General features: G+C 42.1%; 1 protein-coding gene and 1 pseudogene across 10 annotated transcripts; both read right to left on the reverse strand.

Moving 5' to 3' along the window:
- Window positions 1-14,344: 14,344 nt before the first annotated feature.
- Window positions 14,345-100,533, reverse strand: DCUN1D4 (defective in cullin neddylation 1 domain containing 4). Of its 10 annotated transcripts, XM_042936409.1 has the most exons (12): window positions 100,470-100,533; window positions 100,216-100,276; window positions 70,928-70,998; window positions 70,717-70,756; window positions 59,402-59,516; window positions 56,198-56,289; window positions 45,696-45,766; window positions 39,868-39,959; window positions 32,697-32,805; window positions 20,001-20,105; window positions 17,772-17,874; window positions 14,345-17,667 (listed from the first exon to the last, which is right to left on the reverse strand). In XM_042936409.1, exons 1-12 carry the CDS (start codon window positions 100,473-100,475, stop codon window positions 17,612-17,614), a joined length of 921 nt encoding a protein of 306 aa, XP_042792343.1. In that variant the 5' UTR covers window positions 100,476-100,533; the 3' UTR covers window positions 14,345-17,611. The 10 variants fall into 10 exon arrangements, with proteins under 10 accessions (XP_042792343.1, XP_042792345.1, XP_042792352.1 ...); XM_042936411.1 differs by lacking the exon at window positions 20,001-20,105; XM_042936418.1 differs by lacking the exons at window positions 100,216-100,276; window positions 100,470-100,533 and adding an exon at window positions 90,938-90,959.
- An 11,205-nt stretch (window positions 100,534-111,738) lies between these two features.
- On the reverse strand, window positions 111,739-112,154 carry LOC122217160 (annotated as a pseudogene).
- Between the last annotated feature and the right edge of the window lie 22,165 nt (window positions 112,155-134,319).

A 134,319-nucleotide genomic window follows, 5' to 3' on the forward strand; every position in this document is an offset into this window, starting at 1 on the left:
TTTGTTGTATGCAATCTTTTATCCATTAAGATTATTATATGTATTATATAATTTTTTCTTATTTTATAAATATGGTAGATTGCATGGATTGATTTTCAAAAGTGAAAATAACCTTTCACTCCTGGAATAAACCCAGTTTGATGGTCTTCATATTTTTGCTCAATTCAATTTGGCAATTTAGGATTTTTGCACCTATGTCACAAAAGAAACTAACCTACAATACTTTTTCTTGTAAAGTTCCTAGGTTACACTGATATTATAAAACAAGATTCAAAGTGTTAGTGTTATCTCTTCCTTAAATCCAGGCTTGAAGTTTTGCTTTATTTTGCTTTACAGGAAGGCCATTGTTGTTAACTTCTTAAGCAGAACCTTAGGAAAGTGCATGTAAGTATACTGCAGTACATTTTCACAAAGTGAGTAATGGCCATGTGGCCAGCACCCAGATTGAGAAACATAATCAGCACATAATCAGCACATAATTAGCATTCCAGATGCCCGTTTCTTGTCTACTTCCAGCCATTTATCCCCTTCCCAAGGGTAACTGCTATCCTGAATTCTGAGACCATTACAGTAAAACCTTGGATCATGAGTAACTCGTTCTGAGTGTTCTGCAAGATGAGCAAAGATTTCTCACAAATTTTAACTTGATAAATGAGCAATGTCTTGCAATATGAATAGTACGTGATGCCGAATGTCACATGATCACAACCGAGCCAATGATTCTTCTCCCTCTCTCGCTCTCCCTCTCTCTTTCTGCGGGATTGTGCGTGATTGTCTCCCATGTTCAGATGCTTGGCCTCAGGCTGCAGTGTTTGGCAGAAATCAGTGACGTTTCAGAATGTTGGAAGGTGACCACAACCGGCACTAGGGTATTTTTTGTCACTTCAAAGCACCTATGGAAAGTCCTTTGCTTTTCCATACAAAAGTAAGCTTAGGAATGCTTTGCTTCCTTCCAGGTCATGCTGCCTGCCTTTCCTCTGCTGCCTTATTGCCAGTTACATTAAATACAATATGACAAGAGTTTATTAATACTTTACTGTAGTCAACATCCGTGTGCAAGCATATACAATGGCCCCCATGTACAAAAAGATTCCATTGAGCCAATAGACAGCAGTGATTCTGTTAGTGATAGTGAAAGTCGTCCTACAAAATAACCCTCCTCTCTCTTGTCCCCCTCACATCAGCCACTAAGGGTTTCAAAGGTAAGTGCAGGCTAATTTGTTTATTTTCCTTATATTTTGTATTTTCTTGATTATTTTGTATTATATTACAGTATTATAATCATTTTTATATGAATAGTTTTGGGTTGTGGAATGAATCATCTTAGTTTCCATTATTTCTTATGGGGAAATTCGCTTTGATATACAAGTGCTTTGGATTACAAGCATGTTTCTGGAACAAACTATACTCATATTTAGTTTTGCTGTTTTGGTACTTTATTGGAAATCTATTAGGACTTACTTTTTTAACAAGCATATGGTTATTTTTGGTATTGTTTTGTGTACACTTAAAAAATTGCCTATTTTGAAGTTGTTGAAAGCAGTGTGCTATAGAAATCAATTAGGTCAAGTTTGATAATTGTGTTGTTCAAATGTTGAATATCTTTAATGTCTGTCTGTGAGCTTTGTTCAGTTAGTGACAGAGGTGTGATAAAATCTCCAACCGTGTAGATTTGTCAATTACTCATTTTGGTTCTGTCACTTTTGGCTTCTTATATTTTGAAGTCATCTTATCAAGTTCATAAGATTTAGAATTGTTATATTTTCTTGATGGATTGAACATTTTATAGGTATGAGAGATCCCACTTCATCTTCAGTAACATGGATTGCCTTGAAATCCACTTTGATGTTAGAATTGCTTACCAGCCTTCTCTTTGTTAATGTTTGCAATGACCTATCTTTATCTACCTTATTATTTAAATATTTTGGTATTTAAGATTTGCCTCTTGTAGGCAGCATGTAGGGTGGCCTCTTGTAGGCAGCCTCTTGTAGGGCAGTTAGAGTGGTGGTGTTGTTCTGAACATCTTTGACTTTTAAGTAGTGTAATTCATGCATTTACAATGAATCTAAATTACTGATATATGTGCGTTTACATGTACCATCTTACTAATTATATTTATATTATATATACCGTGTTTGTTTATCTCTTATTTTAATTAATTAGATTACTCCATGGCTTCCCTTTTATTAACTTGTCCTACATTCTTTACCATTTATATCGGATAGGATTTCAATTTAGCATGAACAATTTCGTTTATTATTTCTCAGACTGCAAAACTGCTGGGAACACATTCTCTTGATTTTCAGTTATCTGAAATGATCTTTGCCTTTATTTTTGAAGGATATTTTCACTGGGTGTAGAAATTCTGGGTTAACAACCTTATTATAAATTTATAGCCCACAAGGTGTTGGTCCAAGATCTTCTCAATTTCATTGTGTTTGATGAGGAGTGATGGTTACTGAAATGGCTGTCCTCCTATATACAGTGTTTTTGTTTATACCCTGCTACTTTTGTGATTTTCTCTTTTTCTTTAGTTTTCAGCAGTTTGACTATTATGTGCCTAGGCACGGTTTTATTCATAATTATTTTGTTTTGGGTCTCCTGAACTTCTTAAATCTGTAAACGTATGTGTCGCAATAAATTTGGGGGAAATTCTAGTCTCTGGTTAGATCTTTGCTGTTGTCCCATAGATGCATGAGCTTCTATTCATTTTTTAAAAATGTCCCCCTCTTCTTCATATCGGATTAATATCCATTAATCTATCTTCATTTATGTTGAATCTTTCCCCATGAATTTTTAACATTCAGGTATTGTATTTTTTACTCCTAGAATTCCCATTTGGTTGTGTTTTATAGTTCTTATTTCTCTCTTGAGATCTCCCATTTTTATCCTTATAACAACTGTTTTCCCTTCTGATTTTTGAGCCAGTTATAATGTCCACTTTAAACTTCTTATCTATGAAGCCTAACATCTGGATCACCTCAGGACCAGTCTCTGCTGATGGTTTTATCTTTTGAGATTTGGTTATATTTTCTTGGGTCTTCATTATAAGTAAGTTGGGGTTGTATCCTGGATATTGTGATTGTTTTGTTGTGGAAACTCTGGGTTCTGTTAAACTCCTCCAAAGAGTGTTGGTTAATTTGCTTAGATTCAAATAGCAAACTCTGCCTATTGTGTGGCACCTCAAAATGCATTTCAGTATTTTTATCTTTAGCTGTGCCACTTGCAAACTGTCTTGCATATGCAAGGTTTAGGGATTAGTTGAAGATTTGGGCAGAGTTAATACTCAGAATTTGGGACTTCTCCCTTCTGGCTCTGTTTCTGGGATTCCTCCTCACTTTCTAGAGGCTGTGGTTGTCCTGAAATCTGTCTTCTGGTTATTTGAAAGACTGCAGGGTTTCTATGAAAGTTTTACTCTCCCCATGTGGTGCAGACTATGGCATAACTAAAAGCTAAAAAGCTAAACTAAACTAAAAGCTATAAAAAATGGAAAACCTTTTTTTGTGCCATTCTCTTAATCCAGGTGTCAACTTACCTTCAGATTCTGCCTGTTTTTGCTTACTCTCCAGTGCCTTCAGGTTATTTGTTTTTAATTTATTTACAGCACTTTATAGTTTCTACTCGTACATGTGGCTGCTTTTTAAGATTTTCTGTCCTTGTTTTTCTAGAAGTTTTACTCATATGTTGCTTTCTATTTGTCCTCTTCAGGTATTTGCAGCATTCCTGAATTGGGGCTTCTTGTCTTTCATTAGTTTAGGAAAATTCTTGAACAATGTTTTAAAATATTGCTTCTGCCACTTTCTCTGTCCTCTTTCTCCAGGACTAAAATTATTTGTATTTTAGACCTCTTCCCTGTGCCATAAATCTCTGACTTGTCTCTATATTTTCCACTTCTTTTTTTTTTTTTTTTAATTTCTTTGGGCTTCAGTTTGGATTTTTTCTGACATATCTTTTATTCATTAATTCTGTCTTTGTTGGGTTTAATCTTCTATTAAATCCAATCCACTGAGTTATTTATTGCATCTATTAAATTTTTCGGTTCTAGAATTTCCATTTGATTCTTTTTTATAGTTTCCAGTTCTCTGCTGAAAGTCTGTCTTATAGATATAATTCATAGTTATTTAAAGTCCATGTTAGATAACACTAGTATCTCAATTTCCTATGAGCCTCTTATCTATTGGTTTTTCTCCTTTCTTAAAAAAAAGTCTTGTCCTTGGGGCACCTGAGTGGCTCAGTGGGTTAAGTGTCTGACTCTTGATTTCAGCTTAGATCATGATCTCGAGGTGCATGGGATTGCTTGGGCCCTGCATCAGGCTCTGCACTGCCAGTGCAGAGCCTGCTTGGGATTTTTTCCCTCCCCCTCTCTCCCTGCCCCTGCTACACTTGTGCTTTTTCTCTCTCTCTCTCTCTCTCTCTCAAAAATAATCAATATGGGGCACCTGGGTGGCTCAGTCAGTAGGGTGTCTGACTTTGCCTCAGGTCATGATCTCATCATTTGTGGGTTCAAAGCCCCTCATGGGGCTCTGCACTGACAGCTCAGAACCTGGAGCCTACTCTCCACAGAACCTGTGTCTCTCTCTTCCTCTCTGCCCCTCCCCTACTTGTGCTCTCTCTTTCAAAAATGAATAAACGTTAAAAAAAATAACAAACATTAAAAAGTCTTGGCCTTTTTGTTATTTTTGACTGATTAACATTTAACAAACATTGTGTATAGACAATGAAGTTGTAGACATAAAGTTCTGTATGATATTTCTTTTTAAAAAATTTTTTAACATTTATTCATTTTTCAGAGACAGCGAGAGACAGAGCGTGAGTGGGGGAAAGGCAGGGAGAGAGGGAGACACAGAACGTGAAGCAGGCTCCAGGCTCTAAGCTGTCAGCACAGCTGACAAGCCCCGATGTGGGACTTGGACTCAAAGACCACTGAGAGATCATGACCTGAGCTGAAGTCAGATGCTTAACCAACTGAGCCACCCAGGTGCTCCCTGTATGATATTTAACAAAAGAAAGATTATTTCAAGGTTTCAAGAGTCTTAAAGGTACCTAAATGTAGACCTCAAAAAGTGGAGCAAAGACAGCTGAGAAAATGCATTCCGGTCCTAGAACTTTGGGGACTAGAGCTGCTTCAACTCTCCCTCAGGGACCTGCTCATCTCAAAGCTGCTTCTCACTGCTGCTCTGGGTTAACCAGCTTTTACTTCTGACTTACTGACATATAAACCATGTCAAATGACAATCGACCTCAGATCTTCATGACATTCTGGATCTCATACCCACCTATTTCCTCCTGACTGATTCAGTACAGTTTAGTTCAAATTCCTGAAAAAGAGAATATGAGAGGCTCAGCCAACAGATTGGTACCCGTCGGGAATGGTGTGTATTCCTAGTCTAGTCAGTCATAGCCGTAACCATAGGTGTGAACTCACATGTTCAAAAAGGGCAGCAAGATCAGGCTTGGAGGGAAGTCCCAGCAGAACCAAGGATCATCACATCTAGTACAGTCTGAAAAAATTGATGACAGCATCATTACATTTTATGTTATTGTCTTCATCTATTAGCTTTCCTGAAGATAAATTACCTCATTGTTTTAAATTTGAATTCCATTTTTCGTGAGTGAATAGAATTTTACTTCACATATGAATAACCCATGGAAGATATATATATATTTTTTTCTTTTTTTTTCCAGAGAGAAGTTACATCTGAATCGGTCAGGCAGTTAAACTGAGGGCAATCACGTCAGGGATTGAGTTGATTCAGAACTGAGCTCTAGTCCTATGAGTACTGGTCTATTTCTAGCTCATCCTTACTTGTAAACCCCTCTAGCTTCTCAGAGTCCTAATCGTAAGTCTGGGGGTTTACCAAAGCCCATCCTCCTCAGCAGACTCTGAACTCGAATTTTATCACCCCGTATCAAAGAGTCCTTCAAAAGACTCAGTGAGTCATGTCAGTGAGCCCTCAGCCTCTGCTTTCACTTTCAGAATGGGCTATTTTCTGAAGGGAAAAAAGTGACCTCAAATACTACCTCATCTCTCTTGGCTTCTTTCTTCTTCTAGATCTTTGCCCAACAAATGTTCACTTCCTTAGTAGCCTTTCAATTCCTCAAGCAGATTCTAAAAATATCTTGCCTAACTTTTGAAGCTATCTTTATGAGGAAGTTGTCAAGACAGCCACTGTAGGAAGCAAACTTCATCTGCTGTCTACATACTTCCCAAGAATGTCACCAATTTATAATAAGAACTGGTCTTATTTCCCAGGACCTTTGGTCCTTCCATATTATAAAAGATTTTATAGCTAACTTTTACATTAATTGTTGCACCTGGTGGTTTTTCTCAAGGCCATCATAGCACATTCTCTCTTCTTGCCCCGTTGCCTCAGAGAGACCCCAAGTTTGGCCTAAGCAACTCATGAAGGTAGAAAAGGGTTATCTAGTGGGATATACATGTCCTCCTCTACTCCAGTCATCACTTTTTTAAATGTTTATTTATTTTTGAAAGAGAGTTTGTGTGTGAGGGGGACAGAGGATCTGAAGCGGGCTCTGCACTGACAGCAGCGAGCCCAATATGGGGCTCGAAATCACAAACCATGAGACCGTGAGATCATGACCTGAACCGAAGTTGGACGCTCAACTGACTAAGCCACCCAGGCACCCCACTTTTTTGTTTTGGATGAGGGTTGTGATTTCTCCCACTTTGCCTGGCACATGGGTAATGACAAGTGTTAATCTAATGGGATAGTTAGGACAAAGTGAGACATTTGAGTGGACCCTATTTACCACCATGACATGAGACTTTCCATAAGAAAAAAACTATCACCTCTCCCCTTGTTTCCTAATATGTCCACAGATCATTCTGGCTGGTCTTACACAATCACAACCACCAATGGCCAGGCTTCTCAAGAACTCTCCAGCTCTTATGCGAGCTGGACTTTAGCTCTCTCATCAAACAGGAGACACATTTGGAAAGTGACAGGGGTTACCCAGCTATCATTTGATTTCTCACATTGAGGGAACCTTCAGAATATGTTTTCCAACCCTTCCACTTGACTATCACATTGAGGTATAGTCTCCCATCTTCTGAGGGACCTGATATTAGGACTCCTTGGTCCATGGAATTATTCCAATTAGTCTCCAAAGCTTGGGTTTGCGCAGTACAGGGTTGGATAATGATGGGGAAAGTCAACCTCTGATTCTTTTTTCTCTATTAAATGTGTTACCATGCCAATGATGTCACAGTCCTGGTGGGGAGGCCCACCCAGATCCATTCTTCAGCTTCCTCCCATTGCCATCCATTCCATTTCTAGACTGCTCCCCACAGGAGTGGTTGTCTCTTATCTAGTTAGGTTCTTAGTCTCCTACACTTCCATCCTCCAGAACATCCTTCAAGATCTCCTGTTTGTCAGGTGGGACTCTAGCCCTGGAGATGGCCCGCAGGAAGAAACTAGAGCACCATTGGGTGAGTCCTCTTCATCTAAGTAGTCATAAATTGTCTTTCTACCTTAGTATCTCAGTCTCTGTAGAGCTTACTGTATTCTTGGGAAAATCTGACCTCCTCTGATGTTTGTTCCAAATTAGTAAGGGATAGTCTGGTATTCCTCATATTGTAACTCTGAGCACAGCGTGCCCTCTCATCCCACTTTTTCTTTTAATCTACCAGATGACCCATGCCAGTATCCCAGAATAATCACACAAATGTCATCATCCATTGTGCCTGCAGCTTGAAAGCCACAGAAAGCCACTGGCTGGATGGCACCACTCCAGTAACTTAGGAAGTTTCTCACGCTTGCCTTAGTCTTTCTCTGCTACCTTCTTACACATGAGGTCTTTCTGCCCAAGTGTGTTAACTCTTCACAGGGATTGACCACAGGGCTGGTCTGGATTTGAAGACTAGTAGGTATGGCATCTCAACTATGGAGACTTCCACTTTGTTTTACCACCCCTTTACCTAGAAAACAATGCAAAGTATATGCAAGCCTTCAAGGATACATGGTAGTTCAAACCAGTGGACATGGCGTCACTGGGTTTCCCTTACTTTTATTTCTCTCGAGGCAATTAGACCTATTCCTTAATCATTTCTCATTCTCCTCAGGGGCTCTTCCATACTTCTATCTCTCTCCTTGAACCTCCTACTTCTCCCTTCCCTCTCTCAGTAGAAATCTTTGAATCAGTCTCTGAGATCAGGTCTCATAAGGTGACACCATTTAACTGCCGCCTACTCATAGCCATTTCCCCCTCTTGTCTCAGGGGAAAACTGGTCCCTTGCCCTAAGTCTCCACTTGGCTGTAGGGTTGGTTCTTCCTCCTGCTTATCTCCAGTCCCTCATTCCATCACCATCTCCTTTCTCTCCTTTATCTTGAGAATAAAAAGGTCTTATACTCCACTTCAAGAAAGGAGGGAAAAGCAGCAGGTTCACTGGCCATAGTAACATGTAATAACTACTCGAACTGGTTTTAAACTTGTCCCTGCTGATCAATGACAGCTTTGTATCATCAGTACCCATGTGTGATATTGTGACTGATAATAAGAAATGTGCATTTGGTTTTGATCCCAGATCCTGGCATAGTTCCTAAACCCCTTGGTAATTCCCTAAGTGATGAGAGGATTATGATACCTTTGTAATGTTAATGAGGTGATTTTTAGAAAGCCCCTAGGTAACCTAAGGATGGGGCTGGCTTCCAGGGAAACTAACCATGTGGTTAGAGAGTTGGAACCTTCAGTCCCACCCCCTTGCCCCCACGTCCATAGAAGGTCTGGAGATTGAGTTCAATTACCAATGACCAATGATTTAATCAATTGTGCCTATGTAATGAGGCCTCCATAAAAACTCCAAGAGACGGGGTCCAGAGAGCCTCCCGGTTAGGGAACTCATGGAATTTGGGGGAAAGTGGCACACTTGGAGAGCATGAAAGCTCCATGCCCCTTCCCACATACCGTTCTCTATGCATCTCTCCATCCAGGTGTTCCTGAGTTACATCCTTTTATAATAAACTGGTAAATGTAAGTAAATATTTCTCTGAGTTCTATGAGCCACTCTAGCAAGTTAATTGAACCCAAGGACGGGATGTGGAAACCTCCAACGTATAGGCAGTTGGTGAGAAGCACAGGTGACAAATGCTCTTGCAACTGGTGTCTGAAGTGGAGGGGGGATGTGGCGCGGTCTTGTGGACTCAGCCCTTAAGCTGTGGGATCCACCCAGGTAGATAGTGTCAGAATTGAGTTAAATGCTTAGTGGTGTTGGAAAACTCACACACATCAGACCATGCCTTTGAAAGCCAGCCCCACACTTCTGAGTTAGCCAATCAGCAATATTCTTACTCCAGTGACCTCAATTTCATGGCTGAAGTACAACCAATCCATAAACATTCCCACTTCTGAAACTGGCCAATCCCTGAACGTCGTGTGTTCCTAGAACTCGATAAAATTCGCAGGAGAGGGGCACCAATAACCCTATTGGAGACCCAAGCAGCACGCACAGGGCTCCCGTGCCTCAACTTTCCTCGTGGCAAAATTTTCTCTACACCACGTGGCTCCCTCAGCAAATTGTTGGAGGTGGACACATCCGAGTTGAATCCTCACTCTCCCCACCTTCCGGCCACGTGACTTAGCACAAGTTACGTAAACGTTCTGAACCTCCATTTCTTCCACATGTTTCCCATGACGGTTGAAAGGTGTCTCAGGAGATGAGCGTAAAGCACGTCGCCCTGGCTGACCGTCTTCTCTTCTGAAAGGAGCTAAATGATGCCAGTAAGCCACCAACTGGCCTTCCTGTCTTCATCCTTCGGATCCATCACAGCTTGCTAGCAATCAACTCTCAAAGTCCATGAATATATGCACGATATTCAGCGTCTAAAGTAACAAAGATGATTGTGTTGAACCAGAAAATCTAATTGTTTTCTGGTTCCCTCTCATGAGCCTGTCACCTGCAATGTCATCTCATAGTGGTCAGAATTCAAAAAGTACTCTGCCTAAAAGACCCATAAAAGTCTATTCCCTTACACCTCCGATTTCCACGTTGGAGCAAGGGGGGGGGGGGTGGGGGTGGTTGAAGGTGGTGCCTTCTAGCAGCCTGTTCTTTTAACAGGGAGGGTGAAGGTGGGGTAGGGGGAGACCCAACTGCTTAGCTGCAAAGATTCTGACAGACTCCACAAAAGAACATATGCTGTATGAAGACTGACTCAATTCTGATGACGCGGAGAAAGCACAGGCTCTCTGCTAGCCTGCGTGTTCTCCCTGCTACTGAGACTTGGCTCTCTGAAAATCTGTTAGCAGACGAACTCCCCGCTTTCTGAGCACTCGTCCATACCTTGGTCCCGCTTGCCCCACTGCTCCCCACGGAAGTTCTCCTCCCCCTAAGTCCCTCTGCCGTATTGTCAGACCCTTCTCACCTCCCAGCATCTCAGCTTCCCACTCCCCATGCTGAACCTCGGGGGTCTTCCTCCCAGGAGTGTCCTCCCTTCTACAGAAAATGCCTAGTGGCTGGGCCCCGGGGAAGGAAAACTGACCCTCCCGTGCCCCTCCTGTGCCCCTCCTGTGGAGAGTGGGCTGGGGTGCTCTGCACCAGTTTCCTCCATCTGCTGAGCGGGCAGGCTCAGGGCCGATCTCCAGAGGATGGTAGAGGGCTACACCCTCTGTAAGAGGGCAAAGGGAGCATTCACACCTGCTAGAAGCCTCACACTGTGTGCGAGTTTTCCACTACAGTCAGCCTTCCCCAGAGTGAACTTTGGTAATCTGGGAAGGTGTGCCTCCACCAGGAAACACGCTCGACTGTCCCGCTGCTTGATTGTAGCTGCCTCGGTACATTCCTTATCATTTGTCAGGAGATACTTCTTCTGTTGGCATCTTTTCATCAGTTGTATCGCTACCTCTTGGTGACAACCACAAACTCCTGTCCTGAAAAGCCTAATCTAATGCCGCCCCTATTGCTATCTTTGCATACACGACTAGACGCCCCCCGAGAGCTCTCCTCGGCCGAGTCTCCATCTATCCCTATAATGCCCTACTCTCCAGAGGAACTCTAGGCTCCGACTGAGCTGGTGTCTTTCTCATCTACCATTTATTTGTAAGTGGCTGATGCCACTTACAGCCAATGGGCACAAGACCCCCAGGTCCTTTCCAATTCTTCAGTCTGGTGATTTTCTATTTACTCCAGTCCCCACTCTGCACTTACACGTTAATGCCCGTGTTCCCAATTTCACACAGGAGCCCTGCCTAACATATAAAGTTTGTTGATACAATGATTATACTGAGAATCTGAAAATCAACCTTGATTAGAGCAATAAAGGAGGAATAAGAACTTGAAGCGTTTATGAGCACTCTGAGACATGCAGAATAGGTTGCTAAAATGCACGTATTAATCTATCGGGATTATGTGTGATGGAATCACAACCCTCGTCCAAGTCCCATTCTCAAAATGGACTGGGTAGGAGCCCTCACAGGCAATGAAGCCGAAACACGTAAGAAGCAAGGAGACATGAAATGCAGTGGCCCTTAATATACTATTGAAAGTTGACCAACACTTTTTGGTGAATTAGCTCACTGGCTGTGAGTACAGCTGCAGCTCTTCTTTATCATCACATTTATCCCAAGATTTCTAGAAAACGCTAGCTTGAATTTCAGATATTCAAATGTAGGCAATTCTGAGACGTCTCTGGAAAAACACAAACGCTCCTCAGCTTACTCCCTTCCTGCCCTGGTTCTTCACAACCCACATGCTTCAGGGAGTGATTGCAAAGGAATTTTTTTCAAAGGACTGAATACACTTCTCCAGAAGAGATTTACATTTTAAATGATGTTTTAAGACATTTCCATTTAATTACTACAGACAATTTCTGTTTTTCGGTCTCCAATTATTATTCTCAGCATAGTCTACTTACTCACCATAATTTCTAAGCAAGTACTTGGACACACGGGATGATTTTATTTTTTGTTATGGCAATTGAAGATAAATGTTAGGAACGAATTTGGCGGGGGGGGAACCCAAACTATTTTTTGCTGAATGGGCCGAAAGTGGCAAAAGTGGTCTATTTTGGATTATCTTCTGCCCTAAATGCTTAGATAAGTAGACAGGGCCAGCAAGCTTGAGGTGTTCTTTCCTTACGTGATAGGTTTGTTTCCTCTCTAGCTGTAACTAAGTTCCACTGGCAATTCTTCTCTAAAGGAATCATGAAAGCTTTTCTCTCACCTTCTGCCTGAAAGTTATTCTTCACACTAAGATTTGGGGATAACGTTCAAGCAAGTCATATAGGATGATGTAATGCATACTGCACCACAGAGAACACGTCCTGCCTTCCTGTTGGTTCAAAGAAAGCAAGAAACGTGCTGTCCAGAAGTAGCTAATTCTCTTCCTCACTTCTGTAGCCCTGGGGTGGACTCGGTGACCTTCCGTCTTTTCCTGTGGGTGTTTGTCATTTTTCAGTTCACTTTCCTCTTCATCCCCTTATTGCAAAAAGTGGTCTTTAAAAATGCTCTTCCTTTGAAGCAAACTTCCTATAAACTTTTTTTTATTTTTATTTTTTGAAGTTTATTCATTTTTGAGAGGGGGTGGGAAATGACAGAGAGAAAGAGAAACATAGAATCCGAAGCAGGCTCCAGGCTCTGAGCTGTCAGCACAGAGCCCAATGCAGGGCTCGAACTCATGAACTGTGAGATCATGCTCTGAGCCGAAGTTGGGCGTTTAACCGAATGAGCCACCCACGTGCCCCCTGTAACCCTTTTTCCTTCGGAAGTCTGCTGCAACGCACCTCAGCTGGGTTTTTTGTCTTGAGCAGGCATTAGTGATTTATTCTCTCCCCGGTCTACCCTGTTTGTTACATTGCTGGAGAACTTTATTTCAATTCCTCTGAATTTTTTTAAATGTTTATTTTTGAGAGAGAGAGAGAGGGACAGGAGGAGAGGCAGAGACAGACAGAGAGAATCCCAAACAAGCTCCATGCTGCCAGGGTAGTCCAACGTGGGGCTCAATCTCACGAATGAGATTGTGTGTGACCTGAGCCGAAATCAAGAGTTGGACACTTAACCGACTGAGCCACCTAGGCACCCCTCAAGTCCTGTGAATTTTCATATAGACTAGTATTGCCCAGAGAAACACATCTCATATTCCTATTTTGTAGCACTGGATGAAGCGGCCTGTGGTTTTCTGCTGTTTGCTGTATCCCAGGTTGGGTCCTCGGTCCTAACACTGGCCACCTCCCACTCCTTACTATCCATATAGAATTAAGCTCTTCCCTTCATTCCAACCACCGCCTTTGTAGGTGTCTGCAAGAGTATCTTCTTGATTTGATCCTCAGCTTTTGGTCCAAATTATCGTTGAAACACCATCGACAGCACCAGTTTAAACAGAGTGCGTCTGGATTCTGTATGATAGGAATCTTGTCTTCGACCTCCGGTCTTACTTTCAAGCTTCTGGGAGTCTTAAAGTCTGGATCAGTCCTTGAGGATCTTCTCATCTTTACGCGAGGTTTCTTAGCTCCTGGCAACTCTCTGCCAAGTGCGAACTGTGTGACTTGCTTCCTTCCGCGTACATTTTCTGGGCACCCACTCCGGGCCAGAGGTCCTGCCACCAGGGAGCGGATATTCTAACGTGAGACACTTTCAGAGAGCAGTAACCAGGACTGACACACACTAGACACTAACCGCACGGTAGCGCTGGAGGCAGTTAAGAGTGGTCATTTCCGTCCGGCTCTGGCACGTAGTAGACACTCCGTTATCTGCTCGGTATTTTAGAAATATATAACATGCGGTTGTAGATCTTCTTACCACAGTTTGGCTGAGGAGCGTTTGTACTGTATCTGGAACCGTTCTAGCTTAAAAGAGACTAAAGAGGAATGACAGCCAGATGCAACGCTTTCCTCCAGATTACGAAAACAAAATTGCTATCAAGGCCAATTATCGGTACAAACAGAGATTTTAATCTGTGCTGTATATTAGGTAATAGTCTTGGATCAATGTTAAATTTCTGGAGTGTGATCACTGTATTGCGGTTATAAAAATGTCCCTGTTTCAAAATTGGAGGTCTGGAGCTTCATAATGTAATTTACTCTCAAGTTCAGAAACAAGCGTACCTATCCACAGAGAAGGGCGCACACACCCACACACTCGGTGGTACAGAAAAGGTGGCAAAATGTTAACGAGCAGAAAATCTGGGTGACAGGTATGTGGATGGGTGTTCACTGTATTCTTCCGGTTTTTTTTTTCTCTATAGCTTTGAAATTCTTTAATATAAAGAATTGGCACGGGGGGGGGGGGGGCGCGGCGAGGAGAGGAGAAAATAAAAGATAAAAATACTCTGGAACTACCTTCAGTGGTTTTTGAAGCAAAACCCCGGGAAGTGAAGAAAGAATTGACAAGTCAGTTCTGAAACCAAACACAAATACTTTTTATTTATGGGATATCATTTTACATCAATTCCATGAAAACCTAAAACCAGTTTGCTGTACTCAAGTTAGGTGGCATAACAGTATTGTAGTTAAGCTGGAGTCACAGGACTTGCACGCGTTTATGGATGTAATGCAAATACTGACGACACGAAGCGTTCACAGTTACAGGTTGGCTGCTGTCCACTTAACAGTAACCCCCAAGGGAAAGGATTCTATGATAAAAAGCAACCCATGTTTTGGTCTCATTTACAGACACCCAACGTTTAGTTGGTCAATGAATTCTATACATTTATTATACAACATATGAAAGAATAAAAGATAAGGCTTACAGAGGTATTTTAGCAGTTGTAAGAATAAAAACCAAGGGCACAAACTAACTTGGAAAGCTTTCTGTATAAACTTCAAAAGCACTGTTAAAATGGAGACTTGAGAGGCAACAGATGTCCGTTGTTAAATGAGAATCTAGAGGGGTGTCTGGTCAGATTCTGTAAAAACTTAATTCAGAGTTCATGCTTCAAAAAAGCGGCATGTAACATTACAGTGGGTGTTCATGGCAAATCAAATCATGAAACTTCTGACCTACCAGGAAACACCGAGAAGTTGTATTCCATGACAACAGAGTATTGCAATGTGTAGTTCAAAACACAGTGGAAAGAGAGAAAAGGTGTAGACAGGTAAGAAAGAAAAACCAGAAGAAGGCACCCTAATTTCTTTAACATTAACCACTAAATAAGTGTCTGATGACTGCTCAATTTTATGTAACTTAGGAACATTTTTAAGAGAAAAGTATCTTATTACTCATTTGGCCCCTTTTCTGCTCCCTAGAAACAAGTGCTGACTGCATAAAATCAAGAACTGAGGGCAAGCACTCCACAGTCACAGAGGCTTATTTTTCAAGGAAGTTTGAAAATTATTTGGAATTTTCTAAATATGCAAGATTATCATCACGTTGGAATACCTACTTTCACATTCTGTACCACGAACAGTTTTCACTCGGGTTTTCCGCCCATCATCAAAATGTTCACTATGGATGAAATGTAACGTCTCCCCATAACAATCCTTTTATTTTAGGATTAACTGTGCTTAGTGTTTAAAACATTCTCCAGTTTCTAACAATAACTTTTACAACAACTTTATCTGTGATTCATACTTGTTTAAACAAAACTGCAATTGATCAAATTTAAGAACCGTGGCCATTAAAGTGTGTTTTTGTTTTTTTAACTTTACAGGATACTTTTGGAAACAAATCAAGTTCTTCGCCAATTCAGACTTGGCGATGGCCAATCGCCACTGGAGTAACAGGCACCCGTTGGAACGGAACCCCTTGCAACACATCGGTCCCAAGAGCTGTGCTTGCCATCAACACCTTCTATGCTTCTCAGGTATTAATTTGTGCAAACCGGTACGAATTTGTAAGGTAGAAGTGAGTCTACAATTCCTAAGCAAGGAATGATCAAGTATGCTTAATCACTACAGAGTTTTTCACACTTCTGGTTTATTTCACAGCAAACCAAACATTTCTATTTGGTAGAAAAAGGAAGTAATTTCACTCTACCATATCATGATTTTGTATATGCACACACACCGTATATACATACAAAATTTCTGTCTTTGGTGGTTCAGTTAGGGAAAAAAATAATATGAAAATCTGAACACTGTTTGCAAATAAACTGTGACATAGTGGTCAAGAGTAGCATCGTCTGTGTGCTTTACTCATTTAATGCCATTTAAAGGTTCACATTTAATCCAAAAGATTTTTTTGGCCAGATTTTGAAATAACCCAAACCTCTTCCAATCATTATTTAATCATGGATCCTGCTCACATCTATAGGATTCATTTGTTCAAATGCACCATTAGCTTTTTACTTGGTTTATATCATTAGACTTTTACGTTTTCACAAAACTTTAGGGACTAAATCAGGCATTCAATAGCACCAGTTAGTTGAGGGGAAACATGTTACCTAAAAATTTCCTCAAGAAGGGTAAGGCAAGGGGGGGGGAAAAAAGACACAGCATACAAACCCCCAAATACCGTCCTGTTTACTCTTGTTTCCTCATCCACATAAATAATGGCTATCACCTTTCTGTACAAATTACCCAGGTAATGAATGACGAGTGGCCCCTCCAGGAAAGGTCCTACTGCGTCATAAAGTTAGCTCAATGCTGGTGGTTTCGTGTCCACTGCCTGCAATGGACATTCTGCCAGGGAAAGCCTAGCATGAGAGAAACGAAACGAAACGAAACGAAACGAAACGAAACCTCTCGCTTACAGTAGAGTTCTTTTTCCAAAAAACTAGAAAATTAGACACCGTGAAAGCTTAACTGAAAATCCAAACCACAACTAGAAGTGCTCTGCGGTGACAAACTGCCAGCGAACCATTCGGCTTCCACGGAGGAGGCAAAATCAAGGTTACTTCGAATGGCACGGGAAGCATCGGCAGACCCAACACTGACTAGGAGAATGCAAAAGGAGAAACAGAACCGCTGAAGGAAGTTTACGAGAGTTTCAAGCTCGTTTTCAAAAGGTGCAATTTTCATTTGTTCACGTGTACCTATATTCGAACTACTCCGGCTTTAACATCAGAGGATAAAATCCTACACCTCGCATGGTGGAAAGGCTTGTGGCATGGTGCGTGTCTGTATGTTCAAGTAATGAGAACTTCCATCGTTTAAAAGCGCTCATATTTAAGTAAACCAAATTATATTTGGTATATGCCTCTGAAAATTTAGGACTCCCACCTGCTTCACGAAAGTTGGCCTCTTAAACAAGAAGGTTAATTCAGGTAACATTTGCTTGTGGTAACAGTTGTTCTCTCTTGTTTTCTGAAATGCTACATTTGAGACCAAATAAAGTAGAATTGGTTCGTCTGAAAAAAGGGACTAAGAAATATGCCACAAAAATTATTTTTACAATACAGTTTTGCAGAAATAATCTCTAGGTGAAGCTTTTTCTTTTTATACACATATACAAAATTTAAACAGCAATATACACATCATCACAGTGAGGACGTTGGCAAATTCACCAATCTGTAGTGTAAATACAAACCGCAAAGCAGCCTTCCAAGAGAACAATGCTACACAGCAAGCAGAGCTGACCCGTTCCATAGCAAACACCACAACGTCCCTGCAGAAGGGAGACAGTGCAAGAAAAGCAGCATGCGCTTGGATACAAACAGCAATTTATGGCTAATGGTTGACATATCTGTGGTAACAGTGACTCTCTCGCTGCTATGCATAAAGTCCTAGGACATCTGTTTGTCTTTATACCACTCCACAAACTCGTCCAACAAAACTGGCCCTAAAGAGAGAGAGAAAACAACACGGCTATGAGGCTCTTCCTCACAGGGGGATGTGCGAATGCACGGTGGCGGGGGTGTGAGGGCGCCCAGCGCGGGTACTTACACGCTCCGTCTTCGTCGTAGTTGCTGAGGTCAAGGTTAATTGTCCTGCTAAACTCTAGCACATTGCACCACTGGTCTTTGTTAATAACTTTGTATTTTGATTGCTGATGGAGGGAAAAGTAATATGAATTACCGACACTCAGAATTAACAAATGGCACGGTTTCAACTGCTGTATGAATCAACATAATCAAGTTCACGAAGGTTAACTCTTTCCACTTGAGGTATGGTAAGCACCAATCGAGGACAAGGATGAGAGAGAGCAAGAGAACTGAAGATGACAATTTGCATTAGAAAAATATTATGAGGGCTCAACACAAAATGACAAGCACATCAAAGAAACGTGATTGTTGTCCCTAGAAGTGAAATTCCTAACCTGCAGAAGTCCTTTTATAAAAAAGAGGTAATTAACCTACTTCACAGAGATACTGCAAGAATTAAAAGAGAGAATTTATGTAAAGTACTTCACTCGGTGCTTGGCAGAAAGCAGGGGCCAGAGAAGAGCCGCTCCCACGAATAACGCTGTCCTGAGCGGCACGGCTCACTGCCGGGTGTCAGCACAAAGTACACACAGCAGCGACTTACTGTACGAGAACTTCCGGAGTGCTACCAGCGGTCTCAGAGCTAGGTGCTCTGTCCAGCCACTGAAGAAAGTTACTGTTCTAACAATGCAAAACTTGAATCTGATCACAAAAGTAACAAATCAAGGATACCCATGAAGTGGTTTTTCTGTTCCTCTTAGACAAGAAATATGCCGCAGGTATATTTTAAAGTACACGATTCCTGTAGAAAGACTGAAAACTAAAACCCAGATGCAACAGCTTTGGAATCCTAACCACTAAAAATCAGGAACACCGGAAAACAATACAAGTACATCAAAAAGCAAAGAGCTGAGCCAATGGTTTTGAGGATGCAAACACAAGAGAAACTCAAATGAAAGGATCGCTGTGTCCTTTGAAAAGAAAAAAAGCAAACTAATGTAAAAGAGAGAACAAAGCACAGACTACAAGTTGAACTTCCTAAGCAGTGCAAAGCAAACATCGGTCACGGAAACAGTTGAAGATGCTTCTGGAATTGTGCAGTCAGACCTGCTTGCGGCAAGGTCTCTCAGCTAAAACGCACCTCCCACTCAGGCTCAGTCACTCAACTCCAAGAACAAGGACCTATTTCTACTCATTTTCCAAAGAAAGCTAACATGTCACGGGATGGCCAGAGAAATTAGAACAGACCATTCGCAGACATGGATTGCCATGTAAACAGACACTTCTCACAGTAAAACTAGAGTTTTTAGACCTGTCTTGAGGAGTCCTGGTTAGGAACATCAGAAGCAATTTTTAGTAACAGTCCTCAAAGAATCGGATCAGCTGCAAGTGTTTCCGGACCCATACAAAAAGTGGGTGGCACAGAAGATTATGGCAGGAGTGAAGCCGGTCAGGGTACGGCCCGAGCTTTCCTCAAGGACTCGGCACCCTCATCCTTTCAAGCAAAGGGCACCTTTTAAAGGGTTTGGGGCTGGAGGGCAAGAAGGATGCCATGTGGGACAACCCAAGTAGCTCAAACCTGCATCTCAGACACTCTCAGGTCCTACAGCATCACACAGCATCAAAACCAGCTCCTGAGAACCAGCAGCTCAGCACTTCTGATCATTACCACTTAAAGCAAACAAACAACGATGGAGTGAAACGCTGGCGTTTTTCTAACGCAGACGTGAAGCAAGTGGAAACTGAGGGGGATACTGCCAGTGCGCCTAACGCTCAGGTTGGTCTAGGTCCCCAAGTTCCTGGAGAGAAGACAGATCTCTTATCTATCTAGACGAGACTAGATAACAATATATCACAAACTTCTTTTAGTAAGAAGGCAGAAGGCTGTTTTTTAACCTTTGCTCGCTCAAAGTGGAAATTCATCTAGAGCCACAAAAGAAAGGGAATCTTGCTCATGCAGAGTAGGAAATCCTGACAGAAGTAAAGCTTTCCGAGCGGGGCGAGAGAAAGGAAAGGACAGAGCTCCAGCTGTCTCGCCTGCACCTGCGCCGGGGAGCGATGCGACACATGACCCCACACACAGACACACCCCAAGAAAACGGGTAACTGCTCACGGACAGCAATTACACGTCACCATAATTCCTAAAGGCAGAAAAGTACAACAGACAAAATTACGTGAAATGGTTAAATAAAGTATACTTGGTAGTTCTAAGCAAGCAAACATACATTCCATAAAATAGCAATTTGGTACCTCTAAGAATTGGTGAAAAACTGGAAAAAGGGGCCAGATTTTTCCTAATAACAGTCCCAACATGCACTTGGCAGTGTTTATGTCTAGGCTGCGCTGGTCCTTTTCCTGTTTAACAAACAAAAACAAGGATGAGCCAGATGCCCCCAAATAATAAATTCCAATAATCCAAATTTCTATTTCACTTCGACACAAAATTAGTTAACAGCTCATTTATCATACACCATAAAAACCCTGAACCAAGACTAAGGAGGGGGGAGGGGAGGCAGTCAAACGCAACGGAGGGCTTAATCGTTTTGGTACCGTACCAATTTACCACAGGAAATTCATGTCAGCTGAGTGATCGCCCTAATGCAAAGTGGATCAGTTAGGTAGTAACAATACCGATGATTATGTCATGGGATAAAGAAAAAGCTACAACTCAATCACTCGCCATTTGACATTTCTGATGATCATCCAAATCATTAGTATTGACCCCAAAGCCCGTGACTTAACTGAACAGAATTTAAGGGTTTCGGTTTCCATGCTTAGGAATCAGGTTTCCTTAATAAAAACCATTTTTTCCAACAATTTCATTTCATTCGTAAATATTTTTCTTGTACCTAAACATGCTGGAATTAAATTCAACTCATAATAAATGCTGGGGCTCTGGGGATTCTAAGAGGACGAATGCATCCCCCTACTCTGTGGGAAAACAGTCTAACCTATTACAGTCCTTCTTACCTTGGATTTATTAGATATGAAATCTCTTAGCAGAATACACCTAACTAGTAGCCCAGTGAAAAACAACATTTTGTAAGGAAACCAGAAGAGAAATATTACATAAACCTGAATATGGGCAGATTAAGCTCAAATTCACTTATATTTGTAATTAGGATCCTCCTCTCTCACTGTCCCCTTCTGTACAAGTTTCCATTCCGGAACTACAAGTGGGTACTTTCTATGCAAAGGGACAAAGGACCTGGGACCATAAGCGGTAACCTCACACATCCAAAGCTAGCCTCCCTGTGGTATTTTAACTACCGTGGCAATTTGCAGAAGTACTTTTCTACAAAGGGAGAAAGTGCCTGGCTATCTCACTCGGGGTGGACTCTAAACGTTCGCCAAATTAACAGACGATGCTGTGACCACCACTGTCAGCCACATATGCAGCCACACATACCTTCCGATAAAATAAATTGTTACCTCAAGGACTTAATGCTGAAATGCTCTTTAGTACACAGAGAATTTCTGGCCATGACACCGGATTTAGAAGTAAAGGACTAAAACAATACAGCAAATGTGAGGGCCTCACTCAACAACAGCAAACAAGGTAGATGCAGATACAGGAGGATGTGCAACGGGGTCTGTCTTTCGGTCCCGGTCATAAAGCGTTAACGACCGTTCTCGTACAGACCGGGTCAGATGGCTCCAAGTCACCCTTCTCTGTTACAGGCCACACAACTGAGTCTGAGGATGGCGGGGGCCCAATTCCACAGTTCAATGCCAACAGGTGGGACCTCCTTTCCACGGCGTTCTCTGCCTGTCTCCCGGCCATGCATACGGGTCTTGCTCAGGGCTGCGGTACTCACTCCCACGGAGAGGAAGACAGTAGAAAAGGTGCTCCCGAGATTGCCCACCTTTTGCCCACCACCTCATTGGTTTGTTGCATTTCGGGGGTTCATACTTCTGTGATGCACTGTGCAAGCAAATGGAAAACTTCCTCTTACCCTGTAACATAGGTGTGGCAGACAGCAACAGCACACCACGCTATAAAGCAATCCACAGAAAAATAAAAAAATAATAACGAGTAAACTGTGGAGAACACACGCGGCACCACAGGACTGGGCCCAAACGTCGTTTGTTGAACAACAGCTCGTGTAGCACAGGGCTGACGCCACCGGCATTCTGGAAAAGCTTTCCCTCTGAGCAGTTTGTCATCATTCACCACACCTAAAATCACTAGTCTTGCCTTGATACATTTGTGCCTTCTTCCAACATCAATGCCTCTGTCCCCATCACAATGGACATACACTAAGGTGACAAAAAAAAAAAAAAAAAAAAAAAAAAAAAGATACGAAGGACCTGGACAGACTCTTTGCAACAATATAATCATCTGACAAACTGATGATCATGAAGGATTTCAATGCATGTGTTTGGCAGTGATGCCAAAACATGGAGGAAAAGGCATCAGACTCACAGGACCGGAAGCTGAACAGCACTCACTTACTCCTGCTCTGCCAGGGTGCCAGCCGGCAGCTCGCAATCACTAACACCATCTTCTGCCTAGCAAATAAGAGAAAGATATTATGGATGCACTCACGGTCGGAACAGTGGCATCTTGCTGGTAACCAACATTGCCAGTGGGGGGACTTGACTAAGTGCGAATGACCATAACTGGAAAGGCTCAAAATTCCTGGAACAGCACAGTTGAGAGATCTCACAGCAAACATCTCCTAAACAGCAAAATGGGAGACACACTCAGGGGGTTCTGTGACAATGATCCTAATGGCAGTCTCTGCAAAGGAGTCCCAATTAAAAGTGAAATGAATCTTCTAGAATGCCATGAGGCAGCCATCAACATCATGGGCAGTTTAAAAAAAAAAAAAAATCACCTTAACAAATTCAAGGAGTACGGCAAAGACACACAGAAGCTCCTCACGAGAATTTAAATAGTACACTGTCAACACCAACCCTAAGACCCTCTGCTCATAGAGCACCAAGGAGCGAGGGACAGATTTCCGCATCTCAAGGTCAGAATCTAAGCAGAAAGTGCCTTGAGAGAGACAGGCGAGAGTCGCTCAGTATCCCCGAAGGCCCATCAAGGTTAAAGGAGAAGAAACGAAACTTTCCTTCCTGCCTACTCCTGACCCAAAACGTGTAGGTATGTATTTCACGCACTTGCATCAACGTAAGATAACACATTAAAAAACAATTGTATTTTTCAAATAATAGGAACCGAACAGGTTCTATACACCAAAGATACACTAACTCCCTACAATACACAACTAGATTCTGCCTTGCTGCCTCCTTAAACACAGATTTTTAAAAAGCAGTTACAGATGAATCAGGCCTCTTAGCGGTGCCGCGTAAAACCAAAGGAATGTATCTGAAGATTTGAGGAAGTTATGTTTTGTATATGGAATAAATGCATTCCTCAGGCTGAAGTCTAACAATAGCTAACGTAGAGAGTAATGAAGTTCTATTAAGGTCTGATCTAAAGTTCTAATACATATACTTTTAAGAAGCACTCTTGTTTATATAAGACTGTTCCAGGATAGGTCTTCTTGTAAAATGTGAAGATTAATCATTTTTTTCCTTAAATGGCTCAAGTGACTTAAGAAACAATAATAGAAACAAAGCAATCAACTGTAAATATGTAAATATAAGTATGGTATTATAAAAATGAATCTTCTAACATCTTTCACATCCAGTATCCAGATATGCTGTATCCGAGGCCCCCAACTGTTCCAGATGATCTAGTTCCTATTTTCACAAAGTGTTCACAGCTTAAGACTTGTATGTGAAAAGGGGGGATGGACCTTGAATTATTAAAATGATGAAGGATGGGGCGCCTGGGTGGCGCAGTCGGTTAAGCGTCCGACTTCAGCCAGGTCACGATCTTGCGGTCCGTGAGTTCGAGCCCCGCGTCAGGCTCTGGGCTGATGGCTCGGAGCCTGGAGCCTGTTTCCGATTCTGTGTCTCCCTCTCTCTCTGCCCCTCCCCCGTTCATGCTCTGTCTCTCTCTGTCCCAAAAATAAATAAAAAACATTGAAAAAAAAAAAAAATTTAAAATGATGAAGGAAAAAAAGCCTTCAAAATAAAAAAACTTCCTAAAATTTTCGAGACAGCCTTTACTAGATGAGCTCAAGAAACAATATATGTGACCACAATTCACAGACATAGATGGCAAGAACCAAGTCGGAAATCGGTGTGTGAGATCCAAAGGCCTAAACTGAAAACGGAAGACACGCGTCCTGCACTTCTCGCTTGAGACCACAAGGATTACAAAAAATAAAGAGAGAACGCAGTCCTCAACACAGCTACCTAAGAAAACAAACGTAAGGGAAAAATAATGCTAAAGGACTCAAAGCTTACTGTGATTCAGTTTACAAAACTGACAATCCAGTAAATCAGTTTTTTGAGCGGGAGCTTTTTTTTTTCAATGCACATTAAAAACAAGCTAAAAGTCCAAAAAAACCGAGTCCCCTCTCATTGGGAAAAATGAAACTAAATAATTATGCTCTTAGAACTTACCCAGCAACTCACTTACAGATAACAATGTTTGCAAGGCAATTACTTAATTAGGCTAAACTATTGACACTTCCTTTAGAACAAAAGAAAAAAAATCTGCCAACAGGCACAGTCTCTCCTTGTCATTTTATTTGGCACAGACTGTATTACTGTAAGCACTATTCTTGGAAAACAAGTCATTATTTGAGACTTGAGGTATGCAGACAACCTCAACAATGCCCGTGAAGAATAACACAACAACTATTTGCAATTCTACGGGTAACTTTTACGAAGAACTTAATCTGTGCCAGAAATTGTTGTAAGTGCCTTAAACTCATTTAATACAACAACCGTGTCAGGACAGGCATTATTATAATCCCCACTTTATAAATAAGGAAACTGAGGCACGGGGCACTAAATAACATGAACCAGGAAGTGTGACTGCACGCCTGAGCTCTTCACTGAGTACCACGTCGCTTCCCTGAGAAGGAACGAGGAGAGAGGCTGAAATACTGAGGCATAGGGTCCGATTAGCTTTACAAGTACCTGCTGGGCAAACCTGGGTGTCCACAATAACCACAGCGTAATCTTAAAGATAAAAGTGACCAGATTTTCAGGGTAACCAACCTGGGATTAGATGACTGCATACTCTTCCTGCTTTTGTCCTCTCCCAGGACAAAACCTTCTGTTTTCTTCCTAATTCACAATGAAAACATGAGAAGTGGAGAGGGGTGTGTGTGTGTGTGTGTGTGTGTGTGTGTGTGTGTGTGTGTGTTGGGGGGACTGTGTGGAGAGGGAAACTAGACAGACACACTGGTTAAGAAGTAAGAAATTTATTAGGGGAAGTGACTCAAACCACCGCAACAGGTGTAGGTTAGAGTCGGTGGGATTCTCTGATAAGAGGTTGCTGAACGAGGCCTAGGAAAACTTTCCTTAGTAAACTCTATGAGTGACGTGCTCAGTCACGTCTAATTTGCATGGACAGACATGACTCAGCTGCTATTTTACCAAGAGGAAGACGACACAGGAGCTTTGATCTGTGGGGCTCCTTACATCTTCCCGAAACACCCCCTCAGGAGTGGTCACAGAAGCTGGGAGCCTGAGGCTGGCAAAGCACGAACAGCCAGGGAGGCTGCGGGAACCACCCTGTTACCCAGTAAGCGCCGTGAGAGCGCCTCCCAGTAAGAGGGGCTCCCACCGGGCTCTTCTGCCTCCACAGAACCCTCTGTTACAACTTCTTAAAGCTTTACTTTGAGGACTGCAAGGGCAAGGACTCCCCCCACAGAGAAATCGCCCGCTGCTCCCTGCACCCCCGCGCCTCACAGGGAGGGCCTCCCTCTCTCCACCTGGCGGCTCCTCCTGACTCCACTTTCCTCCCCACCCCGTGTGGATGCACCTGTGTTGGTCTAGGAGGCCTCTCGAGTCCCTCTGCCCCCCACGCCCACAGCCTCCTCACTCAATCTGCCCCTTATGTCTCCTTTCTGCACCAAGTCCAAACATCCCGCCAGGGGAAGGCCAAGAACGCCCGCTCTTCTCAGGGCTAAGACGCTGCTGCTCTCAGGCCCTCTCAGCCCAACATCTGTCCTCCTCAAAACTCCGAGGTGTCCACTCGCTCCGTGACTTCAGCACGCTACCTGCCTCTGCCACAGAGAACGGAGAAAAATCAAATTTAACGGATATTTAATAACTATTCCCAGATCAACAAAAACTTACTATAGATTTTTACCTCATTCCATTGGTACAATCTTACTGTCAATAGGTCCTTTGTTTAAAAAGGAATCAAGAGGTTCCTGGGTGGCTCAGGTGGTTAAGCGTCCGACTTGATTTTGGATCGGGTCATGATCTCACCGTTTGTGAGATCGAGCCCTGAATGGGGCTCTGTGCTAAGAGTGTGGAACCTGTTTGGGATTCTCTCTCTCTCTGCCCATCCCCCGCTCACACTATCTCTCTCAAAACAAACTTAAAAAAAATTAAAAAGGAATCAAGAAAAAATGGCTGTTTTATTTAAAGGAATTCATACAATGATATTTGCTTGTATAATAATACCTACATCGAGGAAAAAACCCTTCCACATAAAATTCTCAGATGAAATCCCACTTGTATGGAAAAACTGGCCATTTCAGCCCCTGAATATATGTCCCACCATCTTCCTCCAACAAGACACCACAGGGTGGTGACAGTTTCCAGTCAGGGAAGGCGCTGTGGCTCTGTGAGAAGACAGTGACATGCACGACAGGGGCGGTGCTTGGGCCCTCCTGCCGTCCCCTCCTTTCTGGCTCAGTCTCATCATCTACATAACAACAACACTGGACCAAGTGGCCTCTAATGCTTTCTTTCAGCTCTAAAGCTCCACAATTCCACGGCATCCATAAGACTAAGTTCAAGTCAAAGTAAAATTAGGAGAAAAAGAATGCAACTTTACAGCCAAGCACTATTTTTAATTGGCTACAAGGTTTGAAAGTGAGGGGGAAAAAAACCCAATCACATCCTCAGGACTATAGCCTTGGTGGAGAGATGTCAAAGAGCTCATTTTACCACTTTCTGGTATTGTACTATAATTTATTTCCTGGTACATTAAAGTATAAATGAAAATATTTAACATATGCCATTGTTATTTACAACAGGGAATATTTAAGATGTTAAAACGATCAGAAAGTTTCATTTCTATTGAAAGTTTGATTTTTAAAAGGTCTGCTGTGTTAATTACGCATTATTACCTCCAGGAGTCATGTTTTAGTAGGAAAAAAGAAAACGTTAGAGGGGGGAAAAAGAAGAACTTGAGTTCTGCTTCTAACCAAGATGCAGTTAAGAGAAATCAGATTTCCCCTTTCACTTCCAACAACCAGAAAATTGGACTGAATATATGAAGTGATGCCTCTCACACACTGGACAACGGACCATGACCACTGAGAAAAAGGAGACAGGAAGTAAGCCCTATGGTGATCCCAAATCACTGTTGGGATACCCCTCTGAGGCCAGAGCACAGGAGGGGGAACCCAAACCAAGTCCAGTGGTCTTGCTGAGTTGGAAAAGACAAGAATTCAACGACACAAAGGTGGTTATAGTTTGTAGGACAGAATACCAAGGTGGGACCTACACAGAGAGGGATCTAGACATTTACAAAGTGTCACCCTAGTCATTGGCCAAGGACTTCTCTGTGTCTGTGCAAGAGGAAACTACCTGAGTCTGGGGAAGGAATCACACTGCAAACAAGCAGGCAGGGTTCCTGCAGGGTTAGGAAGCCCCTGCATTCCTACCAGCTACAGTGAAAGGACCTAACACACATGGCCTGGGGTAGAATCCTCAAAAAGAGTCTTACGGTGAAGCTGAATCACCCCTAGACTGACAGCAATCTCCAAGTAACTATAATTACACACCAGGAAAGTTTTTAAATCAAACCTTATTTAAAGGAATACTAGAAAACCCTGGAACCAACAACATAAAATTCACAATATCCAGCATCCAATCAAAAAACAAAGAAACAAAAACTACTAGGAATGTAAAGAACTTGTGAAATACGACGCACAATCAGGATAAAAATTAAGCAATAGAAAGAAATCCAAAAACGACATACATGATGGTACCAGAAGATAAAGTTGTTAAAACAACTGTTATAAACATGTTCTAGATTTTCAAGAGGTAGGAGATATTATCACATAATGAGGAGAGAAACATAAAAAAAGGCTCAAAAGGAACTTATAAAGATGAAAAACTACAGTACTTAAAATTAAAAATACACTAGCTAGGATTAACAGAACTAGACACTGCAGAAGAAAAGATTAATATTAGCAGATGTAGCAAGAAATATTACAAAGGGGATGGGGGGGGGGGGGACCCAAAAAACTGAACGTGGCATCACTGCCTTGTAGGACGGTATCGGGCATCTCACATAGGTATAACTATAATCCCAGACAGAGGGCAGAGGAGAACGGAAAAAAATGATGAAGAAACAACAGCTGACCAAGTTCCCAATCTAATGCAAACTGTATGTCCAAAGATTCAAAAAACTAAACAAACCCTAACCAAAATAAATATAAGGAAAATTATGCCAATGCATATCATAATCAACTTGCTGAAAAGCAGTGAAAAGAGAATAAAAAACAAAACAAGACACTATGTTCAAAGGAAAAATGAACATCAGACTTATCAGAAATTATACGAGACACCAAGGGAGAGAGATTGTTAAAAGTACTGAAAGAATATTAGATAGTCAATCTAAAATCTTTTACCCAGAAAAGCACGTTCTAAATTGAAGGCAAATTAAAAGCTTAGAGAACTCATTACCAGAAAAGCTGTACTATGAAAAATGTTAAAGGGAATTTCTTGGGTAGAAGGAAAATGATACCAGGAAGAAATTTGAATCTACACAAAAGAAATAAAGAGCACAAAGACGGAGCATCAGAGATATTTTTGCCTATTTAAAGCAAAAATGGTAACAATGTATGCTATGGGCTGAATGTCTGTGGCTCCCCCAAAATTCGTATGTTGACATCCTAACCCCCAAGGTGATGGTTATTAGAAAGCGTGGCCTTTGGGAAGTGGTTAGGTCACGAGGCTAGAGATTAGTGCGCTTATATAAGGAGACCCCAGAAGCTCCTTCTTCCTTTCTGCCATGTGAGGTTACAGTAAAAAGACAGCCATTCAAGGATCAGGCTCCAGGCAATCACCAGATACCTAATCTTGCTGGCAACTTGATCCTGGATCTCCCAGCCTCCCTTCTACAGAAATAGATTCCCGCTACTTAGTCTCTGGTATCTTGTTGTAACAGTTTGAAGAGACTAAGTAAGACAATATATTGTGAGATTTATAGCATACACACACACACACACACACACACACACACATATATATATATATATATACATATATGTATGTATGTAAAATGTACAACAGCAGCAGAAAGTATGGGAGGGCAAAATGAAAGTCTACTGTTATAAAAGTTCTTGCATTATACATAAAGTAGTAGAATATTATTTGTAGACTATAAAAATTTAAAGATGTATATGTAAAGCCTAGAGCAACCACAAGAAAAATGAAACAGAGATGCAGCTATTAAGACAATGCTGGAATGGAATGATTAAAATGGAATCATTAGAAAAAGCAAACAAAACTCAATCCAAGGAAGTCATGATAAAAAGGAAAAAGAAACAAAACAGATAAGACAAATAGGAAAAAAATACTATAGGAGATGTAAATTTAACCATAGCAATAATTACATTCAATGTACATGGTTTAAGCATCTCAATTAAGACAGGTATTGTCAGACTGTGTATATGGTATCTATAAGAAACTATATCCTACCTATAAGAAACCCACTTTAAATAAAGACACATGGACAGGTTTAAAGTAAAAGGATGGAAAGAGATCTATCATGCAGACTTTAATCAAAAGAAAGCAGGAATGGCTTTATTTGTCTCAGACAGAGCAAACTTCAAATTAAGGAATATTACCAGAGATAAAGAGACATTTCATGATGCTAACATGTCAATTCTTTAAGAGCACAGAACACCATGAAGTAGATCTAAACCTAGTATCTGCTTCAAAATCCATGATGGAAACAACAGGAGGAACAGAGCTGGAGAGTTTAACAATCCCCTCTCAGTGACGGGCAGAGCCTAGCAGGCAGACATCGGGAAGGATACGGAAGACCTGAAACAACACTATCAACCGACATGACCTGACATTTATAAAACACTTCCCCGAACAGCAGCCGAATATTCATTCTTTTTATGTGTTTTACACATAACACATTCATCACAGGAGACCATTCTGGACCACAGATGAGGTCCCCATACCTCTAAGTGAACTGAAATTACACAGGGTATCTTCTCTGACCACAACAGAATTAAACTAGGTATCAATAACAGGAGGCTTATGTGGGAAATCCTAAATACTTGGAAAATAACACCAACAACACACTTGTAAATAACCAGTGGTCAAAGAGGAAATCACAAGGGAAAACAGAAAACATTTTGAACTGAATGCAAATGAAAATACGTACATCTCAAATCTTGTGGGATACAGCTAAATACACCAAAGCAAACCAAAGGATTCAATAATAAATCCATCTTAGGGGCGCCTGGGTGGCTCGGTTAAGCGTGCAACTTCAGCTTCGGCCGTGATCTCACCGTTCGTGGGTTTGAGCCCAACATCGGGCTCTGTGCTGACAGCTCCGAGCCTGGTGCCTGCTTTGGATTGTGTGTGTGTGTGTGCGTGCGGGCGCGGGACTCTCTGCCCCTCCCCCGTTCACGCTCGCTCTCGCTCTTGCTCTCGCTCTCAAAAATAAACATTGAAAACAATCTTTTAAATCCATTTTAGAGCATATTTTAGCCAAACTGAATCTATTTGGCAATGATTAAATATGCGTGGTATTCACCTTCCATAAAGGGGCTTATTAATTCATTGGTAATGCTCACCAAAAGCAAAGACCTCTGCTGGCTGTTACTGAGGATGCGAAGAAAGAGAAGACACAGTCCCTGGCTCGGTCTGAGAAGACGAACGCCTGTCGTACCCAGACGCCACGGCCGAGCCGGAGGAGGTCGCCAGGATATGCAGCGAAGGCGCACGACCCCCCAGGACAGGAGGACCCGGGAGGCTGGGCCCAGGCACCCGACGCAGGAGAGAGCTGGGAGAGCACCAACAGGACTCGGGCAGAGGCCCGGAGGGACGAAAGGCAGAAAGCAGAAAGGCCAAAAACGGCGGGCGGCAGGTTCAGCTGACTGGACTTCCCCGCAACACAGGTGCCGTGGGACAAAGGAAGCCTGGGGTGACCGGCAGCCTGGACTTGAGGCCAGAACCCGGGTCTGAGTCCTGGATCCACTGCCGCGGACAGAGTGACCACGGTGCAGTGTCTGCTTCTCCGAGGCCCACTCTCCTCCTCCGTGAAGTAGACCGAAAACGCCCCTGCCTGTCACTCGAGAGGCTGCAGAGCAGCTGCAGGGGGCGCATGGGGAAGCCCCACGTGACATCCGGGCACCGGGAACTGAAGGCTTCGCGGAGCCAGAAGGCGGCCCAATGACCCTGGGGCCGAAGGTGGAGGAGTGGCACCCTGCTAATGTGATGCTGGAGGGGACGTGACAGAGCCCGGGAATAAGGGGACCACGGCAGCGCAGGCAAGGAGGACCGAGGGCCTCGATCGGATCGGCAAGGCTGCGGTGGAAGGCGCCACAAGAGGCGAGCAAAGGAGTCCCCGGGGCACAGGCTGCGCTGACGGACCACGGCCGGCGACGGGGCTACAGCAGATACGTGGGCAACTCTGGCCCCCAAACAGAAAAGCTGGAAAACAGGGCTTACTTTGGTGAGAAGGTAGAACGCTTCTACACAAACTTTACCAAACAGGAAGAAACAGCTGACTTTGGGAGGAAAACGATCTCGCGGGATGAAATACTTAATCCTACAAACTGTGTATCTATTCTAAAAGCATCTGGCAAATAACTTCTACATACGATTACGCTAATGCCATTTAGTGGAACACTGTATTTGAATTTCACCATACCATTTCTAACATCTATAAACTTTCACGGGTTGGGATTTTATGTGAAGGTTACGACAAATGCAAAAATGCACAAATGAGGACACCACAGAGAACTACTCATGTGCTACCGCAGATGCACCAGAATTCACCATCGGGTAAACCTCTGGTGCGGAACTAGCAGAGCCAAAGCACGCAAGCAGTGAAAAAGACCAACATGGTGGTAAGAAAAAAGGGAGTCACCTGACACTGAATTCTCTGCTTTAAATCACAATCGATCAATCAAGCCCAATGCCCTGAATGCACCAAACACACCAACTTAACAGAAAACACGACACCGCTCTTGAATGGAGTGTGACCGTGTGGGCTGTGGACTGCGGGCGAATGAACACAATGCCAACTGGTGCCTCAGAATCCACTGCCTACGGTGACGAGGCTGAAAAACTGAGCCTTCATTTCGCTCCAGGAGAACCGCGGTCACACACTTAGCCCAGCCTCACGATGTGACCAACAAGATGCTCACTTTTCAAAATGACGCCTGGAAATTAGGGTTGAATAATGTTCATTGCAATTAGCTTAGGTCAGAAATTCAAACGATTTCCAAATACAATACAGGAAGTGAAACAGAATCAGATCTGCAGTTTAGTCCAGTAACTCAATGGGTGAAGGTTTGTTGTTTCAGGAGAATGAAAAGCTCTTCTAAGCCTATCTAAAAGACATTTAGAAAAGTGTCTATTACATGCCAGTTTATAAATTACTTCTAAGCCAATAGCAAGAGCTATTCAAGGTCTGGCACCATAGCTTTTTGCTAACAAACTACATTTTTGCCCAGAATCAGGGTTAGTGTAGAAAGCGTACATGTAGAAAGAAATCCTAACTAGCACCCTGGGAGTAACTTACTCAACCTTCTTTGCTTGCAGCATGTAAAAACAAACCTCAAAAGGCAATTAAAAAAAAAAGGGGGGGGGGAGGGCGGGAGGAGAGGGAAACATCTGGATAGGCTCCAGAGAACTCACCCGTGCAAAGTCAAATGCATATCTGTAAATAAGTTTAAAGTTTGTAGAATCATTTAATAATGATCTTAAGTAATCCAAAGTATTTCTGAGCTTTTCTGTTGTATCACATCTAGAAAAACAGAATAAAGGCAAATTATAACCTGAGTTTTTTTTCTTAACTGGGGCAGTAACATGAAACAGAATACCAAAAGACAATAAAACCCTGGAGTTGCAACACATTCAGGATGACCCATTTCCCTACGTTTTTGATTTTTAAAAATTTCAAATGTACAGAAAAACGGAAAGAATAATGAACAAGCACCCATATACCCATCCCCTCAGTTCATAACACACATTGTCACATTTGTGCTCTCGTGTGCACTTTTTTCCGTACCACTTGAAAGTAACTTACTAACATGATGCCACTTCACTCCTAAACACTTAAATACCATCATCACTCCTAATATTCTACCAGTGTAAACTTTCTTAGCTAATACACAACCCATATACAAAGTTCCCCAGTGTTCCCTCAATTTTCTTCACAGATGCTTTTTCTTGATCCAGGATCCAATCAAGGCTCACGCATTGCTTTTAGTGGTCATATCTCCTTAGTCTCCAGAAGGGTGTCACCTCTCTTCTTTCTTGACAATGCCATTTTTGAGAACGGTTGTTTTGTAGAATCTCCGTTTGTCAGATAATTTCCCTCTGATTATACTTAAGCTAAATGGTTCTGACAACACTGCTTGTGAGGCCCTTCTCAGTGCACCCCATGAGAGGACTTGTAACGTCAGTCTGTCCCATTAGGAGCCACGGTAAATGGACTCATTCAGTTAAGGTAACATCCCCCAGATTCTCCATGAACAGGTATTTTCCCTCCTCTGAAACAGTATGTAATCTGTGGGATGATATCTTGAGACTGTGAATCTTGTTCCCGAACAACCTTCCATCCGGTGGTTTTAGCCTCCACTGGTGATACCACCTGAATTGGCTTTGCATTTGAAGATGCAAAACGGTGATTTTTCGGACTCTACCACCCTCACCGGCTTAAGTTATTCTATAAAGAAGAGTTCTACGCACCACCTTTCGCGTTTTCTGGACTTAAGGATTTTTGCTTTTGATTCAGTGTTATAATCTTTTACCGCCTTTATTCTTTTTGGTGCACAAATCGTCCTCATTTGGGCAGTGGCCCATTCAAGCTGGTGCCAGTGTCCTTCTGACATGTGCCATCAGTCTTTGAGCACGTCCTTGCTTATGGTACAAGATATTCCAGCTCACCTTGTACTTTCTCTACCCTAGACTTGAAATCAGCTATATCTCCAGGGAGCTTTGGTGATGAAAACCTGTTTTTACAGATAAGGGACACACTGTTTATTTTTCCTAAGGAAGCAGACTGATTGGCTAATTTTACAAACTAATTTTCTGTTCCTCGTATCTAGCCCTTAAAAATGAGAACCAAGAGTCACCATTTCCATCAGCAAAATCAAAGCTTTTCAATGCTGGACGTGCTTTCTTGTGTTCCCTGTAGGGCTTTCACCTACCACTAAGCATAAGTAATACACAGTAAAAGTATTATCAACGTAAACAGTTTATATACTTTATAAACTAAAATACTGTTCATACGTTCACATCACAGATCAGCACACTGATCTATCTTTAGCAATAAATTTGTAAAGGTTTCTTTTTGTAGCTAACTACAAAATAGTCCCCATAATCTACTGAGATAATAAAATACCTAAAAGTCAAAAATTAGAGTAAATGTTTCACTTCTATGAATCTACAACAATTTAGAATGTGCTGTATTTCTTCTGGATGTTTGAAAACTGAAAAAGATAATAATTAGACTGTTTTAGAAGTCAGAAAAGGCAGGGGCGGCTGGGTGGCTCAGTCGGTTGGGCATCTGACTGCGGCTCAGGTCATGATCTCCCAGTTCGTGAGTTCGAGCCCCGCGTCGGGCTCTGTGCTGACAGCTCAGAGCTTGGAGCCTGCTTGTGATTCTGCTGTGTCTCCCTCTCTCTCTGCCCCTCCCCCGCTTGCGCTCTGTTTCTCAAAAATGAATAAATGTCAAAAAAAAAAAAACTGTTTTAAGAAGTCAGAAAAGGCTTCTTTAAGGGACTGAAATGTTAGCTAATGGCCACGAGCAGAAACAGGATATTTCTGGAGCAGAGGGTTTTCCAGATAAAAGGAACAGCATGCGCAAAGGCCCAGTGGCAGAAGGGAGCATGCCAAGCTCAAAGACTAAAGAAACCCACTGTGACCAAACGGAAGAGAGTAAGAGGGGAAGTGGTTCCAGGATAAGGCTGAAAGGGAGGTGAGGCCAGGCCATAAAGGGTTTTGTGGTCCATACTGTTTTTTGTTTTTTAAATTGAATCCTAGAAACACTGGAAGCCACCTCCAACCATGGGAGAGACCACAATCAGGCTTGCATCTTGAAAAATTCACTCTGAATCTCTGTGGAGAAAGGCTGCGGAAGAAAAAAAAGAGAGATGCCGATAGCCTAGTTAGAGATCTAGCGCCAACCCCCAAAAGAGGGCTGGTAGAAGCTAACAGGGCACACGAGAAAGCAGGAAGTTGGAGTCTAGGAAGCAGGAAGGGAGCAGAGCCTTCTCCGCACTGGGGACTCTTCTGTATGGTTTGATTTTTTACTGTATACATAAATAACTAATGATACTTTATTAACAATATGGCAGAGGGTCAAAGAGGAGAGAAAGCAGCTAACCCCGAAACATTTAAGGCCGAGGTCTCTCCTCTTCACTGGAAAAGGAAGGTTAAGGACCAAAGCCACAGGAAATTGGCCAGATTTTGGCAGGGGGTTTAGTTTAGTCCTGTCCAATGAGAGGAAGAAGAACAGATGTCTGTTTCAACAGATTCAAGGGCAGAGAGCACTCATTTAGACATCTGCTACATAGCTAAAAGAAAATAAAGTAGCCATGAGTCTTTGGGTAGAACCGCAAGGCAAAATGGAAGTTCGTTAGCATGCCTGGGAGTCTAGCTGCCACCCTGGCAAAAGATGTCCCCTGAAAGACGTTTTCATTTGTCTTAAGACGCTCAGAGATCCTGTCTGGAGTATAAAGCACAAAATATCAAAGTAAAATTTTCACTTCACGTATGTAATAAAGACAGTTACACATGTCAGAGCTATTACCATCAATAAAGAGTTTAATCTGCTTTAAAAGGGGCCCTGCCCCTGGGCGCCTGAGTGGCTCAGTCGGTTAATCGTCCCACTTCGACTCAGGTCATGATCTTGCGGTTTGTGAATTAGAGCCCTGCATCAGGCTCTGTGCTGATGGCTCAGAGCCTGCTTCGTATTCTGTGTCTCCTCCTCTCTCTGCCCATCCAATGCTCATGCTGTGTCTCTCAATAATACATAAACGTTTAAAAAAAAAAAGGGGGAGGAGGGCCCTGACCCACAGAGCCTCTGGAGTGACCCCCAGCAGGGAACACGCCTCTGAGTCACCCGGTCCGAACTACAGGTTGCCATCTAGTGGCCACTCAACAAGATCAAGTGAAGAAACTGGCTTGTCGGGAAGTTGAAGCAAACCAGCCCGGGACTTCAGGAAGCAGCCACATCTTCAGCCTCCCCCCTGCCCCCTCCCCCCTCCCCACCCCCGCTTTCCGGTGTATCACACGTAAGAAAACTCCTGTTAGTTTCTGACTGACATAGTGCCACACCACTCAAGAGCACTGTTTTCCAAAACAAAACGTGGCCACACTGTGGCATCGTTTCTTCCGTGACTTCTGCTCCTGTTACAGATTCAGAAGCACCAGAAATCGGGACGGTAAGCACCAAAGGTTAGAACCAAAAGGAGTTCTCCATTCCCTGGGGAAAGGCCTTCACCCCTTCACTTAGCCAAAGGTATTTTTCCAGCCAATCCTCACGTCTATGCAAAGTAAGCTACAAGTCTAACACACTTTCGTTTAGCTTAAACAGCTTTATAAGTTTGATTCATTAGAAGTAACCTTAAACCCACGTGTTGGAGCAAGGCGATAAAACAAACAGTCCACTGAAATGAGTTGTGCCTTCTCCTGACTGAGAATGAGCTACAGAACGTGGAATGAGTGGAATGAACGTACCGCCCCCCCACCCCCGCCAGATGCCCTCCGTCACTCCTTCCAGCACTTCCAAAACACTGGCCCTGGTGGGGCTTGCACACAGCTCGCTCCCCTCCCCAGTGTCCAGGAGATGGAGTTCTGAGAGCCCAGGTGGGAGTCACAGAGCATCGCTTCCCTTTCCTGGTTCTAGACGTGCTGCCAGAGCCACCCAGGGAGCAGCAGAGCATAGTCTCCACTCCCTCTGTCCAGTAACCATTTTCTTCAAACTTAGCATCTTAATCAAATATTCTATTATAAATACAGGGATTGTCACATACACTTTAATTCCAGATTGAGCTCAAAACACTTCACTGGACAGGTTTAATGAAACCAAAAAAAGGGCAAAAAAGACAAAAACCCAAACTAGAAGACAAAACAGGCAATTCAGTAGACAGACTACTTTGTATCTCTAGAGCATATTCGTCTCTGAGTATTCTTATTTACCGGGTGTGGACACCTTACAAATACAGTACTTATGTAATCAATTCGAGAAGCATAAAGAGAAGTGGCCTTACTATTTTTGGATCTGTTGGCTGAACTTTGCTTCTGAGCCCCTGCCCCAAAAGGACTGTCTTGCTCGTGAGTTTTATTTCCCCAGGATGTAGAATACTGCAGGTGGCACATCGCTGCCATCCAAACACTTGCTGAACAAACGAATCTAGGGAGGTTAAGGGAGGGGGAGTGGAGGTTCTTAAAACTTGCAATTCGACTATTCTGAACTATAGAGAACCTTAAAGGTTGTTTTGAGTAATGATCTCTTCCTCATTGATGAGGAAACCAGTCTCCGAGTTTCATATCGCACAAGAAGAAAGCAGGCTCCTCCCTGCCCTTAGAGTGGACCCAGCTTGTCACCTCATCTTGAACTACAAGGACCAAGTGGCAGTACCCTAGAGGAACCCAACTGCCCGCGTGTGTGTCACACGGAGTGGCAAGCAGGGTTCCCAACAAAGAACCTACGAGGTGGGGTCCCTGCAATTCCCCTCTGCCCTCCCTGAACTTACATAGACCTCCCAGGAAACTGCATACTTCCCAGGTGGTGTGGCCCTCAAAACGCAAGGGAAAGACCCGGCAGTGTATAACATTCTTTTGTAAAGGCAAATGTAAAAAATAATCTAGAATTACTTAAAAATGGATATTATAGCCTCTTAAGACAAATGAAAATGTGCCTGAAACATACTAATGGTGCCTCCTCTGAAGGCTTGAAATAAAATCTTGATATGGCCATGCATTCATCATTACACGGGCCCCCCTTTAAAAAGTGCAGCCATTACGTGCTGTATTCAGAAGGCAGTAAAGAAAGGCAGGGGGGAAACAGTGAAAGTTAGTAGACTTAAAATTTTTAAGGAGATGTTCCCAACATGACAAACGTAATTTTTAAAGAGATTTCAGAGGACTTAACCCTAAAATTCTAGAGCATGATGACAGGAAAGTGTATGGCTTTAACTAAAACTCATTTGCCATCAGACAACAGTTGTTAAAGGAAGAATGTGACTTAAGAATCAGAAGTCTTGGGGCACCTGGGTGGTTCAGTCAGTTAAGCATCCAACTCTTGATTTGGCTCAGGTCATGATCTCCGGTTACGATCAAACCCCACGTCGGGCTCTGTGCTGAGTGTGGAGCCTGCTTGGGATTCTCTCTCTCCCTCTCTCTCTACTACTCCCCTGCTTGCTTGTGCTCTCTCTCTACTACTCCCCTGCTCACTTGTGCTCTCTCTCAAAATAAACATTAAAAAAAAAAAAAAAAAAGAATCAGAAGTCTTAGGTTTTCTTCCCATTTCTGCCACTTACTTTAACACATCATGTATCCCATGTATCCCTTCTAAGCCTCAGTTTCCTCATTTGTAAAATGTGCAGGATAAAGCCTGATTTGTCTTCCTCACAAGGAAGGCAGCCATGAGGCTCAAATGGAAAAGCAGCAAAATGACTTATGAACTACTCAAGATTGGTGAAAATAAAGCATTGTTATCAATAACAAATGGATAACAATTTTGGCAAATTCCAAAATTATTTGAATGAAACCATAAAACCATTTCCACTCCAATTTCAATCCAGTAAATGTCAAAGTCTATTATTCCTAGTAAAAGTAAAAAAAAAAAAAAAAAAAAAAAGAGTCATTCCGTAGATCAAAGTTACTATGTTAATAATCTGCTCTTCATCTTCAGGTACCACTGAAATATTTACTTACCCATCTCAACTGTATCCTTCAATTCAGAATACAGAGTAACAACTGTTTACTTGAATGAAACTTTGTGTGCGTACACACACACACACACACACACAATGAACACATAAAACCACCGTTTTTTTTCTCATTCTGGGTAACACAAATAGACTCTTTATTATTATTTTTCAACCACTGGAGTAATGAAGTTCCAATTTTGCCCAAAGGTAAAATCAGAATATATAAAATACATATTTTCATTTATAAGTTAAACTTCAGTCAACTTTTTCTCCCTAACTGTAAACCAGATGCTGATAGGCCTTTGCCTTTTAAGCTCTAAGCCTGTGCTAACATGACAGTCACTAGACACACATGGCCATCAAGCACTTGAAATACAGTTAATGCAAATTGAGAGGGATCATAAATGTAAAATATGTACCAGATTTTGAAGACTTAATATGAAAAAAAGAATGTACAACAGCTCATAAATTTTGAAAATATTGATTACATGTCTGAATAATAAATAATATTTTGGATATCTGGAGTTGAATAAAATATATTAAAATTAATTTTACCTGTTTCTTTTAACTTTTTTTTAATGGGACTGCTAGAAAATTTAAAATTACATATGTGGCTCACATCTGTGAGAAGAGGACAGGCTGGTCTATTTTCTATTGGGCAGCTCTGCTCTAGAAGAATACTAAAATAAACAATACACATTACATAAAGATTATAATTACAAAACTTCATGCATAATGTCTTCTCTTCATCATGAAAATGGGATTTGGCCTTTACACCTATAGCCACAGGTGAAGTTTGCCAGATCACCCGGCTTTCCTGCAGTCACCCAACCCAGGCTCCTGACCCGCCAGGGAGGAGGCAGCCAGCTGGGGAGTGCAAGGACGCCACCCCGCCTCCCGACCAGGGCAGCCGCGGGACTTACTGTAGAGAAGTCATTCCTTTTAACCATTCCTGCAGAGTAAAATAACCCATGTTTTGTGCATCCAATTTCCAAGCTAGGACAAGCATAACTACCTGTATAAAAACAAACAAAAAAACAGACCAATCAAATCACAACGACAGATCTCAGTAATTAATCATATTAACAACTCTCCAAATGCTCCTGTTCGCCACAGTTTAGTCACTGAAATATCAACAGGGTAACTTCAAAAATGAGTTCTAGGCTGGGAAACATCCAAAAGTTTGGTAATTCATCTGCTGACAAGGGCTTGGGGAGACATGAACTCTTATGATGCAGAATGGTGGAAATGTAATGCCATTAACCTCTCCACAGGGCAATTCTGCAATATTTATCAAAATTAAAACCAGTGTTTGACTCAGCAATTCCACTTAAGGAAAGTTATATAACTTATACCTGTGCACGAACACAAAGATATATATTCAACAATATTTTCTGCAGAATTATTTATAGCAGCAAAAGACTGAGAACAACCAAACATTAATCAGGGACTAAGTATATACTTCCTTGCTGAATACTTTCTATACGAAGGAATACTATGCTGCCATTAAGACAAATGAAGTAGAGTTATCGGTACAAATAGGGAACGATCTCCAAGATTTAGTGAAAAGAGCAAGCTGTAGATCAGAGGGCTGAAAAATAAAAAGGGAAGTGGTGAGTCATATACAATAATGCAGCTGTACCACAAATACATTAGTGTTTGTGAGTTGAACTATACACACTGAAGAAAATTATTGTGAAGTGGCCCAACATCCCACTTAAATAGCGCTGTGCCTGGAATGAGCACAGGATGAGTGACAGGGCCCAATCACTTCTCAGCGGGGCGCCACTCTTGCTTTTAGTGAATCTTCTGAAACTCTGTAGGCATCAGGAACTGTAACAACTCTAGTTTATGGCACTGCTTGTCACTTAGCTGCTTTAGAGAAAAGATGACACAGAGATACTGCCAGTGAGTTTAATAAATACCTGAAGGAGTAAAGACAAAATTACATTTCAAAAGTGCATCTAGCTTCCAACTATCCAGGGCTCTGCAGAGGGAAAGAGCTGAGGCCATCCATCCAAGAAGAGGGTAAAGAAGAGGGACAGGGATTTCCGAGGACCATCCTGCCACTCTGTGGGACTGCGTACCTCAGGACATCGTCCACACCTAACGGACATCCAAGTCCTGACCTGGGGATCACATATTCACTGCTAAATGGCTACATCTCCATTTGTTGTAACAAAACAAACAAACAAACAAACAAAAAATCAATGGTAAGAAAATAGATCTGTGAAAATTGGCCAGGGACTAGCATATTCCACATTTGGCAGCTAATGTGATTTCTTCACACAGGACCTGAAGGCCTCATTTCGACGGCTGGAAGAACCAACCCAACCATTAATCTATCACCCACGTGCCCCACTGGGTCAGATGGCGATGGTGGTAAAAGGAATCGGGATGATGTAACATGAAAAAAGTAAGGCAAGCAGTCAATTAGAAATCACTCCAGATGATTTAATTGGCCTCTGAAAGCCACTACACAAATTAAGTACTGCAGAACAATACTATTTAGGAGGTTCAGAAAGTCGGTCCTTGCGTTTGCCAGCAAGCTAGCTTGTGGACTAAAAATGTCCAGCTTTGTCTAATTTATAACTGCAAGATTAATGAAAAGCTTTCTCTTGATGCTGACTCTATGGTTTTCCACGTTAGAAGTGATTAGCAGTGAGAACCCACTGAATCTCTAAGCCCTTTCATCAAATCTCAATTAAATCAGTACATATCAATTTTTAAAGTCACTAGGTTTTTTAGATTAAACAATCTAGATTACTAGGTAGATTACTAGCACTGATTAGTAAACCAATGTTTCTACATATGCACACCATCACAAAACAGCATTGTTTAATAGGTTAAAAAAAATTTTTTTTTAGTTTTTTTTTTAATGTTTATTTATTTTTGAGACAGAGAGAGACAGAGCATGAACAGCGGAGGGACAGAGAGAGAGGGAGACAAGACACAGAATCTGAAGCACGCTCCAGGCTCTGAGCTGTCGGCATGGAACCCGACACGGGGCTCAAACCCACAAACCACGAGATCATTACCTGAGCCGAAGTTGGAAGCTCAAATGACTGAGCCACCCAGGCGCCCCTACGTTAAAAATTTTTTAACTTAAGAGACCCAAACTTCCCCAAAAGAGCACACATGTTCTTCCAAATATTTACACATTAGTGGATTTCCCCTCATCCCTCAGCTTTTCTTGGAATTCTGACTCCCACATAACAATTTACCTAGGTGAAATAACCCCCATTTTCAGTTTTAAAAAAACTATTTTGAGAGAGAGAGAGAGAGCACGTGTGCGCATGGAAGGGGCAGAGAGAGAGACAGAATCCCAAGCGGCCTCTGAATGGTCAGCACTGAGCCGGATGTGGAGCATGACCTGAGCCAAAATCAAGAGTCATATGCTCAACGCCTGAGCCACCCAGGCGCCCCTAACCCACATTCTAGAACTCAAACTTCCTATGTTCTCAAACAATATATATACTAAATGCTCAGTAAGAAAGATTTAAAGTTCCACATAAACACTTGTTAAATTTAAAAAAAAATGGTTAGGGCACAGAAACACACACAAGTATGCATGAAATGTGGCTAAAAAGTCAAAGTAGATATTCACGATGAGTATTTCTTTACACAAAATGGACTTTTCTTATGGTAGCTAATAAGGAAGCTAATTAGGCAAACAAAAGGTTTTGCTGTGGCCGTAGTAAATGACAGTAGATTTGAATTTTACAAACCTGCTTAAATTTCCTAGGCTATAAATATCAGGCAAGGTAAAGGTTTTAAGTACTTTAAAGTATTTGAAAGTGCTAACTCAACAATGAGGACAAGGCTTTAAAAACAATTTTACTTCTTATTTTTCAAATGTTAACATTTCTGAAATTGGGATGCATTCCAAATGGATGCATATCAGAGTTTATTTAGCAACATTTTTTCTTTCTTAGTGATGATATACAACTTCTATTAATGGCAGCTTAGAACTGAAGTACAGTAATAAATACTTGAGAATAATCTTCTGAATTCAGTTTCCTAGTCTTCAATGTGATTCAACATGTTAAGTCTAGTTCTATTCCTAAGAGGAGAACTAAGGGACACCATTGCCCCCCAAAAGGATAATAACAGCAGCTCTCTGTTACGGAGTACTGCTATTTGAAGAACTGTGCCTTTCTTCAGTTAGAATCAACACCAGCCCTCCCTCCCACCTGACAGGCCTCCGGGCCTCTGAGAATAAATGTTCACACAGTGCCTCTCACACCTGCAGCCTGACCCTGGCCTCCCAATCTCCTCCCTTTCTGGCCCTGTTGCCCACCTCTGATCATATGCTGATGACAGTCCCCTGGGCAGAACCTTTGGGTCTGGAGCACCTTGGTAGCTCAGTTGGTCGAGCATCCAACTTTGGCTCAGGTCATGATCTTGTGGTTCGTGAGTTCGAGTCCCACATCAGGCTTGCTGCTGTCAGCCTGTCAGTGCAAAGTTCGCTTCGGATCCCGTCCCCGTCCTGTGTCCCTCCCTGGCTTGCGCTCTCCCAAAACTAAATAAAAATTTAAGAGACAGAGGGAGAGAGCCTTTGGGTCTGCTCTCAGGTCCAACTCACTCTTGCCCTTCTTATTATTCAGTCCAGAAAACACTCTGCCAACGTTGGCCCAGCTGTCATCAGGAAACTTCTTTCATAAGCCAGTGTTTTGGTTTTTTTTAATCTTTTTTAAAAAATGTTTATTTTTGAGAGAGACAGAGACAGAGACAGAGAGACAGAGCACGAGCAGGGGAGGAGCAGAGAGAGAGGGAGGCACAGAATCTGAAGCAGGCTACAGGCTCTGAGCTTTCAGCACAGAACCTGCCAAGGGGCTCAAACCCACAAACCACAAGATCATGACCTGAGCCAAAGTCGGACGTCCAACCAACTGAGCCACCAAGTGCCCCTGAAGTGTTCTTTTCTATGCTTATGACTAGTCTATGGGCAAGATCAGACAAAATACTACTGGCAGTTCTCCCCAAACCTTTCTAACAAAATGAATAGTTCATTAAGATACTGAACTAGATCACATTAAAATAAAAAACTACAGGGGCGCCTGGGTGGCTCAGTCGGTTAAGCGTCCGACTTCGGCTCAGGTCATGATCTCACAGTCTGTGAGTTTGAGCCCCGCGTCGGGCTCTGGGCTGATGGCTCAGAGCCTGGAGCCTGTTTCCGATTCTGTGTCTCCCTCTCTCTCTGCCCCTCCCCCATTCATGCTCTGTCTCTGTCTCAAAAATAAATAAAAACGTTAAAAAAAAATTTTTTTTTTTTTTTTTTTTTAAATAAAAAACTACAGGGGCGCCTGGGTGGCGCAGTCGGTTAAGCGTCCGACTTCAGCCAGGTCACGATCTCGCGGTCCGTGAGTTCGAGCCCCGCGTCAGGCTCTGGGCTGATGGCTCGGAGCCTGGAGCCTGTTTCCGATTCTGTGTCTCCCTCTCTCTCTGCCCCTCCCCCATTCATGCTCTGTCTCTCTCTGTCCCAAAAATAAAATAAAAAACGTTGAAAAAAAAAAATTTTTAAAAAAATAAAAAACTACAAGACAAAAATCCACGTAATGAGCAAAAGGCTCTTTAGAAAATGTAAGGTGTTGGAGGGAGTTGGGAGAGGACAGAGGCATACAAATGTCAAGGGTAAGAAAAGTTTTAAGAATAAAGTGTTAAGTCTTTAGAGTTGTTTTTTTTTTTTTAATTTTTTAAAGTTTATTTATTTTTGAGAGAGAGACAGAGAGAGCGACTGGGGGAGAGGCAGAGAGAGGGGGAAAGAGAGAATCCCACGCAAGTTCCTCTCTGCCAGCACGGAGCCCGATGCGGGGCTCAAGCTCACAAACCGTGAGATCATGACCTGAGCTGAAACCAAGAGTCGGACGCTCAACCGACTGAGCCACCCAGGCGCCCCAAAAGTGTGAAGTCTTAATTTCTAGTTTTAAGAGCATGACATATGTGCATAGGCAGCACCTATCTTCCAAGAAGAGTCTATATGAGGGGGATGATCTCTTGTGATCTCTTCCCCATCATAAACTCATTTAGGACCTTAGACATATTTGTTAAATTGGAGGCTAATGCAATATTAAACTGCATAGTTAATGAACCAGGGCACCTGTATGAGCATAACTTTTCATTTTAGTGTAAGAGAGATGATGTAGGAACAGGAAAAAAATATTCAACAATAACATGACAATAAGAGTTGGGAAAAATAATTAAGCATATAAAATAACTTCTCAAAAAAAATTTTTAAAGGAAATACTTAAGGCCTTTATACTAAAAACCAATCCCTGAGTTAAATTTAATCGGAAGTGAAAGAGCTATGAAAGATTCTTGATAATTACAACTTACTCCAAACCCCTATGAATAATTAATTACTCAAAAATCTGGACAAACTCTACAATATGCGGAACAACTAGGGAGGGGGACAAAGGTACAGAATAGACTATAACTCGGCCCCCCAGCTCATCTCTCACAGGAGGTACACATGCCCATAACACTTTCTAAACATCTAGTTTAATTACTTTACTATCGTACCTTTTAGATACAAGAAACAAACAAGAGGAAAACATGACTGACTAGTTACACCATGCCAATTAAAACAAAAAAATTTTGCTTAGAAATCCAATTAGAATTGGAACTTGTTTCTTAGATTGTCTCACAAAACTAACACACCATTCCTTCTTTACTGTTGCTTTATTTGTCAAGGGACAAAAGACAAGAAAAATAATCAACCGATTTGCCCAACTTAATAGGCTAGACTTACATTTTCTGGTTCAACACCAATGTCTTCGCAAAATTTCTCCATGCCTTCAGGACCTACAATATCATCAGTACCTGCGATGAAATGCAATCTTACATAAATTAAATCTGACCACGTACATGATTATTACTACAGTGATATTACACTGTTGAAATATTTATTATTAAAATAAACGAAAATCAAATAATACCTACAGGCCAGAACTCCTTTCTGAAAAAAAGAAATCACCAAGTGTAAAGTGAAAAATATTCGGGAATTTCAGTTACTTCTTTAAAGGATTCGGCTCTGCACAATCATCTGTCAATGTATTGCCATGCCTTTCGACCTACGGACAGAGGCTACACATAATTTGTGTCTGAAGATAAGGCCACTTTGCTTCTTTAAAGTAGCGTACAGCTCTGCCTGATTTTGGTAATAATTTTTGGAAACACAGCAGAGAACCACATAATGTTCTTTATAAAATTAACTGGGAAATAACATAATCGTTTCTTTTACATAGAAGAAAAGCCAGTAGTCTTTTTGTTCCTGGTAAGGCCAAAAAGCCTCTTCCTCCTCAGGCCTCAGCTCTGCTTCTTCCCGAAAGAACCGCCTGCATGGTCCATCTCCACTTGACCTCCTGTTCCTTCTTTAACCACTGCGATTTGGTTTCTGTTCCTCTCTCTCTCTCCTGAAACTTCTTGCCAAAGTCACCAGTAACACCTTACCTGCCAAATCTAATCGACAGTCGGATCTTTATTTTATCTGACCTTTCTGTGGTATCTGAAACTCTGAAGCAATTCTTTGCAAAATCTGCCTCCTCCCACGGCTCGCAGAAGTACCCTCCCTCCGGTTTCCCTCCTACTTCTCTCCTCCTCTGGCTTCTTAATGTGTTCCTTCGCTTCTCCCAGCTTGTTAGATTTCATGTGCAGGGTTCCATCTTTAACCCTCATCTGGTCCATTCTATACCTTCGCCCAAGCTTCAACCATGCTCGAGTTTCCAGGCCCACACTTTCCCCCTGTAGTTTTGGACTACCACATTACTGCCCGGCTACCTCACCTGCTGTTTCACTGCCACAGCTAAACTCAGCTTCTGTCCCAAGCCTCTTCCTGCATTTCACATTTTCAGCCATCACCTCACGGAGAAGGATCATCTGTCCATGCCAAGCCTGCTTATCCTCCTGTACTCTGTCCCACTGGTGGCACCAGCAGAAACAGAAACCTGGGAGTCACTCTGGACTCTTCCCTTCTCTTACACTCTCCACATCCAGTCAATTACCGAGTGTACTGCCCGTTTTTCCTGCCAAACACCTAATTGTACCTATCCCGTGCTGACCTGCTCAGGCTTTATTCTCTCACTCAGATGACCACAGCGGTCTCCCCAGGATCTCCCTAATTCCATAGCCCTGTACCCTCCAGCCCCTCCTCGACACAGCTGCCTAAAGGAGCCATCCCAAACACAAATCCCACGCTGGCTTAAAATCCTTCAATGGCTCCCACCACCTGAAGATAAAGTCCAAAGTCTCAACCTTACCAAATAAGGTTCTCAATGATCTAGTGCCTCCTTTCCTCTTCAGCCTCCTATCTTTCCACCTTTAAATCAAGTTTCTTGAAAATAAATGAATCAATAAATATTATTAAATGAATAAAAACTGAGACCCAGAAATACTTACCTATGGTTTGCTCTGCACACAGGTCCTGCCACACACCCAATACCAGACTGTTCTGGCCTCGGCCCATCTTCCTCTCCCTTCCCCATGTTATCTGGCCAACTCATTCAGTCTTTAAGGGGAAAGCAGACGGGAGCCCTCCCGCTCTTCCTGACTCCCACCTGCAGAGGCTGGGAGGGGCGGTCCTCTGTGACCCCAGCAATGCTAGGAGTGGTTCTCTCACACTTAGCACATCTGTGTTAAGTCCCAGCTCATCTGCCTTTCCCTCTAAGTTCCTCAAAAGTAAGAGCTATTGTAGTTCTTGTGTAACCTCAGCATACCACCTGGCAAGGAGCAGCTGCTTTTATAAAATGTACTGAATAAATAAATGAATGAATACCAGAATACAGGGACCACTCTACAACCTTTCCACGGCCTCTAGATCCAGTGGTCCTGCAGCGTCCACTCCTCAATATATCTCAGTTTCACTCAGGTAACATTTACTGAAGCTATACACTGTCGTAACTGCTAAAGATGAAGAAAACATGGTCCCTGCCCTCCAGGAAGATCGAGTAGAGAGTAATTTCTTTTTTTATTTTTTTAAAGATTTTTTTTTTTTTTTTTAATTCAAGTTCGTTAACAGTCAGTGCAGTCTTGGCTTCAGGAGTAGAACCCATCGATTCACTTCTTACATGTGACACCCAGTGCTCATCCTGAACAGTCCCCTCCTTAATGCCCATCACCCATTTCACATATCCCCTACCACCTCCTTGCCAGCAACCCTCAGTTTGTTCTCTGTATTTAAGAGTCTCTTACGGTTTGCCTCCGTCTCTGTTTTTATCTCATTTTTCCTTCCCTTCCTGCATATTAATCTGTTGAGTTTTGTATGCAGAGAAAGGGAAACCCTTTAGCACTGTTGGTGGGAATGCAAACTGCGGTAGCCACTTTGGAAAACGGCATGGAGGTTCCTCAAAGTTCTTCAAAAACTTAGAAACAGAACTACCCTACGACCTAGCAATTGCACTACTAGGAATTTACCCAAAGGATACAAAAATGCTGATTCAAAGGGGCACATGCACCTCAGTGTTTACAGCAGCACTATCAACAATAGCCAAATTATGGAAAGAGCCCAAGTGTCCATTGACTGATAAGTGGATAAAGATGTAGTATGTGTATGTCCATATATGTATATATGTGTATATACACGTATATATACGTATACACACACACACACACACACACACACGCACACACACACACACAATGGGATACTACTCAGTGATGAAAAAGAATGAAATCTTGCCATTTGCAACAACGTGGATGGAACTAGAGTGTATTATGCTAAGCGAAATAAGTTAGAGAAAGACAGATATCATATGGTTTCATTCATATATGGAATTTGAGAAAGATTTTATTATTTTTTTTAAAGTAATCTCTACATCCAACATGGGGCCTGGACTCACAACCCCAAGATCAAGAGTCACGTGCCCCACCACCAAGCAAGCCAGGTGCCCCAGGAGTAATTTCAATACAAAATAATAAACAGGAGGGCCTGGCTGGCTCGGTCAGTGGAGCGGGCGACTCTTGATCTCTGGGTTGCAAATTCAAGCCCCACGTTGGGTATAGAGATTACTTAAAAATATAATCTTAAAATAGTAATAATAAACCACAATAAATGTATAAAGTGGTTGTCCTCAACAAAGGATAAATATTAAAATCACCTAGAGGGCTTGTTGAAAAGTCTTATGTCATTTCTCTGCTTCAAATCCTTGGCTCCCCTAAAGTCACACTCAGGCCCTTTCCTTGTAATCTGGCCACAGCAAATACTTTTTTTGCATGCTTTATTTCCCTTGTAATCACAAATGTGCTGTTTTGTTACAAAATGTTTTGTTTCATATTTTCCAATCTGTTACCTTTTTCTGGGGTTTTCTATTTTCTCCTTTTATTTTACATGTTTGTCCAAGTATTCCTAATTGTCTTATCTTGATTATTAAGGGAATAGCTATTATTCAAATAAAAGTTTAAATACTGAAATATCTAAATAATATTTAAATATTAAATATTAAGATAATAAAAGTTACTCAAAGAAGATTACTTCATTTTTAAGCTAGTTATTTTTTGCTACATTAACACATAAACATGATACAAAATTTCATTTAAAAGTGAAAGTGAAAAAATTTACAAAGCAAGTTTCCCCTCCAACCCCTCCTTACTCCTCAGAGACAACGATTTATTAAAAATTCCTGTAAGCAGCTTTCCCAAAATAACTCGTTCATAGAATTCTACATGCATATAATATATACATATTTATTTGCTGTTTCTAAGTTTCAATGAAATTTCTCTGTGGCTTTCCAGGTAGAATTTAATCATTTCATTTCCAACAAATGATCATTTTTGCCTACTCCTTCCCAATTATTTATTTATTTTTAGCTATTTATTTTTATTATTTTTTATCTTTGAGAGAGAGAGTGCACGCACTCAACAGCCGGGCTTGATCCCCCGACCCCGGGATCATGACCTAAGCTAAAATCAAGAGTCGGATGCTCAACTGACTGAGCCACCCAGGTGCCCCATCCTCCTTTCCAATTATTTATGCCCCTTCTTTCTTCCTTTTGTCTAATCACACTGGCTAATAATTTCCAAAACAATGGCAAATAAGCATTCCAAGAGTGAGCATGCTTTTCTCATTTTCCACTCAAAAATGGAAATACATTTTGCATGTTATCATTTGATAGGCTGCTAGCTTTGGCTTTGAGAGTGCATATACCCATGTGTGCCCACATGCACATATTATACGAATGACACAGTAATGCGTCCACATAGCAAAATCCTCATATAGGCAAAGTCAGAGCAAAATAGACTAAAAAGAAAAAACTGTTTTCTCCCTTTCCTTACCAGTCAGACACGTGTCCTGAGACCTTTGTGCTTATATTTATGTATGTGCAAATATACAATGAAATCAGTTTTAAATTTATCTACACAGAGGGGTTCACGCTATCCCTATGAATCCTATACCTGGCTTTTGTCACTGAGTACGCCTGTAACCTTCCTGTGGGAATGTCTATACATCTCCTTTGTTAGCGGACTCTTCTTACCTTACTCCACTGCATGTATGTGTGTATGTTTCATTGTTTTTTTATTATTCTACTACTAAGAAAGAATTTTGGCTAGGAGATCAAAGAATAATTATTCTCATAAGGAAATATTCACCTATTCCTATTGTGCTAAGAGGTTTTATTTTTAGGAACAGATGCCTTTTTTTGGTACCTACTGAGAGGACTCCCTGGGAGGTAGTTGCAGATTTGAAAGAAAAAGTTACTTTACAATTCTTTTAAAATTCCTGTCTTTGGTTTCCATTCCTCCTGATTTAAAAAAGCTCTTTCCCCATAACCAATTCTTTTTTTTTTTTCTTTTGAGAGTGAGTGCTAGTGTGCGCATGCGAGTGGGGAAGGGGTTGAGAGGGAGAGAGAATCTCAAGCAGGTCCCATATCCAGTACAAAGCCCAATGCGGGGTTCAATCTCATGACCCTGGGATCTTGACCTGAGCCCAATTCATGACCCGGATTTTTAACCAACTGAGACACTCAGGCGCCCCCACTGTAACCTATTCTAGAATCTCAAGAGCCACCTGCCTTCCCCCTGTCTGTGCACAAGACCTGGGTGGGTCCCGGCTTACTCCCCCTCATCCGCCCTCCAAACCTGGCCACTGATGCCTCTCTCTGCCAGCGTTCATCCTGAAGACGATGCTTCTCAGTTTGTCTGTTTGCTGCACAAGAAAATGGGTGGAGTGCGTCATCCCAGCAAGCCCTCAAAGGATGTTTACTGAGGTATACTGTGCAGGAGTAATGTTAAGTTCTCCATGCTTTTCTCTTTTCTTCCAGATTCTGTGCAATGCCATTGTCATATTACTTGTATGCACCTGCGTCTATGTTTTTATTTTCCATTGTTATTTATCTTTTATCTATTACATTGACTTTATATCATTCAGGCTTTCTATCTCAATGCCATTCAACAGAAATAATACTGTAGACAACATATGTTATTTAAAGCTTTCTAGCAGCCATGTTCACAAGTAAAAAGAAATAGGTGAAATTAATTTTATTTTTGTTTTTTTAAAGATAACTTATCGTCAAGTTAGCTAATATACAGCATATACAGTGTACAGAGTGTGCATCTGTGTTTTTAAAGAGCAAGTTTTTAACCATATGATTTGCAAAGGCACGACTCTGCCAAAAGTAGTATTTTATCCTAAAAACAGTAAAATATAGCCTGTTAATCAACAAGCTTTTCCATATCTTTTAAATACCCACCATTCTGCTTCTTAAAACGACGTTTCTTTTTTTGCCATTATCTTTCCCACGCACACAGTTAGATTTAGCTGTAATCACACTGTTATTTGGGATTTTGACTGTATTTATACTAAACTTATAATCCACCTGTAAAATTGACCAATCTTAATTCTAAAATTAAGAATTGAGAATTCTGCATATGTAACTGGCTAACACAAGGCGGGTTAGAAGTGAAGCAGAAGGAGAGGATTTTAAGAAGTTATATCTAAAATCCTAAGCTGTGGAATGTCCTGGTAACGAGACACCGAAGATACGTTCAGAAGACAGATAGACTGACAACACTCTAGGAAAAAGTGGTCCTCCCACTTTCCATGCCATTTTAAGCAGGGGCCCGTAAAAAATATATGTGACCTTTTTAACGACGGCCCAAGACCCTCACGATAAGGTTTCCATAATGACACCACACTGCATCCCTGAGGCGAACAAGGCCACACTGTCCCTTTTTAACATCTCTTCCTTTGCTGACAGACCACTTGGTCACTCAGCACCTGCTCCTGGGTCCCTGATCTCATTTCAGTAAACCAAAAAACAATTCCATCATGGAACTTAATCAAAAACAGAAACTAAGAGCCTACAGTCAAGACCTAGAGAACTTCCACGATCTACCTATGTGAGCTTTAGTGTAACTTTGAAGTCAATGTTGGCACGGGTGTATTTGGCTTAATTCCTTATTCTTAGATATATTTCAGAAAGTGGGAGTTATTAGGTAAATTGTATATTATGTAAAACTGGTTATTTTCATTCTAATGAAAAGAAATGGAGCCCCAGTTTCAGATGGAACCAATCCTTTCTAAAGTCACAGAGAACTAAGGTAATCAAAGTACAGAAGGGAGTAAACCTGTAACCACAGAGAACAGGAGGAGCCCCCAGTGGAGTAAGTTTCCCTATTAAATCCCTGAGAACCAGAAATGGAGTTGATAGGGATTCTAAAAGGTGGGAGGCTGCATCCTAGAATGTGTAAAGGAGGGCTGGGGTTAACTGGCTGGGCCAAGGCTGGGAGGAGAGGGGCTCAGGCTGCAGGAGCCATGGATGGTGGAGGCAGGGTAAGGAGTGGAATGGAGAACTCTGGGAAGAACAAGGGGGCACCCATGTGAAGCAGCTCCACTACCAAGGCCTCTACCCACCCCTCCATTCACTCTGGATTAAAGTGCAGGGAGTCAGCCCACACCAGCTGACTTTTTTCTAAGGAAACAGGATTCACCACAGCTTGTGAAGTCGTCCTCATTCTAGCATCCAGGGGGCCTGTGGCCTACAGACTCATCCTACAGCACAACCTGACAGTCACCCCGGGTCATTTCACCATTGGTTTTTCTAAAGTAATAATGATCTACAGTTTTTATTCATGTAGTTCGATATTAAAAGTGAAGTGGGTGTCAGTTGGGGCTCTTAATTATTTCCACTTTCAAGGCATTGATACAAGAAAAGAAGAAAAGGGCGGGGGGGGGGGGGGGTTGCTTCGTAAAAATAGGGATGGCCACACCCACAAACACTTTTTGCAGGGATGAACTGCAAGGAACCACCTGGCAGGGATCTCCAGGAACCTAAAAACTGTGGCGTAACCTTTATCCCAAATGTCACCTTCCTGAGCCAGAGAAAAGCAAACAAAAAGGAAAACTGTAGACTGCTCTCTTTTTAAAGGAAACAAATGTGATCACGCCATGGAAAAATTATGTTTGCTTGTAAACGAAGACACATCCACACAAAAAATCAAAATAGCTGTGCTACAATGGTGGGATTAAGTATACTTTTTGTCTGTTTAAAACCTCCTTTTCACCAACAGACACACTGACAAGATGCTAAATGTCACTCATCATCAGGGAAATACAAATCAAAACTACAATGAGATATCACCTCACGCCGGTCAGAGTGGCTAAAATGAACAAATCAGGAGACTATAGATGCTGGCGAGGATGTGGAGAAATGGGAACCTTCTTGCACTGTTGATGGGAATGTAAACTGGTACAGCCGCTCTGGAAAACAGTGTGGAGGTTCCTCAAAAAATTAAAAATAAATCTACCCTATGACCCAGCAATAGCACTGCTAGGAATCTACCCAAAGGATACAGGAGTGCTGATACATAGGGGCACTTGTACCCCAATGTTTATAGCAGCACTTTCTTTTTTTTTTTTTTTTTTAATTTTTTTTTTCAACGTTTTTATTTATTTTTGGGACAGAGACAGACAGAGCATGAACGGGGGAGGGGCAGAGAGAGAGGGAGACACAGAATCGGAAACAGGCTCCAGGCTCCGAGCCATCAGCCCAGAGCCTGACGTGGGGCTCGAACTCACGGACCGCGAGATCGTGACCTGGCTGAAGTCGGACGCTTAACCGACTGCGCCACCCAGGCGCCCCTATAGCAGCACTTTCAACAATGGCCAAATTATGGAAAGAGCCTAAATGTCCATCAACTGACGAATGGATAAAGAAAATGTGGTTTATATATACAATGGAATACTACTTGGCAATGAGAAAGAATGAAATCTGGCCATTTGCAGCAATGTGGAAGGAATGGAGGGTATTATGTTAAGTGAAATAAGTCAGGCAGAGAAAGACAGATACCATATGTTTTCACTCATATGTGGATCTGGAGAAACTTAACAGAAGACCAGGGGGGAGGGGAAGGGGGGAAAAATGTTACAGAGAAGGAGGGAGACAAACCGTAAGAGACTCTTAAGGACTGAGAACAAATTAAGGGTAGATGGGGGGTGGGGGAGAGGGGAAAGTGGGTGATGGGCGTTGAGGAGGGCACCTGCTGGGATGAGCACTGGGTGTTGTATGGAAACCAATTTGACAATAAATTATATTTTAAAAGAACTAAAAAAATAAAACTTCCTTTTCATAACACATTTCATAAAAATAAATGTGAACCAAGATAAGAAAGCAAAAAACTTTCATAATCAAGGTGATACGAATATGAGAAAACTCTTCATTCAGTACCCATATATCAAACACCTGGAAAAGTGCCACCCATTTTTCCTAGGGACACGAAATGTCTTCAAAAGATTCGTATTCTCATGATGTAAACATGGGAACACATACATTCTAATACTGCGTTAAGTGTTTATACTAATGTCCGTGCCTGCAAACAAAATCTAGCTCAAACTAGTTCAAGTAATAAAGGAGAATTCATTAGAAAGATACTGGGGTAGCTCACAAAACCAAAGACCTACAGGAATCAGGATCGCGTCCTTTCAAACCTTCCACCCGAAGAGAAAGAAGCCCTTCTCCCTCCCAGCTTCAATCTGAAAATCCTGGGAAATTTTATCTGTTGGCCTGGCCTAGGTAACCCGTCGGCCCCTACAACAACTTCTGTGGCCAAAAAGGCAAGGCTGTTTATTAGAGAAGGGCTAGGATCAGGTGGGGGTGGGGAGAGGGGGGAGAGGGGGGAGAGAGGGGGGAGAGGGGGGAGAGGGGGGAGAGGTGGGAGGGGTGGGAGGGGTGGGAGGGGTGGGAGGGGTGGGAGGGGTGGGAGGGGTGGGAGGGGTGGGAGGGGTGGGAGGGGTGGCAAGATCAGGCCATAGGAGGAACCCTCACTTTGACCCCCAATAAAAGGGTATCAGAACTAGTTATGAAAACTGTCCTGTGCTGTGTTAAGTACAAAGAAGGCTATTAAGCAAATTAAGGGGCTCAGAAGATGTACAGCACAGCTGTCAGATGGAAAAGTGGAGAAAAAACACTCCAGGTAAGGGGACGGCAGTGAGTCAGATGTCTTTCAACCCATATATAGGTAGCAGGGATTTTTCAGCAGGGGGCGAAGCTGGAGTGGATTGTTAGGGAATGACGTGTATGATCTACCTGTTCAGTTTTTTGTTTGTGTTTTGTTTTTTAAATGAGACAACGGAAGGTGCGTGAAACCTAGCTGGGAGCAGAGACACATGATACGAAAATCGGTTTGAAAGTGGCTGAAATTGTCAAGTTGATAGGGCAGGAGAGGGCCTGAAATAAGGTGAAGAGGAAAAGCAAAAGAGCCTTCAGCTCAAACTTATCTGGAAATACTCCTTTTTCTTTTTACACCATGCACAGCTACAGTGACAAACAACCCCTAGACTCCAGTATTATATTATCCAACCAGTTACTGTCAGCTGCAAAAAACAGGACTGAACTTAAGACATTTTAAATGACAAAACAAACATTTTCCACCAAATGATCTTTCAAAACAGACACTTAATATAAGAAATTCCATTGCACATAAAGGTTCAAAGCAAGCAAAGCTTGTTTTAACTTTGATATACAAACCAAATCATCACCCACTACCAGCATTCTAAATAGGTTTCCTAGCAATCCAGAGTATTTCTCCCAAGTGCATTCATCTTTTCAGTTCCGTTCTAGTGTTCTGAATTCTTTGGCTTAGCTGCTGGCTATAAATAGGACATTTGGTGATTTGTTTCGACTATGTTCCCTCCCTCAAACAGGAAGAGACAGCACAGAAACCACATTAGAAAAGTACACATTTTAAAGTTCTTTAATCTCCCCTAAGGTATTCCTTATTTTCATGAAGATCAGTATTAGATAGTATAAGCGAGGACCTTACCGGCATATTCGTAGAACCACTCTAAGCATCTCTTACTTGAAAAGGCTTCTTCTTCAGTCTTTATTCTAGTTGAATCATATTTTCTATACATGCTGGAAATTGAGAAAGGAATCTGAAATTATTTAAAGATGCTGAGTTTCTTTTCAGTAGCAGATAGTTTTTACTCTTTTACCCAAACCAGATACCTACTCAATCAGATTCCCGGTATAAACATTTTACTTCCTGCATTCAGAAGCTTCAGCTTTTGTAACTACCGTTTTAAACACGGTCACACCCATAACAGAATTAAACAGTAAACACTTGATACAGGTTCTTCTCTGATTAACAAGTGGTCGGTAAGAACTGATTGGATATCCTCCCCTCTACCCCACTAGCCAGAACCAACTACAGAATGATATAGTGAGACACGGTCAGCAACAGCTGAGGTGTTTTCTTCAAGTGATGACCCTAGAACCCACTCATGTCTCTGCATGAAAAGCCTCCTGACTTTCATGTCCTACAAGTCAGGCTGGGCACAGAACACAGTCTAGGGAAGAACCTGTCAGTATTAGACATGTCAAGCGACCATGAAGCAAATAAAAAGAAACATCAAATTATGTCTACACCTCCAGGAAAACACCTCAGGAGAGAGACGGACAGAGGAGCCTTGGTTTCTGCCACTCTCTTGCAACACCCCCCTACCGTGGGGACGGCTAGCATGAGCTGGAGAACTGAGTCGGGAGGCAGGGTGGCTTCCTCCTTCCAACACTGTGACTTGCTGCAGAATTCTCTATTTTATGATGACCTGGGGCTAAGAACCAAGATATTCCCTACCTGGGGAGGGGAACGAAGGAAGGATCTTGAAAATAGTCATTTTAATAGAAAAATGAGGAGCGTATACTTTTTCTTTCTCTCATTTCTATATAAGTTGCCTAAATAGGTGTGTATGTGTGTACGTGTGTGCATGTGTGTTGTGTGCATGTGTGTGTATATATATATATATATATGAACATTTATGAATGTAGTTTTATATAGTATATATTGTAAAGATCACACATAATTACTTTTTAGTAAGTATTTACTCATGACCTAGGCATTTATCAGAGTAACTATATGTACCTCTGGTTAGAGATTCTGGGTTTTGATACCAAACATGGTTACAGGGTATTAAGACACTGAAACTGCAAACCACCAGTGTTCTATTTCTTCTAGAAGAGTTAGCCATACTACCCAGAAACAAAGGGGAGTACTGGCCAAGGGTTCAAACGCACAGGTTCCAGTCCTGGGCCTAGACATTCTTAGCTCACAGTCTGTAACAACACGGAGACCTCCGTATGACGCTGTAATGTCTGAATGGCCTAAGAATACCCCACATAAAAAAGGACAACTGAATACCATTCCGTAAATAAGAGAAAAATACTGACACATGCTACTACATGGATGAACCTCTAAAACGTCATGCTAAGTGACAGAAGCATGACGCATGAAGACCACTCACGTGGAATGCCCAGAAAAGGCCAATCTGTAGAGAGAAGTTGGATGGGTGACTGCAGCGTCTGGGGGCGGGAATGCAGACAGACTGTGAATGGGCATCAGGGATCACAGTGGGTGGTGGGGACCTGCTAACACTGCTTTGTAGGGACAGCTGTGTAATTCCTAACCACTTCGTAAAAATCACTGAGTTGTACACTTAAAATGGATGAAAGCTATGGTATGTAAATAAACTTGTTTTTCAAAAAAGAACAAGAGGGAAACTGAGCTAAAGCTACAGACCCCTACCCCCTGGGTGGCCAATGAAATGCTATCAGTAAGAGTACCTCACATCCTTCTGCAACACAGCCACCAGTTTCCAAACTAGCTCCTTCATACTAAGTTCTGTCGGACTGTGGGGAAAAATAACAAGTCTACATACACAGTCACAAAATGCTATGTGATTATCAGAACTTAGTAATTCTTTACACCAAAGGGGCGCCTGGGTGGCTCAGTCAGTTAAGCATCGACTTCTGCTCAGGTCATGATCTCACGGTTCATGAGTTCGAGCCGCACGTCGGGCTCTGTGCTGTCAGCTCAGAGCCTGGAGCCTGCTTCAGATTCTGTGTCTCCCTCTCTCTCCACCCTTCCCCTGCTGGCATTCTGTCTGTCTCTCTCTCAAAAATAAATACAACATTAGAAAAATTTTTTAATTAAAAAAAATAATTCTTTACACCAAAGAAGTACCAAGTAACCTGGCTTCCCAAAGCTGAAAATCACTGGTCTACACACTGCTGGTGCTTATCTTCTAAATCACCGCTGTCTTCTTAGAGATCATTATTTTCTACTCATCTGGGATATGAAGAGTCATATTATTTTCACATTTTCAGAGTCTATCTCTCTATCCTTCCAACAGAGTTGGAACCTATTAAGTATCACAGCAAGAAAAAAAAACGAAAAAATCTCATCTAATCTCCTTGATTTATAGATGTGAATATTCAGGCCCATTAGTGAAGTAACCTACAGGCCAGAATGGAGGAAAATGTAAGAAAAGCAGCAAAGACTAAAATTATGATGTTTGTTCATTGTTAAAAAAGAGAGAGAGAGAGAGAGAGAGAGAGAGAAAAGGAAAGATGATGTATGAAAATCAAGGTGCAATGATAGAGACGCCTCAAATCAACAAGTCTAATGACTTTTTAGAGTTAGCAAAATTAAACAGTTCACTTGTCGGAAAAAGAATTCGTTTACATGGTCTTCTTTTTTCGCAGTTCCTAACAAATTCTCACTCATCTGAGACTCAACCTCTGCTCGGCTAATACTCCGAGTGGGCTCAGAGCGTTCAGTCCCGGCAGCGCTCTCTAGCAACCCAGCCTGGGTCCCTTGCGAAAGCGATTACGGATTCCTGTGGTTGTGTGTCCAGTGAGACCTCTTAAAGGACACACGCATACCAGTCCCGCGGTCCTCAACACGCACAGATGGCAAGCCCTTCAAAGGAAAGAAGAACTCTACACGAGTTTTGGTGGATCAATGGACTAAGATAAAACTTCGGTTCCTAAGAACTCAACTTACCTAAGTTTGTTTTCGTTTTAGAAACCCCCACGCGAAAGAAGAATCGCAAGATAATTACACCTTGAAAATACACCTGGCAGAACCAAAACAACATTCCAGTGGAATCTGCGCACGAGCAGACCCACAGAGGGCCGGGTAGGAATGTGCCTCTTTGATACACATCATCCGCTCTGATCTACGACGTACCCATCATGTCTACTTTTCTTGGCAGATAAATCATCTCCAGAGGCAGGTCTTCTCTTTTTCCTCGGCGGCATCACTTTACTAAAGCAGTCTGAGGAACTGCAAGACCGCAGGCTTCCTACAAACAGAGAGTCAAAGGGCACAGCATCAAGTTTAGCCACATCCTAACATTTCCAAAGAATACCACCACCAAATTAAAAACTTTCACGGCTTGTACTGTAAAGGGTTTAGAGGTTATCTGTAAATGTTATAAGGTGAACAAAAGGTTTTTAGTTCCTCTTTGAGAGAATGTTATAGTCAAGAAATAAACCTTGCAGTGACACAAATAAGTTAACACTGTCCCCACAAAACCACATCAGAAACGGAAGTTATCACAATTTCCATTTACTCTCCAAAAACATTAATATAAATCATCAAAGCTTTCGGTCTCTCTTATTTGTCAACGTTCCTTCAAAAGGAACTGCACTGCTATCTCAATTGAGTATTTCATGAGGCAAGGCCAGATCAACCAGTAACCTTGAATCTAAAATACAAACAGGCACCTCAGTCCCAATACTCTTAAGCTTCAGGGATATCTCATCTTAGAAAAACAGGATTTAGGGGCGCCTGGGTGGCTCAGTCGGTTAAGCGTCTGACTTCGGCTCAGGTCATGATCTCGCGGTTCGTGAGTTCGAGCCCCGCGTTGGGCTCTGTGCTGACAGCTCAGAACCTGGAGCCTGTTTCAGATTCTGTGTCTCCCTCTCTCTCTCTGACCCTCCCCCGTTCATGCTCTGTCTCTTTCTGTCTCAAAAATAAATAAACGTTAAAAAAAAAAAAAATTAGAAAAGAAAAAAGAAAAACAGGATTTAGATTTTTTGGACAGAAGCCTGACATGATCTTGAGCAGAATTTCCATACTAATTTTGAGCTTGTTTCTGCCACTTTCAGTCTGGGTTTTCAGACGCATAACTTTCATTTGGTAAAAGATACTAAACTATAGTAACAACAATCACAACATAGAGCACTTACAGGGACCTCCCTGTGAGCCAGGCCCCGTTCATATGACCTACTGACCTGTTACCTCCAAACAGGCTTATGAAAAGAGAATAACCCTTGTTGCCCATGCAGATGAGAAAATGGAGACAGGGAGTTAAGTGGCAAAACTGGGGTACAAACCCAGACAGTCTCGTTTCAGACTGTCTAAAACCGTTATAAATTAAAATACTTGTATCCATCCTGGCACAGGGGTAATCAGATATGCCATCTGGTTCCCACAATAACCCCAAATGTCAGGCAGGGGAAAGATCATAATCTGTACTTGACATATGGGAAAAACCAAGGCTCAGGCAGCCACGTGATTTTCCAAGGTCCCAAAAGTGTTCAGCGGTGTATTCTGGACCCCCATGACTCTCTCCTCCTTCTATCAGCTCCTTGGTGGAAGGCTCTGGGCTCTCACTGAGTCAGAGACAAGAGGCAGCATAAGAGGCTAGTGTGTAAATGACCTGCATTCGACGAGTAAGTTCTGGCTCTTCATCTAACTGTGTGGCTTGGTCAACCGCTACCCTATTCCGGTTCCTCATTTAAGGAGTAAGAACTGTGATACCCACCTCTCCGGATTTCTATGAAGGAAAACATCCATTCAGTGAGTGCCTAGGTGCCAAGCGCTGTGCGTAGACAGATGGCGGGGACATAAAGAAACACGCCCTAACTTCCATACTGGAGGTGTGCGGGCAGTGCTCAGGCTGCATCGCAACCCTGCGATGTAGGTATGATTAGCACCCCATTTTTACATACTAAGAAACTGAAGAAGACAGATTAAGTGACAGCCAGAAAGCGGTAGGCGAAATGGATGACGGAAGCCAAGCAGCTTGGCAGCAAAGTCCAAGCCCTCAGCCGCTATTTTCTGTAGCCGCTGAGGCCATCCAGGCAGAGATGAGAAGCAGGAACTCAGGACACAGCCCTGGGGAGTACGGATGTTCAAGGGTCAGGGAAAGACCCAGACAGGGAGAAAACCTAGGAAAGTATAATGTCCTACAAGCCAGGAAGAGACAGTCTCGGGCCGCGGTCAAGTGCACACAGAGGTCAGCTCAGGGAAGGAGCAAAAGGGACACACCGCAACGGGCAACGAAGCACAGCAGCGCGGGGCCGGTGAGGGCGGGGGCCACACTGCGATGGGCTGCGGAGGGATGCGAGGTGAGGGAGCAAACACAGTGCACACAGACAGCTCCTTCTAGAAAACTGTTCTGTGGGCAGGAAGAGAGTTGTCAATAGCTCATGGTCACAACCACAAGAAGTGCAATGATCAGGACTGGAACCTAAAGCCCAGTTCACAGTGAGGCTTCCACACTGTGCTAGGTTCCCAGGAAGCACCTTTTCTGTTACAAACCAGGACCACAGCCTGAATGAGGCTTCTACCCAATGCCAGGTCCTGAACAACGCGTGAGCTCGAGGGTCCTGCTTGCTCCTTTAGCACAGAAGCAGACCCCAAACAGGGCTAGAAAGACAACCTTCAGTGGCCCTACTCCAGATCCCAACCAGATCCTGTCCTTGCAAGAATGCAAGCAGGGGGGTTTTCAGAGACACAAGGCGTACAGTGTCTCTCTCCCCGACAACAGCAGCAATAACCCGAAGAGAAAGCCAGACAAAGTGTTGCCCACCACCACACACACCATCTCCCCTATGAAGGGGTGGTCCTGCTTATAAACAACATGGGAGCATACAAAAAGGTCCAAAGAGTTTCAGAGCGACCCAAGCTTTTGGAGACTGCCAACACACAAGAAAAAGATTCATTCTTGTCCGTTAACGCTCTGGGCTGGGGCCTGCAGAACGTAAAAGTACATCCTGCCTAGCTGGAAAGCCTGCCACACTGCTCAGAAGTAACAGTCTGTCCAAGAAATAACAAATGTTGGCGAGGATGTGGAGATAAGGGAACCCTTTTGCACTGTTGGTGGGAATGCAAGCTGGTGCAGCCACTGTGGAAAACGGTGTGGAGGTTCCTGAAAAAAATTAAAAACGTAACTACTATATGACTCAGCAATCCCACTTCTGGGTATTCACCCAAGGAAAACAAAAACACTATTTTGAAAAGAATATATGCACGCCTAGGTGTGTTGCAGCACGATTTACAATAGCCCAGATAGGGAAGCAACCTAAGTGTCCCTCAACAGATGAAGGGATAAAGCAGATGTGTGTACATACACAATGGAATATTATTCAGCCACAAACAATAATGAAATCTTGCGATTTGCAACAACATGGATGGAGCCAGAGAGTATTATGCTAAGCGCAAGAAGTCAGAGAGAGACAAATCCCACCGAATTTCCCTTGTATGTGGAATCTAAAAAATAAAACAAATTGAACAAATGAAAAATAACAGACTCATAAATACAGAGAACAAACTGGTGGCTGCCAGAGGAGAGGTGGGTCGGGGCAAGGTGGGCAAAATAGGTGAAAGGGATTCAGCCGTACAGACTTCCAGTTATAAAATAAGTAGGTCACAGGGATGCAAAGTACAGAATATAGCAAATAATACTGTAATAACCGGGTATGGTGAGAGGCGGTAACAACACTTACCTTGGTGAACGCTGTAACGTACAGAACTGCCAAACCAACATGTTATACACCTGAAACTAATACAACATTGTATATCAACTATAACTTAAAAAAAAGAAAGGAAGGAAGGAAGGAAGAGTAGTCTGTCTTAAACCTTGAGGCTCACTTTCCCCTCCCTGAATGTGTACGTATGAAGAAAAGTCATTTCCTTCCAGTGCCGGTCATGGCTTAGTTCTGAGCACCTAGTCTGGCAATAAACTCTCCCTCACACCAGTGTTTGCAGAACACAGAGGAAAATGTACTATCCCCTCAGCCCGTGCAACAGCGAACACTATTTAAAATAACGTCTTCACAATATTCGCCAATAAAGGTTAACCCACTCACTCCTCTCCTACCCGCTTCCTCATAGACAAACAGGTATAATGTCTGGCTTTCACTGAATCCTACTCAACAAGAGCATCATGTTTTGGGGAAACATACAAATATCTTAAGTTAACTAACGTTTTCAACTTTCTCTTATTTTCTTCCTTATTTGATGCTTTCTGTGAAAAGGTTTCACAAATCACTTTTCCTCGTGTCCATGTAAAATGCACTCATATTTGAGCCCCAATTTGGCATTTTATTCTTTTATTTATTTAAAATTTTTTCCTTCTAGCCAAGAACTATGGCTTCTGTTCAGATCTCTCTACTCTAACGATCAGCGTAAGTGAGTGGCTACTGTGGGGCCATCTTTCACAAAGAAACAACATCTGTTCACCTTTCCAGCACTCACTGGCTCACTGACCCTTTCAACCCTGCCTCAGAGGAAAGACACATCCAATTCCCATGCCAGGGAAGATACAAAGGACGACACAGCACAGCTTCACAGGTAGAACCCGAGATAGAACCCATAACGACAGTGAAAAGTCTCAGGCTACCTAAAAAGCAATTTTTTAATGCAAGGAAAACAAGTTTACTTGAAATACTTTGCCAACACGAACCAAGTCAACAAAATACACAGAGAGCACACAACTCAAGGCGTATTTGCCCCAATACTGCTCCTCTTCCCCCCAACACGGCTCCAGGGATCCCAGCTGAGCAAGAGCAATAAACTAGGGTTTTTAAGCGCACATTCCAAATACGCCCTGGCTTGCAGGGCCCCGTTTGGTTTACCTGTGCATAGACAGCAGGCAATACAGTGTCTCAGTACAATAATAATAAGATACATACATTATTGAGAATCCAAAAGGAGACTCTCAATAAATACCTGTTCCTAAAACATGTATAAATCAAATTGTACTTTAAAAAGTCAGTACGTGTGGAGAAACAGGAACCCTCTTGCACTGTTGGTGGGAATGCAAATTGGTGCAGCCGCTCTGGAAAGCAGTGTGGAGGTTCCTCAGAAAATTAAAAATAGACCTACCCTATGACCCAGCAATAGCACTGCTAGGAATTTATCCAAGGGATACAGGAGTACTGATGCATAGGGGCACCTGTACCCCAATGTTTATAGCGGCACTCTCAACAATAGCCAAATTATGGAAAGAGCCTAAATGTCCATCAACTGATGAATGGATAAAGAAATTGTGGTTTATATACACAATGGAATACTACGTGGCAATGAGAAAAAATGAAATATGGCCTTTTGTAGCAACATGGATGGAACTGGAGAGTGTGATGCTAAGTGAAATAAGCCATACAGAGAAAGACAGATACCATATGGTTTCACTCTTATGTGGATCCTGAGAAACATAACAGAAACCCATGGGGGAGGGGAAGGAAAGAAAAAAAAAAAAAAAAAAAAAGAGGTTAGAGTGGGAGAGAGCCAAAGCATAAGAGACTGTTAAAAACTGAGAACAAACTGAGGGTTGATGGGGGGTGGGAGGGAGGGCAGGGTGGGTGATGGGTATTGAGGAGGGCACCTTTTGGGATGAGCACTGGGTGTTGTATGGAAACCAATTTGACAGTAAATTTCATATATTAAAAAATAAAAAAAAAAAATAAATATAAAAAAAAAAAATTAAAAAAAAAAAAATTAAAAATAAAAAAAAATAAAAAATAAAAAATAAAAAAAAAAATAAAAAGTCAGTACGTTTCAGGGCACCTGGGGGGCTCAGTTGGTTGAGCGTCTGACTCTTGGTTTCAGCTCAGGTCGTGACCTCACGCTTCTGTGAGAACGAGCCCCGCATCAGGGTCTGTGCTGACAGCGCAGAGCCTGCTTGGGATTCTCTCTCCCTCCCTCCGTCTGCCCCTCCACTGCTCATGTGCACACACACATTCTCTCTCTCAGAATAAATAAACAAGTAAAAAAAAAAAAAAAAAAAAGTCACTACGTTTCTTCAGTACCTTTCCAGAGATTTAAAATACTATGAACAGATAACATACCATAATTTCAGATTTTTTTCCCATTCGTCAGGAAAATAAGCACTTCACTTTAAGTCTCCTGGCAAAGTAGGATTTTTTTAAACAAAAATATTCAAGAATGTCTTCCCCTTAAAATAACTTTGTGATAAGTCTTTTTATAATAAAAATTGTATTTGTTTAAATGAGTGTTTTACAAATTTGTATTTATTTGCATCATTATATTTATGCTTTACTCGGAACTTATATCACATAATCTACTTCAATTAAACTTTATCTTTAAAAAAACAAAATAATAAGTAACAAGAACGTTACGAAATGTTTATCTGCTTCAAAGAACGGACTATTTGGGGCACCTGGGTGGCTCAGTTAGTTAAGCATCTGACTGGGGCACCTGGGTGGCTCAGTTAGTTAAGCATCCGACTGCTGATTTCAGCTCATGTCATGATCTCACAGTTCCTGTGATAGAGTCCCACGTCGGGCTCCAAGTAAGAGCTCAGAGTCTGCTCGGAATTCTCTCTTGCCCTCTCTCTCTGCCCCTCCCCTGCTCACATACCCTCTCTCTTTCTCTCAAAATAAATAAATAAGCTTTAGAAAACAAAACAAAGAACGGACTATTTTAACACTCTGTGTAAGTATTTACTTAAACACAATCAATCTGACATTACAGGTAGAGGCAAAATATTAGGCAAAATATTAGAGGCCAAATATTATTATTAAAATGTCTGGCATTTTAAAGATAACTCTGAAGAACTTTCAAAGTTATGCTCACTAATCTGAGAGGTGTTATTACTGCCCCAATTCTACAGATGAGAAAATTGGCCCATTAGGTTGAGTACCCAAAAGTTCCTACATCAATAAATACTTAACAAAGAAAAGCAACTTCCTGTAGATGAACTTTAAGAAACCCCAAAATTCATCTGAAATGATCAGAGCTGCAAGTTTTCATTCTTTGCCAATCACCCAAGAAAAAGCGGTGATGAAAAAGATTTTAAAGATCTATCTTACATCAGGAGAAATATTTGGCAGATACATATGAAAGAAGAAAAGCCTTCTGATAATCATAATAAAGCAGGAGAAAGAGAAGACTAGTATCAACTAATAATCCCAACCTAGAATTCTCACTCCTTATAATTATCTTGATGTTCTGGTGTTCAGTCTCAATACTTCTACACTAGATGGACAGTCAGTCTGAAATCTAGCCTGAGATGCTAGGGTCGATATATGATCCTTAGGAAGGCAATGAAAATTGTTTATATTTTTTACCCCAGGTTATGATTTGAGTTCATTTCTTTTTGGCTTAGTTTTAAAAGAACTTCAGATCACTAAAGTAGATCTAAAGTGATCTAAGTTGTTAAAACAAATGAAATATTCTATTAATTGACCGCATTTTCAAATAAACCAGGTAGTCAATGAATTCTTCCCACATTAAACAATTAGAAATACTGCCAACATTTTTCAACATTTTTTTTTTTTTTAAATATCTGGTCCTAGAAAATCTATTTTAAAGAGAAACTTGAGTTCACCTGTTTGGACCAAGGCCCTTTAATGACTATCCAGCTTGTTGTCTTGATAATAATTTAACTAAATATGTTATTCTTCGTAAACATTATTTAAGTAGGTGCACCATTGCCTTTCCCTTTTTGACCTTTTTGTTTGTGGGCCTCAAGAGGCCCATAAAATTAGAGAATTATTCTGACCTTTCCTAACTTAGTAGAAATGCATGTTCCAGTACCAAACTTTCACTGTCTGGGGTGCCTGGGTGACTCAGTCAGTTAAGCATCTGACTCCTGGTTTTGGCTCAGGTCGTGATCTCACAGTTTCATGGGTTCAAGCCCCAAGCTGGGCTCCATACTGGCAGTAAGGAGCCTGCTTGGGATTCTCTCTCTCTCTCCCCCTCCTCTCTCTGCCCCTCCCCAACTCACACTGTCTCTGTCTCTCCAAACATAAACTTTAAAAAATAAAAAACTTAAAAAAAATTCCACCATCTAATTTTCCATTTTATTGAGTTTGTTGCATCATAACCTTGTTTCACTTAATAACATTTTACGTGGTTCATTCTGCCACTTCACTACTTTTTATGGAGCTATTTCACCTCACTATTCACTGAAGAATGTCACAAAGACATAGTGATTTAAGTTGATAAATAGATCGTGTTTGAAAACATCTTTCCAGTACCTAATATTTTCTTTCATTTCCTTGAACAGATCATTGAACTACTTGCTTGCTTGAGTGAAACTATCAGGGTCCAAATGTGCAATTTTCATCCTACTACTTAAGACAAAAAAAAAATTTTCCTTTCCTTGGTCTCTAAATATTGACTTCTGACATCTACCTTCTTTGTTACTCATTTTTTTTGTCCTCCCCGTCCACGATTTTTTATTCACTCCCTATAATTCGGATTTGGGGCTACTTGTCCAAGATCAATTCTGTCTGTCTGTCTCTTTTTGGTGGGAGGAAGACTGAAAGCACCAAAGGAAAGTGTTGGAAGAGACAGAGCAGGAAGACACCAGCCTCTTTCGCACTTGGTTGGCTCTTCCACATACAGTTTCCGGCAGATACTGCTGAGACCCCGTTGCGCCAAAAGATTCAGAGCAGCATTACAATGATTAATGTTCTCGGATTTCCAAACGTTACAGATTTTATGTTGTTTAATTTTTTGAGTATACTCAGGTATGGGAATCACAAGTGATGCTATAACCAAACGGGGAAACGTTAACGAAATGGACTATTCGAAGGAATTACTAATGCTAATTGGCACTGACTGGCACGTCTGGGGTACCAGGCACTGCCCCAGCATGTCACATACCAAGTGTCACACATATCCACTATCCCCAAGGGGGCAAGAGGAGGCACGAGGCCAAACACACTTTCCACTTTCATTTTCTTAATTACAGCTTCCAGTTATTTAATTGCTATATTCAGGTTAAATATTTAGATATAAAATTACTATAGTAACAACATTCATTTAAATCTGAAGTTCAAAGTTAACTGCATAATGTATAGGATTCAGAACTCAGAGGTCTTATTACCCCAGCTAAAGAAGAGACAATCTCCAGGCTATACAAACACAAAAAGCAGTTTTAAATCAAAACTACACTAACTCTTAAGTTTAAAAACTCCTCAGAGCCACCAACATATTATTTTAGAATTGGAGAGAAATGTGCTTTACTACTTAACTATTAAAGCTGGCCCTGAAAATTTTATTTCAGCATTACTTGTAGCAGCCAAGTTAAACACACTTAAATGTATATCAGTAGGAGGCTGCAGAAACATATTATGATATATCCATGAACTTTAAAAACGCAGAGACATGAAGGTATAGAACACATGCTTTATAAATGGGCTGCTATGAAGAGATCAAGATATACTGAGTGACAAACACAAGAGGCACATACAAATGTATACAGTATTGGGGGGTAAATATCATCATCTGGGACATAAACATAAGACTGTAAGAGTTACCCCTGCAGAGTCAAGCATGGAGTACTAGTGGGGATGAAAGCTGGGGGTAATGAAATGGAACAGAAATTTTCATTTTTTATTTTATACCTTCTTTTTTTAATGTTTATTTATTTTTGAGACAGACAGACAGACAGATGTGACCAGGGAGGGGCAGAGAGAGAGGGAGGGAGACACAGAATCCGAAGCAGGCTCCAGTTGTCAGACCCCAATGTGGGGCTCGAACTCACAAACCACGGGACCATGACCTGAGCCAAAATCAGATGCTCAACCACCTGAGCCACCCAGGAGCCCCTATTTTAAATTACCTTTTCGACACTTCTTTTAAAACCATGTGCACACAATGTTTTTAAAATTTATTAATAAGCAAATTGTTTTTGACTGCCCTCGAGTTGATTTGCTGACACAAAAAGATCAGATGAAGGGAGCCTCTGTGGCCTGGCCTTCTAGAACACTCCTGGCACAGACTCTGCTCTCCTTCTCTGACTCCTTGCCCTGGAAGGAGGATTGTCTAATCCAATTAGTGGTCCAGGGAGAAGGAGCTGAGCAGAGCGGCCCAGCCCCCATCTGAACCCCCTCTTCAGACTGACCTGCCGGCAGAAGTTCAGACTCTTCGGGCTGTCATGAAGTGGGGAGTTGGGGGTGAGTGGGGACAACAGGTGTGCTGGCCTGTGCTCATCTAGTTGTGGCAGTGACTGGGTGACTGGGTGTAAGGCTATTTATTTAGTTCAGGTAAAATACTACAACTCCTCTGCATTCTTGCTATATATCTAAGCTGTGTTTTCCAACAAAACTGGTACTTCAATCTCCATCTTGTGTCTAATTTTCAACTGGTTCTAAACCAATGTGGAGGAGAGGGTGGGAGAGCTCTAAATCCCCAAACCTCCAAGGATATACCATTACATGAAAAATGAAAGATGCTGTATAATATGTACAGGTACGATCTCAGATGCTAAATTTTTAGAAGTCCTATAAAAGTATTAATGCACGCATAAAAATCTCTGAAAGAACAAACACTGAACAGCATACTGGGGGAAGGCTGGATTGGGAGAAGAGAAGGAAGATTGTCACTTGTCACTCCATTCAGTTTTGTGCTATTCAACATTCACCAACAAGCATGTATTCCTGTATTCCTGTATAATTATAATTACCTGAAAATTACCGTGGTAATTTTCAAAAAATCTAAATACATTTTAATAACTTTTGTTGGAAGTCATAGAAACCACAGAACAAGTGTAAGTTTCTAAACGTTCTGCTTATCAACAGTTTAGAGAAGTGGTTCTCAGAGTGTGGTCTCCAGACCAGCTGCATCAGCATCATCTGGGAGCCTGTTAGAAACGCAAACTCTGGGGCCCCAGCCCAAATCTACAGAATCAGAAACCCTGGGGGTGGAGCCTAGCAATCTGTTTTAACAAGCCCTCCCTGGCTGATTATAAACCAGCTGAAGTTGAAGAACCACAGGACTAGAGAACAGCTCATAATAACTGTTTCAATGTTTCCATTTGTAACTCCTCTGGACCTATACCACACACCCACCCACACCCCTACCCACCAATCAAATTATCTTTCGTCTCAATTCAACAGGCATTTATGGAATACCTTTCAAACTGCATTACTGTTAAGTTTTTAGTATAAACTAAAGCACTTTAGTAAAGAAACGGTATCGTGAGGCCACTAGGGAGAGTCCCCAGCCTCTTTAAAGGGACTGAAGTACTCTGACATAAACCAGAGACCCACAAAGGAGCTACACCACCGGGAAGGAGCTGCAACATGGTTTCCTTCACACACCCTGAAAAACATCCTCAACCAAGTAGCGACTTGTCAGTGTATTACAACACACATCATTCTCAGCTAGTATTTCTCCTTCGTAACTTTGTATTATGAAGCTTATTTAAAATTAAGTAAAAAAAGAAATAAAATTAAAAAATAATTTAAAAAATTAAATTAAATTAAATTAAATTAAGTAGCATAAGCATTTATACATACCTGTTGGGTGATCGTCTTGGCCAACGTCTTCTGTTAGATTCTGCAAGAAATATGTTCATGATTACCAAGAAATCACATACCATTCAGCAAGTTTTAAAATTCAGTATTTGCATAAACAGCTGGTATCTCAATATCCATAATCTGAATTTTTACCAAATACACTTAAAACAACTACTTTAAACAGTTGGTGGTCTTTAAAAGCTTGACTTACTAGCTTATTAAGGGTATGGTAGATCTTATGAATATTTGCCAGTGTTGAGAGATGAGAGTTCAGCTGGAAGTCTTTAAAAGAAAAAGAAGAAAATTCAGGGTCATTTATTTCCCATGCTGCCAAACAACTGTAAGACAAAAAAACTCAGAAGTGCAGAAAAACAAATGTTTTGATACCACTGAATAGTACCTCGTTAATTTGATACTTACTAAATAAAATTCAACATGCAACTATTGACCTATCTCTTAGAACTAAAGTCTGACAATAAAGTTAAATCCCCAGCCAAATGTTTAAGTTCATGAGATTTTCATGTTCACTTTCTCTTTCTCTTTCCCTTCCCCAGAATTACTGATACAGTATCCAATCAAGCTCCTGGCAAGAAAATAACAGAAAAGCATCTCAGCCATTTGGCGTTTCTTACAATATATTTATTTTGCTGGCTCTTATACAACAGAGAGAGCAAAAATGGAACCGAAGTCCCTCCTCTCCCATCAAGCAAACACAGGCAAATTAAAGGACTGTGCTGCAAGCAGAGTCCACGCGCCCAGAGCCCGAGGATGGAGTCTACAGTCACTCGCACTGCAGAACTGAGAAGCGCCACAGACCCAGGAGGGAAGCAGCAGAAACCGCGCTCATAGACGTGTCCAACTCAAAGAACATATCCCGCCCCCCAGCATCTCTGATAATTTCAGGACTACATGCTAAATCATACATACGTCGTAGAATCCCAAACAACATAAAACTTTCAACTGTTAGGCTTGTGAATCTCTAACCTCAAATGCTTCTTTTAAAGTCAAGTATGCTTGCATACATATTGGCGACACAAATGCAAGTTAAAAGTCAATGACTAATTTCACATTTGAAAAAGCATCAAGGAAGTATTTTCATAAAATATCGAGATTTATATTAGCTCCTTTCCCTACTCTATCGTAAAGGCTAGTCTGAAAGTAACCTTGAAAAGATACTGTAACTCCCCAACTTATGCCATTTGGATAAAAAAGAGAACAATCGCCCTTCACGGCACTAGTTCACTTGGGACTTGTATTGGGTGCCAAGAACAGAGCAAACGGCAGACACTACAATACAGCTGTCTGTGCTGGGCTGGACTCTGGGCTGGATTTGGGGCTGCTGCTCCGAGTCTGGGAGGCACGCTGACTTCGCTGCCAGTGTTTAGAGAGCTTTACTTTCTTTTCTCAGTCGTGCCAGGAATCCAGCTCTGGACTGGCCTGCAGAGCAGAGGGGCTGGCGGGCAGCAGGGCCTCTGGCACTCACACGTGAGTCACCATCAGGAGCGGCAGGCCACACTTGCACACAAACACGTGGACTGCTCTGACCCACCTGGAGGTGGCCATGGTCTGACACTCACAGCCACTGAGAGCTGCCCAGAATTTTTGGCTGAGAGACGATCAGAGCAGGGCCTCAGACTCTAAATGGGCTTCAAATACAGACAAGTGTTAATTGTTTAGCATCTGAATGGTTTAGCCGCACTTAAGGTAAATGATGACATAATGTGGCACAGAATCTTGATTTTCCATCTTAATTAGTACAGTTGCATAGAAAAGGTATAGGAAAGCATTTGGAGCATGTGAACATGTGTGTGTGTTTATTTACTTATGTTTACATTTAATAAACATTGATGGGGTCTCTAAAGCTAGAAGCAACAGCCCTCTTCTGAGTCACAGGAGGCTTTGGGGAGCTTAAACATCCGCAGCCCCCTTGACCCATATCTACCACCACACCATAACGGCCCCTTTTCATACTTGCAATTTAAAAACTGGAGGACAAATGATACATTCCATTACCATCTCCAAATTAAATCCTGAATTAAACTCCTGGGCCCCCCAAAAAAACAAAAACAAAAAAAAATTAAGGGTCTAGATTCTCTCTTCACTGAGGCCACATGGAGCAGGGAATAGAAAAGGGGGCTTGCCAAAGATCATTCAAGCACTGAGGTTTCCAGACGCGCCCCCCCCCCCCACGCTATACTTTTTCCACCCCTCTGATGTTAATTCAATTGTCAAAATTCACATAAGAGAATCTAAATGAATTAAAATTTCTAAATCCTCCTACACACACACACACACACACACACACACACAGTTCCATACAAAAATCACAGCCAAATAACCAACTTGATTTACAACCTCTCTGTGGAGTCTGAGAGCTAATCTGAATCTCAAGTCTACCAGTTATTTAATCTAAATCTTGATTTTCTCATCTATAAAATGAGATTACAACACCTTGATGTGTCATTCATTCATTACAATGTCTGGACCATATTAAGTGCTCACTAAAAGAGACCAACGATCATCACTACATTTGCTGATATCATTTTCCAAATCACACTTCTATCTAAAATGGTCTCTAGTTCCCATAGGTCCAAGTCAAGCCCCACAACAGAAACTCCACAAAGTTGGAGCTCCCTCTGTGATTGAGGCATGTGGCCCAGTATATCGTTACAGCCTGTGATGGCCTTTCTGTATTCACACACCGCCAACTGATGTCCACGATGATGGTCAAAGATAATCTCAACACAGTGGAAAAAATATACAAGGGCGTTTAAGACCAGGTTCTAGATACAAAGTTTCACTTCACCGGCAAGGAGAATAACAAGGCTTATTTCCCAAATCACATAACATAGTCAGCAATTCTCCATTTCCATATCCACTATCATCACTTCACCGAAAGGAAAAAGAAAAGGAAACAGCAACACACATAATTTTACTTTAGCTTCACCAAGGTAAGAAGCAGCTAAGGAGGTGGCACAAATTCAGTGGAAAAAAAAGACAAAAATGGCATTAAAAGATAAATCCACAAAGGTTAACACATACTGAATTTATGGTTCATCTGTTCAGTGCTCAGGGCAAGTAATAGACCTTGAAATCTAAAATAGATTTCACATCCTTAAGGAATAGATGTTAAGGCTAAAGATCAAATGCTTTACACAGAATGTATTTAGGAAAGCACTAACTGATTCATAAAAATTTCCTTCTGCTCATATTTCAATTCCAAAGGATAAATGCCAGGCTAAGTCACCTTTACTCCAGGACCACATGGCTCTCCACAGTAAAGCAGTGACTGGGTGTCACTCTCCTGTGTGACATGCAAACCCTAGATTCTGTATTAAAAGCAAAACTGGCTCTGCAAAAAGGCACAGCCTGCTTGGTAAACAGCTTGCCTAAATTATCTTCTGGGTATTCTGGGTATTCTTAAAACGATCAACAAATGTTGACTGGGCATAAAGCTCCCTGGTTTTTTGTTTGTTTTGCAATTACCATTTGGGATGACCTACATAATGGAAAAGAAAAGAATGCCACTGAGGGGAGGTCAAAGTCCGTGTCCCCAAAGTCCCCTGGGTTTAGAGTTCCACAATATAGACAGGGACATAAATACTAGGAATGAAACAATTATGTGAGTTCAGACAAATGACCATCAGCAACAAGAATCAAATTTAAAAATGAACAGCCCTTATAGGAGTTTACTTCCAGAAAAGGATCAGACACAAATTAAACACTTAAAAATCAAATCCTTTCCTTCATACCATCCTCACTTGTAAAACATAGCTGGGAGATGATCCCCATTGTAATAGCAACAAAAAGCAATAATACCTACAGGAATAAACTAATATGTAACATACAAATGAAAAAAAAAACAATAAAAGTTTACCGAAAGACCTAAATGTAGAGACATAACACTCCTGGAATGGAAAGACTCGGTATTGTAAAGCAATCACTTCCCCTTTGCACTAAACTACAAATTAAATGTAATCAAATTCCTATTCTTCCTGCCTCCCAGATCTCCACCCCAAAAGAGGTGGAGAAAAGGAAGGGACTCGGGCAGATTGATTCTAAAGTTCATCTGAAAGAACAAACATGTTGGCCTTGCCAAGAAATTGTTGAAAAAAGAAGAATGAGGGAGAACCTGCCCTATCAGATGTCAAAACAGAGTATAAAACAGAGGTTGGTAAGCTCTTTGTAGACAGCCGGATAGTAAATATTTGTAGGTTTGTGGGCTATGCAATCTCTGTTGCAACTACTGTGCCACGGTAGCTCAAAGCAGCCATAAATACATAAACAAAGAAGTGTAGCTGTGTTCCAATAAAACTTTATAAAAACTAAGTGGTAGCCCAAATTGGCCTGTGGGCCACAGTTCGCCCATGCTTGGAATAAAGGTACAACAATTATAATAGACAGGTACATGTGCAAGAAGACAAATCAGTGAAGACCACTGATGAACATATGTGCGTGTCTATAAACACACATACTAATTAACATATGATGAAACGGCATTTCAAATAAATGAGGAAGAGCTAATCATTCGGTAGAGGGGCAACTAGCTAGCAGGTGGAACAAATTAAAGTTCACTCCAGCCTCACCCAAAAGTTACATACAGATAGAAGGGGAAGGCACCCAAGGCAAAAGAAAAGCCCTTATCTTGGGCTCCGGGTTCTGCTCTGACTCTACCCACCTCTCCAATCTCATCTCCTCCCTGGTGCCTGGGTGGCTCAGTTGGCTAAGCAATCTCATCTCCTCCCCATCCTCCCCATGCTGCTTCCTCAGCCACAACGAGCTTCCTGTTGTTCAGTGACCATCCCAAGCACACTCCTACTTCAGGACCTTTACACATGCTTTGCCTTGAGCCTTCTTCTAATAATAACACAGCTTGCTCTCACATTTCACCAGGTTGCCATTTAAATATCACCTTTATTTTTTTTTTAAGTTTATTTATTTAAGAGACAGAGAGAAAAACCAGCAGGGGAGGGAGAGAGTGGGGGGGGGGGGGGGGGCAGGGGATCCGAAGCAGGCTCCAGGCTCTGTGCTGACAGCAGAGTACCCAATGTGGGGCTCAAATTCACAAATGGTGAGATCATGGCCTGAGCCAAAGTCGGTCGCTTAACTGACTGAGCCACCCAGGCGCCCTTAAACATCACCTTCTTACCAACGTTGCCAGACTAACAAGCAGGACCCCTTCTTTTATCTTTCACCTTACCATGCTTTCTTTCTTTCCTCTGTCATCTTTCTCTCCCAATTAAAGTGTAAGTTTCACAGAAGCCAGGACTCAGGTCTTGTCCACTACTGTATCCCTAGTACCAACTTAGAACGCTATCTGGCACATAATAGGTGCTCAATAATTACTCAGTGAATAAATGCAGATACAAAGGCACCAAATCTTAATTTTGATGTATTCAGGGCATTTCAAATGCATCCACACCATTAGATCTTGAACTGTGAGAAGCAGTGTGGTAAAAGAGAAACTCATAAGGAAGGCAAAGGTCAGAAAATGAAGCGTCTGTGAACCCTGCTCACCAGTTTCCATTTACTCTCTTAAGGGCTCGTATGTCCAACTGGGCCACCAGAGGGTATGCAAACCAAGCAGATAAACATGATGCATTCAAGCAGCATCGATTCTACTCAACAGAAGGCACCTCTAAGAGTATTATATGAACACAACAACATGGTTATGGCACAAGACTTTAAAGAAACTTCATCACACTGAGCCATGCTGCCAAGATCCTGTGAGTACTTAATTCCCTGAACCTCTGCCATGGCAGAGTGTTGCTGGAGAACTTGGAGAAGCACTGCTGGGAGCGTGGGTGCTGCACAGGGTCAAAATGTTTAAATCAGGAATTCTTTAGAAGGATCACTCTGCGGCAAGAGTGCGGCCTGGACGGTGGGTGGCCTCTCATGAAGACGACTGGGAGTGACTGAGGTGGGGCACAAGCAGGGCCTCACGTTAGACAGTGAGGAGAGGAGAAATCCCGGTACAGTGGGAGTGCAGAGGATCCACGCTTAACTCACACAAATTCAACTTCATTCACTTGCAAAAAAAAAAAAAAGAAAGAAAAGGAAGAGAGAAGAAAAGAAATTTCAATTGTCCCACAACCGCCCTCCATCCTACTTAACGAACTGGAGACAGGCAATACAAATCCCATAGCTGCTCCTGAGTCTCGGTTTCCACATGCCAGTCACATTTTGTGCATCTCACAACACTTAACGAGTCTAGTATCTAAAAGTGGATTTCCCATAAAACTCGGTCCCTCAATGCAGGCCAGCTGCTTCGGCTGGTGCTCCACCGAAGAGCCAGTGATCTGCTCCCGTGCTGGAGGAAAGAACTGGCCGTCCTGGGTGGATCTGAGAAAACCCCTCGAGGGGCACCTTCTCAAAGTGTTCCCAAGTGCTATCTTTAATACAGGTGACTTTGACCTTACATATGGACTCAGAACTAACCTCTTTATAAAATGTCACTGTACTAGGAGGAAAAACCACTATGACTGCATTCAGGAGATGCGAGAGGAGTTCAACGTTTCATGTCGGTTTGTCCAATTCTCCTTTTACTGGCTCAGGCAGATCACACAGCTAGCTGTGGCCAAGCCGGGAATGATTCACATCTTCTGATTCCCCATCCAAAGTCCGTTCCTCCATTCTAGCTTATTTGTAATCAGAGCAAAAATTGACCTATCTTCATGCTCCATAAAAGGAAAAAGCAACACCATTTCCCACCCAAAGTTGTTAATAATCAGGTACACAAATCAGAGTAACATTTTCTTAAAAGTTACTAAAACTGGCTGAATCCAAAACAACCAACTTTTTAAGAGAAAAGATGTGCAAAGAAGCTACCGCTAATAACACCCGTGTTATTTTGATTTCAAGTACACTTCTTCTTGAGCACTAACGATGAATGAAAGTATTTTATTATTAGCTAAACTCTAGTTGGGCAGAGAGCAATGCTCTCAGGTCTAGAGGTTTTCGATGCAGCACTATGCACAGACATGTACTTAATAAATGCTTCCTGATGACCATGAATGAACTAAACCAGTAAAGGCTCTTGAGGAGGGGAGGAGCAGAATAACCATGTTATTGACAAAAAAAAGTGAAACAAGATCGGACAAAATTAAAGGTTATCAAATCAGCATGGGTCCCTAATGTTTCTGGGGCAGAACTACAACATGGTCGAGCAGAGTGGGCTAAGGCCTCTCTAACTCAGGTTCAATATGTAATGCTACGGGTTCTCCAAGCTACAGGTTACATGGCCCATTCTCCTGAAATGTCGATTTTACTCAGTGATAAGGAAAATGAAAAAAATTCTGTTGTCAAAATCAAGGGTAGTTGAAATTTATTTAGGTTTGCCTTGCCTCCTTCCTTCTAGAAACAGAAGCCCTTTGTCCAGTGAGTTTCAGAGAGACGGAGAACGAGAATGCCAATGATGTCAAGAGGAGACCCCTGCCAACCTGCAAAGAACACGGAACAACCTCTGATTTCAAGCAACACAATTTTGGATTTGTTACTGCAGCATAAAAGAAAAAAAAAGATCCAAGTCTTCAACAAGTCCTTACAAGGCCCTACATGATCTGACCTAAGTCATCTCATTCCATTATCCTTGCTCACTCCATTCCAGCCACTCTCTTCCTTGAAGACTCACGTGAATTCCTACCTCAGGGCCTTTGCATTTAATATGCCTCTGCGTCAATGACCTCTGGTGTCCGCAAAGCCTGCCAGCTGACTTCACTGAAATATCTATTCAGATGTCACCTCATCAGAGAGGTCTCTCCTCTCCAGACTCTATCAAAAGCAGCACCTGCACCCCCCAGCTTTAGATTTACTGTATTACTCTAAGTTTGTGTGCTAGGTTTGTGGGTCAGTTTCATACTACATGCCCTTTGTTGCTAGTGGGAATTTCTTTATAAAACGGAAAATAGCAGCGCCTGCCTCACAGGGCTACTGAGAGGATTAAATGAGTTGATGCTGGGATGGGCTTGGAACAGTACCTGGCACACGGTAAGCACTGAGCGCTGGCTGGGACGTCACACAATGAGCAGGAATGGCTGGCTATCCGCCCAGCGCCCTCTCCCCCCGTAGCCCGAACCAAACCCAGCTCGCTAATTAAGCTTCTTAAAGCTAATCCAGTGGCTGCACATAAGAATCACCTGGGAAGCTTGAAAACCGGCCAGGGCCCCAATCCAGATCAATTAGATAAAAGTGGGAGCAGGGTCGTGGATGTTTCAGTAACCCAGGTGATTCTAACATGTAGCCAGGGAGGGGAGTTCCAGCCCCAGCCTGCTGGCACAGCCCAGAATGAGCTCAGCACACAACAGACCAGAACCCAACTCATTCACCGGGACCCCGTCAGCATGGGAAAAAGAAAAGCTCCAGATGTAGGGGAAAGATTGTAGGGCTGGAAAGATTATAAGGTGAAAATGAAAAGAAACAAAGTAGCAGTAGGAAGGCGTTAACATCATTCCCCTCATCAATAAACACTTGCTACTTAAAGGCACAAGAGCCAAAAGGTGAGCCACACAAAGAGGACACTGATAAGGGGTGGGAAGCAGGTCACCGTAGGTGACTCAGCATTTTCACTGAGCACAAGATCCAAAATTAAAGCTGTCCAAGCATACTGCTGCTGGCTTTTTCCTTCTAACTCTCACAGGACCCGTAAAAGAGGCTGCAAGAAGCCATCCGCCCAGGAGAGGCGGTGCGCCACCTAGCCCCGTCTTCCACTCCTCGACCTGTGCCTGCTGGTGCCGTCTCAAAGGAGTCGGCCACTTCAGGACACCCTGTCTGGCTGCGTTCCAAGTGTGACAAGGTACAAGGGGCCCTAGATTCATTCCCTTTGCCCCACCCCACCCGCCGAAGAACACAGACCCACTCCGTGGTTCAGAGTAAAACTCATTCTTTAATCTCACTGATATCACAAGAGCCCTGACGCTCTGGCATCAGAAAGGCCCGGGTTAGAGTCTCAGCTCTGTGACACCCTAGCTGAGGGACCCCTTGTGACCCAATCTCACTGTGCCTCAGTGTCCTCATCTGTACAGAAGAACGGGCCCCCCTTCACAAAGCTATTGTGAGGAGCAAATGAGATGGTGTGTGCCAAGCACTTAGCACAGTGCTGGCTCACACTATGCACCCGTAACGGTTCATTGTTTTAACCCCTGCTATTATTAGAACACAGAATAGACTAAGACACGCTGAACCTGGAAGATCAAAAAGTAAAGACAGGGCAGAAGGGATGACAAGGTGACGGGTCTTTAAAAGTGTGGCACCAGTGGCCAGTAGCCTGGACTTGACCATGCCACTATCCTTCCCAGCCTCCCGTTTAATTAAGAACAAGTAATCTGTGGTCTAACTGCTGGGAACGGCATCTGCAGAAAGGGATACTAAAGGGGAAAAAGAGTCGAACTCAATCTCAACTACAGAAGAAAAGAAAACAATTTCAAAGATGTTACACAAAAACACGTAACTAGCTCTACTGAAAGGTAAGTTTTAGGTTTTCTCGCTTTTCTGCAATGTTGTTAGGTATGTCCTAGATTTAAAAATAATATAAAGAGTATGTTTTAGGGGTTCCTGGGTGGCTCAGTCGGTTAAGTGGCTGACTTCGGCTCAGGTCATGATCTCATGGCTCGTGAGTTCAAGCCCTGTACCGGGCTCTGTGCTGACAGCTCAGAACCTGGAGCCTACTTTGGATTCTGTGTCTCTCACTCTCTCTCTCTCTGCACCTCCCCTGCTCGCACTCTTGTCTCTCTCAAAAATAAACATTAAAAAAAAATACATATTTTTAAAAAGCATGTTTTAGAAGTAGTTAATACATGTTTATTTAAAATAGACACCCGGGTGGCTGGAGCACATGGGTGGCTCAGTCAGTTAAGCATCTGACTCTTGATTTTGACTCAGGTCACGATCCCACAGTTCGTGAGACTGAGCCCCATGTCGGGCTCTGTGCTGACTGTGCAGAGCCTGCTTCGGATTCTCTCTCTGCCTCTCCCATGCTATCAAAAATAAATAAATAAAAACTTAAAAGATGTAAAAAAAAAAAGTAAAATAAGATCTAAGGAGACGAAATAAACACGACTATTCCGTGAGTTAAGGTATGCAATACTTTGCCACAATCAGTCCCCCAGTTAGAATCGGTTTTTAAATGCCAACTGTCACTGAGAGAAGATGGCAGCAAGGAGGAGAGAGGAGTGGCAAAGAAGGAATTCATCCTCCATGCTGATGCTGTTGGGGCCCACTCCAAGAACAAAAGAGCCAGAAGCAAAATGGAGACGATGAGGTCAGCTGGCTCTGCCGTCACCATCCACAGGCCAGAGACAAAATCGGGGGTTCCAGGATACCTGCAGGGCTGCCATAAGGACTAAACCAAAGGCACAAACAGAACGTTGAGTATTATTTCATCGGCAGCGGTGGGGCATCTAGCCCTGCGGTCAGAATGCCTGAGTTAGAATCTCAATTCGCCACTTACTTACAAGCTGTGTGACGTTACGAAGACGACTAAACCTTTCTCCGCCTCAGCTTCCTCATTTGTGAAATGGGAATAATGGTACACAGCCTGCTTCTGAGGGCCGTGGTGAGGGCTGAATGCGTCAAGACGGGCAAAGCAGCTGGAACAATCCAAGGATAATCACCAAACCTGTCTCAGCCCCTCTCCATTCCCCTTGTTCCTCCTCTCTCCCTGTGCCCCACCTTGTCTGACTCGTGCTTCCCTCCTCTCCTCTCCTTCCTACTCATACACTCTCCCTGGTCCCTCTTCGCAGCCCTCCGCCCGTGTGGCTCCTGCCCACCCCTCCACCTTGTCCCCTTCACTCTAGCCTGCCAAACACCCATTCTACTGCCCCAGTTCTCAGTACTGTCACCCCTGCTTGTCCCCACTGCTGGGAAAGCACCCTCCTACCTAATCCTCCCCCCGGGCACACATAGATCTTTTCCTTCACACAGGAAAACTTCAAAAGCAAAACCCAAAGTATAAATACTAACCTTTCCGTGAAGTCTAATTTTAATGACTTCCCATTTGCTCCCAAAGCACCCTGGGCATCCAACTAACTTAGCTGCCATCGTGTCATACTCAAACTGTCCATTACTTCTCTGCCTCCACCCCTAAACCCGCTGGAAGAAGCTTCTTAGGCACAGGGACCCCCTCATTCTCACAGTCACGTGTGTTACAGCAATGCCTGGCAACAAACAAGAAAGCCTCCAATGTTTGGTGAATGGCTAACTGAAGGAATGCCTCACTTGGTTCTTTTCCTTCTGATAACCTCTCTTCCTCTCAAGGGTCTCCTTTCATAGCCTAATGAGGAAGGCGTCATTACACAGCAGTCATTAGCGACAAAAACAGAAAAGAGCCACACACGTCTCTAAACTGCGTGTTTTATCTCATTTAATCCTTGGGATCGCTCAGACCTTGCCTCCTACTTCTTTCTCTCTGCCCGACCCCCAACTCCACTCGAAGCACAGCAGCCTCTTTGCGATTCCTTCCTCGGTTCTGGGCCTGCTCCCACTCAGAGCCTCGCATTCATCTCCCCTGCTGCCGGGAATGCTCCTCACTCCCATCAGGTCTTAACCCAAAACCTGACCCTGCTATTTAAAACCACAAGGTGCTCCATTCCTTTCCCCTCCCTGCTCACACACCTGTGCTCCCCCACCCTCCACCGCTTCATTTTTTTCTTTACACAACTTTTCACCATCTGACACACTGCATGATTTATTTACCTGCTCATTATCCCCCTCCCCCACACTAGACTGAGAACTTCACGAAAGATGAAGAACCGGGCCTGGTACATGGTAGATGCTCAACAAACACTGCTAACTGACTGCACAACTCCATATTCTGCAGCAGGGAAGCTTTATACATGAGGGCTCTGAAGCTCACCGAGTAGCTGACTAACTTACCCATGGTCACACAGCTAATATGTAGCAGAGCAAGGATCTGAATCCAGGCAATTTGACTCTAGGGCCCACACTTAACTATTATGCTTTCCTGTCTCTCAACCTGAGCCAGATAACAATCCAAGACATCATCACATCCAGGGAGCAAACCCTGGATGTGACCCTCTTTGGGCCACAGAGAACAGCCATCCACTGGAAAAGTTCAAGAGAACAAGTCATTTTACTCTAGACAGTTCCACGTGGTAAAGCATTACCAAATTTATAATTTATATAGTACTGATAGTTTTTCTTTGGATTTAATAGTTCAGTAAAAAAAGGGAGAGAGATTAATACTGTACTGTATAAATACTTTTTATACCGTAACATCCCCATGAACAGCAAAGTGACAAATCATCAACTAACATGGAAGTGGCCTAAGATAACATATATCAAAAGCCAAAAATTGTGGTGCAATGTGGAGGAGAGAAGTACAGACTGCAAGGGGGCACAAGGGAACTTTTGGGGGTAATGAAAATGTTCTATATCTTAATTTTAGTACTGGTTATACCAGTATGGATATTTATCAAAAATCATCAAGCTATATACACTTAAAATAGGCACAATTTTATAGTATGTATATTATACGCAATAAATGACTAAAATGCAATAAAGACATTCACATAGGAATTTTAGGTAAATATTCTACCCAAAAAAACCACAAATATTATTTCCATAGCTAATACTTCCAAATCAGATCCAAAAAAGACACACTAGAAGTTATACATTAGTTCCTGAGCGTCAGACTTTGTTTGTTTGTTTTCAGGGCAAAGAGGCGATTAGGAAAAGACAAGCAGTGAAAAGCTCTGTATACTGAGATCCAGCAGGGTAGCTGATGTGTGGCCCAGAGTCCTGACTGACCACTGGCAAGACAGCACCCACAACGGACGTCATACATGCCTATGTGTCCTTTCTGTCCTTTGAGTAACCTGGGACCAGGAACCTAGGACTCTGAACAGAGTCCAGTCAGGGTGGAAAGGCACATCACTGCTCTTCTCCACAAGGGCCTCTGCCACGAACGGTCCGGTGACAGGTCTGGATGTTGATCTTCAGAATTCTTAGTTTCTCGAGCACCAGAAACCAACTAGCTAATATAACAGGATAACGACTGCTCTTTTAAAGGGCCACCGTATAATTCACAGCATGTCTAGGAAATCCAGAAAACCAAGTTACACAACCAAAACAATGCTTACGGGCACACGGCAGAGCACACAGACACAGCCAGAACTGGCTGGCCCCTGGGACCAGGGCAGCTGCCCCCCACTGCCCATCCCCTCCAAACGGCCTCAGGGCACTCCCCCAGCTTCTTTCCATCCCTTGCCTCCAGCTTCAGATTCCATTCATTCACGATTCAAGTTCTGTGGTGGGTGTGTGTGAGCAGGTCTGCCTACAAAGGTAGGAGTTTCCCAACCAGAGAAAGAGCCAGGGCCCCGAAGACTGACAATGCCCATCACAGACACAAATGGATGGCACACCATCTCTGGAAATACCAGCGATATGGGCCAGCAAGTAGCAAAAGGTTTAAAAAAAAAAAAACAAAAAAAACCCTCAAAGATGGAACTAAAAGGAATCCTACCCAGAGGTAATGCTATTTGGGGAGGGTGGGGGTCTTTTTCATATCATTTAGTGTTTTAGTATATTAGTTAGTTGCAAAAACTACAAGCCTACCTTCCTAAACTGAAAATAACTCATTAAGAGTGTTTTCTAAATAAAAGAAAAATAATTCAAATCTGGAGTAGTAAATTCTTTGTTTGCCAAAATAATGGACACAAGAGGGGAAAAACAAAACACTTAGGTCTGAAACAGTAATGCAATTATTGCCAAAATACATGATTCTATTTAAAATGCGTTTGGATATCTTTTTCCACTTAAAGCATAGTTTTTAAATGTATATTCTGCTTAAAAGAATAATTCTCAAGAGATACTTCTCCTAACCTGAATCTCAGAATAAGAAAAAAGAACAAGCTCTGAAAAGCTATTAATACGAATGCAAGATGACCAACTATAAAAAGATATCAGAATTAATGTCACATTCTCAGAAAATTCACCTTCAACTAACAAAGTTTATTATCTAAAGAAAGCTTCCAGCAATCTCAATGTATAGTTAACATTACGAAATAAACCCTAAGGACCAGAATCTGGTCACAAAACAAAGAGAGGTAATGCCAGTCTTCTCAAGCCCTGCCTTAGCCTTCTCCATACAGACTTACACACCAGATCTGAAATGGAAACATGCGCTTTCACACATAGACTCCTGGTCCCTTAGTATATCACCAGCATTTTACTTTCCCCTTGAGAACTTCTCCGTGCCACAGGCATTCTTCAATACATCTGCATGTATTTAAAAAGAAATATTATCGGGGCCCCTGGGTGGCTCAGCTGGCTAAGCGACCAACTCTTGATTTCGGCTCAGGTCCTGATCTAATGGGTGGTGGGATCAAGCCCCAGGTGGGGCTGTAGCTGGGCGTGGAGCCTGCTTAGGATTCTCCCTCTCCCTGTACCCCTCCCCTGCTCATGCTTGCATTCTCTAATATATTTATATTTATATAATTGAAATTGGTTTGCTTATGGCTGACTTTGTTAAAAAAGAGAATGAATAAGTGAAAGTTTGTATTCCCTGAAGACAATCTGAAGATAATGAAAGACTCAGAAGCATACTAAATAGGAAGGAGAATTAAAATTTTCTAGATAATTCACTAAGAGTTGACCATTTAAGTGCAATTCAATACATGCTTGAGGACCTAAACAAAGCATCATCTTTGATGACAAAGTGGATAATAAGTCAGATAATCCCAGATCTCAAGGGGTAATAATCTAATTGGGGAAGGGACAAATAAGTAAACAAGCAGCTACTGTTATAGAAGTTAAAACTGAGAACAGAAGTAAACAGTACTTTGGAGATTCAACACACAGAGAGAGGATGAGTCTGCTATAGAGGGAACAGGAACCCGGTAAGGAAAAGCTCCCCAGAAGTAGCACTGATGGAAGCAGCAGTTCAGGGAGAAGAAAGTGAGCTTCAACTACAGAAGCTGGTTCAAACCCAGGTTCTGAGGAGTCTGTATTTCATGAAGCAAACGGGAACCCTCGTTTTGTCTAGGGGAATCCTAAGGACAATGATGATTGGACTAGCGATGAGGAAGGCAAAGGGAGAGGAGGCTGAGGCTAGCAAAAGGATTACTGCCCATTCACTACAACGTAAGGAAAGACGGATCAGCCTCAGGGTGATGGCAATAGGTCTGAGAGTTCAGTAGAGCATGGGGAAGGATGAGAAATATCTAAGCTGCCAGCTTGGGTCAGTAAATGAATTGCAGTTCATGAACCAGAGGAATAAAACTAATTAGTCTTGTTTTCCTCTTTGTTTTGACTGCTAGGATGCTCAGAGCCAAAATATGGCCTGTTTCTAACATACAGCAAGCATTTATATGCAGCCTGTAAATCTACAGTTTATTTTCCTTCTCTTGACAGGCTTTTATTTATACTTAGTAAGTCACCTTTGTTTTAAAATGAAGCAGAAAATAAACTGACAGATTAAAAAAAAAAAAAAAAAAAAAGACTGAGACCAAGCCAGAAACAGCTGGACAAAGTAGCTGGATCAGGGATATAACCTGTAGGATGCCGACCCAGAGCATTTTCCTCACAGTTCTTACACCCTAGCACAGGCCACATCTCACAAAAGCAGCTGAAAAATGCCAGACTTTCACTTTCTCAACCTTCCTTACAAGTAGCAGTGCCATAGGATCAGTTCTATTCAGTGAAACTGAAATGGGGGGGGGGGGGGGGGAGTTGGGAGTCTCCAAGGTGACCTTCTAGAAGACTCCTCTCTGCTAAGAGGGAGTTGTAAGAAAATATATTCCTTTCTTCCCTGTCTTACACAGGCATGATGTCTGGGGCCTCAGCAACCACATTGCCAACAAGAGGCAACCAGCCTGAGGCTTTCCAGAAGTCAAAATATTAAGAAGAGAGGAAGAAAGGGATGCAAAGAACCTAGAGTCTTCAAAGGTATCATTCAGACACTGCACCAGAATCATCTATTCTCTACATTTCTTGCTACTGGGCAATAATAAGTTCTATTATTTATGCCATTTTTAGTTGTGTATTGTTACTTGCCAATAATGGATACAACAGAGGTCAAATCATGAGGTCGGTTTCTGACAGGTTGATTTTTTATTCTGCTGATTTAACAAGATCCTTATTCTTGAGATGACAAAATACCAAACGTATTATTAGCCAGGAAGAAAGCAATAAACTATAAGAGCTGCTGGGAGCAGCTAAAGATAAAAACAGAAAGGGATATAATGATAAATAACATCTGGAAAAATGTGATCAAGTACAGGCAGGGGCACTTCTTGGAGGAACAGAGGAAGGAAAGAGTAAATGTACAGAAGTTCTCTATGATGAAGAAAATGAGGGAGACTTTGCTGGTGGTGCTATAGACAAGATAACCTAAAAACCTTCCCAATATAAAACTGTGCAAAAATACTGGGCCAAGGGTAAGAAACATCTGTTTAAATGCATAGATAAGTTCACATGAAAATAAAGGACCTCCATTGGGGCACGTGGGTGGCTCAGTCGGTTAAGCATCCCACTTTGGCTCAGGTCATGATCTCGAAGTTCACTTGTTCCAGCCCCACATTGGACTCTGTGCTGACGGCTGAGAGCCTGGAACCTGCTTCGATTCCCTGTCTCCCTCTCTCTCTCTGCCCCTTCCCCTCTCATACTCTGTGTCTCTTTCTGTCAAAAATAAATAAAACATTTTAAAAAATTAAAAGAAAAGAAAGGACCTCCCCAAAGGCCAAAAATTAAAGAGGAACCTAAAATCCACAGCATAAAATATAAGCTGATCAGGTTTAGAAACCTAGGGTTTGAGGGGCTGGAGAAGAGGGGGACTGTGTGTGTGTAAAGGGCAACTGCCCTTTGGGATATAATAGAGATAAAAAGGGAAAAATTACTAAGCTAATACTTCTCTTAAAACACCACCTTGAAGACAATTATAACTCTTGTTTTCATCTTCATACACTTTACCCTTTATATGAGAACAAATTCCAATATTAAGTGTATATTTTAAAAAACATGTCCACATTACATAGTTACACATCACAAAAGGCTTCCTGAATATTTCATCACAAGATTAAGCAAAACGTAAGATAAACAGAAATCTTTTCCTGAAAAAATTACACATTGCCCAATTTTTCAGCCATCATTTAACCATTAATCACTTAATCAAGTATGCAAGTTCAGTATATTTGTAACCATACTAAAAGGTTTCCAAATTTTAGGACTTTTTGGTCAAATTTTATCATTAGGATCATTATAATATTCTTCTAGTGACTATGCTACCAATAGTTTCACAATACCTTATATATCACATAAAATCTGTCATCTCTGAGCTAATCTTATGGCCCTCTACATTACAGATTCTGTGATGTACAGATTCAGTATTTAAATGGTAATGGGAATCCGCAAAAGATGTGGCATTTAGGGCACCTAAAGACTGAGAGGGTGGTCTCTAATATTAAAGAGGCAAAGAGAAAGAATGACAGTAGCAGTTAAAAGCAAACCAAAAAAAAAAAAAAAAAAAAAAAAAAAAACCCAATACGAAAACTTAAGGCCCTCCACCAAGTTTACCTTCTTCTAGCTTCCTTTGCTCCCCTATTCCCTTGAAAACTGAAAACATCACATATTCCCTTTGTTCGTCTTCATGCAGGCTTTATGAATGGGCACATTTCCACCCTAAATTCCATTAAGCCTCCTCCATCACTCAAGACCATCTTTTTTCAAAAAGTCCTATCTCTGGGCAGTCCAAACAGCCCAAGAAATACAACCACATAATCTATACTACCTTCACAAGGGTTACACTGGTCTCCACTGCATTCCGAGATTTATGTAAAATTAAGCCTTTTAAACTAGTGTTTACATACACTGGATGCCACAATAAACACAGCATCCTAAACTCTGCTTTAAGATCGTGCTGAATTTTGAATGTTTTTCCAAACCTATGAGCTAGATGATAAAAGGCTAAGCATTACCCTACAAATTACAAATAAGGCCACCAAATGCCGGAGGAAGTAATCAACTAGTGAATCAAGAACCCAAGTGCAAAAGGACTGTGTCTGGCTTGGTTTTCCCCCTCCCGCTGACACAGAGAGAAGGTCTAGTGAATCGCTCCAGCCCCAGGGGACAAGAGAAGATTCCCAAGAGCGCGCTCGGGTCCGCTGGGGAAAAAGCACGAGTTAGCAGAGCCGGGAAGCTCCGAAAGGCGCGAAGCATTCTGGGACTCGTTTCCACAGTTACCCACGTGCACCCAACCCAACCGCGGCCCCGCGCGGCGCGGACTACAAGTCCCAGAATTCCGCGCGACCGCCTTTCCCCTTCACACCCGGCCACTAGAGCCAGACCCTAAAGGAAACCCCTAACGCGTCCTCCCCGCAAGCTAGGCAGAGGTCGCGCTCCGCAGGCGCTACGTGGAGCCTGTGGTCCAGCCCCCCCGTGCAGGGAAGCGGGTCTCTAGGTACCAGCGTCCACACCTGACGACCAGAAATTAGACAACTGCGTCACAGACTGCCAAACCCACGGACTGCCTGGGACCCCAACACCTCCCCTGCGCAAAACCCCCCACCCGGTCTCCAGGGCCCGACCCCTCCCGCTCCCGCCGCGGAAAACCCGCAGCCCGCGCCCGTGCCCCGCCTCCCAGTCCCGCAGCCGGAGCCCGCGCCAGCGCTGACCTCGCTTCCCGCCGCTCTGGGGGAACCGCGGCCAGCGCCAACCTCAGGGCACCTCCCCGCCCCCTCCACCTCAGCCCCGCCCCCTCCTCTCCCGGCACCCCGAAGCTCAGGGCTCCCCCTTACATGGACCCTATCTTGATCCGGGGGAGGGAACACCTCCCTGAAAACTGAGTTTGCCACCTTTCCCCTGAGCCCCGCGCGGACCGAATGTGGACTTGACAGTCCTCCCCCTGCCCCCGGCCCCTCCCAACCTCCCTTTCCTCCCAACTAGCTTTACACCCCCACCGCACCTCCCCTACCCCTGCCCCCATCCTGTCACCTCAAACCCTCCCCTCCTTCCTCGCCTCTAACTCCCAATTACCCTCTCTTCCCAACACCTGCTCAATCCTATTACCCCAACGTCTGCCCCCCTCTTAACCACTCCCAATTACCCTACCACCCTCCCTATGCCTCTCCAGCCCGCCGGACTCCCCAACTATCCCATCACACCCCAATCCTTCCCACCACCTCGCTCTCCCGTTACATCAGCCCTCATCTCCGCGCCCGCCCTCCAGCCCCGCTCGACCGCTGCCCCCATTCCCCCACCGCATTGTTCCCCCCCCCACCCCCGCCATCCAGCCTTCTTCCCATTGTCCCCGCCCCCGCGCTCCCCTAGCACTCACCCGCCTTTCTCACGGAGCCGCCCGCACCACTCAGCCCCTAGGAAATCCTCACCCCTGCGCCCCGCTCGCTCGCTCCCTCCCTCTCTCCCCGCGCCGGTGCCACCCCCGGCCCTGCCCGCTAGCGCCCGCCGCCGCCTCCACCTCCATTCACCCCAGGCACTCCGGTCCCAGCCCTTCATCGCACGTCCCGCCCCCCCTGCCCCCAACACTGAAAAGGAGCCAGTCCCCACCCCCCTCACCTCCGCCCTCCCCCATCAGGCCGGCCCCTTCCCCCCCACGCCCGCCCCCGCCCCGCGCCGCCCGCAGCGTCACCGCCCGCCCCGGCCCCGGGAGGGGAAGGGGTGGCTCCCGGGCAGGGACTCCCGGCGCGTTTCGGGACAGGAGGCGCGGGGCGGGGACTGCGGGAGCGGAGTGGAGAGTGCTAGCAACCGCCCGGCCCCGGCCAGCTCGCTCTCTGTTACTCACTGACAGCGGCGGCATCCGAGTGCATTTTCGGGCAGCTCACACCCCACTCGCCGCCCAGGCTCCCGCGCTCGCCTCGCGGTCCCCCCACCGGCTCGCCGCACCTCGGCTTGGAGCTGAGGACCAGCCGCCAGCACTCCCGGCCTGCCCACCTCGCCTCCAACCATTGGCTGAACCTCGGTCGAAGGACCGCCCCTCCGCGTCTCTCATTTGACAAAAGGAGTAAGGAGGGCGCCGGTCTGGGGCTGGCAAAGAGGCCCCGCCCCTTGAGGTCCAATGCGATTGGTCCCGGCGCCTCGTCCCCGTAACGCCCCTGGCGGAGGCCACGCTCTGGAGCAGCAGGTTGGGCCCGGCTGCTGTCACTCATCCCCGGGGGTCCGAAAGCGCGTGTAGGGGCGAGGCTGGCGAATTGGTCCACCTTGACCCTGAAGCCCCGCCCCGTCACGGGCGGGATTGGTGGAGCTGCAGACCAACCGAGAAAGAAGGGTCGGCTTCTGAAACAAAGCACGCGTGGTGTTGCGTGAAGAGCGGTAAAGGGAAAGCACAGTTGGGGGCATCTTGTGTCCCGCTACAAGGAGTAGGGGAGTTGGCCCCAAACTTGCGTCACCCGCTTGTCTCGCACGCCTCGGAGCGGTCCTCAACAGAAGCCCAGTCCGCTCCGAACTTGGACTGGGACTTCTCTTGTTAGCTGTTTCCTACTGCTGGAAACTGGATAAAGAATCATCGCATTCTCGTTTCCAGCAAACCCTCTAAGGAACAAACTCCTACTTCTTGTACAACAATTACAACAATCCATCCTCTTCCCGGTTTTGAATTGCACTTCTTTTCCAGAATCAACACACTTCTCCCTTGGTCACAAATGGGCTGTTCTAAAGGCTTCGAATGCTAACAGGCATTGTCCGTCGTCATACACACATCTGAATACGCCCCCCCCCACCCCCCACAGCACGCAGGAAATCAGGGCCACGATCTCAGCTTCAGGCTCAGTCTGGCACGTTGGCAAGTCCAGAGGATAGGTTCTGAGTCCTCGAAGGACAACTGGCTGAATTGAGAGACTGTCATTCATTGACGCTGAGAGGGCCTCATTTGGCTGTTAGTTGGCAGAGGAAGGTGTTAATTTAAGTGAATTCCTAGGACCACTGAGTTTCCTAAGACAAGAACTCGCACCATTCTTATGAGTTCCAACCATTTTTTTCAATGCTTTTCAACCAAGTCGTCACACTTAACCATAATGTAGCAGAATAATTTGAGATACTTAGGAAGGACAGCCCTCTCCTACCCCAATCACGGGCACATCCACCGCTTACCTGTATCCCAAGGCTCTGCCCCAGCCTACAGCCAGGGCATTACACACACACACACACACACACACACACCCACCGCCTCCAAGAATATTACAAACAACTGGTAACAAAACATTAGCCGTTTAAGTTTTAGATTTCTATAGCCAAGGCTTTTGAGTTTCAGAGTTCCGAAATTTAGGTTTCAAATCAGTGGATAAATGTTACACCAAAAACAAGATATTTTGAAAGAACAGGATCAAACCAGTTCATCTGTCCACACCACTCCTGTTGTAGTATACTCTATCCCTATAAATCCCTAATGTCTCCCGAGTAAATTACAGCCTTATAATTTTGTACCTATCATTAACACATTTATGAATCACTTCACCTAATTATAGAATCTCAGAATTGACCTGAATTTATCCGCTTCAGTTTTCTTCTCAAGAATCTCCTCTATATTGGTGACTTTTAACCTAACAGGTCTGTCAGCTGGGCCTCACAGAGATGGGTAAGTACCTCCGGACTCTGAAATAGGCCATTCCTTGTTGGGCAGATCTAATTCTAAGAAAAGTCCCTTCTTACTCTGAACTAAGAGCTGTGCTTGCAATCCTTATCACATTTATGTGTTCAACCTACTCTATATCTAGGAAATAGTAAATTATATATAGTTTACACAAATTCATAATATTTTGTATATATATTTGTATGTTTTTTATTGATCATGGTAATTTAAGGGCTGAGACACAGTTATTTTGCAAAGAAAGGAGTTTGCTTCTTGACACCACCAAATTAAAATAAACCCACAACTAATTTGTTCTAGGGAGCCATTTACTGTATTGATTTTTTTGCACCAAACTTTATAATGTATATAATGGCTAAGCTACATGAGGGATCTGCCCACTGCTTTGCCCCTAGCACCCAGCACTTCACTGGCTCAGGGTGTCCACAAAAATATATAGGATGTTCAGCCTTTGTTACTTCTCAGCATCACTTTCAGTCAGGCCTGTATGGTTATTTTCAAATGAAAAACAGACTTAGTAATTAGTACACATCTTTCTGGTAGGTCAGCTACAGCCTGAAGATTGAGGGGCTAAGTTCATTCTTAGTTTGCTAAGACTTACTGCCCACATGTTGAATGAATAGTAAAACAGGTATAACTAAATGATTACATAATATTCTGTAAATATCACCCCATCATTTTAATAATCCACAAGACTAGAAACCTTTGAGGGCAGGAAACTTGTTATATATATCTTATGTCCCCAGCACCTAGTATGGTGCTTTCAAATAGTAGGCACCAGTTAGTCGTTCCTTAAAGTGAACGGAATGTTGACTGTAATGTGAAATTTTAGATCTAGGAGAAGCCTTGGGAAAACCCAACTTCCTCATTTTAAGAATATGAGACTTGAGGTCCCAAGAAGTTAAATGTCTAATCTAAATCACTCAGCTAGTTAATAACAAAGCAGTAACTAAACTCAGGTTTCTCACCTCCCAGACCAGGTCTTTCCCCCCGTACCACACTGTCCCATACCATACCTTCAAACTCCAAGGATGGGTAAGCTACTCTTCCTTCCCATTTGAATGTTATTATAAAAACCTGATACAAGTTCTATACTTCATAGCTGGAATACTGCCTTCTTTTTTATGAAACGCAATAAGAATTTTTTTTCAATATGTAATATAACATGTAACGTTTTTCTCTCTGGTGCCATTTCCAAATTACTTGATCCTTATGGGGATGCTTACAGAGATAATAATGTTACACTTCTGTGCATTTATATTCAAATCCTTGGAGGGAAAATTAATAAGTATCTTGGGAGTGTGATGGTAGAGTAAAACTTTCCCCCAAATTCCACACATCCCACAATAGCAGGCTTTTCTGCATGTGTCAGGGATGGGGATACAGAGTGGAGAATGGCAGAGTCCTACGACTGAAATAAAGTTGGGCCTGCTTAGATAAGTAGATAAATGTGCCCCTGGTAAAATTTGAAGAGAATGGAAAAGAACACATGTCAAGGAGGAATCAATTCAGCCTCAGATTGCAGTGCGAGAGTGTGTAGAACTCCACTCTTATCAAAAGTCAGGCTACCTGGGTTTACATGGAAACGAAAACAAAACAAAGTAATATATCTGTAGAGGTCAGGATAATTCATTTCTCCAGACTCATAACCAACTGACAGTTTGCTAATCCAAATGATGACAACTTTTTTTTTAGTTCCTTCCCATGTGATCGTGCTTTGCTTGTTAAAGTATTCCACCTAACCTTGCAACACTCCAGTAGAGTACTAATATTATCCCTAATTTGCAGATAAGTTAACGGAGGCTTAGACAGCTTCAGTAACTTGCCATCTAGCTAATAAGGAATAGTGTCCCTAAGTGGTGAAACTCCCTGCGTTATAATGTTCCCCCTCTTTTTAATCAGGTTAATATATGCCCTGCATACCTAAGAGACTTATTTATAAGGATATAATGATATGGATATGAATGTGCTTTTCAAAGATAGTGAAACCTGGCCTTATTCTCGAGTTGAATATCTAGACTCAGGTTGCCTTTGTAGATATATATTATGAAAAATAGGAGTCAGAAAGATTAGTTCCAGGTTACTCTATCCTTCTTACCTGTTTTATCCTTTGACCTGATTTCAATAGCAACTATCAACTTCATGGTATTTTTTTAATGAGATTATTTATCTAGAGTATCTAATGAGGCTCTGCTGAATGTAATAAATTCACTACTCTGATATACCAGTGGGAAGGGACAGCCTCTTCGGCCTACTGGACTTAACCTTTTAACCATTGAGGCCTGTGTTACTGGGAAACAGTTTCAGCTCTTAAGCTTTTAATTTCATAGGAATGTCACTGTAACTTATGCTTCTTTTCACTTATATTCATAGAACAGTTTTGCAATAGCCACTTGCAGATGCTACTAGGGTAATAAAAGTGTAGGTTTCATTTTTCAATACCTGTATATAGTCATGTCCCAATTATTAGGCTAATGGAAAAGGCTCAGAAGTAGACATTTTCCTCCATTGTCACCAACAGGGACAGTCTCTCCTCAAAACTGATGATGATTGGGGCGGCTGAGTGGTTCAGTTGGTTAAGCGTCCGACTTCGGCTCAGGTCATGATCTCACGGTTCGTGAGTTTGAGCCCGTGTCGGGCTCCGTGCTGACAGCTCAGAGCCTGGAGCCTGGAGCCTGATTCGGATTCTGTGCCTCCCTCTCTCTCTGCCCCTCCCCCACTCACACTCTGCCTCTCTCTGTCTCTCAAAAATGAATAAACGTGGGGAAAAATTTAAAAAAAAACTGGTGATGATTGACAAGCTGAAAAGATGGCATCATTTGCCATATATCTTGTTTAACACACTTTTTCTTTCATCAGCTTCCTTTTCCCCTGCCCCTATTATGCTAGAGGTTAGAACACTGACAGTGAAACACAAGCAAGTGACCTCTATAATCATCACAGGTTACTTCGTAGAATTGATAACCTGTCATGTGGGTTTATAATGCACATTAACGGGACTTCCATATTTTTCATCAGCCTCTATTGGGTCAGTAATGTAACTCCCAAAGTGAAAAAAAGAGACCTTAAGAGATGGAACTTTTTCGAACCAACTCTGCACTGGGCATTTTTAGACATGGCAGAACTTTTGACATTTTTTTCTGAAGCAAGACATAGGCTTAATCCAGATGGCCTGGATTAAAAACCCATCGGCTCCGCCACTTGAGAAGACAAATTATTTTGGGGCACCTGGGTGGCTCAGTCAGTTAAGTGTCAGACTTCAGCTCAGGTCATGAGCTCATGGTTTGTGGGTTCGAGCCCCGTGTCAGGCTCTGTGCTTACAGCTCAAAGCCTGGAGCCTGCTTCGGAATCCGTGTTTCCCTCTCTACCGCTCCCTGCCCCGTGCTCTCTCTCTCTGTCTCTCAGAAACAAATAAGCATTTTAAAAAAAAATTTAAAGAAGACAAATTATTTCACCTCTCTCTGTGTCTTAGTTTCCTCATCTGCAAAAGAGTGAGAATAACATGAACCGCCTCATAGTTATGTTGTGAGAAATAAGCAAATGAATAAGTACAAGGAAAGCATATGAAAGTACCTGGCTCAATACCTGTTAGTTGCAGTACTCATCATACTCTTGAATAAACCCTTCCCCTTCACATCCACCTTGTCATCCCAGATCCTTCTTTTCCTCTAAGCTGTCTCTAACTCCACAGTCACTATGTTTCATTAAGTTGGCTTCCTTTCTCCTTTCTAGAGTTTACAGTGAACACTGAGTTGGGATACAAAAGCCTCCTTCTTCACCAAGACATGTCACCAGTGTGAAATTAACCTAGTTTGAAACTGACATGTGAGACTTTACACAATAAAGAAGAAAATGGGGACCCCATATCAATGCTGCGTCATTCAAACTTTTTGAAAACTAGCTTAATGAAAATTGATTGATACTGGAAGTTCAGATGTACATAGGAAATTTCTAAACAATTAAACAAATTGTAGCAAATTACAGGGGATTCTACATAAATAGAAGCATATATTGTGTTCCCATAGTGAATCATTTCTCTTCCTTGTCCTTTGAAGTAATATTACCCTTCTCTGAGTGCCACAGTTACTGGCATAAAAGACTTTGAATCTGCTATACCAGAGGCAAAATGTCTTTAAATATTACCCTTGAGCCAGCCTGGAATAAGATGCAGACCCTACCGCTTTAACCCTTGAACAGGAATTAAACTTGTCTGGGCCTCAATTCCTCCGTCTATAAAAATGGGAGTAATATCTTCCAGAGATAAATATGATAAAATATGTGAAAGCATTTATAAAAGTAGGAAAGGGAAGCAGAAATAAATGCATGAGCACCAATTATGTGATGCATCCACATTTTTCTTTGTGAACCTCATGCAGTCTTGTGAGGTACAGTTGGTTGGCTAATTTTTATGCTTGGGGCTATTTCAAGCAAAAATGAGTCTGTGTTTTTAAGTTATCTAGAAAATCCTGGTTTCCTTCTTTATGGAGCTGCCATTTTAGGGATCTCTCAGAAAAGCTAAGAATTTTCCAATTCTGATGAGATTTGACATCAGTATTTCAATTTCATTTTTTTTTTTTTTTTTGCCTCTCCTGGATATAGAGAAAAAATTTCATTTATTTTTAAAACTATTTCCAATTTCCACGATTTCTTGACACATGACTACATGACTATTAGGGTAGCATTAATAAGCTTTTTTTTTTCTTTGCTAATCTTTTTCTCCAGCCCAACTATACAATGCTTCAACTGGCACTTTTTTTTTTTTAATTTTACCCAGGGCCTTTTATTTTACAGAAATCACACCTGCCTAGGGACTTAACAGAGTATTTGAACAAAAATGTATTCATTACCACATGTTCTTTTCTGAATTGGGTATTTTCACCTTATTCGCACAGAGCTAATCAAGTCCTAATGATGTTGCCTTAAATTAGATCTCAGAAGGTATAATTTTCCAGTGGAATCTAAACAATGCATGACGTTTATAGTGACTTTCATGAATATAGCATTGCTTCAGTTACTCCAGCTAGCAGGGTTTGGGCAGAAAGAATAACCATTTTACTTGTACAATGGCTTCTGTGCTGTCAGGCTCTTCTTTTTTCCTCGCCTTTTCTAGCCTGCTTCCATGAATACAATGTCTTTTTAACATCCCTCTCAGGGCAGTACAGGAGGCCCCATCCATCTCCAGACGTCGGTGGCTGCCGAGCATCTCATTATGGCAAAGTGGAGCATTCTGGGAGAGTGGATGGAGCCGGCAGGCAGCAGTAGGAAGTGGGGGAGGGAAGAGGAAGACAGGAGCTGAGGAAAATATATGCTCACTTCCTTGGTGATAACATGTTATGGAAGTAAGAACTTCCTGTTCTAGAAAGGAAGAGGATGTAGGGTGTCAAAACACCTGTGACTAAGCAGATTCCAGCTCCTATAACCCGGTTACATCTTCCTCAGCTACTGCAAGTCTCCTGACACTCATACCCGAACCCCCCAAGAAGAACCCCCCGACAACAGAAGCCATGTTGTGGGAAGAAAGCAATGAATCCAAGTATTTAAGAAAAATATCTGTGGTTCCAAAATAGAAAAAGAATTTGGAGGCGTGCATGTACACACACACACACACACACACACACACAGGCACACATACACACACGTACAAATCGCTAATTTACCCAATTGAAAAATATTTTCTTCCAACTAACTTGAATGCTTATTACACTTCACTTTGTTACACTGCCTTCGTCCAAGTAGGTTAAAGCAAATGCCCCCAACAGTTTGGGAGTCACAGACCCCTTTAGGAAGCATTGAAAATGATGACTCTGTCAAAGGCCTGAAACCCACCTATGCCCACCCCATCACCCCCCTAAATTAAGAATTCCTAGATTAGACATTCATTTGAGTTTATATTTCCTTTTTAAAACCCAGGCACTTTAGGGATTAGTCAGTGGCTATGAGTAATTTGTTGATGAGAGAGGAGTTCCACACTACCCTCCCGAGTCTGGCTGACCTCTGAGCCTGCACTCAAGTAGGGGGATCTGAACAGTTTCAGGCTGTGGAGTCGTGGGAGAGAAGGGAAGGCTTGGCTTGGGACAGGGGGCAGCATTTTCAAGACGGTATGGAGATATTGGACTATTGGACAAAGAGCAAGAGGAGGTGCCCAAGATTTCTGTTTCTAAATTTTGCTCCCCTCCAGTTCCAAACGAGGTTGCAGTCAAAACTGCTTTTTCTGCAGCCACCCACACTCGGACTTGGGGTCCTCCCCAGTGCACAGGGGACCTTTTGCCTTCCCTCTCATCTAATTGTTTCACCCTCTCATCCATTCCCTGACCCCAGGCCCTGATCAGCCCCACTGCGCCCCGGGTCTCCCAGCTGCCCTGCCCCACCCCCACAGTCTGGTCAATTTACTGGGGAAGTCTGACCTTGAACCCCTGCCACTGCTCCGTTTCATTCTGCATCCCTCCACCTCCCAATCACGTATTCTGGCTTCAAAGCTCTAACACCACCACCGTAGTCTGTTCTAAACCTCCATTCAAATTTATAACTATAGCTTTGGGACACATTTCAGATTCGCAGATGATAGACCGGCGGATATAAATACTGTATTGGCAAACACTTAAGCACCACTCACTTGGCACCAGGCACTGTTCTAGTGTTCCTGTCAACCCATGTAATCCTCTCGACGATCCCAAGAAGTACAAACTTTCGTTAGACTCATTTTACAGGTGAGGCGACTAAGGCACAGATAGGTGAAGGAACTTCCCCAAAGTCATACAGCTAGTAAATGGCTGAACTGGGAGAAATTAAACCCGAGCAGACTGGCTCCAGATCCGTATTTTCAATCACTTTGCTATATTGCTTCTTTGCATAGCATTGTACAGATGGCTGCGTGCCCACCCTCTCCACCCCTCCCCCAACACACAGCCCAAAGTCCTCTGTTGCGGAGGCTGTACCTATTTTTCCAGCAACAGTAGGCAGTCACACCTAGCATAGCTCTAGGGGGCTGGGGCAAATGTCCTGTGTTCTCACTGCCCATCATCAGTGGCAACATGAAACATGGTTTTCCCAGTTCCAGGGTATGGAAATTTATTCTCTTCCTTGTTTTTGTTTTTTTTTAATTTTTTCTAATATTTACTTATTTTTGAGAGCAATAGAGAGAGCGAGCCTGGGAGGGGCAGAGAGAGAAACGGAGACGCAGAATCCAAATCAGGCTCCAGGCTCTGAGCTGTCAGCACAGAGCCTGACGCGGGGCTCGAACTCATGGGCTGTGAGATCATGACCTGAGCCGAAGTCAAGACGCTTAACTGACTGAGGCACCCAGGTGTCCTTATTCTCTTCCTTGTTAAACCTATTTGGGGACCTGGTAACAGGACTACATGTTGGGGTCTGTAAGAGTAGGGCCAAAAGTAGCAGAATATTGTCACGGGCAATTCGACTTTAAAGGGTTGCCAAAACTGTGCCTCTTGCCCCTGCCTCCCTCTTGACCTTGCTGAGCCTTCTCTCCCTTTTCCGGCTCCCCTTCCAGCAGTCCAGGGCCCCGTTGTGGTGCCTGGTGGCTGGCCCTCCAGGACAGAGGGCGCCCATTTTCAGGATGAGGTCCGCCCTTAGTGAGTAAGGAGAAACCTTTGTTCCCTGATAGGAGCAGGATTGAAGAAGCCAGACTTGAGTTTAAACAACATCCTGGAGGGCAGACACAGAGGGGTTGCCTGAAGAAGTGGAAGGAGAATAGGCCGGTCCTGAGAGGTTATTGCACTCTGTGCTCCCCGGAAGGGGGTTAGGGCCCATTCCTCCTGCTGGTTTTTGCATCAGGCAATGGAGACACTTCTTTCTTCCCTGTCTCTGAGTCACTCTGCCACTATTGGAGCCCAAGACACAAGGGCACTGTGTAGACCCCAGGGCGACCAGCCTGCTTTCACACACCCTAGAGGCGCTTGTATTCGGGACCTATTTTGATGATTAAAACTTACCTGTCCAATGTCTCATTCCCTCAGCTCCTTGTGCATGACTGGCTTGCTGTTCTCGGATAAGCTAGTTCAGGGGAAACATAGATGTGTTAAGATAGTACCCCTTGCAAAGATATTTACATTTGAAAAAAAAAAAAAAGACTCCCGACAAACACCAATAACATACTTCCCACAGCCAGCCTCCCACCCCAGGTCTGCCCACGTCTGTCTCTCCTTTACAGCTCCTCCCCAGCCTTTCCCACTCAGCACAGGTTCACCTCCATTAAGCCTTCCTTGACTGAGGCTGCCCACAGTCATGTCTTTTTCCACTTAGTACCTTCAGCACTAGAATGGAACTTGGAAGGAGTGAACGGAACCAGAACAAAAGGGAACAGAACGTTGGATGAGCTGGGCACAATCCCTCATCTCACAGGTGAGGAAGCACAGACGCAGAAGTGACTGGTCAGACACTGCCCAAGGCAGGCCAATGGCTGGGTGGGGACACTTGGATGCTTTTCTGCCTGGCCTGCCCCTCTTTTGCTTCTTTTGGGGAACTACTCACCCCACCATTCATCAAACAGAGTTATGATAGCCAATCAGCATGCCTCCCACTCCCAGTGAGCACATGATCTCTTGCTAGCTCATTCATTTATTTATGAAATGACCAATATCAATGGCCTTCCATGTGCCGGACACTGCTGGGCTCTAGAAATTACACGTTGAGCAAAAACAGACCCAATTGCTGCCCTCATGGAGCTTATGAGATTTCAAAGGAGGCATACCTTAAATAATCATGCAAGCAATGTAAAATTGTGTTTGTTTTTTTTTTAGAGAGAGAGAGAGCATGTGCGGTACAGGGAGAGAGAGAATCTTAAGCAGGCTCCATTCTCAGCGTGGAGGCTGATACGGGAGTCCATCTCACAGCCCTGAGATCACAACCTGAGCCAAAATCAAGAGTCGGATGCTTGACCAACTAAGCCACCCAGGCCTTCCTAAAATTGCTATTTTAACAAGTAATAAGGAGAAAAAGTACACAGTTGTTTTTTAAGTTTATTCATTTACAGAAAATGAATGGGAGAAGGACAGAGAGAGAGGGAGGGAGAATCCCAAGCAGAAGTCAAGTGCTGACAGCATAGAGCCTGATGCAGGGCTGCAACCCATGAACCGTGAGCTGAAATCAAGAGTCCGAAGCTTAACCGACTGAGCCACCCAGGTGCCCCTCAAGAGCTTACAATAGGGGAGCTGGCTCAGCTACTCTGCACAGGTATATAGTTTGTGCACTGCACAATGGGGCACAGCCATGGGGGCAGAGGGCTGGAATACCACTTAAACAGCCTGCTCACCAACCCATGGGGCTTGGTGTGAAGCTGTGTTTGCTCAGAGGAAAGGGTACTTTGTTCTTGACACACTGGGCACTGTCCACCCAAAAGGGTCATCATTTTCTAGTTTGTCCCAGAGGCTCAAAGAGACCAGCCAGGACTCTGGGTGTGATTCAGTAAGAGAAATGAGTGGAAAGAGGACAGGTTGCCCCGAGGAGGCAACTGGAGACACATGAATGATGGGTAGTAAATAAACTAAGTGGAAAGGAAGAGCTTTCCAGACACAGGGAACAGCCCTTGCAGTGACTTCGTCATGATGGCTATCTAGTTCCTAGTTCTAGTCACTTCTGAGTCTTAGCTGATGCCTCGCCTTTCCAGGGCCTTGCTCTCATAACATCACATTTTCTATTTACAGTTCAAATTTAGTTTCTGTCACGTGCAACTGGAGAGCCCCAGCTCATAGAGCAAAGCTGCTCCAGCTCTCCCTCCTCCCAAGACTGTTGGGCCTCCTCCCTCGGCCACGCCCCCATCCCTCCATGTCAGAAACCTCTACTCTCTAAGACTGCCTCATCTTCAGAGCAGGAACTCTGTCTTTGATGATCTAGTATTGTCTCCAGCATGTAATGGAAACTCAGTATAATATCAAGACTTGATTCACTCTTAATGGTGGTCATTCTGTCCACTGTGACTGGATGAAGTGAGTATTAGAGTACAGAGTAGCTTTTCTGTGTGTCTCTCGTTGCCACCAGTTCGCCTGTGATTTCTACTGGGCCTAAGTGTATGCAGACTCCAACTTATGCTTATGTTAATAGATGGCTCTGGTTTGTCTAGAATTTGGCTGTGGAGGGCTGGTGGGATTGATTTCATAAGCAAGAGTCAGCAGCTTTTATTCTGTCTCTGCATGCTGAGTGCTAGTGGGCTGCCTTTCAGGTGAAGCATTTTCTAGATCTGACATAGCTGGATGTTAAATATGCCTAACGCCCTGTTTAGGGGTGTCAGGCAACTTGAAATCCTCTGTCGTTTTGTCAGCCGAGAACAGTCTGCTTTCCCATTGGTCTTTGTATTATTCCCAAATTAAGGACAGTCCTTCTTTTGGGTATATCCTTCCCCTTTAATTCCAGGGCCTGAAGAATTTCAGCTGCATGCAATATCTCATGCCACTGTGGCTATTAGCTTTGTTAAAGGAGCTGGTATTTGAGGTTTTGTGAGACTCGAGTCCCCTTTTAATAAGCCAAGCTCTATTGGCTTGAGATGCAGGCTGTCCTATGGAGGCTGCTGAATAAGCCAACATTTGGAAATAAGATTCATAGAATTAGGTTCCTTTTCTTCCCTGTATCTCAAGATCCAAGAGACTCTGCCATTCTTTTCTCAATTCATCAGACACGAAGGGAAACACAAAGATGATGCATCCATCAGATCCTTTCCATACTTCCTTCACCACAACTCCCACGCCAACAAGGCTATTGAAGCCAGGTAGAAGGGTTATGAAAACATAACGCATCCAGACTTTGGAAAGGCAGCCAAGGCTTGAACATTGGCTCTTCGGCTCAACATGGGACACATTATTTGAACTCTCTGTGCAATATTCCTTTATTTTCGAAATGAGCATGACAGAACTGTTGTGAGGACTCAAACAGATGAGACGTGTGGTAGACAGAGTAATGACACCCCAAACATGTCCACACCCTCATCCGGGAAACCTGTGAATATGTTACTTAACATGGCAAAAGGGACTTTGTACGTATGATTAAGAATTCTGAGATGGGGAGATTATCCTGGATTCTCCCGGTGGGCCCTCTGTAATCACAAGGATCCTTACAAGTGAAAGAGAGAGGCAGGAGGGTCAGAGTCAGAGAAGGAGATGTGATGAGGTCGGAGCGAAGCAGCTGCTGGGAAGCGCCAAGGAATCCTGGCGTCTTTTAGAAGCTAGAAAAGGCAAGTAAGTGAATTCCTTCCAGGAGGAACACAGCCTGACAACACCCTGACTTTACAGCCCCATGAGACTCATTTTGTACTTCTGATTCAAGAACTATAATAAGTATGTGTGTTTTAAACCACTACATTTATGGCATTTTGTTACAGCAGCCATAGGAAACTAATACAACAGTATGTAAAGTATTTACCTGCTAACATACCATAAATCGTGGCTGTTACTATTATTTTTATTTCCTTTAATCAGATTTCTTTTGTTGTAAATGATAGAAATTCAATCAATGTAGCCAAGACCAAAAAAAGGGTGGAGAGGGGAATTTTTTGGCTCAGATAATCAAAAAAAGGCAAAGCAAGTGTAATAATAGAAGCAAATTTATTTATTGAATGCTGGTCCTGGCACTGAGAGGAGGGCCATGGTGGCTGACCTAGGGCCACATATGAAAAGTAGAGGCTCCTATCCAGGACTTCACCTCTTAAGAAAATGGTGCAGAGGTCCAAGAGTGAATTAGAGATGGTTTCTTGACTGCAGGAAGGTTGAGGGTCCAGGGGCAGAGAATTCAAGAGTAGCAGGGTCTAACACGAGCCGGAAGTCCAAAGCACAAAACTTCTACGGCAGGATCTAAATCATGCTCTACCCTCCTTGGCTCTCACTTCAGCCAGGTTTTTCAAACTTCCCATGCATTCTGTGAGCGTCCCAAAGCCTTCCCATGAATTCCTCATCTGTGTAATTTAACCAGAGTCGTTGCATTGTATACGATTGAGAATCCTGCCAAGCTTAGCAGAGATAGTCCAGCCTCAGGGGGCCACTGGATCCGGGAACTAGAACTCAACAGGACACTCTTCCCATGGTTCTCAACTTGGTAGGGTGCATTCTTTTACAGTTGGGGTCACTTCTTAAAACGTGTGATCTTAGGACAGAACTCTGGCAGGGCCTGACTCACATGATCATACAAAAGCCTATCAGTATGACAGGAAATGGAATGGAATTGGCCAGCCCTGAATCATAAACTGTCTTCTGAGGCCAGGGGTATTGGATACTATGATATGAAGCCCCAAAAGAACAACATGAAGTTAGTAAGGGGTAGTTTTCTAAGATAGTGTGAGTGTTCTTTCCAGAAGAATAGAGGGAAGGAATGCTAAGCAAGGCTTTTTTTTTTCCAGAAATGTCTACTTCATAATTATTATTTTGTAATTTTATGAGAATTTATGTGTTTATTTAAATAATACTTGTTTAGCATTTACTATGTGCCAGGACTGTGCTGAACTCTGGGGATACAACGATTAACAAAACATAAAAATTCATGTTCGGCTATTCAAGGGACCTCAAATACCCAAAGCAATCTTGAAAAATATGAATAAGGTTGGATGATACACACTTCCCAATTTCAAAACTTACTACAAAGCTACAGTAGTCAAGACGATGTGGTACGGACATAGTGATAGACATATAGATCAATAGAATAGAATTGAGAGTGCATAAATTAAAATTCTGAGGATTAATATTTAAGTGATTTTCAATAAGGGTGCCAAGACAATTCAATGGAGAAAGGATAGTCTTTTCAACAGTGGTGCTGGGTGTCCACGGGCAAAAGGATTAACTTGGACTGCTCCCTCATACCATATACAGTAATGAACTCAAAATGAATCATGGGCCTAAATGGAAGAGATAAAACTATAGAACTCTTATAAGAAAACATAGGCATAAATCATTGTGAACTTGAATTAGACAATGCTTTCTTAGATAAGACACCAATAGCACAAGCAACAAAAGAAAAATACAGATAAATTGGACTTCATCAAAGCCAAAAACTTTTGTGCTAGTAAGGACACCATCATGAAAATAAAAAGACAATCCACAGAATGGGAGAAAATATTTTCAAATTATTTATCTAGTAAGGGACTTGTATCTGGCCAACATAAAGAACTCTCATACCTTTAAAAAGATTATCTGTACTCTGAAAACTATAAAACACTGATGAAAGAAATTGAAGAAGACACATAGAAATGGAGAAACATTCCATGTTCATGGACTGGGAGAACAAATACTGTTAAAATGTCTGTACAACCCAAAGCAATATACACATTTAATGCAATCCCTACAGCATTAATGCAATTCCAATAGCATTTTTCACAGAGCTGAAACAAACAATCCTAAAATGTGTATGGAACCACCAAAGACCCCAAAGAGCCAAAGCAACCTTGAAAAAGAAGAGCAAAGCTGAAAGCATCACAATTCCAGACTTCAGCTTATATTACAAAGCTGTAGTGATCAAAACAGTATGGTGCCAGCACAAAAATAGATACATATATCAATAGAACAGAACAGAAAACCCAGAAATGAACCCACAACTATATGGTCAATTGATCTTCAACAAAGCAGGAGAGAATACCCAACGGGGAAAGAATCTCTTCAACAAATGGTATTGGGAAAACTGGACAGCAGAATGCAAATGAAACAGGATCACTTTTGTACACCAAAAGCAAAAATAAATTCAAATGGATTAAAGACCTAAATGTGAGACCTGAGACCATAAAAACCCTAGAGGAGAACACAGGCAGTAACCTCTTTGACATTGGCTATGGCAAATTCCTACTAAATACGTGTCCTGAGGGGGCACTTGGGTGGATCAGTGGGTTAAGTGTCCAGCGTTGGCTCAGGTCATGATCTTATGGTTCTTGAGTTCAAGCCCCACATCAGGCTGTGTACTGACAATGCGGAGACTGCTTAGGATTCTCTCCCCCTCTGTCTCTGTCCCTCCCCCACTCACACTTTCTCTCTCTCTCTCAAAATAAATAATAAATAAATAAATATCCTAAAGCAAGGGAAACAAAAGTAAAAATAAACTATTGGGACTTCATCAAATTAAAAAACTTCTGCATAGCCAAGGAACAAATCAACAAAAATAAAAGGCAACATACAGAATGAGAGAATATATTTGCAAATGACATATCTGATATCCAAAATATATAAACAACTTATCAAACTCAATACCCAAAAAACAAATAATCCAGTGAAGAAACGGACAGAAGACATGCATAGGCACTTTGCCAAAGAAGACATCCAGATGGCCAACTGACATATGCAAAGATGCTCAACATCACTCATCATCAGGGAAATACAAATCAAAACCACAATGAGATACCACCTCACACCTGTCAAACGGCTTAAATTAACAACACAAGAAAGAACAGGTGTTGGCGAGGATGCGGAGAAAGGGGAACCCTCTTGCACCGCTGGTGGGAATGCAAACTGGTGCAGCTGCTCTGGACAACAGTATGGAGGTTCCTCAAAAAGTTAAGAATAGAACTACCCTCTAACACAGCAATTGCACTACTAGGTATTTTCCCAAAGAATATAAAAATACTAATTGAAAGGAATACATGACTCAATGTTTAGAGCAGCATTATCTATAACAGCCAAATTATAGAAACAGCCCAAGTGTCCATTGACGGAAGAATGGATAAAGAAGATGTGATATATATATATATATATATATATATATATATATATATATATACACACACAATGGAATATTACTCAGCCATAAAAAAGAATTTGTGATGATGGAGATGGAGCTAGAGTGTATTATAAGTGAAAAAAGTCAGAGAAAGACAAATACCATACAATTTCATGCCTATGTGGAATTTAAGAAACAAAATAAATGAACAAAGAAAAAAAAGAAAGAGAGAGAGGGAGAGGGAGGCAAACCAAGAAACAGACTCTTAATTACAGAGCACAAACTGATGGTTACCAGAGGGGAGGTGGGGCGGGGTGGGTGAAATATGTTATGGGGATTAAGGGGGGCACTTGTCATGATGAGCACAGGGTGATGTATGGAAGTGTTGAATCACTATATTCTACACCTGAAGCTAATTACACTGTATATTAACCAACTGGAATTTAAATACAAACCTTAAAAAAAAGATATGTAACCCAATCAAAAAAGAGCAAAAGATCTGAATAAACATTTCTCCAAGGAAGATACACAAATACCCAATAAGAACATGAAAATGTGCCCAGCATCTTAGCTATTAGGGAAATACAGATCAAAACCTCAATGAGGACATTTAACATTTACTAGGATGACTATATGAAAAAGACAGATAATAACAAGTCTTGGAAAAAGGCTTAGAGAACAAGTGTTGAAGAAATTACATTGCTAGTGAGAATGTAAACTTACAGCTGTTTGGAAAATAGTTTGGCAGTTCTTTAAAGGTTAAGCAGAGAATTACTCTATAACCCAGTAATTCCTCTCCTAGTTACATACCCAAGAAATATGAAAACATATATACACACAAAAACCTATATACAAATGTTCATGGCAGCATTATTCATATCCATTAACTGATGAATGGATAAATAAAATGTGAATATCTATACAATGGAATACTAGTGAGCCATGAAAAGGAATGAAGTACAGATACTCTATGGCATTAACCTTGGAAACATGCTAAGCAAAAGAAGCCAGTCACAAAAGACCATGTATTGCATAACTCCAATTTTATGAAATGTCCAGAATAGGCAAATTTATAGAGACAAAAAGTAAATTAGTCACTGCCTATGGCGGGTGGAGGGAGTGGCGGATGGCAAGAAAGAGAGTGACTGCTAATGGGCATGTATTTTGCAAGGAGAAATGAATGAAAATATTCTAAAATTGGAATGATGGTTAGACAAATCTGTGATTATACTAAAATGCATTTGTGTACCTTTTATTAATGTTTATTTATTATTGAGAAAGAGAGACAGAGTGTGAGCAGGGGGGGATGGGTAGAGAGAGAAGGAGACAGAGAATCTGAAGCAGGCTCCAGGCTCTGAACTGTCTGCACAGAGCCCATGAACTGCAAGACCATGACCTGAGCTGAAATCAGATGCCTAACTGACTGAGCCACCCAGGCACCCCCAAATTGTATACTTTGTAGGTAAATTGTGTGGCATGTGAATTATATCTCAATGTTAAAAAAAAAGAAATCCATGCCCTCATTGAGCTTGCACTCTATTGGGAGATGTTTATATATAAATAAACATAATGTTTTCAGTGTTGCTAAAGCAAATTTTAAAGCAGAATGGGGGAGAGAGAGGTCTGGAGAGTGGGCAGAGGCTGCAATTGTAACTAGAGTATTATTGAAGGCAAAGAAGATTACACATGAAGAGACCTACAGCAGATGAGGGTACAAGCCCTGGGGAGATCTGGGATAAGAGTGCTCTAGGCAGAGGAAACAGTAAGTGCAAAGGCCCTGAGGCAGGAGTATCCCAATCACATTGATGAACAGCAAGGTCAGTGTGGCTAGGGAGACTTTCTTTCTTTCTATTTTTTTTAGGGGCCCCTGGGTGGCTCAGCTGGTTGAGCGTCTGACTCTTTATTTCAGCTCAGGTCATGATCTCATGCATGGTTCGTGAGTTCAAGGCCTGCATAGAACTGTCAGTTCAGAGCCTGCTTGGGACTCTCTCTCTCTCTCTCCCTTTCTGTCCCTGCTGTGCACTCCCTCTCTCTCTCTCAAAATAAATGAAAGAAAGAAAGAAAGAAAGAAAGAAAGAAAGAAAGAAAGAAAGAAAGAAAAAGAAAGACAGACCAAGTGTGGACAAGGATGTGGAGAAATTGCAACCATTCCATTTCTGGAGGGGATGTATAATGTTTCAGCCACTGGGGAAAATAGTTTGGCAGTTCCCCAAAAGGTAAACAGAATCACCATATGACCCAGCAATTCTGTTCGTAGGTAGGTGTACCCCAAACAATTGAAAACAGCTACTCAAACAAATACATGCACATGAACAGGCAGCACTATTTATAATAACAAAAAGGTGCGAACAACCCAAATATCCATGGATAGATGAGTGAACAAATTAATTTGTGGTGTATGCAGACAATGGGGTATTATTAGCCATAAAACTGAAGAACTGATCCATCCACAATGTGGATGAAACTTAGAAACTTGGAAACATGTGCTACATGAAAGAAGCCATACACAAAAGGTCACATGTTCGGTGATTTCGTTTTATGTGAAACATCCAGAATGGGTCGGTCTGTAGAGACAGACTAAATCAGCAGTTGTCAGGAGCTGGGGGTAGGAGAGAGGAGAGAGTAACTGCTTAATGGGAAAGAGTTTTATTGAGGGATGATGAAAACGTTTTGGATTAGGCAGAGGTGGTGGTTGCACAACATTGTGCCACTAACTTGCCCCTGAATTGTTCATTCTAAAATGGTTAATTTGTTGTTAATTTACCTCAATTAAAAAAAATAATAATGCATTCAAATTTAGGCCTTTTATTATATACCTCAACAAAAAAACAACAAAGCATTCAAATTTTGGCCTTTTATTATTGTCTTTAAATGTTTACTTGTTTTTGAGAGAGAGAGAGAGAGCAGGGGAGGGGCAGAGAGAGAGAGGGGGACAGAGGATCCAAAGTGGGCTCTGTGCTGACAGCAGGCAGCCCGATGCGGGCCTCGAGCTCACAAACCATGAGATCATGACCTGAGCTGAAGTTAGACGCTTAACCGACTGAGCCACTCGGGTACCCAGATCTTTTATTATGAATATGAAATAGCCTAGTAACATACCTGTGAAGACACCGTAATCTAAAGTGCTCTACTGTAGCAATATCGCCTCCTCCCCCCCCCACCCCCCCACCCCCAGCAATATCACTTCTATTTCCCTTTAATTCTCAGCTAAGTGCTTGCCACTGTGTATCACCTAGAGATGCGTGGATTGTCAGGTAGGTGTGTTCTTATAGACATACAGGTTGATTCTGCTCCCTTTTCTAGCAGCTGGCTTCTTTTGAAGGGGACCAACTCTTGATTACCTTAGTTCACTTATCAATCCTATCTTAGCAATCTCAGAGATACCTGTAGGTCTTATTTCCTTGCACTTGTTAACATCTCAAGCCTACTTTGTCTTGCCACTGTGCAAGCTCCTCAAAAGTGGAAACTGTGGACCAATTGCATCAGAATCACCTCACCCCAAATCCAGACTTACTGAGTCAAACTATCTGAGGGGTATCCCCAGAATCTGAATTTTTATTGAGCAGCCCTGCCACATGCTTTTGTGTGTAGATGTTTAAGACCATTACCTCTGTTCCAGATTCCCCTTTAGTGGTTAATTTACTAATTCATTCAACCATTCATTGAGTGCCCATCCAAGCAGTTCCCTAAATACTACAGTGAAAAAAGAAATGGAAACCACAATTGGTAAAAAAAACAAACAAACAAGAAACCTGTATTTTTGATTTGCAAAATAGATCAACTGTACCAAATCATAATATGCAATATAAACTATCTAAACGCAAATTATTTTAACACTAGCTCATTCAGACCCATATATCCCAAGATAAGGCTATAGTAACAGTCACTTCACGTGGATTCATTTCTGTGTTCCAAAGACCGCAGACAGTTCTAGCAACCTGCCAGATTTACAAATTCTGTCAATCCTGACCTAACCCCAGTCCTACAAACTCTGCAAGTACTCTTCCCTAATTTTCCTCTCTGGAGACCCTACTGAGATTCCATCCAGCTCATGTTTTTCCTTGCCCACAATTTCAATAAACTCAGCTTGTATAAGCAGCAGGTGTCCATGGTGTTCTTTTTGTTGGGCTTCAACAGCAGGTACAGATATGAAATTGTTATTTTCTTCTATGAATTATTGTTTATCTCCTTTACTGTTATTTTGCATTCTGTTTTATGTGATACTATTCCTAGAATCTAAATTTAGTGTATCTGTGCATTTTCCTCCGGAGGCACATCGATCAAGACACATCCATTGGCTGCTTACTCGCTACACCTCGAGAACAGAGTATAGGAGAGTTATTTCAAGAGTTAAGTTACTGAAGCAATAACAATCCCATAGTCTTCAGCAATTTGAAATGTGTCTAGATCCTGTGGAAACGAGGGCTGTGATTCCTGAAATGTTGCCAGGGTGTCTCTCAATGTGGATTTAGTCTCCTTCATCCCATTCAGGATTTAGAGGATACATTCAATCAAGATTCCTCTTTTTCAGCCCTGGACATTTTTCTTCTATTTCTTTATTTCTTTCCCTCCAGTCTCTTCATTACTTACCTCTACACAAACGCATAAACTTCTAGACCTATCCACCATGAGTCTTAACTTTTATCCCCTCTTTAACCATTTCATTTTGTTTTGTTTTTATTTAAATTTTAGTTAACATACAGCGCAATATTGGTTTCAGGAGTAGCATTCAGTGATTCATCACTTACATACAATACCCAATGCTCATCACAAGTGCTCTCCTTTTTCTTTTTTTTTTTTTTCCAGTGAGGCATTTTATTAGTATGAATGTATTACATCCCTAGAAAAAGAATCCCAGGACTTTCCCTCCTGTGTGTTTTCGTCTTGCTTCTTCATGGTCCATGATGCCAGCTGAGGTTGTCAGTACAATGAAACCAAACTGGCGGGATGGGAGCAGATTATTCTTCCATTTTTCTAGATCTTTGAGTTGTACATCAAACCTGGGGCTGATCACTCCACACTTGTTTAACCTGCCTCTGAGGTTCACAATTTTTCCAGCTCTGTGATCATCGATGATTTCAAATTCACCAATGTAGCCATGCTTCATCATCACAGTCAGAAATCAGACGATGACTTTGGAGAATGGCCTGATAAGAACCTGGCATTTGCCTGTCTTTTCATCATTGTTTATGCCCTTGACAGCATCTGCATCTGCCAGGACATTCAGGCACACCATTATGGCAGCACGGAAAGATGGGTGATGGTGGACAATCCCCATCACCCATCTAGCCCATCTTCCACCCACCTACCTCTGTCAACCCTCAGTTTGTGCTCTATTGTTAGGAGTCTCTTGTGATTTTTTCCCTCTCTTCTCTCCCCCTACTTCTCATATGTTCATCTGTTTTGTTTCTCAAATTCTACATATGCATGAAATTATATTGTATTTGTCTTTCTCTAATTGATTTCACTTAGCATAATATAGCTCCATCCACATCATTGCAAATGACAAGGTGTCATTCTTTTGACAGCTGAGTAATATTCCATCATATATATATGCCACATCTTCTTTATGCATTCATTAGTCGATGGACATTTGGGCTCTCTCCATAGTTTGGCTACTGCTGATAGTGCTACTATAAACATTGGGGTGCATGTACCCCTTTACATCTGTATTTTTGTACCCTTTGGGTAAATACCTAATAGTCCAATTCCTGGAGCATACAGTAGTTCTGTTTTCAGTTTTTTGAGGAACCTCTGCACTGTTTTCCAGAGTGGCTGTGCCAGCCTGCATTTCCACCAACAGCGCAAATGGGTTCCCTTTTCTCCTTCCAACACCTATTGTTTCCTGTGTTGTTAATTTTAGCCATTCGGACAGGTGTGAGGTGATATCTCATTGTGGTTTTGATTTGCATTTTCCTGATGATGAGTCATGCTGAGCATCTTTTCATGTGTCTGGTAGCCAACTAGATGTCTTCTTTGGAAAAGTGTCTATTCATGTCTTCTGCCCATTTCTATTTCTGCCCATTTCTATGAGCTATTTGTTTTTTGGGTGTTGAGTTTTATAAGTACTTTATATATTTTGAATACTAACCCTTTATCAGATACATCATTTGCAAATATCTTCTCCCATTCCATAGGCCGCCTTTTAATTACTTTGATTTTTCCTTTGCTGTGCAAAAGCTTTTTATCTTGATGAAGTACCAACAGTTCATGTTTGCTTTCAGTGACGTGTCGAGTAAGAAGTTGCTCCTGCCTAGATCAAAGAGGTTGTTGCCTGTGTTCTCCTCTAGGATTTTGATGGTTTCCTTTCACATTGAGGTCTTTCATCCATTTTGAATTTATTTTTGTGTATCATATAAGAAAGTGGTCCACTTTCATTCTTCTGCATGTTGCTGTCCAGTTTTCCCAGCTCTGTCGAAGAGACTGTCTTCTTTCCATTGGATATTCTTTCCTGCTTTGTTCAAGATGAGTTGACCATATAGTTATGGGTCCAATTTCTGGGCTTTCTATTCTGTTCCACTGATTTACGTGTCTGTTTTTGTGCCAGTACCATACTGTCTTGATGAGAACAGCTTTATAATATAGCTTGAAATCCAGTAACCATTTTCATTTTGAGTTCTGGCCACACTCCTTGGGTTGATCTCCCAACACTGTAATTCAGTTGTCAGCTGTGTGCTATTTAATAACCCATTAGCAAAGGGTTGTTTTGTGGATAAAACGTCTTTGCAAATCTCCCTGAATCAGGTTCTGGCATGAGGAATTGTTACCGACTGAATGTTTATATCACCCTAAAGTCCATATGTTGAGGCCCTAACCCCCAATGCATTTGGAAGTAGGGCTTTTTTGGAAGGTAATTAGGTTTAGACGAGGTCCTGAGGATGGAGCCCCCGTGATGGGATCAGTGTCCTTACAGAAGAGAAAGAGATACCAGAGCTTGCTTTCTAACAGAGACTTTGAGAAAGCCTGAGTTGGTAAAAAGGGCCCTGACCCAGAACCCAAGAGACCTAGATTCCATTCCCAGGTCTGTGCCTCACTAGCTGTGTGATTTCAGCTGAGCCACTCACTTCCCCAAGTATCTGTGTTCTCATCCAAAAACCAAGAGGGTTAGCTAAATTAGAGGTCCTCAACATTAGGGTTGCAACATGTGACAAAAATCCAGAAATAACAGTGGCTTAAGTTAGATAGAAATATAATTGTCTACACACAAACAGACAGCCCAAGGATCTCATAATATCTCCGGCATCTTCATGGACCCAGGCTCCTTCTACCTGGTTCTCTCCTTTGGCACCCTTAACACATGCTTTCCACCACATGGTCCAAGATGGCTGCCATAGCTTTCATCTCCACGTTTCAGGCACAGAAAGGAGAAAAGGGCATGACCCCCTTTAAGGACACCTTCTGAAGTCTCATACACTCCTTCCTTTTATATCCTGGCGTCAAGAACTTGTGCCATGATCATTGTAGCTGTGAGAGAGGCTGGGAAATGTAGCCTTTTTTCTGGGTTTCCATGTGACACAGGAAAACCAATATCAGGGGACAATGACAGGCTCTGCCACAATGTCTCCGTTGTGATTTGTATACCAGGAAACCTACTGCTCATTAACTACTCAAGATTACTAACGAATTGTTTTACAAATGTGAGTGGATTCAAAGTCATCCCTGTGTTACCACTTATGCTCTCCTCCTTATACTTTTGATAAGTTTTCTTGAGAGGCAGTGTTTAATTCAGACATAGCGAATCAAGTAAAACACAATCTTTTCAATGACTCAGTCTGCAGTGAATTACTGTCGCTAATAGTTAGTCCTTACCAACATTTGTGGTTTTGTCAAATGTGAAAATATTAATAAGAGAGTGCCATGTGTGTATCTTGATGGCAATCGTGTTGACTTTCATGAAGGGAAAAAGGTTAAGAAATCTTAAACGAGCTCTAAAAGTGCGTATCAGCTTGAAAACATCTGCGATTCAGGGAATATAAACTCTCTCCTTCATGAACCACTTGTAATGTGAAGCTTGCAGGGGGGAAGCTTGTTAACAATACAAGTCCTAGGCCCACTTCATACCAACAGACTAAAAATCTCTGGGGGTGAGGCCCAGAAATGTGCCAGTTTCACAAGCTCTCCGAGGGGTGATTCCTATGAACACAGGGTTGGGAGTACTTCCAGGTCTTTTAGGGAAAAGCTTTGGCCGGCCACTTTTCATTCTGTCCCACTGACTGATTCAGCTGCGTCTGGCTGCCGGGCTGTATGCACGGCTTGAGGCAGAGGCGACTTGCTCTATCAGGATCATCGGCGATGTCGTGGTTTTACCAGGTGTCCCTCACCACAGCATGATGTTAAACTGCTACCGTCAGTCTCCCACCGCATCACTGACACAGCAGTGTCAGCTCGGAATTCAATGGAAAGTCAGGTGCCACTCATGGAAAGGGTGAATATGTTGAATAAACTGACTCTGCCTTCTGCACCTGTCTTTATTGTCAAGGCTAAACCAAGTGTAATATATCAGGTTACAGTCTGTAGAGGTAAAGGATTTTTTTGGGCTTCCATACATATAACATACTGATGGTTTGGGGACTGATAGGTGTACCCTAGCAGGCGGAAGAACGTAGGTTGTTGTGTGGTGGGGTCCACCGCTATCGGGGAAAAGACAAACCAAGCATCTGGTTTATGCTCAGGGCTCACTCCGTGTTTGTAGTCTACACAAGTGCACGTAACACCCATGACAGTCCCGTGAGAGAGCGACATCTCACTTTATCCTCATTTTTCAGGGTGGTCAAGTAACTTGCTTAAGCTCGCCCGGGAAGTAAAAGAGGCTAACTCACCCTCCTCGCCTCAGGGTCAATTGGCAAAGTAGGAAAAAAAGGCAAAAGATTTGTGATTCTTGAATCAACGCATTTCTACCACACCATCATCTTCAAACTTCTGTATTTGCACGTCCCATTGGGAAAAACTTCTGAGTGGGTCTCCCATATGTATTTATTTGTAAGTATATACATTAGAGGGGCGCCTGGGTGGCTCAGTCACTTAAGGGTCCGACTTCGGCCCAGGTCATGATCTCGAAGTTTGTGAGTTCAAGCCCCACGTCAGGCTCTGTGCTGACAGCTCAGAGCTTAGAGCCTGCTTCGATTCTGTCTTCCTCTTTCTCTGCCCCTGCCCCACTCATGCTCTGTCTCTCTCTCTCTCTCTCTCTCTCAAAAATAAAAAATAAAATGAACATTAAAGAAAAAAGTATATACGTTAGAAAACAGTTTGCTCTTCAACTTTAGTACCAGCATCACCTGGAAAACTTATTTAAGCACAGCTCATCAGCGCCCATCCCCAGAGCATCAGACATCCTGTGGGTTTGAGACGTGACCCAAGAATTTGTGCCTTTTTTTTTAATGTTTATTTATTTTTGAGAGAGAAAGAGCACACAAGTGAGTGGACAAAGGGCAGAAAGAGAGGGAGATAGAGGATCTGAAGGTGGTTCTGCTCTGACAGCAGAGAGCCTGATATGGGGCTCAAACCCACAAACTGTGAGATTGTGACCTGAGCCGAAGCTGGATGGTTAATCAACTGAGCCACCCAGGTGCCCCAAGAACTTGTACTTCTAACACATTCCCAGGTGGTGTCAATGCTGCTATTGATGGACCTTCCTTTCAGTAGCATTGCTATAAGCATGACCCCAAGGTAGAAATTTAAATTTTTTTAATGTTTTATTTATTTTTGAGAGAGAGAGAGATAGAGAAAGAGAGCTTGAGTGGGGAAGGGGCAGAGAGAGAGGGAGACACAGAATCGGAAGCAGGCTCCAGGCTCTGAGCTGTCAACACAGAGCCAGATGTGGGGCTCAAACCCACAAACAATGAGATCGTGACCTAAGCCGAAGTCGGACACTCAACCGAGCCACCCAGGCATCCCCCAAGGTAGAAATGTAAAGCACTAAAATATTATGGAATAAAACAGTAATTCTAATTAATATTTTTCCTTCACCCAGATAATTGTCTTATAAAGCTCCAGGAGTGCAAGATCCCATTTTGGAAACCAGTGCATTAAGCTGAGCCACTCTGTCCTTTGCCAGAGAGGCAGGCTAGGCGGCACTTCAGAAATCACAGAAATTTCCCAAACCTCAAACATTGAGAACAAAGGAGATAATAAAAGGACACATCAGATGGGCACAGCTCTCGGTCCCACTAATCCCCCCCCACAGGGCTCAAGCACTCTGCTTTTCATTTGCAGCTAACTCTACTCATATCATCTTTCTTCTGCCTTAATTTTTTTCCCTTTGTGATAACAGCTACCATCACTTTTAGGTAATGCAATCTAGCACCCCTGTTGTTCCTTTTATGGAAATTCTAGCCACTGCAAGTACATGCGGTACTTGATATCCACAAAGCGAAAGTGTTCTGAGTGAACAACGTTTCGATTGAACTTTAATTTTGCTGTTACTTTGAAGTTCTGGCTCTGCACAAGCGATGTTAGGCATGGGTACCTTCAGAAGCACTTGGAAAGGAATTTTTCCCTACTCACATATGATGTAGATTTCCAAAGTGCTCTTGTGGATTTCTTCCGTGCTTTTGCTGTTTGGTGAAAAATGAGGCAGGTTTACATGCAGTGAATAAAACCAGTCCCAGCACCTTGAAAGAGAAGAGACACAAGTATTTGCAAAAACTTGGTGCATAAATTCAATACCTATATTATATACAATATATATGTCTAATATAATGTAATATCTAATACAGATAATATCTAAAGGGTATTATAGCAATAGGCTATAATAGCAATAGCAATAGGCTATTACAGCAATATAATTATAAATAATAGATGATATAATTAAGATATAATATTATAAATACTCTAAATTATAGCAATAGGCTATACTATAATAATAATAAAAAAAAAAAAAAGGTTAGTTAGCCATTGCTTCACTGGAAGAGAAAAGAAGCCTCTTGTGAAATTTTGACATAGAGGAAAGTGGAAGCATAGTTATTAGTAAAGACAAAGTGCCTTCTGCCAGAGATAACCCCAGAATTTCCTGTGACCAAATCTGAGCAATAGAGAAAATGTCATGTACTAGAAGGTCCTTTTCAAAAAGCCATTTGTACCATACAGGAAGACTGCTGTGACACGCTCTGGCTTTTGTTGAATACAGTCTCAATTTAAAACCAGATTCCAAAGGACTGATGCATATTGGCCCATGAAACTGCTCATGCGCATTTCTTTGCCCCACAGCTATTTATTTTTTCACTAGTTTTCCACCCCCATTCGCCTCAAATATATGGTGTTTCTTCCACGGGTTAAGCCTTTACTTGCTCCGAACTTAAAGTAATGTCAACTCAGCAGCATGCATTAAGGGAATCATCCGGCACTGCTACAATTATCCAGTTCTTACAAACAGCCTTCCACCTTTTACCTCTTGCCTCTCACCTCATTCCTGCCTCAGAAAGGAAATAGGTCAAATGGGAAAAGAGAGGCACTGGGACCATGTAGCATCAGAAACAGACACATAAGGCCCGTCTGGGCCCTTAGATACCCTGGACTTCTCCAATGGCTTTTAAAAGAGGAGGAGCAAGGGCGCCTGGGTGGCTCAATCGGTTAAGCGTCCAACTCTTGGTTTCGGCTCAGGTCATGATCTCACAGTTTTGTGGGTTCAAGCCCCCCGTCAGGCTCTGCACTGGCAGCACGGAGCCTGCTTGGGATTCTCTCTCTCCCTCTCTCTGCCCGTCTCCCACTTGCCCTGTCTGTGCCTCTCTCAAATAAAATAAAATAAAAAAGAATAAAATAATAAAATAAAATAAAATAAAATAATGAAAGAAGAGGAGCAAAAACGAAGCAATGTTAACACACTGTGTTCCTCAGAAAATATTTATTTGAGTTCAGTATGGCATCCAGCAATGTATGTATGTCGGTCTTAGAATCACGTTACTAAGTGTGCTGTTCTGGGCAAGTCAACTCCATTAGCCTGAGTATTAGTTTCCTCAGCTAGAGAATGCAAACAACACCTCCTGAAATCTAGGTGTGGCAGGTTAAAGATGGCCGCACACTTTTTGACACCTCTCCTATTGAGAGGTGGAGTCCAGTTCACTATCTGAATTTATCCACTACTTTGGTGAATAGGATATGGCAGAAGTGACACTGTTCCAATTTCCGAGCCTAGGCCTTACTCTTCTGGAAGCTTCCGTTTTCTATCTTCTGGAATACTCACTTTGGAAGCTCTGAGCCACCATATAGAAAGTCCAACTACCCGACAACAGACAGAAAACAGCTAAGGGGTTCAGCTAAATCTAGCTTTCCAGCTGTCCTCATCAAGGCACAGTCACATGAGTAAAACTAGCTTGGACATGCCAGCAAGTGACCCCAGTCAATGTTACCCAGCCAAGTTCCTTTTTTTTTTTTTTAATTAAAAAAAAAAAATTTTTTTTTTAATGTTTATTTATTTTTGAGACAGAGAGAGACAGAGCATGAACAGGGGAGGGTCAGAGAGAGAGGGAGACACAGAATCTGAAGCAGGCTCCAGGCTCTGAGCTGTCAGCACAGAGCCCAACGCGGGGCTTGAACTCACAAACTGTGAGATCATGACCTGAGCCGAAGTCGGACGCTTAACCGACTGAGCCACCCAGGCGCCCCTATGCAGCCAATTTCTAAGCCACAAAATCATGAGACATAGTTTACTATATAATAATAGGTAATCCACATTAGTTACAAATATGATTGTGAGACTCAAAAAGAGACTGTAGATGGAAAAGGACTTGTAGACTGCAAAGCAACATGTTTTGTCAATAGTGTATAAAAGAACAAATACAGTCTCTGAACACGGGCATTTACTCAGTATTAACTTTGGTGACATTTGCCATTACTACTTAGGGATGCAAAGTCAGTTGCCATCAGGTGATAATAGTGGAGATTAAGAGAAATACATTCAGCATCTAAATATTTATTTTGAGGAGGGCCAAGGCTTTGTAAGCAAGGGATACTAATGCAAACTCCAGCAAAGCAAAGAATACCATTAGGCTCTAAGTTATTTATTTCATAAAGGAAATTTGGAACAATGATTTCTTTTCCTAGGGTTATATTCATTCACCTTAGAGTATTTTGATATAATGAAATCAGTTAGCCAGAATATTCAAAAGCATGGTACTGTATGTGAAAATTCCATCAATGCTTCTTGTTGAAAATCTTTCCAAAATGCCATAATAACTTTCTTGCCTCTTGAAAAGATTGTGAAAAGTTACTTTATAAGTTGAGTGTTTGAAACTTAAAATGCATTTCCCACTGAAAGAGCACTATAAATGATAATAAAATTCGCAGACACAAAGCCAATAGAATTACAAATGCTTTATAATGCTGCATAATTATATATTTTAAGGTTTTAAAAAAAAATTCCCCAACCAATTCCATGCAGTGATTTCTTTAAGTCTCATAAAATATACTCGTCCTTATCAAGTCCTTTTCAGTCAGACCTAGGGGGTTTGCAGGATGTCAGAGCCCAGTTAGAAGGCAGCTTTAGAAGGTAGAGTTTGCATGTTGTTGCCAGTGTCTGTCCAGGGCTTAACACAACGCCTAGCCCAGGGAGGCACTCGGCAGATGTCTACTGTTGAGCCCTGAAACAGCGACTAAAACACAGTTCAAGTCAGAGAGACCTAGCTTGGATTCTGCCCTGCTTCTTGCTTGTGGCGACCGTGAACAGAGCTCAGCGTCTGCAAGCCTTGCTTTCTTCAACAATAAAATGGGAATCAGTAATGCCAACCACACAGTGCTCCTGCAAAAGTTCAATGGAACATTTTAACAAAAGCTTGGCACTATGCCTGGCACACTCCTGTGCATCCTCCAAAAGTGGCAGCAATTATTATTACCGTTACTGAACTCAGACATATCCCATTTGTGGGTCCATTCACTGCCTAATTCAGCAGTTCCAGGGAGTGGCCAGGGCAGGAAGTGCAAGGAGAAACAATTACAACTTCTCTGTATTTCTTTTTATCCAAAAATATTGGAGATGAATTAAGCTTTACTTATATTTGATACCTGGATTTATAGTAGTATGTATTTGTAAGTTATAAATAAATATATTGAGAGTGTACACTCCATTGCTCAATTTTAGAATTTTAAATAATATGGCTGCACATCAAAATGTTTGAGGAGCATTGGCCTGATCCTTCAAATAAGTCACTGGAACTGAAGCAAGGGCAGTGGTAGACACTGGCCTCAAAGGAGCCCAGCTGTGGGTAGAGGGAGCTAAAAGTCCTTAGCCACAAGAGGGATCTTGAGTCTCTGTCCCTGCAGCCTCCAGGAGAGGCATAGTCCTGCCTCCTTGAGGCAGGAGGGATGCTGGAGGGGAGAACAGAGAAGGAGAGTAAGCGAAAGTGGGATGAACTCTAAACAGCCAGCCAGCCAGGCAATCCTTCGGTGACAAAGTTAGCCAGCGAGTGGGCTTGGGTTCCCTCTGGTCAAGGGACTTCACGAGATGGAGGAAGTCAAATTTCCACAGGGCTGCTGACAATGGGTCTGACCAAGTGAAGGGGAGAAATGAGGTCAGAGGGGTGGCTGGGAAAGAAATCTGCATCGGAGATTCGGGTCCTGTGCTAGTTCCTGGGTGGGGGGGGCAAGCGGTAGGTGGAAAATCAGCTCTGTCCTAGTAGGGTGGTGAATCCAGAACCGGGGCACCATCTGTGTATTTGAGACATGTGTAAAACAGGCAGACATAATTCAGTTTGGAACACCTGTTTTTATGGTGCAGAGGTTTGGGCAAGCTATCAGACCTTCCTGAGACTCCCTGGAAATGTTTTCATTTCCAAACAAATTTTATAAGAGGCAGGATCATGAAGAAGGTGGAATGCTGGGCCAGGGAGTCAAGAAAACTGTATTCCTGTTCCAGCTTCTATTATTTAGCTGTATCCTTCCATGAGTCGACTACCCGGAGCCTCTGAGTTCCATTTTCTCACCCGCACAACCAGAGTTGATTTACCCAGTCTCTGGATTCTCCTCCAGCCCTGGGATTATGAATTCCAGGATGCTGAAATGGGCATATTCTCTTATGATTTGCCTCTTATGCCTAAAAGCTGAGTATAGGGAAAAATTACAGTTTACTAAGGGTGCCTGATTATTTGTGTTTTCAATGTTTGATTTAGTGGCTCTCATTCTAGAGTCTTCTTTAATGTCTTTTCTCTAAAATAACAGCTATATTACTGCTCTGGTTTGCTGCGCACAGAATGAGGGCAGCTTGCAGCATTAACTCTTCCAGAACTCCGTAATACAGATGAAGGTAGTCTAAGAGTGAGAAAGAGAGAATAAGAAATTGAAATATTAGCTCATAGGAAGCTGTAACTAAAATAATCAGATGCTTCCCAAAAGCACAGGAATGAAAATAGCTACTGACCCAATTGTATAAAGTAAGATAAATTCACCACTCCACAGCAGATAAGCAGTTTTCCCTTTTTTTTTTTTTTTTCCCTTGTCTTTTCCATTGTTCCCAGAATCCATCTGATCATCTAAAAAGTGTCCTGGAATTCAAAAAACAAATGAGGCAACAGGACACAACTCTTGAATTGCCAGATTCCACTAAGTAGAAAATTGGTTTGGAGAGCAGGTGGAGAAGAAAGGAGAGCCCGGTCTCCAGAATGGAGGAGACAGTTCTAACAAGGGTGTCCATTGTCAAGTAGGGACAGGGATTTGGATGTGTCCATTTTTCCCCACGGTACTCTGCTCTCCTCTCTCTACCGACCACCCCCACCCTAGGGTGAGAATCATCAGGTTATCAGATCTGTCCTCCCAGTCAGTTTGGGTTGCTGTAACAAATTCCTGCGGACTGGGTGTCTTAAACAACAAATATTTCTCACCACTCTGGAGACTAGGAAGCACAGAATTAAGGGGCCGGCTCTCTTCCTGGTCTGTAGATGAACGTCTCCTTGTATCCTCCATGCTGAGGAAGAGAGAGAAAACTTTTGAGTCTCTTCCTTGCAAGGGCACTAATCCTAAGCATGACAGCTCCACCCTTGTGACCTCATTTCCCCTCAAAGGCTCTTCTCCTGATACCATCACATTAGGGGGCAGGATTTCAACATATGAATTACAGGGGAACACAAACATTCAGTCCATAATACCTGTCCCCCTAAAGGCATACTCAAGAAATAAGTGAATTCTCATCTTAAATTTAAAAGGAATCTGAGGAAAGAAAGAAAGAAAGAAAGAAAGAAAGAAAGAAAGAAAGAAAAGAAAGAAGAGAAAGAAAGCAAAAGCCATATTTAACATATTGCTAGCTAGCTAAAATTTTTAAGGGGGAAAAAAAACCTGAATGGAAAACCGCCAGAAATGTTAGAAAATGTTTACAGGGATATTGTTAGAAAGTTTCTGTTATGACAAAAAATAAAATGTTTATATAGTGTTTTACTCTGCCAGGAAGCAGTGCAAACATGAAGAATCTGTACACTTTCCTTCTCTACAAAGTAAGCTACAACTGAAGAGGATTAGGTCTCCAGAACCCCTAATCATCCTGTATCCAATTATAGAATATGAAGTGTGGTGTTCTCATTAACAAGAACCCCAAATTCCCATAGAATTGATTTAATTTCTAACCCACAGATTTCCTCAGAAACCCTGAAAGCAAAGAGAGCTAAGAACATGTTGTGTTTTGCTGGGCTGACCAATTACACCAATGTATTAATCATCTCAAGGTCAGCCACCTTCTCAAAGTCTCCAAAGATAGTCCTCGTGATCTCCCAGGATGGCAACATTCCCTTCCTTCAAACTACCACAGGCCTTAGTCTCCTACTCCAAGGGGTCTGCTAGGAGGGCCCAGCAATCAGAGAAATTGTGGTCGGCCACACCCTCACCCCACCCAACACATCAGGACCTTGGTTTTACCTCAAGACTCAGCAATAGCAAGCGAGGGCCAGGCCAGATGGTTAGAGGCACTCTGAGTTACTAAACTTGCATTGGAATAGTAATCATCGGGTTAAAGGGGATTACATGATACCAGTGCTCCTCGTACTTTCTGCTAAAACTAATGGAAGGTGTAGACTTTGACTTGCACAAAGCACATGACTTTGAAGCACACTACTGTAAAGGTATAAAGAGATTATGATATATGAGCCTATTTATTTTTAGAGTTTATTTCTTGGGGCACCTGGGTGGCTCAGTCGGTTGAGCGTCCTACTTTGGCTCAGGTCATGATCTCATGGTTCATGAGTTCAAGCCCCGAGTAGGGCTCTGTGCTGACAGCTCAGAGCCTGGAGCCTGCTTCGGATTCTATGTCTCCCTCTCTCTCTGCCCCTCCCCCACTCATGCTCTGCCTCTCTCTCTCAAATTATTTTTAGGTTTATTTCTTTTTGAGAGAGAGAGAGAGAGCGTTTGCACACAAGCAGAGAGAGAGGAAGAGAGCAAACCCCCAGGCTCCGTGCTGGCAGCGAGACTCAAAATCACAAACCATGAGCCGATATCAAGAGTCAGCGCATAACCCACTAAGCCACCCAGGCAGCCCTGAGTTTATTTAAATGTAGACAAAGGATAGTGTCTTTGCAAAAATAAAATGTATGTGTTTGTCTTTTCCCCTTATCTCTTATTTCTTGGGAGACTTCCTTCTCTAGATCTGAGTTTCTTCTCACAGATCTTCCAGTTTTTCAGCTATTTCTCTATTCTGATATTAAGACACTTTACTGAATTCTTGATTTCAGCTATGGTATTTTTGAGAATTCTAGAATTTTTCTTTTTTTTCAAACCTGCCATGTCACTTTTTATGGTCTTAGTTTCCTGTCAGAATGTTCAAGCATGGCTTTTATGTCCCTGAACCCAGTAAGCCATACTTTCTATAGTCTGTCTCTGATAAATCCTACTCCTGAAGTCTCAGTATGTCTGTTTCTGTTGTTTCTGCTGAACATGGTTAATGGTGTCTTATCTTCTACTGTGCTCAATCATCTCTGATTGTGAGGTGGACATTGTGTATGAAAATTATTTGTAGAAATAATTTGAGATATATTATCTTCCCCCTAAGAGGATTGTTAATTGTATTTTGTTTTATCATATTTTATTTACTTATTTTGCCAGGTGTCTAGGGGCATGAGCCATCCAGAATCACCTTAATCTTGGTTCAGGGCTTCAGATTTTTTGGTCCACCAGGATCAGGGCCTCTCAGACTGACATACTTTGTGGATCTTGTTAAAATGCAAATTTTGATTTAGTAGAACTGGGGCAAGCCTTGAGACTCCATATTTTTAACAAGCCTCCCGGGTGATGTCAGTTCTTGTGATGGTTAATTTTATGTGTCATCTTGACTGGCTATAGGATACCCAGATTAAACATAATTAAGGGCTTTCTGGATGATATTAGCATTTAGATATGTAGACTCAGTATATTTCCTTCTTCAGCATAGATGGGCATCATTCAATCCGTTCAGGGCTTGAATAGAATAAAAGGTGGAGGAAGGGAGAATTCGCCCTTTCTTTCTTCCTACCCAATTGCTTGAATTAGGATGTAGGTCTTCTCCTGCCCTCGGCATTCCTGGTTCTCAGGCCTTCAAACCCAGACTGGAATCTAAACCATTGGCTTTTCTGCTACAGGCCCTCACACCCAAACTGAATTACACCACCAGCTTTTCTGGATTTCCAGCTTGCAGATGGTAGATTATAGGATTTCTCAGCCTCTGTAGTTGGATGAGCCAATTTCATCTAATAAATCCATAGAGGTAGATAGATAGATCGATCTCCATCTTATTGGTTCTGTCTCTCTGAAGAGCCCTAATAGTCTAGTGCTGATGGTCCATGGTTCTGTACTTTAAGAAAGAAGGACTTAGAATGACTTGAAGCAGGTTTGAAGTTCTTTTAAGAGCTTATTTCCAGTTTCTCCTAACATGGGTGTTTTCCATCTGATTTCTGCTTCCTGTAATTCTAGATTTTTTTTTAATGTTTATTTATTTTTGAGACAGAGGGAGACAGCGCGAGTGGGGGAGGGGCAGAGAGAGGGGAGAGACACAGAATCTGAAACAGGTTCCAGTCTCTGAGCTGTCAGCACAGAGCCTGATGTGGGGCTCAAACCCACGAACCGTGAGATCATGACCTGAGCCGAAGTTGGACGTTTAACCGACTGAGCCACCCAGGCATCCCTGCTTCCTGTAATTCTAAAAGTTTATCTGCAGATTCTGATGAGTTTTCTTACAAAAACAACCATACGTTCTGAAATAATGACAATTTTATTTTTTCTTTTCCAATTCTTACAGCTTTTATTTGCTTTTCTAGCCCTATTGCACTGCCTAGGGCCTCTGGTACAATCAAAGTAGTCGTAGCAGGCATCCATTGATCTCATGAAAAAAACCATGCCTGATCTCAATTAAAAAAAAAAATTCAATAATTCACTGTTGTCATGTTCACTATTTTATATGTATACTTTATTAAGTTAAGGAAGTTTTATTTTTATTCCCAAATTGCTAAGTTTTTTTTTGTCTCAAAAATAATGAATGGGTATTAAGTTCTATCCAATGCTTTCTTACATATATTTTCACATATATTGTTGAGATGGAGAATTATATTGGTTGACTTTCAAGTGTTAAACCTACCTTGCATCCTTAGAATAAACCTAACTTAGTCATTAACACATCTTTTTATACAATGCTGGATTTGGTTTGCCGATATTTTGCTTAGGAATTTTGCATCTGTGGCCATGATAGAGACTGCCCTTTAATTTTACCTTCATTTAACATTCTTTTCAGTTTTATATTGTACTAGTCTTGGTTCTCCAGAGAACAGAACAATAGGAGATGAAGATGGTAGGTAGATAGATAAGAGAGAGAGATGATAGATAAGAGAGATAGATAATAGATAGATAGATAGATAGATAGATAGAATAGCCTATATGTAGCATACATACAAATAGATACAGATACAGGTATATCTGTATGGATTGGATGATACCCATTAACAGGAAATAATTTTGGCAAAGCACTTGGCTCAATAGAGGGTCAATAGTCTATTTAAGTTACTTGTATCTAAATCTGTATCTTCCATTGTTTCTGTATCTCTCGATATGCCGTATTTTCACTACTATTTAGTTCAAAATATTTTCTAATTTCCATTGTGAGCTCTTCTTTGACCTATGGATTACTTAGAAATTTATTATTCAATTTCCAACATTTATAGATTTCTCATTATCTTTTTGTTATTTGTTTCTAACTTGGTTTCATTGTCATTAGCAAATATACTCTATTAATTCAGTATTTTGACATTTGTTGAGTTTTGGTTTTGGGGACAGCGTAGGATCAGTTTAGTAAATATTCCATGTGTAAAGAATGAATAATTTGAAGCTGCTTGTGGCACTGCTCTGTACATGTCTATTAGGTTAAGTTCTACAGTGTTGTTCAAATTTTCTGCTTGTTCTGTCATTTACTGAGAGAGGTGTATTGAAATCTCCATCATGGAAAAGCCATTTAAGATGTAAGGTAGGTCCTGGGGTGCCTGGGTGGCTCAGTCAGTTAAGCGTCCGACTTCTGCTCAGGTCATGATCTCATGTCTCGTGGGTTTGAGCCCCGCATCGGGCTCTGTGCTGACAGCCCAGAGCCTGGAGCCTGCTTCAGATTCTGTGCCTCCCTCTCTCTCTCTGCCCCTCCCCTGCTCTCAATCCCTCTCTCCCTGTCTCCCTCAAAAATAAATATTAAAAAAAAAAAAAAAAAGATGTAAGGTAGGTCCTGAGAGCTTAATGAGAAAGAAGGAGACAAAGAAAAAGAGATAATCTGATCTACAGTAGAAATTAACAGATATCTTGGGTGAATGTGGAAATCAAAGAAGGTAAGTGGGAGATTCCTAACCTACATGATGTGGAGGAAACAAAAGATTTGTGAAACAAGAGAATATTCCATTTGAAGATGTTTAGGGTTTCTATAACGTAAACTCCTCTCTGTCTTTCCAAATCTTCAGTAAAATACACTATCCACTGAAGCACATGGTGAAACTATTTTACTTTGTTTGTTTTGAGGAAGTCAAGGGAAGAATCGAGTTCTATGTTTACTTGTCACAGTCCATAGGTGGCACTTGCTGTCAGTGTAGATCTATTTGCTCAGAACTTTGGGAAGTACGGAGCACCTACTTAGTGCCAGGCACTGACGAGGTACATTAAATGCACCCTCTCCTTGCATTTACCTTGCTTTGTAGCATAACCCAAGTGTCAGAAATGCAAGAGCAAGACCATCTATGAACGGAAATGTGACAGTGGAAGACAAATGAGAGAGACCATAAAAATGTGAACTTTGCCTTTCAACCTCCTACAATTCTGTCTTGGGGAGGACGCTGTCTTCAGGAGGGAGTGGAATGTGGATTCTGGCCATCTTATCCAGAGCTGGAAGGGAAGGAGACCTCACTTGGCATCTAGGTTACATGACTTTGCAGTATTGCTGTCAGGAGATAGTGTTGATAAAGCACTTGGCTCAAAAGACGGTCAATAGACAGTAGTTACTCTTCAAGATGTCTTTGTATCTTTCTGTCTCTCCAAATTGGCAGTTAGGATCCAGAGAAAAGGGCAATGTCTTTTGCAGTTAAGTGACACCTCCTACCACCACCTCATGCTAGCAGAGAACTATGGCCCTGACACTAATACATTTGCTGTTGTCGGGTTCTCAAAGTTCCCCCAACATGAATAGGTTCAAGGGCTATATTTGTTATCTATTGATGCATAACAAAATATTGCAGTACATACGTGGCTTAAAACAATAGTTATTGTCTAAGAATTTAGGAGCAGCCAAGCTAGATGGTTGGGCCTAGGTCTCTCATGAGTTACAGTCAAGATGTCAACTGGGGCTGAGGTAGAGTTTGGAGCTTGACTGAGGCTGCAGGGGCCACATCTCAAGTGGTTCACTGACATGGCCATTGGCAAGGAGCCTTAGTTCCTCACCACTTTTCCTCAGGGCTGCTCATGACATGGAAGCTGGCTCTTCTCAGATCCAGGACAGTGAAACTAAGGCAGGAGCTGCAATATCCCTTACAACCTAAGCTTGGAAGTCACAGGCCCTCCCTTTCGCTTTACTCTCCTTATCAGGAGTCAGCCATTAAGTCTGTCCCAAACTCAAAAAAGAGAATTAGGCTCTACCTTTTGATGTTTATTGATTTATTTTGAGAGAGACAGAGAGACAGAGAGAGAGAGAGAACAAGCAGGGGAAGGGCAGAGGGGAAAGGAGAGAGAGAATCTCAAGCAGACTCTGCACTGTCAGCCCAGAGTCTGATGGAGGCCTTGATCCCTTGAACTGTGAGATCATGACCTGAGCCAAAATCAAGAGTTGGACACTTAACCAACTGAGTCACCCAGGCACCCCATGGGCTCTGCTTTTTGAAGGAAATGCCAAATCACTTCTAGAAATTTTGCTTTTTACTTAATTAAAAATTTTTTTATCTGAGTATAGTTGATGCACGTGACATTAGTTTCAGGTGTACAATATAGTGATTTGACAAGTATAGGTTATGCTGTGCTCACCACAACTGTAGCTACCATCTGTCACTATACAATGCTATTACATCATCAACTGTATTCCCTGTGCTGTGCCTTTTATTCCCATGATTTATTCATCCTACAACCGGAAGCCCATATCTCCCACTCCCCTTCACCCATTTTGTCCAACCCCCTACCCCTCTCCTCTGGCAACCATCAGTTTGTTCTCTATACTCCTAGGTCTGATTCTGCTTTGTTGTTGTTGTTTATTCATTTGTTTGCTTTTTTAGATTCCACATGACTGAAGTCATATATTTGTCTTTCTCAGTCTGACTGATTTCACTTAGCATACCCTCTAGGTCCAACTATGTTGTCCCAAATGGCATGATCTCACTCTTTTTTATGGCTGCATAATATTCCTGTGTGTGTGTGTGTGTGTGTGTGTGTGTGTGTACATATCACATCTTCCTTACCCATTTGTCTATCAATGGACACTTAGGTTGCTTCCATATCTTGGCTGTTGTAAACAATGCTGCAAATTTCAAATCAGTGTTTTCATTTTTTTCATCAGAAAGTTTTTATTGATAAATTATATAGGAAGTAAAGTATAGAAATGATTTGTTGTATTTAAATATTGTAGCTATTTTAGTTGTATGTTATAACGTTTTTTTTAGTATGAAATTTATTGTCAAATTGGTTTCCATACAGTTTTCATTTTCTTTAAGAAAATACCCAGTAGTAGAATTATTGGATCATATGATACCTCTATTTTTAATTTTTGAGGAACCTCCATACTGTTTTCCACATTGGCTGCACCAATTTACATTTCCATCAACAGTGCACTAAAGTTCCTTTTCTCCACATCTTTGCCAACACTATCATTTCTTATCTTTTTTATTTTAGCCATTCTGACAGGTATACGGTGATACTTCATTGCAGTTTTGATTTGCATTTCCCTGATGACTAATGATGTTGAGCATCTTTTCTGTGTCTATTGGACATCTGGATGTCTTCTTTAGAAACATTCAGGTCTTCTGCCCATTTTTTAATCAGATCATTTTCTTGGTATTGAGTCGTACAAGTTCTTGGTATATTTTGGACGTTGGCCCCTTATTTGGATATATCATTTGCAAAGACCTTCTCCCATTTAGTAGGTTGTCTTTTTGTTTTGTTGATGATTTCCTTTACTGTGTAAAACCTTTTTATTTCGATGTAATTCCCAATAATTTGGTTTTGCTCTTGCCTTAGGAGACATATCTAGAAAAACATTGCTACATCTAATGTCTGAGAAATTACTGCCTGGGTTCTCTTCTAAGGACTTTTACAGTTTCAGGTTGCATATTTAGGTTTTTAACCCATTTTGAGTTTATTTTTGTGTCTGGTGTAAGAAAGTGGTCCACGTTCATTCTTTTGCATGTAAGTGTCCAGCATTCTGAATGCCACTTATTGAAGAGATGGTCTTTTCTCCATTGTATATTCTTGTCTCATTTATTGTAAATTAATTGGCCATGTAAGTTTATTTCTGGTTTATTTCTGGGCTCTCTATTCTATTCCATTGATTTATAAATCTCTTTTTCTGCCAGTACCATATTGTTTTTATTACTACAACTTTGTAGTATATCTTAAAATCTGGGAGTGTGACACTTCTAGATCTGTTCTTCTTTCTCAAGATTGCTTTGGCTGTTTGGGGTCTTTTGTGATTCTATGCAAATTTTAGGATTATTTGTTCTAGTTCTTGGAATTTTGATAGGGATTGCATTGAATCTGTAGATTGCTTTGAGTAATATGGACATTTTAGCAATATTAATTCTTCCAATCTATGAGCATGGAATATCTTTCCATTTGTTTGTGTCATCTTCAATTTCTCTTATTCATGTTTTACAGTTTTTGGAGTACAGGTCTTTCACCTTCTAGGTTAAGTTTATTCCTAGATATTTTATTCTTTTTGGTGTAATTATAAATGGAATTATGTTTTTCTCTTTCTGCTACTCAGTTAACAGTGTATAGAAATGCTGTCAATTTCTGGGTATTAACTTTGAATCCAACAACTTAATTCATTTGTTACTTCTAGTAGTTTTAGGTAGAGTTTTTAGGATTTCCTATGTATATTATTATGTCATCTGCAAATAGTAACAGTTTAACTTCTTTACCATATAGATGCCTCTTATTTCTTTTTCTTGTCTGATTACTGTGGCTAGGACTTCTAGTACTACGTTGAATAAAAGTAGCAAGAGTAGTGGACATCCTTGTCTTGTTCCTGATCTAAAAGGGAAAGTTCTCAGTTTTTCACTATTGAGTTATTAGCTGTGGATTTTTCATACAGGGCCTTTATTATGTTGAGGTATGTTCCCTCTGAACCCACTTTGTTGAGAGTTTTTGACATGAATCAGTGTTGAATTTTATCCAATGCATTTTCTGCATCTATTGAGATGATCATATGATTTTTATCTTTCATTTTGTTGAGGTGTTATATCACGCTGATTGATTTCAACACATTGAATCATCCTTGCATCCCTGGAATAAATCCCACTCGGTCCCGATGATCCTCTTAATGTATTGTTGAATGCAATTTGCTAATATTTTGCTGATGATTTTTGCATCTATTTCATCAGGGATATTGGCCTATAGTTTTTTTTGGGGGGGGGCGCGGTTTGTGGTGTCTTTGGTTTTGGCATCAGGGTAATGCTCACCTCATAGAATTTATTTGGAAGGTTTCCTTCCTCTTCTATTTTTTGGAATAGTTTGAGGAGAAGAGGTGTTAATTCTTTTTTAAGTGTTTGGTAGAATTCACCTGTGAAACCGTGTGGTCCTGGATTTTTATTTTTTGGTAGTTTTTTTGATTACCAACTCAATTTCATTACTAGTATTTGGTCTGTTCAGATTTTCCTAGTGATTCAGTTTTGTAAGATTGTATATTTCTGAGAATTTATCCATTTCCTCTAGGTTGTCCAATTTGTTGGCATATAATTTCTTATAGTATTCTCTTATAATCCTTTGCATTTCTGTAGTGTCATAGTTACTTCTCTTTAATTTCTGATTTTATTTATTTGGGTCCTTTCTGTTTTTTTCTTGATGAGTCTGGCTAAGGGTTTATCAATTATCTTTTTGAAGAACGAGGTCTTGGTTTATTGATTTTTTTCTATGTTTTTTTTTTTTCATTTCTATGTCATTTTTTTCTGCTCTGATTTTTATGATTTCCTTCCTTGTACTCACTTTGGGATTTCTTTGTTCTTCTTTTTCTAGTTCCTTTAGATGTTAAGGTTAGATTGTTTATTTGAACTTATTCTTGTTTTCTGAGGTAGGCTTGTATCACTATATATTTCCCTCTTAGAAGTGCTTTTGCTGCATCCCAAAGACTTTGGACCATTGTGTTTTCATTTTCATTTGTCTCCATGTGCTTTTAATTTCTTCTTTGATTCCTTCACTGATCCATTGGTTGTTTAGTATTATGTTTCGACTCCATGTTTGTGTTTGTGCTTTTTCCAGGTTTTTTCTTATGGTTGGTTTCTAGTTTCATACCATTGTGGTAAAAAAAAAGATGCAGGTATGATTTCAATTTTCTTGAATTTACTGAAGCTTGTTGTGTGGCCTAACCTGTGCGATCTCTTCTGGAGAATGTTCCATGTACACTTGAAAAGAATGTGTATTCTGTTGGTTTGGGATAGAATGTTCTATATATATCTGTTATATCCATCTGGTCTAGTGTGTCATTCAGAGACACTGTTTCCTTATTGATTTTCTGCCTGGATAATCTACCCATTGATGTAAGTGGGGTGTTAAAGTCCCCTACCATTTTCGTATTACCATCAAGTTCTCTCTTTATGTCTGTTAATATTTGCTTTATGTATTTAGGTGCTCCAATGTTGGGTGCATATATTTTTGTAACTGTTATTCTCTGTTGTTGGATTGATCACTTTATAATTATGTAATGCCCTTCTTGTCTCTTGCTACAGTCTTTGTTTTCTCTGATTTTGTCTATTTTGTTTGATATTATATATTTTTTTCTGCTTTCATTTTCATGGTAAATGTGTTTACATCCCTTTACTTTCAGTTGGTATGTGTCTTTACATCTGAAGTGAGTGTCTTGGAGGAAGCATACAGATGAGTTGGGTTTTTTAAAATATATTTTGCCACCCTATGTCTTTTGATCGGAGCATGGAGCATTTAGGCCACTTGTATGTGAAGTTCTAGCAGACAGGTGTGAACTTACTGCCATATTATTGTTTTCTGACTGTTTTTGTAGTTCTTCTCTATTCCTTTCCTCCTCTTTTGCTCCCCTTCTTTGTGATTGATGAGTTTCTGTAGTGTTATGTTTGGTTTTCTTTCTCTTTATTTTTTGTGTCTATGTCATTGGTTTTGGGTTTGTGTTACCATGAGGTTCATATATAGCATCCTAAGTATATAGCAGTCTAAATTAAGTTGATGGTCATTTAAGTTCAAATGCATCCTTAAAAAAAAAAAATTCTTGGGTATTCTACACATTCAGAAAAACTGCTCTAGTAATGAACTACTGACGTGATCCCTGAAAGTATCATGTAGATATATTTTAAAACCCGAGGGACGTAATATTTTGAATATGGCAGTGTGCTCAGTACATGTTTACTAAATAGATGTAAGGAAGCCCCTTAGATTGTGACATAAAACCTCTGAATTTCTCTCTCATATTTTTTGATCTCTATCCCAAAAGATAAACCAAGATTTAGGGCCCTTTCCAGTTCTAAGATGAAATGTGCCCCCATGAACATTTAAATTACTATTCCCCACAGAGATGGTGCTGTTGGGCTGAATTCTCTCCATCACCTACCTGCTTGGTTCTAGGGAAGAAAATGTATTCTGTGGGACCTGTGCACTGAGGTGTGCTCCTTGACAGCCAGGGCCTGACTGGAGATAACACCACAGTATGTCATGTATAGCCATGAGAGAAAAGACAGATGATTCTATCATAGCTCCAGGAAGAATGGTGATGGGCATGCTTCTCCTGATGAGTCAACAACAGTTATATGGACACATTATTCTTCTAACAATTAGACTTAATCGTTAAACATTTTTTT

Source organism: Panthera leo, chromosome B1, assembly GCF_018350215.1.
Source record: "Panthera leo isolate Ple1 chromosome B1, P.leo_Ple1_pat1.1, whole genome shotgun sequence".
NCBI classification, from domain to species: domain Eukaryota; kingdom Metazoa; phylum Chordata; class Mammalia; order Carnivora; family Felidae; genus Panthera; species Panthera leo.

What these genes read in the sequence shown, in the direction of transcription:
- DCUN1D4 (XM_042936409.1), bottom strand. An exon ending in TTGGTGTTGAACCAGAAAAT is followed by an intron (nt 39,960 to 45,695) that starts GTAAGTCTAGCC and finishes GTTTTTATACAG; the next exon opens with GTAGTTATGCTTGTCCTAGC. An exon ending in TTTTTCACCAATTCTTAGAG is followed by an intron (nt 17,875 to 20,000) that starts GTACCAAATTGC and finishes TCCCTCCATCAG; the next exon opens with CAATCAAAATACAAAGTTAT.